At 45.4% G+C, this 128,710-nt stretch overlaps 7 protein-coding genes across 12 annotated transcripts in view; 2 read left to right on the plus strand and 5 right to left on the minus strand.

The window, feature by feature from the left end:
- Positions 1-1,118, minus strand: part of LOC125442120 (lipocalin-like) — a 13,027-nt gene extending 11,909 nt beyond the window's left edge. Inside the window, exon 1 of one of the 2 annotated variants that reach the window (XM_048513272.1) lies at positions 897-1,118. In XM_048513272.1, the coding sequence (XP_048369229.1) occupies positions 897-998 (102 nt within the window). In that variant the 5' untranslated portion in view covers positions 999-1,118. The remainder of the gene's footprint in view (positions 1-896) is intronic. The other variant, XM_048513271.1, reaches the window with a different exon arrangement.
- Positions 1,119-10,846: 9,728 nt separating this feature from the next.
- On the minus strand, positions 10,847-20,296 carry C8G (complement C8 gamma chain). The gene is made up of 7 exons (XM_048513508.1): positions 20,156-20,296; positions 18,241-18,389; positions 16,858-16,928; positions 14,816-14,917; positions 13,700-13,801; positions 12,053-12,091; positions 10,847-10,916 (listed from the first exon to the last, which is right to left on the minus strand). Exons 1-7 carry the CDS (start codon positions 20,288-20,290, stop codon positions 10,894-10,896), a joined length of 621 nt encoding a protein of 206 aa, XP_048369465.1. The 5' UTR covers positions 20,291-20,296; the 3' UTR covers positions 10,847-10,893.
- Positions 20,297-21,501: 1,205 nt separating this feature from the next.
- FBXW5 (F-box and WD repeat domain containing 5) lies at positions 21,502-32,140 on the plus strand. The gene is made up of 9 exons (XM_048512488.1): positions 21,502-21,556; positions 22,867-23,086; positions 25,143-25,300; positions 25,921-26,095; positions 27,185-27,333; positions 27,430-27,913; positions 28,433-28,580; positions 29,295-29,507; positions 30,780-32,140. Exons 2-9 carry the CDS (start codon positions 22,894-22,896, stop codon positions 31,024-31,026), a joined length of 1,767 nt encoding a protein of 588 aa, XP_048368445.1. The 5' UTR covers positions 21,502-21,556; positions 22,867-22,893; the 3' UTR covers positions 31,027-32,140.
- Positions 32,141-32,839: 699 nt separating this feature from the next.
- On the minus strand, positions 32,840-63,316 carry TRAF2 (TNF receptor associated factor 2). Of its 4 annotated transcripts, none has more exons than XM_048512490.1 (11): positions 63,158-63,316; positions 55,374-55,594; positions 53,833-53,911; positions 52,156-52,254; positions 47,405-47,566; positions 42,964-43,038; positions 41,274-41,348; positions 39,883-40,242; positions 38,214-38,391; positions 36,805-36,953; positions 32,840-36,440 (listed from the first exon to the last, which is right to left on the minus strand). In XM_048512490.1, exons 2-11 carry the CDS (start codon positions 55,559-55,561, stop codon positions 36,222-36,224), a joined length of 1,584 nt encoding a protein of 527 aa, XP_048368447.1. In that variant the 5' UTR covers positions 55,562-55,594; positions 63,158-63,316; the 3' UTR covers positions 32,840-36,221. The 4 variants fall into 4 exon arrangements, with proteins under 4 accessions (XP_048368447.1, XP_048368448.1, XP_048368446.1 ...); XM_048512491.1 differs by lacking the exon at positions 63,158-63,316 and adding an exon at positions 62,995-63,119; XM_048512489.1 differs by lacking the exon at positions 63,158-63,316 and adding an exon at positions 62,639-62,979.
- A 4,513-nt stretch (positions 63,317-67,829) lies between these two features.
- EDF1 (endothelial differentiation related factor 1) lies at positions 67,830-77,010 on the plus strand. The gene is made up of 5 exons (XM_048512353.1): positions 67,830-67,987; positions 72,095-72,146; positions 73,664-73,824; positions 75,150-75,243; positions 76,488-77,010. The coding sequence occupies exons 1-5, from the start codon at positions 67,910-67,912 to the stop codon at positions 76,547-76,549; spliced, it is 447 nt and encodes a 148-aa protein (XP_048368310.1). The 5' UTR covers positions 67,830-67,909; the 3' UTR covers positions 76,550-77,010.
- Positions 77,011-78,941: 1,931 nt separating this feature from the next.
- Positions 78,942-118,583, minus strand: MAMDC4 (MAM domain containing 4). The gene is made up of 30 exons (XM_048512134.1): positions 118,578-118,583; positions 117,240-117,417; positions 111,736-111,849; positions 110,487-110,660; positions 109,514-109,639; positions 107,203-107,348; positions 106,719-106,803; positions 105,610-105,717; positions 104,481-104,630; positions 103,600-103,700; positions 102,620-102,778; positions 101,141-101,231; positions 99,609-99,758; positions 98,059-98,160; positions 96,654-96,779; positions 95,574-95,704; positions 93,258-93,363; positions 92,527-92,631; positions 90,930-91,064; positions 90,705-90,835; positions 89,912-90,122; positions 88,477-88,614; positions 87,565-87,686; positions 86,880-86,973; positions 86,186-86,323; positions 85,587-85,721; positions 82,845-82,972; positions 80,704-80,821; positions 80,404-80,579; positions 78,942-79,379 (listed from the first exon to the last, which is right to left on the minus strand). The coding sequence occupies exons 1-30, from the start codon at positions 118,581-118,583 to the stop codon at positions 79,332-79,334; spliced, it is 3,732 nt and encodes a 1,243-aa protein (XP_048368091.1). The 3' UTR covers positions 78,942-79,331.
- A 434-nt stretch (positions 118,584-119,017) lies between these two features.
- PHPT1 (phosphohistidine phosphatase 1) lies at positions 119,018-121,628 on the minus strand. 2 transcript variants are annotated; one of them, XM_048513571.1, is made up of 3 exons: positions 121,260-121,628; positions 120,690-120,814; positions 119,018-119,704 (listed from the first exon to the last, which is right to left on the minus strand). In XM_048513571.1, exons 1-3 carry the CDS (start codon positions 121,402-121,404, stop codon positions 119,612-119,614), a joined length of 363 nt encoding a protein of 120 aa, XP_048369528.1. In that variant the 5' UTR covers positions 121,405-121,628; the 3' UTR covers positions 119,018-119,611. The 2 variants fall into 2 exon arrangements, with proteins under 2 accessions (XP_048369528.1, XP_048369529.1); XM_048513572.1 differs by lacking the exon at positions 121,260-121,628 and adding an exon at positions 121,033-121,190.
- Between the last annotated feature and the right edge of the window lie 7,082 nt (positions 121,629-128,710).

Here is a 128,710-nt window from a genome sequence, read left to right on the forward strand (position 1 = left end):
CAGCCTGTGTGGAAGAGGTGGAAGAGACACGGGTGGTGGTGGGGGACTATTCAATTGCTTGCAACTTAGAACATTATCAGGCTTCATGGCAGATAGAAAATATGTGCCATTAGACCAGTAAAAGCACTGCAAGCAGGACAAAAATACTGGGCTGCCCCCATCTATTATACAAGTCTCTATTTTCCTACCAAGATATCCACAGTTCAGTACAAAGGCCGAAATTGTTTTCAGAATATTGAAACTTTAGATATTCATAATCACTATTTTTGGCTCACAGCAAGAGAGCTGATTTAGGTTGAATCTGATGAATCCATCTTGCTACTCCTACTCCTTTCTTCTAGTGCAAGGAACCTTCCACATCAATGGAACATTCCTTGCATCACAGGAAAATATCCCTGTTAGTATCCAGCCCAGGGGACCAGCCAAATATTTTTTCTTGGAGGAGATTTGCCACCAGTATTGCAATGTGATAATATGACACACAGTGGGAATTGATATATGGCATGTTCAGGTACTAGCATGGTAAGCAGACTGACCTATACTCATTCCTCTAACAAGCAGGGCTCAAATTTCAGCCCCTACTTTGCTCCAGAACCCATTTCTACAGGACTCAGCCCCTAAAGAAAGCAAAGTGAGACTTAATGATAAACCCACTATTTGTGCATCCGGTAGTCTTGCAAAGATCACTTTGCAAGACCTTAGATCAGCTCGTGTTGAACCAATTTTTATCTAAACCATCCACTGAGATATCGCATAACTTTTCTATTCTGCTGGCTCTAGGAGGGTTTTAAGGTCCATATTCACAGTTGCCAGCTGAAAGAGGGACATTTTGCAGCCTCAGCTCTTTGCAAAGGACACAGGGATGAATGATCATGGTATAACACAAGGTTGGTTACCTGATTTTGCTGGAAGTCGGGCTGAACCGGCACTTCAGCCTGGGTCTGGAGCAAGCAACCAAGAATCAGGGCCAGGAAGCCAACGAGCCGTGGCTGCTGCATACTTGATGCTCTGTTCTGTCTGCAGTCAGTTCTGCAGTGCTCAGCGTGTCCAGAAACAGAATTAGTGTGAGCCAGAGACCCAGGCCAGACAGCTATTTATTGGCCAGACTAGCAATAACCCAGGGAGGGACTGTGCTTGCTGTTTGCAAGCAAGTCCCCGCTCCCCACCCCACCAAATTGGGTTATGCAAGAAAGAAAGAAAGAGAGAAATAGAAAAATACCCCCCTCCCCTGCCCAATCATCATTCCCTGGAGCTTTGGCATGCTTGCAGACCAGCAAGCTAAACATGATTTCCTGGCCAGCTGTGAGGCCAGCCAAGACCCCGGGGATGGAGACAGCAAAGGTCAGTCCAGACCCCAGGGATGGAGGACAGAATGGGTCAGGGAAGGCAGAAAGGAGAGTAGAGGCCCAAAATACATTGGTCACCCGAAGGTCTACAGGAAGGTTTTTTTTATTCCAGACCTTTGCTTGCTCAGCTGTACAACAATCAGTGTGACCCCCACCAGCTGTTGACACTTGTCTCTTTTAGTTTTTGAAAATATGACATCTGACTGAAAGGGCTATCCATTGTGTGTACATACTGCTGTATTTCTGGGTGTAGACTTTCACTGCACAGGGGAGCCCTGGAGGGGCAGAAGATAACAAGATCAGGTCTATGTATTGTCAAAGGCTTTCACGCCACATTATGTAGGCTGACCAGACGTCCCGCTTTTGGTGGGACAGTCCCGCCTTCAAACAATTTGTCCCGCATCCCGCGGGTTATTTCAATTGTCCCGATTTTTGGAAGGCTGCCGCACTGCCTTCTGGGGCGCAAGGCAGTGTGGCAGCCTCCCCCGCACGCGGCCACAGGAGCACAGCCTTCTGGGGCGCTGCCGTTTCCCGCCCTGTCACAGAAGGCAGTGCGCTCCTGTGGCTGCGCGCGCATGCGCGGCCGCCCACCTACCCGCCCGTCCCTGTTCTCAAAGGTGACCATCTGGTCACCTTAACATTATGCCATGCAGAGAAACACATCTTATGGTATCGTGCCTCTGAAAATGCCAGTCATCAATGCGGGCAAACCGTTAGGAGCTAAAACTTCCAGACCATGACAACACAACTAGAAAAGCCACAACATCCAGAACATTAGGTCTACTTTGCTGAACCCTCTTCCCATTTCCTACCTATATGCCTCTGGTTACTGGACATTTTTTAAAAAATGCTCAGTAAACTATTATTTAATAAACTACTTAGGAAGTTTTTGCTAATAATACAATGAAATACTGATGCTAGCAAAAACAAAAAATTTGGAACAGTCCACAAGCAAGACTAGAAGGGGGGTCTTTTGCCGAGAATAGTTAAGAGCCCATATCAAAGCAAAGGGGTTATTCATTCATCCCAGGCCTTATTTAGAATACAGGCGCCTTTATGGTTGAACGAAAGTAGCAAAGCCCTTCGTTATCTTCATTCACCACCAGAGATTCTGCCTTTTATCTCTGGCAAAGTTCAGAGCACTGTCATTGTGAGAGGACATGTTGAAATTCAACAGAGGCTTCCTTACCCACCCCTGGTACAACAGAATCTTCATTACGCCAACCACTTGACAATGGGAAGAGAGTTCCACTTGCAGCATTTAACCTGTAAAATTCACTGACATTTATTTATTTAGATCTTTATATCCCTCCTCTTGTCCCAAAAGTAAGATAGTCTGGCCTTGTGCAGAGAATGGCATCTCCCATCTTCTGCTCCGAACACCCAAAGAAAGACAGTACATTGGTCCATCTAGCTCAGCATTATAACATCTGACTGGCAGCAGCTTTCTGAGAAAGACCTGGAAATGACAATGATCAAACCTGGGTCTTACTACATGCAAAGCAGATGTTGTCCCACTAAGCAACAGGCCCCTCCCTGCCATGTTGGGTTGCCAACCTTTAGGTAGAACCTGGAGATCTCCTAGAATTGCAACTGATCTCCAAACCACAAGTTCCCTCAAAGAAAGAGGTTGCTTTGGAGCACAGGTGTCAAACTCGCGGCCCTCCAGATGTTATGGACTACAGTTCCCATCGCCCCCTGCGAGTTTGACATCTATGCTTTGGAGGGTGTTATACCCCACTTAGGTCCCTCCCTCCCCCCAAACTTGACCTCCCAGGCTTGGCCCTGAAATCTCCGGGAGTTTCCCAATGTGGGGCTGGCAACCATATGAGCCTTGAAAATCTGATGCCCCGATCTCTCTCCCTGTTTATAACGGGCCACAGAAGTTTTTCTTTATGGTGGTAGAAAGAGGGCTTCATATGGAGGAAAAATCTGGATGACTGGAAAATTTTTCCTGATATCACAAATATTTGGCCTCCTTTTGCCCAAAGGCAATTATAGAAATTTCCTCCGTGGCCGTTCACATGCAATGGAGCCCTGGCCATAGGATGCTGGGTTATTCTTTAATGGAGATAAACAGGGAAGCAAACACCCCACCTTATCAAGAGCTTACAGACTGTTCACTCCCCAGCCTCCTCCCCACCCCTGCCTCATCATCCAGCTGTTTCCAACAGGGTGGCTTTTGAGTCTTCATGCAAACTTTATACGAGGCTTCCCAATAGAAGACTATTGTACCCTCAAACAGTCATGCAGACATAAATAAACCCATGCTTGCAAATGCCCAGGTCTCATGCAGCAGATTCCTCCATTGCCCAGTCTCAGAATGTCTGGTTCCACGTCAGCATTATGCTGGCAGGGGATGATGGAAACTGTAGTCCATGATATCTGGAGGGCCGCGAGTTTGACACCTGTGCTGTAGGGCAACTTCTGTTACGGAACTTTTTTTTACTTTGCTTCTACCCCATTTTTCCCCCAATAGGGAGCCAAAGGGGCTTCCAGCATTCTCCCCTTTTCAATTTTATCCTCACAACAACCTTGTGAGGTCAGTTCGGCACAGAGAAGGGAAGAATCATCCCCATTTCTTAACAGCAGTCCATAGCAGCTTTCTGCAGCTACTTATTAGAGCCAAATTATACTTCCGCAGTCCCAAGGATGTAATTTGTGAAGGGCACAACTGATTTGGGCTTCATATTGAAATCAAGACAGACACTGCTCTAAGCACCTTTGAGGAAGAGGGGGAATAGAACTGCCACAAGAGAACATGCTCCGGCTCGTGGTTCATTTTATATCTTGACAGGGAAGGCTAAACTGGAATTGTACAAGAATTTTCCTCCCTGCAGGAGCTGTTCCGTAATCCTCCCCCTCAACCCAGAAAATTCCATTAGCTCTGCTCTGCGTTGCCAAAAAAAATCTTTTATGTAAGAATTGTGCGTGTAAAGAACTGTTTTGCTTTTTGCGTCTCTCCCCCAAGGGCGAAGGGGGGCACATTCCATCACTCCAGTTGCAGCCTGCTCCCCCCCCCCCTCCATGTGGCAGTGGCAGGAGGGGATTGCTGAAGCCCAGAAGAAGCAACAGTCATGGAAACAGAGAATCATTTACCGTAACAAAATTGGGCATATCAACAAGCACATCTCTCTTAATCTGCAGCAGACCAAGGGAAAAGCTGCACCAGCAAAAATCCAGCACTTCTTAGATCAGGCCACATAACCAACAGCAAAGGCCACTTGACAATGGGAAGAGAGGGACAGGACTCCTTTGTTCTACTTGCAACATTTGACCTGTAAAATTCACTGACATTTATTTATTTAGATCTTTATATCCCGCCTTCTGTCCCACATAGAGAGAAAGACTTACCACACTGGCTGTTGTGGGTTTTCCGGGTTGTGGTAGTTTTTGGTAGTTTTTCTCCCAATGTTTTGCCCGCATCTATGGCTGGCATCTTCAGAGGAATGCCATGGTGAGACGAGTTTCTCTCTGTGGCTCATTCCGCACATGCAGAATAATGGACTTTCAAACTGCTTTCAGTGCTCTTTGAAGCTGTGCGGAATGGCAAAATCCACTTGTAAACAGTTGTGAAAGTGGTTTGAAAACGCATTATTTTGCGTGTGCGGAAGGGGCCTGTGACACAGTGTGGAGAGTTACACAATTCACTGTGACAACATGCCTCTGAAGATTCCAACCATGGATGCAGGTGAAACATTAGGAGCATAAACTACCAGACCACGGCCACATAGTCTGGTAAAACCCACAACAGTCAGTCGATTCTGGCCATGAAAGCCTTCACCAATGCATTCCTTACAATACTGTTCTCCACTTCTCCCATTTTATTCTAGCAACAACCCTGCGAGATAAATTAGGCTTAGAGAGACTATTTCAAGGTCATCTAGAGAGTTTCCATGGCACAGTAGGGATTCAAACCTATATCTCCTTACTCAGACATTCTAACCACTACATCATGCTGGTTCTCTCATGGAGGACTTTGCAATCTGAAGTCTTCATTCTGAATTTAAACTTCTTTCAGGTCTATTTATCATCCCATCTTCATTAGGGACTGTGGAAAAATGTACAACACTTTGGAATATGCTTTGGGAAAGTTCTGGAGCTGCAAAATGTCAACATTTCCAAGCAATTTCTCTATCAGTAAAGGACAGGAAACTCAAGCAATATTAATACATTTCAAGCACCCCCAACCAGATGAAGGCTCTCACAAGGCTTGGTCCTGCAAATGCTTCCAGACAGCAGGCCATCTCACATATTGGCAGGAAGATGACTCGAATTGCCAACCTCCAGGGGGTGGCTGGAGATCTCCTGGGATTATATCCAGGTGACAGAGATCCATTCACCAAGAGAAAATGGCTGCTTTTGAAGGTGAATTATGTGGCATTATATCCACTAAGTCCCTCCCCTCCCCAACCCTCCCTTCCTCAAATGCCACCATCAAAATCTCCAGGTATTTCTCCAGTTGGAGCTGGCAACTCTAAAGATGATACCTAGGTTGTAGGAAAGAACAAAATTACAAGTATGTACTTGAGAGAATGAGAAATCAGAGCACGGCTCAAGTTCATAATTTTTATAAGAGGACAAATTAAAAAGATATAATTATATAATGAAAGGTAGCTAGCAAACTCCAGTTTCAAAATCAAAGGCTTCTTCAGGAATCCTTGAAGAGTAGCCACTGGGCAGCCAGCAGCAGTAATAAAAGGTTACACGGGCAGAGGAGCTTCCATAGACAACAGTAGAGAAACTCCAGCAAACCCTGGTTGGTACTGCACAGAAAAAGACAACCATAAACAACTTCTGATCATTCCATACCTCAAAAATCTTATAATGCAACAAGGCAAAATGAAGGAAGGTTAGAAGGCAGGGTCCCAGGTCAGAAGCCACCCATTTAACTATTGGGAAAGAGTGGAGCACAAGTATAAATAGTACTGTTTGGAATGACACAACCAGATTGAAGCCAAAAGAGCATTCAGCTGCTAATGTGAACAGAACTTAGAAAAGGAAAGTTCAAAACCATACAACACACATAATTGAAATATGGAATGTGAGATCAATAGAGATATTTTATACAAAAATTGAGTCCATCAAAACTTTAATGATAATATGCCAACAAATATGGAAAATAAAACAATCAGCTCACTACTGGAAATTTGCCATTTACAATCCAATTCCAAAAAAAGGAAAAGTTTTTAGACCATCTCCTTAGTTTTAGACCATCTCCTTAGCAAAGAATGGGGGATGGCGGCACCCTCTTTGAGGGTCCATAACTTTGGTCCCCCTGAACCAAACTGCACCAAACTTGGGGGGTGCCATCATGACAGTCTCCAGATGATACCCTGAAATTTTGGTGCCAATACAACCAAAATGCGCCCCCTGCAGGAACATCCCATAAATTTGCCCAAGAATCTTTGTTCTGCATTGAGTTTTCTGCATTGCTGTCAATGGAGGTTGCAGGCTGGGGGGGGGCACATTTCTGAAGGCACAGTCTAAAAATTTTCAGGATCTCATCAAGAGACTTCCCTGATGATACCACCCAGGTTTGGTGCAGTTTGGTTCAGGGGGGCCAAAATTATGGACTCTCAAAGGGGTGCCCCATCCCCCATTCTTTCCAATGGGAGCTAAGGAGATGGGGGCTACCCTTTTGAGGGTCCATAACTTTGTTCCCCCTGAACCAAACTGCACCAAATTTGGGGGGTAGCATAAGGACAGTCTCCCGATGATACACTGAAATGTTGGTGCCAATATTTCTACAAATGCACCCCCTGCAGGAACCAATGACCTGGTGGGGGGGGGGAATTGGTCGTGGTGGGGTGGCCGCCCATGGGGGGGGGGGCATCCAACTCAGGTTTTGGCCAGGGCTCCAGTTTGCCTCATTACACCCCTGTCTGTTTCAAAGAGTCATTCAAGTTAAGAGTTGCCAACTTTTTAGGGTGGGACACCTGAGCCTATGTCTGTAGAAATGAAACAGATGAACCTATTTCTAAAAGGGGAGGGAGTGATTGGGAAAACTTCACCCGTTGCATTTCTTCTTGTTAAACTGTTAAACATGGAGGGGGGCATAACCTAGTTTGTGCTCGTTTGTGGTTATAATAACCAGGTTGCAGGGGATGGGAGCAGTCACTGGAATTTCTGACTGATTTTAACTCTGGTTTATTTTTAAAAGGATGCCTGACTTTTCAGAAAAAGTATTCAGAAAAAAAACAGGCAGTTATATATATGTACAGAAAAAATATGTATGTAATATATAGGGGTGTCATTTTGTATTTTTGCCCCTGTTTAAAAAATGTAGGGCCTTTCCCCACTCCCATCGTTCCCCTCTATGCCGCGCGCTGCTCTCAGCGCGCAGCATCCCAGGCGCGCGCCTGGCCATCCCCACGACCCCGCGCTCTGCGCGGGGCCATCAAAAGGCGTCGTTAAGAAGAGCGCCTGGGATGCTGAGGGGCACGACAGCAGCAGCTTCAGGGCGGCTGCGCTGTCGCCGCCCCTCTCAGTGGGGAGTGCCGAGGGACCCCGCGCTACTCTCCTCGAGTAGCGCGGGGCTTAAGGTAAGTGGGGAAAGGCCCGTAGATCCCATCCTGAGGCAAGGAAGGAAGGAAGGAAGGAAGGAAGGAAGGAAGGAAGGAAGGAAGGAAGGAAGGAAGGAAGGAAGGAAGGAAGGAAGGAAGGAAGGAAGGAAGGAAGGAAGGAAGGAAGGAAGGAAGGAAGGAAGGGAGGGAGGGAGGGAGGGAGGGAGGGAGGGAGGGAGGGGAGGGAGGGAGGGAGGGAGGGAGGGAGGGAGGGAGGGAGGGAGGAAGGAAGGAAGGAAGGAAGGAAGGAAGGAAGGAAGGAAGGAAGGAAGGAAGGAAGGAAGGAAGGAAGGAAGGAAGGAAGGAAGGAAGGAAGGAAGGAAGGAAGGAAGGAAGGAAGGAAGGAAGGAAGGAAGGAAGGAAGGAAGGAAGGAAGGAAGGAAGGAAGGAACCTATCAACAGTGTGACTAAAATTCAGCAGACTCCATTTTATCTAACTGCAAAATGTAATGGTGAAAGTGATATATTTAAGAAAGTCTGCCTATCACACTATGATTAAATGCAACAGAAAGAAAAAATCTGGCCATCTGATTTGGGGAGGTGGGAGTTATTTCCTGACAGATTTCTGCTCTACACATCATGGGCACATAAGAACAGAAATCAGTACAAGGAATGATACATGGACTCCACTGGGTAAACAACATCTGCAAACAGTATGAATGGGACTGACAAAACAGCCTTTGCTGACCCCACAGAGGACCTTGGCACAGTCTTGTCGGTGCTGTCCAGAAACAGCCATCTCAGCAAAAGCCTGAGCATCCCAGAACATTCCAGCCCAGGACAAACAATTGGGAAGCACCTGATGCTGTGACATTGTTCAAATTGTAAACAGATGCACAACCAATCCCAGGCCTGGATGCAAGGCCAAGTTATCCCTTTTTCCAGCCCCAAAATTCCACCACTTAACACGCACCTAAACACAGGGGCAAGTAAAAGAAGAGGCTATGATCCACCGACAAAACCCTGCTTTCCGATGGACTCTGCTGGTTTTGCACCATGTCAGGGCAATGGTCTTGTTGTTGCCACAACATGATGATGTCACTTTCAGTATTGCACCATGATGTACAACAAGTGATGTCATACATTGGTGCAACACCAGTGACTGCCTTTCAGTTTTTTCCCACCAGTCAGTGAAGAAGCAGCAGGAATGGGGGTTGATGCCCGGAAGTCTCTGCTATAGCAGGAGATCTCCCCCAACACGCACACACATACACACAATTCACCATTAAGAGGTTTTATGCATGCATTCTTGCTTTGTATATGTAACACACATTGACAGACGGCAAGCATTTTAGTGAATTATGCTCATATACACAAGATGACACACATTAACCCACCTCTGCACATAAAGCATATTTCTTGGTCCAGACCTGCCCTGAAAAATGCCAAATTACAAAAAATAGGCTCAAGTTGAAGGATAGTTGACACACACACGCACACGCACACACACACACACAGAGCATACAGGTGGCCGCCCTCCCCCACCACGACCAAACAACTTTTTTGTACCAGGTCTTGAAATCAGTGTATTGACCCGGGGGGAAGGAGGAGGGGGGGGCGATTTTCCACCCCCACGTGACTAAATGGCCACAGCCCGGGGACATTTGTCCCCATATGTCACCATGGGCAGTACCCCCCTGCAGGCATTACAATCAGCCAATCAGAAGGGGAGATGGTACATAGGAAGATCCTCATACATGATCATCATGTTGCATGAACAGGACAATGCTCATATCTTACTGCTTCAGCATGCTTAGTCAGAAAACCCAGGAAGTGATCACAGCTAAGTAGGTGAAGGTTTAGTCCCTAAACCATCACAAAGCCATGTTTTAATTAATAGAGAACCGTGTCCAGTTCTCAGTTTCAAACCAAACAGGACAATGCAGATGAGCAGCAGCCGCTGCAAAAGGGAAAAGGGGAAAAGGGAAAATGTAGCAGGAGATCTGACCAGGTCTAACCATTGAGGACTTGAGGTTCAAACTCATCCACACAACCACACCATTCCACCCTTCTCCCATTCAACTCTGCTCTCCCTCACAAGTTTCCTAAACGCTACAGAAGCAACTAAGAAAATTTGTCACGCATTTCAGGGTAACTGAACAGTTCTAACTTCATTTATTTTTTATATCAGTTGGTGTTTTGATCAACCATTTCAGTTCACCATCTCTTCCTGACAGTTTTGCAGACTTTATGCCCAGGGCAAAGTTTTATTACAAAATCCATATATTATTTATGCTCAAACTATGGCCACTCGGGCATACAGTCTATCATCCTAATTCATTGCCTCTCCAATGGGGACAAATAGGTTTTACAGGAAAATGTCAATGCACGAGAACAGAAAATGGGGCAAAACAAAAAATCCCAGGTTTGCGCAAGGGAGAAGTTAAATCAAAGCAGGGATTTTCAGGTTCCAGTAATGAGCCTGCCAGATCAAAAGCACAGCGCTGCAAGCTAATTAGCTCTCCTAGTGCAACTGACTTTGAGTCTTCTGCAAGATAACTATCACTTGGTCTAAGAGCTCACATCTTTGCTGGAGCCAGCATTTAAATAGAGTTGCACAGTGCAAGCTCTGCAGAAACTAAACTGCTTACTCAAAATAGATCACGTTGCAAGACTATATACCTTTTTTGGGATGACCAGATTTTGGCAAAATTCAGTTAGATGGTTCAGGTTGCTTTTCAAAAATATCAGTAGCTCAGGATATATAAGCAGGAAGAAATACTTTAAATGTTCCATTTCGAAGCAGGACAAATTGGACTACAGCAGCACTGAAGTTAAATTTGCTTTAGTCAAAGATCAAGATTCAGGAAACTCAAAACAAAAACTTCAAGGGTAAGGAACACAGAATTTCCAAAAAGATGACGTGTTGGGTATAAACAAAGAATTGCCTTCAGCAAGGAAAGGCACAGGATAGCTCAGATAGAGGATAGCTCTCTCCGGCTGAGCCTTCTGCAGTCAGCTGCCCTGGTCCACAGAATGTGTTATACGCCTGTATATTTAGTCTCTGGAAAAGAAAAGAGAGAGAGAGAAGAAAGGAGAAAAGTCTTTACCTTCTCGGGCCACTAATTTAGTTTAACCAATCAGACTTCAGATTCCAGCTCAGGACAGCCAGAGATTCTGAAGTTATCAGCCACCAGGTGTTTTCCTTGCCTGTTTGTGATGTGTTTTGCTGAGTAAACAAAGTATTGGGGACAGAAGGGAAACCACTGACAATACATTCTCCTAATATACCTCTTGGAGAGCATTATGCTCAACTGATAACAACCTGCTGGAGATCCCTGGTCGAAAGTTGTCCAGCTGTCCTTGACCAGGGTTAGAGCCTTTTCAGTTCTGGCCACAGCTGGTGGAATGCTCTGTCCAATGAGACCAGGGCCCTGAAGTCCTAACACAGTTCCACAGGATCTGTAAGATGGAGCTGTTCTACCATGTTATCCTAAATACTAGAGTCTGCCCCTTAACGTGGGGAATTAGCAGGGTCAGACCGGATTTAACGAGAGGAGTATCCAAGATCTTTTCCACCAGGGTTTGGCTTCCGCAAGAAATCTGCAGGAATCGAGGATAAAGCTTTAACAACTTTTTACTTTAACAAAGTAAAATAATAAAAATACAAGCACACAAATGGTCAAAGGACACAGAGTTCTAGGATATAGATAGTACTGAAGGTAAAAGTCTGGAATAGCCCTCCAATCCTACACCTGTCCCAAACACCAAGGGACTATTTTCTACTGTGGAAGCATGGTACTCTCTCTCTTTTATGCCAAAGCACTACTGATCGCACTTAGATCTTTCAGTGGGAAAGGGTATAGTCCAGATCCTAAACCGAGAAAAACATAAGCCTGCAACCTATATATATATTATTCATATTATTTGAATACATTAGCCTGTACAACAGGAATTTAGCCTAGTTCCAGTAATCTTATAGGAGGCAAAGAAAACTCTCTGCCCCTTGTAGTTTTTCTTCTAACAAGGCCTGAAATATCATCAGGTGTTGGCAGTACTCCTGCAGACCAGCCATATGGACTGGAACCTTGCTCTAAGAATGGAAATGAGGATCTTTGTATGACGATTTCCTCATACAAAACTAAATGCTATGCAGAATATATAATGGGGGGTGGGGCGGAATCAAGATGTCTTGCTCACCATCTAAGATGTGAAACTGGTCAGCGGAGTCACAAAACCCTGCGTGTAAGGAACAAATCAAATAATTAGTGATCAAAGCAACAGTCTCCTGGCAGTGAGCAGCCCCAAACTGACCCAAACAGCAACAGGTATAGTGGTGAAGATGAGTTTTTGGCATGGGAGCTGTGGAAACTTTGGAGTCTTTGGGGGTTCTTTGTAGAAGTCCCATCTATTTATTGATTTTTTTACATCTAAATTCTAGATGTATGTGTCCATTCTTTTTCTCCTACCTTTCCTCCAAAGGCTCAAGGCAACATACATGGCCCTTCCTCTTGCAATGTTGCCTTGCCATCGTTATTCAGTGATAAAATGCATTCTCCATATGCTCAGGAGCTCTTTGATAGACCTTCGCCTACTCTATATAATAATTTCAGTGCAAATCCTGGGTGAATTACAACCAGGTATCATGGTCACATTGAGACAAACAACGGTGGAAGATAAAAACCATGAGCGCCACTTAATCCACCGATAATTGTTCTCTTAGCTTTGTTTGCTTTCAGTGATGGCTCTACATGTTTTTTCCCCCCTACCAGCCATTTTGAGCATATTTGACAAGCAGCCAAGGTCTGTTTTGTAAGTGCTTAAATAAACAAAACCCATTTTCCAAGCTGCCCCTTCTCCCTTTGGCATTTCAAAGGCCCATGGAAATGAAAGCTGTTCTCCAAGAAGATGCAAGTGATCAGTGGATGTTCACCAGGAGCTGCTCAGAGGTGATGAGATAAAGTGTTTTCTAGTCCTCAATACCTGGCTGAGCGTTGCAATCAGGAAGAGGGGAAACAAGCAAGGATGGAAGGATGGATGGAAGAACTTGTACTGCCTTGTACTGAGTGAGATCATTGGACCACCTAACTTACTATCAGCAACAGCTGATAGTAGGGTCTCCAGGGTCTCAGGTACAGAAAAGTCATTCAGTACTAGCTTACTAAAGATAAGCTTAAGTGGCAAAGGCAGGGGCCGAATCTGGGATCTTCTACATACAAAGCCAGACCAGTTAAAGTTGCCAGCACGTAATTTTCGCTCATAAGCATAGGAAGTGGGATTATCCTATGCCTGCACAACATCTGTCTGTCTGACTGGCAGCAGCACTCTGGGGTCCCAGGCAGAGAAAGGTCATTCCCACCAACTGTCACCTAAGGTCATTTAAGAAGAAAAAGAACAAGAAGAAGAGTTTGGATTTATATCCCCCCTTTCTCTCTTGTAAGGAGACTCAAAGGGGCTTACAGTCTCCTTTCCCTTTCCCACCCCCACCCCCACAACAAACACCCTGTGAGGTGGGTGGAGCTGAAAGAGTTCCAAAGAACTGTGACTAGCCCAAGGTCACCCCAGGTGGCATGTGTTGGAGTGCACAGGCTAATCTGCTTCACCAGATAAGCCTCCACAGCTCAAGTGGCAGAGTGGGGAATCAAACCCGGTTCTCCAGATTAGAGTGCACTTGCTCTTAACCATTACGCCACACTGACTTTAACTGAGGATGCTACTGTTTCTTCATGATGCACAGCACGTGTTCCATCACTGAAATATGGCCTTATCTTCAAGATAATTCACATGGGATGGGGGGGGGAGGGGAGGGGAGGGGAGGGGAGGGGAGGGGGAGGGTTCATAACTTACCATAAGTGGGGAAGTAATACGTGAGGTCCTCACTCAGCCCCACACCAGTCACAAGCTGCTCAAATTTAGCCACGATAGAATCACTGGTCTGGATGTTGCGTCCTTCCAGCAAGACAAATAAGGAGATGTTTCAATTATACTTCTCAGCAGGGATAAGACATTTGGTTTTCTGAATTGTAACAGAATACATACGTTAAAAGCCGACCTGGTATAAATGTGTGCAAGCACTGCCCACTCTTGGTCACAATGATCTAGGAATGCCTCCCAATTAAGGCTGTGTTCTGCAACACATGCAGAGATGCAGCAGGCAGCCTCCTCAAAGGGCAAGTCATTCTAGTGGCGTGATTAAATGCTAGTTATGCAGAGATACAGCTGAAGTTACCCACTTCTGGCAGAGAACGATCAAATGGAGATCAGATCAGAAAGTGTTTATTCATGCAGGAAAGCAGCAGGCAATCTTTTCTGCAGATGTTTATCTCAGGCTCACAGGAGCCTTTAAATTATTTAATTTATTTATTTCGCATGGCACAATGACAAAAACCCAGTGACACAGTTCTGAAGAGTCTGGAGCACCTGTCTTTAAAAGAGGGGGCAAAGTTTTCTGACACTTGCCCCTTCTCACCAGAAGACCCCACTTTACTCTCTATGCTGTTCCTGACCCCCCTGGAAAAATTCATGGGGCTCAACAGATTCCATCATGAGGGTGAACAAGGAAAGTCCTGTTCTGTAAGGTCTACACTACAGACTACATACCAATACCTGCCTATAATATTTTTACCCTGTTCCGCTTCTATGGAGATGAGAGCAGCGTACACAGCTTGTGTGGTGTTTCACTTTAGTCCACACATTGTCCTGTGCATTGGTTACACAATTCACCCACAGAAGTCTAAGCCAAGTGTGCGCACACAGTCACTGCACACAGGTGTATCAGTTACATTAGAGAGGGAAAAGCAGACAGCTGCACATAGGAAACGACACAAGAACAACCTTCTGCACACAATCAAAAATTTTAAAATAAAGCCATGGAAGGACTCCATTTTGGAAGGAAAAGTGGGGAATTTGGAACTCTGTAAGTAACCAAGCATTGCACTGGGCCAGTTCGAACAGAATTCCCACCATAAAGCTTCACAGAGATCTGTCGGGACTTCTGATAGAAGACGATGGCGTAGCTCCTGTAATCAGTCTCCCCAATTACGATGTCAACCGGACGGCCACGATCTGGTTAAAAACCACAAACCACATGAAGGGTTTATCCTTTATCAAGACCTTTATCAAGACCTATATCACCATTAAGTATGCAAGCTTTCAGGATCAACAGAACTCTTGCCCAGGTGGACATCAAGTAAACCTTTTCCAGCCACATTCCACTTCATCAAGCATCCAATCTGATGAAGCATTCTGTACTCAGAATCCTGCTCTGGAGCATAAGACCTGCAGAATTAGGCCAAGGTGGATCCATCCAGCTTAGCATCCCATTTCTCAGAGCTTTCAACCAAATGGTCCCACAAGCCCACAATGAGTCAAAGCAGCCTGCTCTACATGGCGATCCCACTTAGCCCTCCCGATTCATCAGCGGTGGTAGAAGCACCCTCATTACATTTGTCTAATCTCTTTATAAAGGGATCCAAGCTCGCAATCATGAAAAAATGTCAGTTCAGATCCTGGATGCAGTTCAACAAAAGGATGCTTCTTACTGACATGTTAAGCCTCTATGCAATAGAACCGAACAACTCAAAAATTCAAAATTGGCACATTGACCTGGATTTGTATGTAGACAACATATGTAGACAACATAAAGTGATCTCTAGGGGAAAGATGACACTGTAGAAGAATGTTTACCCCAGGATGAAATCAAGCCATTGACAATCAGTATACTGAAGAAGATACCTTCGAAAACGCATTCAGACGCGTGGTGCGATTCTATACAGGATTCTCATTTTCCCATGTACCATCTATGAATGGACTCAAGGCACAGGAGATATCAGCTCTGTTGTGAAGTTCAATTTGGAACATACAAAAAAATGGAGATATAAAATTTCTGTTGGAATTGAACAGTGTGGTCTCATATGGACTTGTGAATGACTGTTTGTCAATACAGCTGGTGAAAATTTGTGTAGTTCCATTTTGAAACCATATAAAATATGGACATACTAGAAAATTTTGGAACTCATTAGTTTAGAGTCACATATGGACCTTGTTATTATATCTTGTACGAAATGATGAAATTGTATTTTGATATGATTTATTGACACTGGCACTTTATATATATATATTATGCACTTTAATTTTCTTATTATAGTATATTAGAATAAGGTTAACATTAGTGTAAGTGGATTTACATGTGTGCAATAACAATGAAAAATAACTGAGTAAATGTTGCTTTGAATTTTTTGTAAATGTTGTCTACATACAAATCCAGGTCAGTGTGCCAATTTTGAATTTTTGAGTTGTTCGGTTCTATTACATTGTGCTTGGCACACTGTTTTCTATTTTGTGGATGTTAAGCCTCTATGCCATTCCCATTGGCCATGCTGGAAGGGGCTGATGGGAATTGTAGTCCATAACATCTGGAGTGCCAAAGGTTCACCACCACGGCTCTATGCTCTTCAGTGGGCCTGGAAGGACAAATTTCAACCCGTGAAGACTTTTCCCAAAGGAGAGACCAAGTGAGCAATTGGAGCATAGCAAGGCTCAAAGTGAATTTGAATTGCCCGGTTCAGCTCTCAATTCAGCCACAAACTCAGCGGATAGTTCAATATGAGCGACTGGCCTCACAGCCTGGTAGCCAAAGGATAACTACACCAGCCTACCTTGCAGGGTTGCTGCAACAGAACTATTGTATGCAGAGCACTTTGAGCATTTGGAAGCACTCTGTGCAAATGCTAAACACTGTAGTCATAGAGACAATGCAATGGAAAAACCTCCATCAGCAATTTTGTTGTTTTGTTTTAAGGGGTAAAAAAAATTAAAGGAGGGCTTTTCTTCCAATCCTTCAAGAGTTTTGCTAGAAAAATACAGGGAGTACTGCTGGATCAGATCAAGCTATGTCCAGGTAGACCAACATTCTTTTTCTTGCAGTAGCCATTCGGATGTCCCTTAAGGGCTAGAAGAGAGATTCCACCAGGCTCTGCTCACAGCCTTGATCTTCTCCAACACACCTCTCAAGATGAATCTGCCTGGAGTCCCAGCAGGGGAATAGACCTGCCTGATATTCCAACAAATGCCATCCCTGCAGACATCAAAGAAAAGACAAAAGCACACACACGTTTCACCAGCTGATCTGAATCAGGTCACTTTCTGTTATATGTGCCTTGTCAGGCAATGGCCCCCTTCAAAAGAGGTCTTCAAAAGAGGTGCCTTTCTACATGTCCCACATGTCCCAAAAAGCACAGTTAGAAACAGATTGCATGCATTATGCAAGGCAGCAGAGGCGTAGCTCCAAGGGGACATGGGGGTGTGAGACGCACCAGGTACACGCCCCTGTGCGGGCGTGGCGAGAGCTTGGCGGGGGTCTTCCGGGGCAGGGCGGACGTTGGCATGGCAGGGAGGAAAACGCACCAGTGCATTGGGTGCTTTCCCCCATTGCTACGCCTTTGCAAGGCAGTATTTCCAATGGTCAGCTGGGCAAAAGGAAGAACTATTTCACCCTTAGTGTGATTCATGGAACTTTCTGCTACAGGATGTGGTTGAAAATGAGTTAGTCAATCTCATGAGAGGGGTGAAACCTTGTGGATAATGATGAGGTCATCAGGAGGAGGGCAGGAGAGAGCTGGGCACTTTGCCCCTGGGTCTGGCGCCAAGCTCCAGCTTTCCATGTGACCAGACAGAGGGCAGTGTCAATGTGTGGTTAATGTTCTGAGCCTTCCTTCATTCCTTTGTACTCCCTTTGCTTGCAACAGTAGATAACAGAGGCATCTCTGGCCTTCTCCAGGTGGCTCCGTATCTTTCCCCAACCCTTGGGAAAGGACTTTTGCTTTCCTCTCACTTTTCCCGCTTTTACTTTACGTAGCTGGGGGCAGGGGAGGGAGTGGACAGCAGAGGTAATAAAGCTATGGAAATTTAGGGGTGCTTTAGAACTGGCTTTGCAAAAGCCAGGGGTTCAGTGTTCGTTTCAATAAAGGCTACTGCGTGATAAATCCCAGAGTCAGTCATTGAATGAATCCTAGACTGGACAGGCAGCCGGCTGAGAATTCCCTTCCCAAGAAGCGTTTTAACGTACTTGTGTTTTGTTCTTATTCCTGGGAGCAGTTTTGGAAGCCAGTTTTGGCTGACAAAAAAAAGGATAAAATTCAAACAAACTTCTTTACTAGACTTCATGAGCCTATGAAGCTGCCAGCCGGGCCATTGGTCCATCTTGCTCAGTATCTTTCACTGGACTGGCAGTTGTTCTCCAGGATCTTGGCACAGAAAAAAATTTCTGAAGAAGCCAGACATTTTATTTATTTTAAAAAAATGCTGTTTGTTTTTAATGCTTGTATCCCAACCCTTCTATCCAGTTACCAGGCACAGCTGATCACATCCTGGCTCACTTGAATACTCACGATGGGCGGAACGTGTTGATCAACATGGATCCCTGAGGTGCCGTGCTGATGACGGATGCCATGATGTTCACCGGTTCCAGCCTGTGGCTGTTGTCTCTCAGGTACCCACACCTGGAAGCTACTCCAACAAGGTACCATTTTCCAGCAAACTAGATGAAGAGACACAATCGATACTGAATCACATCTGGAACTGTATTTTACCAGTTCAGAGCCTTGAGCCCTCTAGCTTCGTGTTGCCTCAACTGACCGGCAGTCATTTCATCTCAGACAGAGAACAAACCCTTCCGGCAGTTGCCATATGCAATCCTTTCAACTCTCATATTTACAGATGTTCAAATATATGTTTTCGTAATGTGCTTTTTAAAAAATAAGACCACAGTTTAAATTGCTAACAGTCAAATTAATTGTGGCAGCTGGTTAAGGAAACCTGTAGAATACCAAGCTTATTATTTTATTTACAAATTTGTGCCTAGCCTTTCCGCTCCATGGGTTGAGGTTCTCATGAGATGAGATTTTTCATATACAATTAATTTGGATCCTTTGTATATATCTAGTGAAAAAAGGTCTCTGACACAAGCATTCATGAAACTTTCCTGTATATGTCTGTGGCCGAAAGAATAAAAAATGGTAAAATATCAGAAGGGGGATTTAAGACTAAGCTGGATTTGAAGGGTTTGGTCATTATTTGGGTCAGGCCAGTGCTGGGATGGGAGACTTCCACCCCAAGAACACCTCTGCCACTCACTGAGGCACACCACCTGCAGTTCCATCAGGGATGAAAGGTGAAATAGAAATTAAGACTTCTCCAATCTTGATCCTCCTTGATCTGAGGTTGCAAATGACTTAGTAGACCAGGTGCTCGGGAGCAGCAGCAGCAGCAGCAGGCCATTGCTTTCACATCCTGCATGTGAGCTCCCAAAGGCATCTGGTGGGCCACTGCGAGTAGCAGAGTGCTGGACTAGATAGACTCTGGTCTGATCCAGCAGGCTCTTTCTTATGTTCTTATGACTGATATTGCTGGAAACCAGTTTCACAAATCTTTAATGGCTTGTGTCAGTGACTACCCTTAATTTGTGAAAAGCAAAATTCAAAAACCCTTTTTTCCAAAAATGAGATTTGATAGTTTCAAGCTGGAACTTAAAAAAACCCTTCTAATGTTGCACTGGCAAGCACTATTACTCATGGTGCAACCATTTTGGGACAAAAAGAGGGGTCGATGTGGCACCTGGCTTCTCCTCCTGCCCCCACAGCACCTGGATCCTGTCAGAGACTCAACTCAGCACAAAGGTTCTCTTTGTCAGCAGCCTGGCGAGAGGTTTCTGCCAAGCAATGGAGAGATAAGGAAAGGTGAACCAAGAGGCGGTAACAAACCCTACAGTGTGAGGGCATTTAAAAAGTTACAGGTCAGAGCCCAGCCAACCTCCTTGATTGGTCAGGGCACTTGGAAATACGTTCTTCTGCTCTGTGAAACATCTTGAAGCTTATACAAATAAGGAATTGTTTATGGGAAATTAAGGAATGGCCTTTTAGTTAGAGCCAGGAAACAATTTCTGTGAAAAACTTAGGTCAGGATGTCAGATTTTATTGCTAGAGCTTGATATCTCAGAATGTTCATAAATGTGCTTTGGCAAGAAAGAAACTGAAAAATTAAGTTCTCTACAATAATCACATGGGAATATAATGTACATATATATTCACAGAAACCCAAGAGTATCTATCAAATATCACAACATGCATCATTCCCTATAAACATTATAATAATTCAGTCCGTCACTGCAGAAGCGTGGCTTGCATGAAAGAGGGAATTTTAAAGAAAGATTTCACTCCCAAAAAATCAGACCTTTTTTTCTCTTGTGAGAACAAAGGTGGATTTTGCTGTTTCTACAGTCTCCAGCCACCTGCCCTATATTCTCACCTGGCTGGGGTTGAAGTCTGCCTGGGCGAGGATCTTATCAATGGGATTCTCCCGAGGAGGGGACTTTCTCCGGGCATAGGAAGGAGAAATGAACAGCAGGCCAGAGATGGTGAGAAGGAGCATAGCACACGCCATGCTCAAATTGCCGTGATCCAGTGGACACTGATATGCAAGATGTGGAAAGCTAGTTGGACATTAATCAGGTTTGGTGTCCTTCCGAGAAAAGATCAGAGGCCAGACCAGGCACAAAGGGCTGTTTACCCAAAGGGAGCAAATTTCTAGGCGGTCAACAACGACACTGATTCCCAAAGTTTCACACTACAGACTTTCACATGGACAAGCATGAAACCGACACAGTATGGATTTGTTCTTGTATTCTGTTCTGTTTATGTTTACATGCAGTGCAAAAACAGAAACACACTAATCACAAGGACGGTTCACAAGTCCCCTGCTACCAGGGAAAACTGAATGCACATGCAGGTGGGATTGTGTCTATTGATCCCACCCATACAAAAAGAATGGATGCAAATGGTGTTTGTGGAAAATTAACTATCACTCCAGATTGTGTAGATCTGCAGATTAAAAGAAAGAACAGCCCTGATGGATTGGACAAGAGGTACCTAGCCAAGCATCCAGCTTCCATCAAAAGCCCCTGGGAAGCCAACAAGCAACCAGTCCCCCCATGGTTACCTCTGGTTCTTCTGCACATAGAAGTTCCAATTTAGCTATCATGCAGAATAATGCACTTTCAATCCACTTTCAATGCACTTTGCAGCTGCGCGGAATAGCAAAACCCACTTGCAAACAATTGTGAAAGTGGACTGAAAGTGCATTATTCTGCATGTGCAGAAGGGGCCCATGATAGCTAAGTTAAGCTCCACCTGTTTTAGATATTGCATGGACTAAACTGGAATCCTCAACACCATCCAAAAAACCAAACCTCACACAACTGAATTTGAACATATTTCAGCCAAATAAGCAATCTCCATTCCTCCTGCATTGCCTTCCTCCTCGCCCTCCCATCCCAGGCTGCAAGTTTAATCTGTTGCAAGGAGGCAGATTGACTATAAACATGGAGGTCCTATTTAGGTGCCAGACCTACAGGCTATGAAAGCAGATTCAGACACAAACCTACATTGCAGAGAAGAGGAGCCGAGCGCCCCCTGGTGACAAACCTTAGATTTGTTTTTCGCTCTGGGCTCGACTCATAAGGCCTGACCATGGAATCGATTGGCTATCAACGACTAGCACACCTGCACAGGAGAAAAGAGACGGACGTGCCTAGAACAGCCAGCTGCAAAACGAGGAAAGACCGGCCTCAGTAGCCAAAACAGGAACTAGATGGGAATGCCGGAAGTGACGGAGAAAGCAGCTGGTAGCGGGTCTACTGAAGAATGAGGAGTGAGTATAGGTTGCCTGGGAGATCAGAAAAGAGTATAGAAGATGAAAGAACGCGATCTATGGGGGAAATCACATTGGCAGGAACTGGAGAGGTGGTGGGGGTGGTGGGGAGAGCCCCCTTTCGGTCTGCAGAAGAAGAGAACTAGGATAAGAGAATCTGGGCAGAGATGGCACTGGCTGCCAGGTGCCCAAGGGCTGGAGAAGGTAGGGGGAAGGTTGCTCTGGCCCAGGGATCTGCAACCAATTGGTCATGCTGGCAGGGGCTGATGGGACTTGTAGTCCATGAACATCTGGAGAGTCGCAGGTTGCAGACCCCTGCTCTGGCCTCTCCCACAGGGAGGTTTCACCCCTTTCCTCCTCCTTCCCTCCCTGTCCTTCAGAAAGGGCACAGTGGCGAAGTGGAGATCAGCCTGATCAGGGGCCTGACGCTGAGCAACTGTAGGGATCTTGTTTCCCGCTGTCTCTGCCTGAAAGAACTCTGCTACAGTTGCCTAGGGATGCCCAGGGAATACAAAAGCAAAGAGATGGGCTTGCTGGTCTCTTGTCACCAAATTAGTTGCTGCAGGACAGTTGTGACAGTTGTGTTGCCTCCCTGGCAAGACCACCAGTGAGGGAAGCATCACCTGAGCCCCGCCAAAAAGAAATGCCGTCATTGTCAGACTGGTCTCCTGTCCTCAACTTGTCTTTTGAGTTTCCCAACCTGAGGGCAGAGACCTGTTTCTCTTGATTGACACATTGCTATAGGAGATGACTGCCTGAGAAGTGGGGTGTGTGTGTAATAAATTAGCCAGGAGAACAGGATTGGTCAGTGGAGATGGGGTGGGCAAAAGACAGATGTCATTGTGTGTTTGTGTGAGAGACTTTCTTCAGTAACTCCTGCTGCTTTCTGTTTTCCAGTCATCACAACCACTTGGGCTAAACAAATCTACTAAAATGTAGTTTTAAATGCACTTTCTCACAGGCCATCACCAGAGGTGATCAGAGAGTATTTTTATAGAGTTCATAAGAAAGAACCTGCTGGAACAGACCAGGGTGCATCTAGTCCAGCACTCTGCTACTCGCAGTGGCCCACCAGATGCCTTTGGGAGCTCACATGTAGTTCAATTGATACATTTTAATATTTGGCCTTTGGTCTTGAGGGCTCAACACAGGCTAGTCAAGAAAGAGGTGCTCCATCGCCTGCGGCTCCAGGAGGAGAGAAGCTTACTCCTTGGAGTTTACTCCTTTTGTTTTAATCCTTCCACTTTCCAAACTAGAGACTTGCCCATATTTCCTGGCCTTTTCTCCCCCTACCCATTTGTGTTTTCTAGGGACTGTGGAAGTGACAGAATGACACTATGGATGATGGGGGTAACCCCCTTCTCCCCGATAGCATCCTCTTTGACATTTTCCAGTACTTGGATTACAAAGATGTGCTGTCAGTGGGACAGGTGTGCCACCAGTGGCATGCTGTGGCTCGAGATGAGGTCCTATGGAAGGAGCTTTTCTACAGATACTATGGGGTAGCTCGGGATGTCCCACGACACCCAGGTAAGTACCCTGTCAGTGCCTATGTATTTGGCTTAGTTTGTTAAAAGAGAGGATTTAGTAAACTCGAAGCTAGAAAATTTGGGGGAGGTGGGAGACACATCAAAGAGTACGACAGACTGGTTTAATCCAGAAGATCTTGCTGTGTCAGCATCTGATTTTGGAGGCTCAGGGAATCAGGTGATGTTGAGAGTGAAGCAGTACAGGGCCTGGAGCAGGCACAGGTAATATCTATAGCTGAGAAAGCAGGAAGATAGAGAATCTGGAATTCTAAGCAGATTAAGAACACAAGAAAGACAAGCTCCCTGGTGCTGGGAGAAACAACTGAAATGCTATTCCAACAACAGGCTGGCTTAGTTGAAGTGACTCCTTTTATATCAGAGGTAAGTTCTGGTTCCACCTTCTGTTGTAGGCTTGTTAGATTTAAAGGGATAGCAAACTCTCTCGAAATCTGGTACTTCTGTGGAATTGGATGGCTTCTGTGCAAAGCATCCAGCTTGGACTCCCATGAGATGCAGCACTAAAGAAGGCCGATAGATTCTATTTCAGTCTTCTCCTGGTCTGTCTGGTTCCCTTGGTTGCCATTGTGGGTGACCTACATCAGGAAATGGATGTCCTGTAGGGGACGGGGAAGCACAGTCCTCCTGATTTACCTGGACTTCTTAGCAAGTTAATCTTTTGGAGCACTTCACAAGGCTGGGCGGTTAGCTCATTCCTTGAGGGGTCTGCCCCAGACAGTTTTGCTGAGGAACTGCTGTTCCATGCTGTCGGATATGGTTGCCAGAGGGGTGACATATTCTCTCTTGTACAGAATGTCATGAAATCCAGGCATGATTTTAAGGTTTGAGGTGCTGAGTCATCAGCATGCATATGACATCCAGCACTGTCTTTTCCACCAAACTGCAGGGACATTTTGAAAGTAGTGAAGCCAGATCTCAAACCAGTGATGAGATGGATGTGGATAAAAAGACAGTCTTGAATGTTTCTTTGTTCTGAGACTAGGGGCACAACTTAGTTTTGAACAGGATTGCATTCCCCTTTAAGGATTCTAGACTGTAGCTTGGTATTGCTCCTGGATCTTTTGCTACATCTAAATATGCCAAATGCAGCAATGGTATCAGGAAGCCATTTCTCCAGTATAGGGTGATTTGTCGGCCTCACATTTCCTGGAAAAGATTAACCTAGCTCTAACCATTAATACCCTAATAACATCCAGATTGAATCACACTGTCTTTGGGTCAGAGTTTAGAATTACTAACTCCAGCTGAATGGAGCAGCACACGCCAATATAATTCCAGCTTTACTGGGCTGCCTGTTTGTTTCTGAACCCACTTGCTCAGTTTTGAAGTTTTAAATGATTGGGGACCAGATTGTTAAGAGAACCATCCCCTGCCATACTTACCTACCTTACCTCTCCGATCAACATCATGTGCCCTGCAGGATGTCCCTTGGCCTTTAGAGTCAGGATGTATGATAGGGCCTTTGTTGTGGTAGCACTATGGAGCCATAGTTTTACTCCTTCTTAAGAGATTTGATATCTATTGGATATAATTCACAGTTGTGATTTAGTATTCTTGATATCCCTTAATCTATTTCAGGGGTAGGGAACCTGCGGCTCTCCAGATGTTCAGGAACTACAATTCCCATCAGCCTCTGTCAGCATAGCCAATTGGCCATGCTGGTAGGGGCTGATGGGAATTGTAGTTCCTGAACATCTGGAGAGCCACAGGTTCCCTACCCCTGATCTATTTAATACTTGATTTTCATGGGAGATATGATCGTCAGTTGCTTTACGAATTGTTTGAAAACAAGGATATAATGTTTAAAAATACTCTTAACCAAAGTCTGTTCCGCTTTTGAAATAAGAAAGTTCTTTCTTCACCAAAGGAGTCCTAACCAGTCAGTAAAAAGATGGCTTCGGGGTGGGGGGTGGGGAGTCTAAAGTTGATGGGATATTACAAACCTTGCAGGGAAACATCTGCTTTTTAAGAAGGAATCCACTTGGGTGTCCTTGAAGTCTGTGAGCAGTAGCTTTGCTTTCTGCCCCTCTCTTGCACAGCTGCTGTTTCTTGGTACAGCGAGTTCCAGAGACTGTATGACAACATCCCTTGCGTTCAGGTGCAAACCCTGAAGGAGCACAGTGATCAAGTTCTCCACCTTAGCTTCTCCCACAATGGCTACATGTTTGCCTCATGCTCCAAGGACTGTACCGTCAAGGTGAGGAATGGGTCTTTTAACAATGCAAACTAAATAAGTCTGTCAACTAAGGCAGGAGTGTCCAACTCTGGCACTTCAGATGTTCATGGACTACAGTTTCCAGCGGGGGCTGGTGGGAATTCTAGTCCATGAACATCTGAAGCACCAGAGTTGGTCACCCCTGACCTAAGGGAAACAGCAACCTTGATAGGTAGGGGTGTGTTGTTATCTTTGTACTTACAATGCAGATAATATACAGTGGGTATGAAGAGTGATCAGATTCTTAGATAGCCAGCTGGTGGTTAAAGAAATGGAGAAGAATTTCTAAGTTGTATGTAGCCCTATTTGCCAGAAAGGAAGACTAGGTTTTCCACCCATGCCATCAAGAACAGAGGAGGTTGTCTTACAGGTTAAGTTTTACAGAGTAGGAAAATGCCTTTTGTGTATAGGGGGATCTTCTTATACTCAAGGCCTTCTTGGTATTAAATGTATGTAGCTGCTTTATAGTCAATCAGACCAGCCTTATCTCCCCTCCCTCAAGTCTTCTGTTCTTATCTTGTTATAACTCCTTCACCTCAGCTTCTCCCTCAAAGGCTACATTGGAAGGATGGTGCTGATAACAGTTTTTCTCCTTTCCGCAGATCTGGAACAACGACCTCACATTCTCGCTTTTGCATAGCTCCAACATGAAGAAGTTCAACTGGAGCTACACTCAGTTCTCGCAGTTCAATGCTGACGATTCCCTCCTTCTGGTGTCGGGGGTATTCATGGGGCCCCGCACTTCCTCCTCAGGCGAGATTGCAGTCATCAGCTTGGGTAAAGACTGGAAAAGTGCATGTGTGGGAGCGGGGGGGCGTGCTGGGAGGGAATAGAGGCATCAAGTCTGTTAGGGGCTGTTATTTCTAATACAACACCAGGTAAGAAGGTAACACTGGCTGGAGAGACAGCCACATTCTTCCAAGGAGGAACCTCTCATGAAGACTTGCAAGGTAAAAATGTTCTATGCAAATGTCAGTACCAGCTCCAACCTCCATCTTTTCTCAGCTCCATTCTTGATGTTTCTATGGAACAGTGAATAAGCTCAACAATAAACAGTACAGTTAAAAGCTTTTTTCTCTTACAGGTTTAACAAACTCTTCGCTCTGTCCAGCTCAGTGGATTTGGGGTGGCCAACCTATGGATCTCCAGATGTTCATGGACTACAATTCCCATCAGTCCCTGGCAGCATGGCCAGTCGGCTGATGGGAATTGTCATTCATGAACATCTGGAGCACCATAGGTTGGCCACCCCTAGCTTAAAGCAATGTCTCCTGAGATGATCTGAGCTGAGGGGCAGGTTTCTAGGGAAGCCTTCAGTTCTCAAGCTCCTCCCTGTGAAGCAGCACCAGGGACTGAGTGACCCTTTGAGATATGGATCTACCAGCTGAGTGTTTGACCATGAAAGGCCACCTCGTATAGAGACTCAACATCAGTCTATCTAGCCCAGTATTTTCTACTACACTTCACAGTACCTCTCCAGGGTGTCAGGTGGAGAAATGTCAACCAACGCTTCTAACATCCATTAATAGGAGATGCCAAGAATGGAACATGAGATTTTACGCATGATGAGCAGAAGCTCTAAAATGAGCGTGGGGCAAAATTCACATCAGAGCAACCTGTCAGACCTTGGTCTATCTGGCTCAGTATCATCTTCTCTGGCCTGCTTTTAAGGCACCTGGGCAGAGGAGAATCTTTCTCACAACCTGCTACACAAATTCTTCTAAGTTCAGATGCCAAAGACTGAATTTGGAACCTTTTGCATGCAAAGCAGCTGCTTGGCCTCTGAGCCAGCAGGCCGTTTCTTCGCGTGGCGCAGGCACGGAATCTGCCTGTGGGGAATTCTGACGTTCTCCTTCCCTTCTCCAGAAAATTTCACGCTCTTGTCCCGGGTGCGCAACAAGCCATACGACGTCTTTGGCTGCTGGCTGAACGAAACCAACTTGATTTCTGGCAATTTGCACCGCATCGGCTACCTCACCTCATGCTCTGTGTTGTGGTTAAACAATGCCTTCCAGGTAAGGACCCACCTGACCACAAGTGGCTGCATGAGCCTGAGGAAGGGGAAACAGGTGCCTCTCCTCCTAACCCTCCTTCCTCTCTTACGTCTGCAGGGTGTGGAATCTGAAAACATGAACGTGGTAAAAAGGCTTTTCAAACTCCAGAACCTGAATGCCAGCACCATCCGGACAGTGATGGTGGTGGACTGCAGCCGCTACGATTCCGCTGACCTACCACACCAAGGAGAGCAGTTGGCATCCAGCCCTGCTGCTGCCACCGGCCAGGCTGCCGATCTTTGCAGCGACAGTGAGGAGGAGGAGGAGCCCAAACGCCAAGCAGTGCCAGAGCTGTCTGCAGAGGACTCCCCAGGAGCCAAGAGCGAAGCCGAGGCTGGAGACGGGCTGGACCGCTTCCTGTCAGACATCATGGAAGGGCGTGCCATGACAGAGATGGAGATGGAGACAAAGGTGGCCCAGCTGCTGGCAAAAAAACGGACGAAGCCTCCTGAGCCGAACCTTCTCTCCCTGGAGGGCTGCAGCAAGAAGAAATACTTGATCTTCACCACTGGATGCCTCACCTATTCGCCACACCAGATCGGTAAGAGGCCTTTGCAAGGAAATGCACCTGTAGGGCTTGGTTGGCATTTTAAAAGGATGGGACCCTCTCAGAGCTTGGATAGCTAGGTGGAACCTGGATGGCCATCTGTCAGGAGTACTTTGATTGTGTGTTCCTTCATTGCAGGGGGTTGGACTTGACGGTCCTTGTGGTCTCTTCCAACTCTATAATTCTATTCAGAGGAATCTGGCTGGCTGCTGTTGAGAAGAGGATACCAGGCAAGGTGGACCCTGGGTGTGATCAGAGCTCTGATGTACAGTCAGCATGGAACAGTGGTTGCCCAACAGACAGCGTAGCCTGGTCGACCACTTACCAGTGATGGCGAACCTTTGGCACTCCAGATGTTATGGACTACAATTCCCATCAACCCCTGCCAGCATGGCCAATTGGTCATGCTGGCAGGGGATGATGGGAATTGTAGTCCATAACATCTGGAGTGCAAAAGGTTCACCACCATGGACTTAGTCTCCCCCTCACCCGTTCCCATTACTTTTCTTCCAGGGATTAAGCAGATCCTGCCTCACCAAATGACCACAGCAGGTCCCGTCCTTGGAGAAGAAAGAGATTCTGATAAGTTTTTTGATTCGCTGGACCATGTCATTGACATCCATGGACATATTATCGGCATGGGTCTCTCACCTGACCACAGGTAAGGGGTTCTTCCAGCCAGACACTGCACATGTTATTGATCAAGGAAATGGGGAACAGTTGTAGCTCAGCCGAAAAACACACAGTTTGCATGAGGATGATCCCAGGTCCAAGTCAAGGAACCTTATATAGCAAAGTTGGGAAAAGCTCCTCCTTTACAGTCGGTGGTGGGCAGCAAATTCAGGTTAGACAAAAGGAAGACACGGTTTCAAAGGATGCACAAATTAACTTTGTTTCAGAGGGTGGCCATGTTGGCCTGAGGTAACACAGTTAGATTTGAGTCCAGTAGCACCTTAGAGATCAACAAGATACAGCCTGCATTTGGGGAAGAAGGTATTTTTGATGGTTAAGGGAAGGCAGCATAACTTAATCCAGACTTTACCCCTCTCCTACCACATCTCCAAGCCCATTCCTCCTTGCTGAATGGGAGAAAGGGATGTGGATAAAAGGGATGCATACTTTCCAGACAAGAAACCAAAACTGCTTGAAATCACATTAGGAAGTGTCCTGACTCTACAGAAACTTGTTGACCGCTGTAGACGTTTCCCAGGCTTTCAAGTTTCCACCTGCAGCAGTCACAGCTCTGGGCTGTTACCAGTCCTGTCTGGTGCAACCCATTCCATCCCTGTACCTGGGACTGACAGCTGTGGATGGCAAGTTCTGGCAGTCCCAAGAACAGTAAGCAGAGTAGTGACACTTCTCCCCTCCTCTCCAGGTACTTGTACGTGAACAGCCGAGCTTGGCCTCAGGATTGCGTCATTTCCGACCCCTTGCAGCCGCCCCCCATTGCCGAGGAAATCGATTTGCACGTCCTGGATCTCAAGACGATGAAGGAAGTGAAACGAGCACTGCGGGCTCACCGGGCCTACACACCCAGCGATGACTTCTTCTTTATTTTCCTGGACGTCAGCAGAGATTTTGTGGCCAGGTAAGCCACAAGACAGGAGGAACATACTGTGATACACTTGAGCCATGCTGTTGCCTGCCGTTTTAGCTTCACCCAATTGCTATTTCTTAGGTATTACTGATAACTGGGCTAAGCAGAAGCAAGTCAGTCTATCTCAGGGGTGTCCAACTCTGGTGCTTTAGATGTTTTTGGACTACAGTTCCCATCAGCTTCTGCTGGCATGGCCAATTGGACACCCAGAGTTGGACACCCCTGGCTATTTGCTGATTTTATAGAACCAAAAGAACAGTTTGTTTCAGTAGGATTAATCCTAATGTAAGGTAAAGGTGTTCAAGCACCGGGTCATTACTGACCCTTGGAGTTATGTCGCATCATGTTTACCAGGCTGACTGGTATGGGATAGTTTGCCTATCTATATTTTACCCCCAGCAAGCTGGAAACTCATTTTACTGATCTGGGAAGAAAGAATGGCTGAGTCATTCAGCCTTGAGTCAGCTACCTGAAACTCACTTCAGGATTGAACTCCGGTAATGAGCTGTACTGCACCACAGGGCTCTTATGCCAAATGTTCTCTGGCCTCTGCCACTTGACAGTTTTCTCTGTTTGCATAAAAGCCATGATGCACAGCTTGGAAGCGTTAAGGAGTGTTCTGTTGAGTGCCCGTTCTCTTTGAAGCACCTGTCCCTTGACTTACCTGTGCCAGCTGTAATTCCTCCCCCTTTTAAAGAGAGTAGGCATTTGTGGCTGGTAGGTAGATCTGCAGGGCAGATTAGGGACAAACTTGGAAACAGTAAAAAAAAAATCTGGCCTGCATGATTACAATATATGATGGACAAGCGTTCCCCAGTTCTCACTTCGAACAACTGGAAAGCTTGTCTTGTTTGTCACAAAGGGTAGGATCAGGGCTTCCTGAAGTCTGAGATCAACGAAGTTGTAAGATCCATGATCTCATTTTTTATTCGTGCAGTTAGTACATGTACACAGTCAGACACTCTTGACCCCCCCCCCGCACTTTTGCTGCAGCCCCCTCCCACATTTGTTCAAACCTTGCCTCCACTGTTTCTAAACACAGATTTGTTGAACTAATTCCCGTTGCCAGAATTCAGTTACTGGGAAGCAAAATGCCCTTGACCCCATGCCCATAGTAAAAGGCCTGCATTACAGCTTCCAAATCTGGTACTCATCATTGACTACAGTGGGAGGAATCCTCAGTAGGAGCTCAGTCCCCTTCAGGCAAAGGAAAGGCACCTTTTCCCCAGGTTTTCAGCATTCTGCCTCTTGTATTGCCCACAGTGGTGCTGAAGATCGTCACGGCTACATCTGGGACCGGCACTACAACATCTGCTTGGCCAAGCTGCAGCATGATGACGTGGTCAACTCAGTGGCCTTCAGCCCTGTAGAACAAGAACTCCTCCTGACAGCTAGTGATGACTGCACCGTTAAAGTGTGGCGCTCCCCCCGCACCGTGCGGATCCTTCACGCTGAGAAGCCCAGACTCCGTAAGCCACTCTTCTCTTGGGCCACAAACCAGAGAAGCTGAGCCAGCCCTGTCAGGGATCCATCTCGATGGCTCACCTTGGCCTGTAAAGTCACCTCTGATGAATGGGGTGAGTGACCACGGTCCTTCTCCATAGCTTTGCTTTCCTATCCACTGCCACAATCAGCAAGACCTGGTGACATTGGAGGAACCTGGGACTATTGGCCAAAGCAGACTTTCCTGCCTTTCTTTCAATGGAGTTTCACAGTTTGTTAATTATATAGGTTTGTTCACATTAAAACATACGTAAAACTTTGTTTGCAAGAAACTGTATCAGGCCCTTCTGCAAGGGTAGCCAACGTCATCCTCCGGGCTAGAACATTGCATGGGTGCTACTGAGGATCCTTGGGGTTGCCAATTCTTTGGGGCAGGGATTCTGTCCTGGTGACAGCTCTGCGAAAAGCGGAAATCCAGTGGAGGAAGGCTGCCCCTGCTGAATGTCTCCATGCTGAAGTCATAAGGACCGAAGTGAAAGTGAGAATACCTCAAACCCCATAGAGGTCTACTCTAAGCCCGGTTGCAGCTGTTCTGCCAGATTGAGTTTCATTTGGAACAGAGGAAGCTACGCTTTACTATTGAAGTTCCAGCGGGCATCCTACACCATCTGTAGACCTATTCTCCAAATTACTCATTTGGAAGGAGGAGACCCCTGAACGTTTTGAACTGCTAAGGAACTGAGCAAGAGGATTCTAGGAGGGCTTCAAAGCCTCAACCCTGCCAAGCTTCCCATCCCCTCAGTAAGTAACTCAGGGCAAGCGTTTTTTCAGTGATCCCTGCAGGGGAAAAGGAGGGAAGTAGCAGTTGAGGCAGCTGTGGGTTCAGGAGGTGAAGGCAAAGTCACCTGCTTTATGTGGTGTAGCTGCTGAACCACTCAGCCATTTAGAGGCAAGGAAGACGGATCTAGAACACGGAGCTCCTTCTTAAGCAGAGTTGTTGGGGAAAGTGAAGCAGCTTGATTTCCACAAAGGGTTAACCGAGGAACCTGGTTCTAAGGCCTTGAATGTCAGGCTGTCCCTCACCGGACCTCGCAGGTGACAAACTTGCTGAGGATTGATGCTTCTGAACTACATCGCATCATCAGCACAGCATGGATTCAATAAATTTTCCTTAAGCACCAGTTTCTGAGCTGCACCTGTCTTGCATCAAAACCTCTGGTGAGCATCGCTTACAAGAAATTACTTGTGATGGTGGCCAAAACTTGAGATCTGATAGACAGCTGTCTGAGAGATGGAGCTCTGGCTGCCTTGAGTGTCTAGTTATTTTGACATCCACATCATTACAAAGGAAGCCAGGGGTCCTCTTTGGCCAGCTTCTCCCTATGTATTCTAGCTAACCTGGTGCAGTGCAGTAATGCCTCTAGACCTGATAATGGAGGGGAGAGCTTTCTCCACTATGATGCTATGAGCCCTCTGGCATAGCTTGCAGCTTGTATCATGTAGGGCTAATGCACTGCTAAATTAAAACCAGCTCCTTTGTCCCCTTGAGAATTCCAAAGGTTTCCAAAAGCCATCCAGATTTCAGAAGGAACTCAGACAAATGAGGTTTCCTGGGAAGGGAATGTAAGATTTGGGAACCCCACAAGGGACCCGTGAATTTTCCCACCCCAGTCTATGCCCACAGTGAAAGCCCACACAGCAGCGGCTCCTCTGCAGGTTGTGAGGCACAAAGGGAAAGGTACTCTCTCCGGAGCCTCCGGACCCAGAACAGACTTGCCACCCAGAAATGAGATTGGGTGTAATGGGAGTGGTTCCTCTACCCAGACAAGCCGCCAGGTTTCCCTGCCCAAGTCCCCCTCTCAAATACCAACGAGACAAGGTTTTGGTCACAGCTTTTATTAAGCCACTTCAGCTTCTTCACCAATACAGCGTAACATCATTGTCAGAAATGGAACCAAAATCCACTCTCTAGGCAGTAGCTGATAATCCACACTTCCCACAAACAAACCCAAGGAATGAACGGCAAAGTGTGACCACCAGTCTCTTCCCTCATTTGATTTTGCAATTAGCCTCTTCTTCTTCTTTTGGGGGGGAGGGGGGAGAACAAGGGAATTAGAACAAAAGTGTCAGCACCCAGTTACACAAAGCCAGTTGTCATACCTAGCTCAGCATCCTGTTTCCCAGAGTGGTTACTCACATACTTCTGAGCAGTCCACACACAGGGCATGAAAATAATATCCCTCCCCCCGCCCCAACAACAACCATCATTCAAAGATATACTGCCTCTGAACAGACGCTGCACTCAGCTATCTTAACTAGCAACTTGGTTAACTCACCCTAATGGAAGACTGGTTTATAATAAGCTGCTGTTGGGAAAACGTTGCATCACGGTGCCTTTTTCATGCTGTTGTCACCCGGCTTGAGCATTCTCCTAAATACGTTCTTCTATATCTATCTACAGAGCAGGGCCGTGCTTCCACACAACTACAGAAAAACATACCACTGACGTGATACCATCGTCAGGATCTTGGCCTTTTAAGAATCTCAGCCGTCTTAACGAAAGCACAAGTGAACGTGTAGCCCTTTATAGCTGTAGAAATAAGCTTTGAAGTGTGTCACATGACAGAATCTCAGGACCTCCACAGGTGCTAAGAATGCCCGTGATCAAGGGTGTATAGCCTTCCCCAAGAACTCATTGACCGTCTCTATGTCTAGCAGAATAAATATTAAATATTAAGTGAGTCTGTCTAAGTTACACAGGTTGTAAAATATAGTTTTGACTTTCTGTTGTTGTTTTTTAAAAAAACCACTATGCACAATCTTGAGAAGAAGCCTGTATGCCTTCCCTAGTTAGTAGGGCCTGGCCAAGATTAGATCGTCTCCAGAAACTGCCTTTCCACAAAGCAGGTGCTGAAGGGAATTGCACAGTCTTAACTATATGGCTTCCCAATGAAGGAATGAGACTTTGGTATGACTCAAATTTGATAGTCAGTTCTAGCACAGAAGCAGGGTTCAGGGTTGTACAGGCAGCTGCTCCATCTATCCTCCCAGCATGTACTCCTGAGTGGCAGCGGTGTTCCAGGATGCCACCTGCTTCATAAGATCCTTTCACCAGAGATGTCAGCATCTGAATCTAGGATCTTCAATGTGCAAGCAAAGTATACACATAAGAAACTGCCAAGTCAGACTGTTGTCCCTCGCGGTATGTCTCTAGGATCTCCAAACTTTTAAGTAAGAAAAAAGGGTACCCTAACCTTTTCATCTGACCATCAAACATGAAACTGTCTTAGATCATCAGCAAATCTGGCTTAGCATTGCCTGCTCTGACTGGCAGCTGCATACCAGTCTCAGGCAGAGAAAGGTCTTCCCCAACACCCGTTATCTGAGATCCTTTAAACAGACCAGAGTATAATGCCAATAAAGGCTTTATACCGTGTATAAACAGGCCAGATGCAATTGGAGCAGTCAGTCATTTCTGAAGCAGAGACATAGCACAACCACCTTGGAGGTGACACTCCCAGAGCAATCAAGAGCAAATAGCCCATAAGTCTTGCACACACTGCATAGGTATAATGACACCCCCAAATTTAATTCAGAGTAGGAGTTCTTCCTCTGCCAAAAGACCCTGCTGCTGGTTCAGAACTGGGAGAAAAGATGCCCACAAAAATCCCACAAGATTTCCTGCTCTTTCCCAACAAACCCAAATGGAGCGTGGCAATCCACTGCCTTTGGTAGCATCAGCCAGAAGACAGCCCGGAGTTGTGCACTTGGGAGGGACACAGAACTGCTTCAGACTACTCATATCCCAAAGGGGTGAGAATTAGGGAACAGGAGAAGAGAACACGAAGGGTCTGGCCCTAGTTGCACACTAGAAACACATGTCAGTTGGAAATACCCCCTGCAATCTACACAGAAGCAATCACTTGGATCAGACAACAAAAGAGACCACCTCTTCTGCCTGTCAAACAATGGAGTGGGAAAATGAAAGGTTGCCTAGCAAACTCTGTGTTTGGAGGAGGCAAGTCATAGTGTTGAAAGATGCACTTGAAATCATAGGGGCAAAGGGGAGAATCCCAAGGGGGGAGTGGGGGGTAATTAGGACATGCGAGGACTTCAGAGCTCTTGGCAGCTCCTCTGTACAGGTTGGTGACTTAGCACCCTGTGCTAAAGGGGCAACATTGCCCAGCAGCTTGGCCAGAAAAATAAAACAAGTTCACATACACTGCACTTCCCCGCAACACACACAAACCATCCGTTTTCTTTCCGTGTGCCTGCCAACTATCTTCAAGCAACCCAAATGTAGCAAGCCGCCAGCCTAGCAGCGATCCCCCGCAACGAGGCACGTGCCTGTAGTTCCCCTGCACGGCACAACCTGTCTCTTCAGCCTGGCCTTAACCTCCGAAATATTAAGCAGGTAGCAGGGTGGGCGCTTTATTTAAGAAACTGCGGGTGGGGAAAAAGACATACTCCATTTTTGTTCTGTTGCAACGGAACCCAGAACCTCATTGTAGAGCAGGACAACGCATTTAATGAGCCACATCTTAAGCTTTCTTCTCTCGCCCTCAGCATGCTATTTTGGCAGCTGGCCAACCAAAGGCCCCCTGCTGGTGCTGCAGATTCAGCACCTACCCTTCTCCCCAGTCTGGGGAACTACTGGCAGTCAGGATCCACTCCAGCAACCATTTCTTCTACGGTCCACTATTTCCCCTAAGCAAACCCACCATCCGGCTGAGAAGTCCTCCTTCACCAGCCACTGCAAGACTCTTGTATGGGACACCTTCCTGTTCTCTGCACATGTTTCTGAGCATCCTCTTCCATGAGTGCAACACAGTGTGCCAAACCTGCATGGCTCAGGCCAAATCTCACCCCCTCTCAAGCAGGCTTCTGGCAGATGCTCCAGGTCATCACAAGGGCCTCAACTGCTGCACCCACCCCTCTCCACCCTTCCCAAGATGAGAAAACTGCAGAATTCATTCATTCAAAAAAGTAGCAAGAGCTTTTTTGTGCTCAGCTTTCGGATCCCTCGGAGAGGATGGGTTGGAGGGCACTGCCACCTGAAGAACATGGGTCACTATAAATGACTGGCATTTCCAAGACCAAAAGTCTCCAGTGCTTTCCTCAACAAGTAGAACAGGTCCTTTTCCCAGGGATAGCACCTAGCCCCCTCCTCACAGCTGCCCTTGGAGGAGGATTATTCAGAGGGCTGTAACTCGGCCTGGGAGGCAGCTCGATACTCCTAGATCCAAGTGGGAAAAGGAGGTGTCAAAGGCCCGTAAGGTCTACAATGGCTTTAATAAAGATGGTGTCGTCACGGACGTAAGAGTTCTTGGCCTCCATTTTGGCAAGGGGGCAGAAGAGTGGGCAGCCGCTGGCAATGTTCATGTCGCTGACAGGTCGCTGGAAAGAGGACGAGGAGACATCCGGGCGAAAGGCATCGATCACGTGCTCTCGGTTATTCTGATCCAACAGCATCAGGGTGACCTGCAGGAAGGGGCAGAAACTGCATGAAGGACCTGGGTTGGGCATAATATGGAATTCCAATTCAAGGCAAACCACTCTAATGGTCAGGGCTATTCTAAGCACCTGTGCACCTGCACAGACTGCTGCCAGACACATAATCCACCAGCCCTGGAACACAGTCCTTGCTTCTCTTAAAAAGACAAAGCAAGATTCTAGTCCTTTATATTGGGACGGGGAATGGACTGAAAGGCAATTTATTTGCACCAGATCACCGGGCCAGTACATTTTCCAGACATTACTTGAACCCGGGGCTTCCCAGCTCGCTCCCTTCATTACAGTGCTCCAGGTGCACGCACGCTGCATTCCTCCCCCTCTCAAAACTCACCTTCTGGTTGAAAGGCCACCGCAAGAGGGCATCGTTGGGTCCTTTCATCACCACAAAGAAGAGGGACAAGTGGGTGCCGCGTCCAGTGCCATCCCCGTTGAGGTAAATGCGCAGGCACATTTTGTAGCCGTATTTGTTTGTGTAGAAGGCTGGCAAAGAAGAAAAAGACAGACCAAAAGATATTAAGGCGAGCCGAGCGCAGCAAGAAAGCAGAGGCAAAGCAGAGGAGAGACCCATTCAGAGGTACCGTCACCACCATCTCTGCTGGCTTCCTTCATGAAAACCACAGGCCCACCTAGCTCACTGTTTCACTTTCTGACTGGCAGTAGCTCTCTAAGCGCACAGGCAGAGGAAGGTCTTTTCCAACCGCTGCCCACAAGACTCTTTAACTGGACAGGTCTGCAAAGCAAGTGCTCAACCACTACATAAGCGGCTCTTCCTGTACTTTTAAAACCTTAACGTACAGACTAGTTTATACACTTATCAAGTTGCCTTAAGCGAGATCAGACCTTTGCTCCCACTAGTTTAGGACAGTGCGGAAGATGCTCTCCAGGACTGCAGGCCTGGAAAGGTCCTTTCTCGATCCCTGCTAGCTACAAACCTTTACCCAGAGAGGGGATGAAACTGGGACCTTCTACAACAAAAAAAGCAAGACCTCTATCTCCAAGTACACAAAAGCTAAAGGGACGGAGGCTATAGGCTCAGCAGCAGAGCTTCCGCTTTGCATCCAGAACGTCCTAGAACTGATCTCGAGTTTTAAAGGAATCAGAGGGTTAAGTGAAAAATCAAAAACCCTGCAGACCTTCCGCCAGCCCACATAGACAATACTGACCAGTGGTCTGCCATAGTTCAGGGAAGCTTCATGTCTGTTCGAACAGCAGAAAAGACGTGCCCAGGTAGTTAGGAATGGGGCTGGAATGGGGAGCAAGTGTTCCCCTTCCCCCTGACACAGTGATTACGGGAGAGGCCAGCTGCTTGTAGTGTTTCGTAAGAGCATGTCGATGCTGCCGCTTATGGGTAAGAAACAAGCAGAACAAGCGACGCAAAAAGCTAACAGAAGCATTGGGTGTCGGTGTTTTACAAAACACCACGTTTTGATTTCTTTAAAAAACCAGGGCAAACAGCTCCAATTATACACGGGCAGGAACCATCCCAACCTTTGAGCTGCTAGTGCTTAAAAGGAAGCCAATATGCGGCAGCCTCGGAGAGGCTTCCAATAGCCAGAGGGGGATACTCTCCAGCTCTCTCTCCCTTCCCCTGACATCCTAGACCTGAACCTTTAAACCACAACAGTATTTGACAAGTCAGCAGAGCCAAATCATTGCCAGCATCTCATAGAGTGGTATGCAGAAACACCCCTGTTTCTCCACCCACCCCAGGAATTCTGAGAGGAAGTTTCTGTTGACAACCTGGAGAAAAGATGGCTGGGGAGCGGCCATTGATTGCCTCCTGCCGTTTCCTGGCAATGTCAGTGATCTTCCAAATGAAGATGCCATCGTAGGAGGATGCTTCCATCTCCTGAATCGTGCGGGCCATCTCGGCCAGGGCTAGGTCCTTCAGGGCGATGCTCCTCTCTAGCTGCCGAACCTGCGCCATGGAAGAAAAACCCACACAAGACTCGAATCAGCTTTGTAATTCTGATTGTGGTGGGTTTTCCGGGCTGTGTGGCCGTGGTCTGGTAGACCTTGTTCCTAACATTTTGCCTGCATCTGTGGCTGGCATCTTCAGAGGTGAATTAAGAGGGAAGTCAGTAACAGACTTCCCTCTGTGATCTACCTCTGAAGATGCCAGCCACAGATGCAGGCGAAACGTTAGGAACAAGATCCACCAGACCACGGCCACACAGCCTGGAAAACAACCAGTTGAATCCAGCCATGAAAGCCTTCGACAATGCTTTGTAACACCACGCTGTCCATTATCAGCTACCTCCTTCACACCCACCCTTGTGAACCAGCCCAACTGCAATCTATTCAGTCACCCTGTGTACGCAATACAAAACAAAGCATACTTTATTCTGCGTTCCCTATTCCCAAGGAAAGATGATGTCCCCAAACAAGGCACTGAAGCCACCCTTCTGTCTAAATTTCAGGACAGTTTATTCAGCAACTACAAAGGCTCCAGTAATTTCAGCAGGCACTACCTACACCCTCTCCACTTTCATGACTACAAACTTGCTTTTTTCTCCCCCTCCCCCTCCCTCCCTCCCCTCTCCCTCATCTCTGGCAGGAAGGTTTCTCCAGAAAGTAGAGATGTTCCTGTGCCTACAATTGCACCCATGAATCCTGAACATCTGAGATGCATGTTCCATATTCTGCAGCAGTGATAGAGATGCTCAGACTACTGAATCCTGCAGATGATGTCACAACGTGTCAAATTCAGAAAATGCCTAACTTGACTCGACTGGCCTGAAACTCTCCCCTTGAACAAAAGGGGAACAATTTTTTACATATTCATTTATTTTTTTTAAATTAAGTCTAATCATGTTTGGCGCTTTGTATCATGTAAAGAAACATCAAGCATTGCAAGAATTACTTAAAACTCAAACAAGGAGAACAATAACACTGGTGTGTCATCCAAAACATCGCGGTGTGTTCTACAGGTTCTTGCTGCACAGGAGCATTCCTATTTATAGTTCATCCCCACCAATGTTTCATCCCCAACTTCTAGCTTCCATTTCTGTCTTGACTGAGCGCATTTCTGTGTTCTATATACAGTCTAGACCAGTGGTGGCAAACCTATGGCACTCCAGATGTTCCTGGACTATAATTCCCATCAGCCCCTGGAGTGCCATGGGTTCGCCACCACTGGTCTGGAATGTGCAGTGGGTTTGCAATCGCCCTAAGCCAGGGGTCTGCAACCTGCGGCTCTCCAGATTTTCATGGACTACAAATCCCATCAGCCCCTGCCAGCATGGCCAATGGACTAATCCCATCAGCCCCTGCCAGCGTGACCAATGGACTACAAATCCCATCAGCCCCTGCCAGCGTGGCCACAGGCTGCAGACCCCTGCCCTAAGCAAAAACAGCCATTGGGCACAGAGGCAATATGCAGCAAAACATCAGGAAACCAAATTCTGACCTTGGTGCTGAGTGCCTCTATCTTCTCCTGGTCCAGCTGATGCTGCTGGCCATAAGCTTCTGCTGTGAGAGACACCCTTTCCACCTCTCGGTTCAGCACACAGACGATATTCTCAAAGGTGACGGTCTTCCTTTCCAGAGATTCGCATTTCCCTAACAGTTCTAAAGAGCTGGAAATCTCTGACTCGGAGACGAGCGGGTTGCCCCCCAACAGAGTAGAACTGCCCTCAGCTGTGGGGAGGCCCGGCAGGGAGTGCAACTTGCTGGACTCCGTCCCAAGACTCAGCACAAAACTCAGCAGCATGTAGAGATGCTCCCCCATGTACTTGCTCTCATGATCAGGAAGCTTCTCGTTTTCCATCTGCACAAAACAGAAACAAAAACCACGTCAGGCCTCTCGCAGAAAGACTAAGAGATGGCAGAGAGCTCGGCTTCATTGAACTGAGCAACACACAGTAACAACAGGTAAAGGAACAAGGTGTTAAGGGGGTGCTGATCATCTTCCTTATGAATTAATGTTTAAAAATAAGGACATGGGGGAAGGCAGTTTAGGCGACAGCCAACAGAGGGCAAGCATTATGGAGCAGAGAAAAATTAGTCTAATAAGTGAAGCCTTTATAAAATCATAGAGTTTGAAGAGACCCCAAGGGCCGTCAAGTCCAACCCCCTGCACTGCAGGAACATGCAATCAAAGCGTTCCTGCCAGATGGCCATCCAACCTCTGTTTAAAAACCTCCAAAGGAGTAGATTCCACCACACTCCGAGTTAGTGCATTCCACTGTCGAACAGCCTTTACTGTCAGGAAGTTTTTCCTGATGTTTAGGTGGAATCTCTTTTGCTTCACCTTGAATCCATTACTCTTGGTCCTAGTCTCTGAAGCCGCAGAAAACAAGCTTGCTCCCTCACCAACACGACATCCCTTCAAATACCTTAACATGGCTATCATGTCACCTCTTAACCTTCTCTTCACCAAACCTTCTCTTCACCAAACTAAACGTACCCAGCTCCCTAAGTCTCTCCCCATAGGGCATGAATTCCAGACCTTTTACCATTTCGGTCACCCTCCTATGTTCAGAGGAAGTCTATCTCCAAGTATTAAGCACTGAGGGCAAGTAAGACAGGTGATGGCTATCACCACTATGCTCTGCTGAGGTCCTCTCTTTCTCTCATAGAGGTCCTCTGGGTGTCCAGTGGGTTAGGATGGGCTTTTGGCCTGGCACAGTATTTTTTTTGCCTGGCACCTCTACAGGGCACCTCTTCCAGTCTTCAATCCTCTTGGAGAGGTGTTCAACCCCTCCTTCTGTGCCCCCGCCCTTTCAAGGTATGCAGCCCTGGCCCAGTGACACACACACACACCCCGTTCACATATAGCTAGACAAGCCAGGCGCTTACCAACTCGGTGCAGCCAACAAACTGGAATCTGCAAGGAGCTTTGCATTTGCTACAAGTTTTGATGTGATCTTGAAACTGCAAAGAAACGAAGAGGTAGCAAAATAATACAATATACATCTATACAATACTTTTTGAGCGCTAAAGTCCGTGTGCATGTTTCACCCTCACAACGACCTGCAAGGTAGGCAAGAATTATTTCTCACTTAATGGAGACACAGGGTTGAGGCAGAGAGAGCGCAGCTTGCATAAGCTCATCTAGCCTAGGAATGGGCAAAATAAATTCAGTAATTTATGGGTTTATTAGCCTCAGAAATGTTCAAGAACCCTAAAAAAGCTGGTGCTGCATACCAGCTTTTTCTGAAAATTGTAGGGTTATTAAACCCGAAAAATACTCATGCCTTCAAGACCCACGTGGGCTTCAGAGGCAGGTGCAGAGCTGAACGCTGGCTTTGGAGGCGGAGGCCGCATATTAAAGCTGGACCCAGCCAGGCCAAGCTCAGTGCTGACCTGCAGGCTCACTTCTGAAGTCCATGTGCACTTTGGAGGCAGTGTGCACAGTTCAATGCAGGACCAGGCCAGGCTGCAGGTAAGGGAAGAGAGCAAGGGAAGGAGGGAGAGCGGTTTTCTTTTAATTGTAAGGTGGTTGGCTGAATGGCCCGAAAAATGCAGAAAAAATTCAGCATTTTCCAACATCTGATTTTTGGACTCCCTTTTATTGCAGCGTGACAAGGTATTTTTCAGGGTTTTTTCCCCCTGGTTCAGGTTTACCAAATGTCCACCCCTAATTTAGCACACTCTTACTCTGTGTGTGTGTGTGTGTGTGTGTACATGCACACGTACACCTATATTAATAACATGTCAAAGAGTAGGGAATTTATGACAAATTTGAGACCCAAGACATGCAGCAGCTAAAATGATCTTCTTTGCCAATGTCATATCAATGCCAAATCAAACAGACCACAGAACCTCTCTGTTTAGTCTTTTGGGTATCAACTGTTTTAAAAAGGCACTCTCAACAGCTCAAGATCTTCAAAGAGAAAATCTTTACCATGGAGGGCAGATGACCCATTTACGCTGCTTGCTATAAAAAGCGCAGAGCTAATAACTAGCAGAAAAGCAACACCACAGAAGCAGGGAATTTATGCTACACTGTCTACTGTCGCTACTGATCTAACAAGAAATATCAAGCCTGTGTGCAGCACCCTGCAAAGACCTCCACAAACACTGGTCACAGAAATCCCTACAACAACCCTGTAAGGTGTATCCACATGATCATTCTCATATTCAAGAGATATACAGGGAGACTGATGTACACAGATGTGGCTTCCCTAAAGTTATCTGGTGAATTCACCGTGGAGGTGAAATCTGAACCCATGATTTCTGGCTCCCATTGCACCCGTGGGCCACTACACAATGTCAGCTACACTTATGAAACATGTGCAGGAGGAAGCAGAGGCCAGAACTAGCTTATGGGGGTTCCCACTTCAGGAGGTCTTCAAGACAAGTGGTGAGAACAGATGGCTTGCCATTGCCTTCCTCTGAATAGCTACCTCAGTGTTCCCTAGTGGTCTCCCGTCCAAGTAGCAAACCTCCTTAGCTTCCAAGCTCTGAAACAATTAGACTGGTCTGGGTTACTGGGGCTAGTACAGCCCCCAATATGCAAGGGATGAAAATGCTACCTACCACTCACCTTTTCTCTCGGGATCTTCTTCTTCCCACAACCATCACAGGTGAGAGGAAATTTCGGGCACACTTCGTCATGGGCCTTTAGAGAGGATGGAAAATACAAAGTATTTAACAGAGAGTCATGCAAGCTAGTAGAATGGATACACAAGCACAAGATTCTTCTGAACACCAGGTGCTGAATGAGCAACAGCAAGGAAGAGGCTGTTGCCTTCCTGTCCCGCTCGTGGGCTTCCGGAAGGCATTAGTCGGAGCAAGCCAGATACTGGGCTAGATGGGCCTTCCGTCTGATTCAGCATAGCTCGCGAGTTCTAAGCAGAGCCTCCATTTATACAGGCAATATAATTCAACAAGCAGAAGACAAGCAACAGGAGATGACCCTTCACACTCACACCCAGTTTGCTTCCTCCTCAATGCAGCAGAGACAAAAATGTGACAGGGCAATTCTCATTCCTTTGTGAGTATAATTTTACCAGGGTTTTATTTTTGGAAGTCAGCCTCAAAATTCATTCATGGGGATTCATTTGACACTGGAACTTGCTATGGAAAGGTCTGTTTGACTGCATTGTGTTGCAGGTGGGGTTTTCAGTCCATTTAACATTCTCTGCAGTAGCAACTGTATTAGTGAATGCAAATCATGTGTCTGGGTGGAATTTATTGTCCATGAACCAATAGCCCACTACTGAAATCCACAAACACCAAGACACTTTCAACAACAAGGAAGAGAGTCTGAGAATTAACAAAACTTGGCTACTAGTACTTTAAAACACCAGAATCGAAGGCCAAGGGCATGCTAGGTCCATAGACTATGAACTCCACCCAGACACATGATTTGCATTCACTAACAGTGTTGTTACTGCAGAGAATGCAAATGTAAATGGACAGAAAACCCCAACCATAATACAATGCTGTCAACCACACCTTTGAATAGCAAGTTCCACCCAAACACTTATTGACTGGTTCCCCACCCTGGGACATGGAAAATATATACCCCACTCAACATTCCCTTCTCACAGTAACACACTTCTCTCTGTGATACACCTCTGGAGATGCCAGTCACAGATGCAGGCAAAATGTTAGAAAAAAGATCTACCATGTAATGATCTGAGATTGCAAATGCCTTGGCAGACCAGGTGCTCAGGAGCAGCAGCGGGCCATTGCTTTCACATCCTGCGCGTGAGCTCCCAAAGGCACCTGGTGGGCCACTGCGAGTAGCAGAGTGCTGGACTAGATGGACTCTGGTCTGATCCAGCAGGCTAGTTCTTATGTTCTTACCAGACCACGGTCACACAGCCTGGAAAGCCCACAACAATCAGTGGAATCTGGCTGTGAAAGCCTTTGACAATACAATTCAGAGGTATTTCATTTGAGAAGAGGGGAAAGCAGCTAACCTCAAAATCATGCCTGCAGAACCTGCAATCCTATCACACACAGTACCCTGCTTGATACTCAAAAGCCGACAGGTTCACTGCCCCCACCCTGGGATGACTATATTTGGCTTGGCTGGGTCACATATTCCACAGATCTACTCCACAAGCTGCCATTTCAAAAGTAGGTTCTTCTGTATCTCGTTCTGGACAACTTCCAAATCCTGAAAAGTCTTTCCCTCTGTCCATTTGTAAAGGATTATCCAAAGTCCACCACCTGCCTCCCTACCACCACCATTCCAACCATCAGAAAAGTCTAGAAAAGCTTCCTATCACAGTAAGGGAGAAATGCGTAAGGGAAATGTAAGTCACTAGTTCAGAAAAGGACTTGCATGCAAATGCAACTTAGGAGCCACAGAATTCTGTTGGTCTCACTGCAGTTTGTCCTCCACCCCAGTACCTGAAGGACAAGAATAATCCGTGGTCTACCTCACAAGGGCATTGTAAGAATTTCAGAAAAATAATGTTCATGTAATATACTAGATTCTTGAAACATACTACATACTACACAGATACGAAGAACTCTTGTCAATAATATATGCATAGCATCAATAAATATAAGTGCTTGTACTGATATTTATAGATGTTGCGGATTTACTGGTATTATAAACAGTTCTTAGTGTCTGGATTTACGTAATTTCATTTGAAATGTGTTATTGAGGAGAGTTTTACAGAATCCATGCAGCGGCAAAAAGGCAAATAAGTGGATTCTAAATTAAATCAAGGCCATATTCTCCCTAGAATGTAAAATGACTGAACTGAGAGTATCATCTTTGGTCACATCACGAGAAGACAAGACTTACTGGAAAATAGCACTAGGAAAAGTGAAAGGCAGTAGAAAAAGAGGAAAATGAGATGGACAGACTCAGTAAAGGAAGCTACAGCCTTCAGTTTGCAAGACCTGAACAAGAATGTCTATGACAGGACATTTTGGAGGTCATTAATTTATAGGGTCGCCATATGTTGGAAGCAACAGACAAGACACACATTAATATGATTTCTATTACTACAGGACTTAGTAAACAATTAATTGATACAAATCCAAGCTTCAGGACACATGCAGCAGTTGTACACCAAAGGGATGCAAGCTTTCAAGTTACACAGGAGTTCTCCTCAAATAAAAAATGCAAAGTGGGAAGAAATGTTTGACATTTTCGTGCCTGGCCACTGATACTGCTAATTGGGACATCTCTTTGTATCTCATATTAATTTCACCCTTATTCCCTTTCAGGCAGCTTCCTGACACATTGGAAATTCAGTAGGCAGAGAAGCTTCAGATTAAAATTACTGAAATATACTACTGTAGGGCAACAGATGCAGCCTGGAAAGTAGCATAAACTAGTGAGACAGTCATAACCTTTCCAGAAAATACTGTGTTTAGACTGGATGGAATAAATTAGCTTTAGCATTCAAGATCCTGAACATAATCAAAGCAAGGAAAAATTCACTGCCTGCTGGATTCCATTCTACATTTCTGTCAGTTATTAGTGTAACAGAGCCTTGAAAACAACTTTGAAACTTCAGCTGGTACAAAATGGAGCACTCTCTGCCATTAGAGGCCAGCCACTGGGAGACTATTAATCCCATTTTGTAATCTTTTCCTTGGTTGCCAAGTTCTTCTGGATCTAATTCCTGGTGCTGGTGCTGACCTTGAAAGTCCTTCACCACCTGGGTCCTACATACCTGAAGGACCACTTCTCCCTGTATGAACCCATCTGGCAATTCCGCTCTGGAAGGCAGAACCAGCCATTATCCATGTCTGTACTTTTTCTTGCTAGCCATCCCTGATTTACAGAATGTCAGAAGACAATAGAAGTAAATTCAACTTTGGGAATGGGACAAAAATAAAAAGAAATCTGGGCTCCCATGCTGTGGTACCAGTCTTCTAATATTTCATCACAACCTAGCAAGGCCAAGTCAAAGAACACAGCATGGGTCTATGCATACACTGGCTGAGTGTACCTGAGAATACAACTGAAGGAAAGAGTGATCCCAGACTAACAGAGTCTCCAAGGGTAAGTATTGCCCCCATTCACACCTAGGGGAAAAAGTAAAATGCACTTCCCTTAGACAGCGGCAGGATCAAAGCTGTCCACCAGTTCCATGCTGCATGGGTTAATGGTCCCACAGCGGAGTGTCAGTGTGCAGACACAATGCCCATGCCTTCCCACCACAAATGCATCATGCCCCACTGTGTCACTGAGATGTCAACACTATGGAACAAACCAGGACTCTGTGCTAGCATTGTACAAGCACACACTCTCTGAGGTGACTTCATAGCAGTGACTGGGGCATAGAAAATGCTAGGAGGAGAGACAACACATCTTTGCTTGCAGGCCAAAGGCCTCAAAGAAAACAAGGGCCAGCAGAAACCACACATGAAAGCCGACTGTTAAGCCATGCCAAAACATCTGGACCCGTGGTGACAAGCAATCACCTCTTCAGTGTGTGAAAGAGGCCACTGCTGAACGATCACAAATACACTGCAGAGCTTGTGGCACTCGTAAGCTGAATTCGACTCCATCACATTTTCCTGTGGAGCTCAGGTCAGTAGTGTGTGTTGCTCTCCCATCCTCCTTTTTATCCTTACAGCAATTCCAAAGCAGAAGTAAGGATGAGATAGCTCAACCAGCTCAAGATCGCCTGGTGAGCTTCACAGCTCAGTGGCCATTTGGACCTCCCCGCTCCTCTTTCAACACTAACTTTGCACCAGCAGTTCTCTCTCCCACAAACTCTGTTCATAACACCCCAAGCAAGACACGTTCCCACAGCCCCATCAAAGCATCCAGAGCAGACGTCTGCAACCTGCGTCTCTCCAGATGTTCATGGGCTACAAATCCCATCAGCCCCTGCCAGCATGGCCAATTGACCATGCTGGCAGGGGCTGGTGGGATTTGTAGTCCATGAGCATCTGGAGAGACGCAGGTTGCAGACCCCTGATCCAGAGGGTTAGGTCTGAGCAGTATCACCTGAACACTGGGCTTGCAGGGGAGGGAGTTATAAAGCAGCTCTCATGCATACCTTAATATTGGGGAAGTAGAAAAGGACTTTGCAGTATTTACAGTTGAGGCTTCTCTCGGGGCACTCCCGTTCGGAATGACGCTCCTTTCCATTCAGCCTGACCATGCCCTTACATGCCGGGCAGGTGACCAGCATGAACGGGCAGCTCCCTTCATGACAGCTCTGTGGTAAAATGAGCAGCACACTTCAGTACAGCCAGACAAAAGAAACGATTGACATCAGGCGCACAAGCTGCTGTTCGACTGGCTCTCTGCAACAAGGAAGCGGTGCCCACAGGCAGTGCCACTTTCTGACATCCAGGGTAAATGAGGTTCCTACGCAAGCTGCCGGGATGCTACAGACGATAGTGTAGGCCTGCACAGGATACTGGGGAGGGGGGAATTAACAGTTATGTGGGCTGCTTCATCCTCTACACCTGAGGCTTGATTCATACATGCAGGACCCAGTAGAATTCACTGCATCGCTTCCAAGCTTTGTGATCTCCATAGGAACTCCATCCACTAGCAGAGCCGGGTGGAAGTTTCAACTTTGTCCTTTCACTTTCAGTGCCAGCCTTTAACAATAGGGACCAGTTCAGTCCTATGGTCTAAAGTGGTGCTGTCCTAAACCCACAATCCTCCATATGTGCAAACTAGGCCTTATTTGAAGGGGAGGAAGAGGAGAGAAGAGAACCTCCAGAATCCTGGCTGAAGCAGCAAGACGGAGAAGATGGAAAGCACCACAGACCTGGCTAACCACTGGCAAGCTCGAGGTGCCGCAGCTACGGGGTCCCCTCCCCCACAGAGTCCTTCAAGAAGATGGGCAACTGGTTTAACTTATGACCGCCTTCTACAAAATCGGAATACTAACAACTGAGATCCTTTCACTGAAGTCACCAAGGACTGACGCCTAGGCCTACAGTCGAGCTGCAACCCTTCTCCTGTAAAAGAACAAGTCTGCTGGTTTGTGACGTGCCATTCCCACTGAGGAAAGTGACGTTCTAATTTTGCTTGCAGGAAAGCGTGGGGACTAGCAAAGGGGATGGAGGAAAGAAGAGACTTCACTGACTGGGGCTTTCCAGCTCCCACCTACATGTTCTAGATCTGTTTTGAAACCTGCCAAAACTAACCTCCCACACTGCTGATTTTATCTGTCTATACCAGTATAAGAATGCAGGAGTGCTACTTGGTGACGCCCCAAAACTAAGGCTGACTTGGCTTTGTATCTTACTAAGGCAACCAAAGTACAACAGTACACCTCATGCAAACAAATAGCCACCATCTGCGGTATGGGACAGCTAAACTAACTTCCTCCTTAGAGAAGCAAAGAGGACAGGATTTCAATCACACGAAGTCACACAACCAATCTACCTAGCTCGGGCTCAAACAAGATGTTACTCTTCCTTTTTAACAAGTTGGGTCTGGTGCCTGTGCAACCCGCTGCCCCAGGCCATTTCAGGTCAGGCAAACGGTGCTGGAGTAAGCTCTCCCATGCAGGGGTCCCAATCCAAACTGAGCCCCTGCAGTGTTTGAAAAATTAGTTCTTCACGGTCCTGCCTGACTATGGAGAATGCAAGTCAGTTCAGGGGAACCCAGATCCAGCTAGTTTGAAAGATAACATCCAATTACGCCCTTAGTCTTGTCTACTGTGAGTGAGCAGCTCTCCAGCCAGAGAAATACTTGGTACCACCTAAGATCCAACCCCATTACAGCCATGCATCTCTCCCTGGAAATGTAAAGGACTGAACATGGGAATTCCTGCAACCAAAGCAGGTGTTCTACCACTGAGCGACAGCCCTCTCTTACTGTTCTTCCTCCTAGCTCAAAAAGTATTATTCTGCTTTTGCTAGGCTGGTAAAGGAGGGGAAGAAGGTGCAAGGATCCAGCCAGTACCAGAGACCCATTTCCTGGATGTCCAGTATGGCCTGTGAGATATGACTCTGTTCTATTCACTCATTTTTCAGTCAGGGAACATTCACTCAGGAAGCAGCAGTGGCGTAGTGGTTAAGAGCAGGTGTACTCTAATCTGGAGGAACCGGGTTTGATTCCCCGCTCTGTCACTTGAACTGTGGAGGCTTATCTGGGGAATTCAGATTCACCTGTGCACTCCCACACATGCCAGCTAGGTGACCTTGGGCTAGTCACAGTTCTTCGGAGCTCTCTCAGCCCCACCTACCTTACAGGGTGTTTGTTGTGAGGGGGGAAGGGAAAGGAGTTTGTAAGCCCCTTTGAGTCTCCTACAGGAGAGAAAGGAGGGATATAAATCCAACTCTTCTTCTTCGTCTTCATTTTTAAGCTTTCAACAGCCTCCACGGGTAAGAAATGTTCCAGTCAACCACAGCAGAGGACATATTTTGAATGTTAGGCAGCCTGGAAAATGGTAATGAGTTCCACATTCAAATGGCAACCAAGAGCTCAGCAGGAAAACCCTCGAAGTGGCCATTCTCAACAATCCCATAATCAAATGTAAAGATCTATTCAGTGGTTCCTAAGGTGACAAAGGAGACTTTTGATATTTAAAAAAATGAAGCCTGGTCTCAGCACTGTTCGGCTCTTGCCAATCTTGCTTTTCTTTAAACAGAAAGCAAAACTTGAGCCCACGGAAGCAGCCAAACTAGCCTCTCAAAAGAGGCTGTTTCCCTCCACCTCTCACCAATATCAGGTTACATGAAAGGAGAACAAGCCCGGCCTCTCACTGACAGCGCGGAGGCCACGGAGAAGTGCTCTCTGCTCTCTTGAAGTGAATAACGAGCAAACTTTTAGGGACTTTCCAGGAGGCCCAGGCTGAGAACAGCTCCGCCAGGGACTTTCCAAGTGGAAGTGCTGGCGCCCAGTTATGCAATGTGCTGTCGGCTAAACACGAGGCAGCTGAGCTGGAGATGAACCGAAGACAGCACACACAGGGTCCACAGGTCAAGGTCCAGAAAACACAGCATTTTGTCCTCTGACAACAGCCTGACCACAGGAACCCCAAGCTTTCCCTCCTAGTCCCAATTCCTCCCAGCAGAGAAAGGTGGGGGCACTGGCACTGCGAGCCACACCAGAGGAGCCCACTGACTGTCTCAACTGATCACTCTCAGGGACGGAGCCATGAGGTTTCTCAGCTATGAGATGGGAATGTCTGTGAAAGGGCCTGTCAACCCCACTAAGAACAGAACTTACAGCTTGTCAAGGTCTTCACTCTTCCTGCAGTGGAAGGCCAGGAGTGACCCTGAACACTCCTACATGCAAAGAATAGGTTCTATCACTGAGGCAGAAACTAGATGTAATAAGGGCAGGCACATGTAATTATCCATCCTCTTACCACATGGTTATCCACTTTTCCACCAAGGAACTCAGAGCCCTGAACATGGTTCCTCTTTCTTCCATTTGATCCTCATCGTAATGGGACATATTGGGCCAGGGACTCAGTTTTAGGCCCAAGTGGGGATCTGAACACAAATTTTCATCCAATGTGCTAACCTCACTCACTCATCTTCCCCATTCATATACAAAATATGGGGGTAGGGGGAAAGTGAGTATGTTTTTTAAACACATAAAGTTATGCATGTGACTAAGAAGCACAGCAGGGTGAGGTGGGGGAAAGAATGTTTTGTTATATTCTTGAAAGCTTTCACAACTTGTTAAATATTTGTTGTGAGGAAAACTTCAAAAGTCTCCTCAAAAATCACCTCCTCCTCTTTCTGAACAATTGACAGTTAACACCATGGACATTCCACACTCACCACTGCAAGACAATTACAGAGAAAATTTCTGAAGGTGCCAGCCACAGGTGCTGGCAGAACGGCAGGAATAAAGATATTCAGACCAAGGCTACCGAACCCAAAAACCTTACAGGTGCTTTGTTATCTTTGCAGGCACACACCTTTCTGCATAAAAGTCAACCCCCCTATTTTAAATAAATGACTGAACAGACACATGCAAATATACCATTACACCACCTTTAGCTTGAACTCCAGCCTCCCCCCAAAGGAAAGTACCACACCATTCACTCTGACTGGAAGCAACTCTCTCAAGTTCTCAGAGACTATCAATCAAATGTGCAAAGCATGTGCTGAGCCATGACACAGCCAAAGGGAGAGCCAGCTCAATGTATAAAAGGCAACAATCCAAAGAATAGAAACTAACTAGGTGATAGAGACAGGATGCTGGCAAGCACACCACAAAAGGTGGAAACCGTACAAAATATGTGTAATGTTTGCTATAAACAGTCATTCTTCCAACAGAGTTGCACAAGACCACACTCCTCCATGTAAAAGGCAAAAATAGTGGAAACTCTAGAATCCTTTATACAAGATGCCCCTTCATTCAACAAAACAATGTGCAGTTAAAAACAATGTGCAGTTACAATTAGGACAGCAAGTTAAATAAAGGATCACATGAACATTGAGCTACAGATGACCCAAATTTTGTAGCAAGAACTATATCAGGAGATCTGAACGGATTGTAAGAATTGAATATGTGACGATTTCTGCACGATTTCTCTTATCTCTGGTAGGGGGCTTTAGAGATTACAGCAGAAATGTGGGCTACAAACTTCACCTTTTCAAAAAAAAGCCACCTCACAGCAGAGATTCTTACAAAACTTGATTTTTGTGCTCATCCTCTGCATTGTGGGTTTAATATGCTTATGCCCAATTTCAGCTAAAGCACAATCCTGGCCAAATGGCTCTAGCACTCAGACAGACAGGGGTTGAATCCTTCCCAATACTCTGAACCCAATTCCTGGAACCTTGATACAAAGCACCAACCAAGTCTTGTTCTGAACTTTACCTCGTATTCTTTAATTGTCCCTTTCCACATACAGCCCTCGTTGATGCAGACGGCCGGAAGACTCTCCACCTCCCGTCGGGCTGCATTATCTGGGAACGCCTCAAAGAGGAACAAAGAAAAATTATACTTAGAGAGAAAATTAATTTTAAGCACCATTTTTAAGCACCATTTTAAGAGGAATGCATTCCAGAAATCCGATGGGAGGGGAGAGGACTATTTCTCAACACTACCCCCCTCCTACCAGACATTCCACACATTTCAGTGTAACACTGTCAAGTTGGGGGAGGAGAGAACCAAAAGGAACTAAGCCGGTCTGATGCAGGGAGGACAGCAATGTTGCTCAAACCAGTGAGTAGGCTTGCTTTGCAAGCTTTTATGGAGTCAAAGTTCACTGGCCGATACACTCTAGCCCGCAGGCTTGAAGAGAGACTGTTTCCATTCCCTCCTTGACCAGGGTTACAAGACAATAATCAGCCAAACCCCTTTTTTAGCTGCACCACTGCAATAATCCATTCTCTGAACATTTACATCTCTCCCCAAACCATCTCCATCCCTCATGTCCCAGGTTCAGAAACTGACACAACCTCGTCCACTCCCCCAGGTCTTGAACTTTAGAGGAACAAGATCAGAGGAACAGCTGACAAGGAGCAGAGGCCCGCAAGTCAGGCAAATCCCAGTAGCCAGCAGTCTCTGATCATGGTACGTTTGTGTTAACATTTAGCATTTATGTAGCATTTTCAGCATTCAAAGCACTTCAATCATATTATAACCATCCTATATGAAAGTACAGGTCTATTATTCCAATACTGTGGGTCGGGGGATGAGAGTGAGGGGCTTATGCAAGGGGACCAAATGAGTATGCAGTAGAAGAAGAAGCAGAACCAGAAGTTTCCTGTATCACAGTCCCTTCTCTTAGCTCCTGTGCTGTACTAACTGTCAGTGTAAGACCAAAGTATATGGTCTATGAAGATTCAGTTCAAAACAATGAACATGTTAAGGTGCTGTGTGGTTTCCAGGCTGTATGGCCGTGTTCTAGCAGCATTCTCTCCTGACGTTTCGCCTGCATCTGTGGCTGGCATCTTCAGAGGATCTGATGGTAGGAATGGAAAGCAAGTGGAGTATATATACTGTGAGGTCAAAAGGTGAGGAAACCACACAGCACCCTAGTGATTCTGGCCGTGAAAGCCTTCGACAATACAATGAACATGTTGGTAAGCAAGTGTCCATTTGCTGAATGGTACCAGATTACATAGCTGAATTGTTGTAAATATTACCATAATAACTCATTATATGTGCTTCAACACCAGCGTGATGTACTGGTTAAGAGCAGTTGCACTCTAACCTGGAGAACCAGGTTTGATGCCCCACTCTTCCACTTGAGCTGTGAAGGCTTATCTGGTGAACCAGATTCGCTTGTGCACTCCAACACATGCCAGCTGGGTGGCCTTGGGCTAGTCACAGTTCTTTGGAGCTCTCTCAGCCCCACCCACCTCATAGAGTATTTGTTGTTGGGTGGGGGGAAGGAAATTATAAGCCCCTTTCAGTCTCCTTACAGGGGAGATATAAATCCAAACTCTTCTTCTTCTATGGAAAAGTGCTCCATCATCAGTTCCATTATTACAGAACCATTGAAAAAATGGGGAAACTTTTCCAGGGTCTTCACGTTTACTTTCTTACCGAACTAGTTTCCAAGATAGAAATGCCTTCTTCATATATTCCTTCTTGAATGCAGGCTGAACACTTCTGGGGCCCAGAGCTACAGAGAAAGCAAAGTGGTCAGAAGTAATAAACCCTACAGCATGTCAGGATGAACGTCAAAATCCAAAAGTGGAGAAAAGTCCACAATGGACTCTGGCAGGCTTTGCTATCATAGCCCTGAGGGTCCAGAATAAGCTTCTGGCAGAGGTTCAGAAACATATGTTGTGGCTACCACGCAGAACAAAATATAAAGCCTTCATTCAAAACAGCCGTTGGAACAGCTGCTGGAGTTACTGTGCTTGAAGACTTAACAGTTCACCTTTGGCAAGCCGAAACTGTTTGTGGGAGACCAATTCTCTCTCCCTGCATTAAAGAGGACTGCTTCTGTCCTTCCAGGTCATCAGCAATCCACAGGATGACCAATACACATACACATAGGTAGGAAAGCTAGCCATTTCTTTGCACACTTGTTGTAGCTGCCTGCACCTCATCCAAACACAGTCCTGTCAATCTCCTCCACCAGAAGCATATTTCCAATGCTGCTGGGGCTTACTGCCAAAAATACAAAAGAAAAAACACACACACACACTGATAGGCAGCTTCTGTTAAAATAAAAGCTTTGTTGATTATCATTCAAGGGGAACAAAGGATGCTAGGTAACAAAGCTTTTAGCTGGCAACAAGAAGGCAGCAGTTTTGTGGGCAGTGGCCATGGATGGGATCTGCAGCTTCTCCAATGCCACCCACTTGACACTGCTGTTCTCGCGTGCACTCCCTGCCCAAATCATTCACATAAATGCAGCCACCCTGGCAGCAGCATGAGAACAGCAGTGCTGGGCAGGTGGACCTCAGCTAACTCGGGTGTGCATACTAGTTAACCAGGTGCTAGTTAACAAAGCTTTTACTATACATTTTTATCTGGCTAGTTTACCTGTTTTAGAAGTGGCTCTCCTTTCCATTTCATCCTCACATTTGATCCTCCATATAGCTCTATAGAAGACCTTAGGCCAAGAGATAGCAGCTGGCACAAGGATAATCTAGGGAGTTTTATGGCTGAGTAGGGACCTGAAGTAAGCCAGAGTCTTCCAGGCTTCAGTCTGATATTCTAACCACACAAGGTCTCTCCCATTCTTTCAAAGATCAAGCCAACAAGTAGAGAATTTGGAACTTCAGCCTAGCTCACAAACAAAAGGGTAGGGAGTCTGTTTCTGGACCATACCAATTTAGATAGCAAATGCCCACGGAAGGGGAGAGAACATGGTTTAACAGTTATACATAGAAAACATCACTGTATATTTTTTAAAAACTGGCAATGTCATGGAGAAGGATTCTAGATGAGCCTTCTCCCTATCATGCTAACTTTCAGTTTGCAAACAGCCTTTCCATAAAGGTCAGTCTAATGAGCAGCCAGCTGCAATCTAAAGCAAATAGTTCAGAACAACTTTACTTCCTCAGCCACCATAAGTATGCACGTGTGCGTTAACTCAGCCTTAATCTCATCCAAAGCAAAGCAACAATTACCTTATGATTTTTTTCAGGCAAGAGGAACAGTACCGGTGTCCGCACTGGGCTTGGAATGGCCGCCTTAAAATATTCTTACACTCCGTACACAGGTACTTCCCCTCCAACTCAGTTCCAAGGATCTCCTTTGGAAACCCTGGCTTATTTACTTCCAGAGAGCTGGGGGGAGTCAGGTTTGCTGCTGCCATGTGAACCAGAGCATCAACGTGGGCTTCAAGACACTGGAAGAAAGAAAAAAACACTTTAAGATTCACTCAAGGAAGGGTTTTTTTTCCTACAATGATAGGCATTTATGCACACCTTAATGCACCTGTGACCTGGCAGAGTTGCACCTACACCTGGTGGTGCATTTTGGGAAGCAGGATTACAAAAAGCTCAAGATGTTGACTTGCATTCTGCAGTGGTCATCATGTCTGTTCCAAAAGGCTCAGTGGTGGACACCACCTCCCAAAGCTTTTTCTTGTGGCCATTTTTTAAAGGATGGCTGGTACTATGATCTCCATAATCTAGAACGGCGATGGCAATGAAGAGAAGAGATACATAGCAGCTCACCTATGATGACCCAGCATCTGAGCTGATTCACAGCTTGGTCATTTAACCACCACTCTAAATTAGTTCAATATGGTCGTTCAAACAAGAATCATACTGAGTGGTATTCTATGCACGCGTGCACATGCATGTGCGCACACACAGCCTCTATCATAATAAATGTCTACTAAGAAGCTCTGCAGAGGATTCTGCAAAGGTATGTTCTTCAGTGCACATACAGAGCTCACCTGAGGCACTAGCCAGGCTTCTTTGCCAAACAGAGAATGTTTCCTAGACCCCCCGACCCCACTTGAATCCAGTGCAACAAGGGAGGTTTCTCAAAGTGGTGACAAAAGTAGCCAAGCTGCCTTTCAGGAAAATTTGTTTGCCATTACAGGCCCCTTTGAGGATCTCTCAAGAACACAGCTGGAAAGTCACAAGTTACAGGAGCAACTGGAATCTCAAAAGTTTAACATGAGGACATGACAGTTTATTTTTTTAATCAAGCCTTCCACTGCTTCTGCACACTCTCTATAATCTCTGTACATGCACATGTGGTAGAAACTAACTACTCAGCTTAAACACTTCGGCTGCAACAGCAACTGGTGTCAGCTCACCAGTTGCATCCTCTCGTTCTGCTGCCCATTGGCAGAAGTGAAAGGGGCAGAAAGAGGTAAGTCAAATCCCATCATCGGCATTGCTGGTCAGGAATGAGCTGAGGGGGTCCTGTGGTGGATGCTCAGTCTGGTTTACCTACATGTGAATATGTATCATCAAATCGCTTATGGCTTATGGCAACCCTATGAATTAATGACTTCCAAAGCATCCTATCATTAACCACCTTGTCCAGGTCTTGCAAACAGAAGACCATGGATTCCTTTTTGAGTCAAATCATGCCGTGGCAGATCTTCCTCTTTTCCCATTGCTTGCAAATTATCCTAGCATTATTGTCTTTTCCAGTGAGTCTTGTCTTCTCATGGTGTGACTAAAGTACTACCCTGTTTCCCTGAAAATAAGACCTAGCATGATTTTTTGGGATTTTTGGAGGATGCTTGAAATATAAGCCCTACTCCAAAACTAAGCCCTAGTTACAGATTCCCCAGCGCAGCTGATCTGGTCACATGGGGGTGCAAAATCATGGGGAAAAAATAAGACATCCCCTAAAAATAAGCCCTAATGCATCTTTTGGAGCAAAAATTAGAGTAATTAATCTTTTGGAGCAAAAATAAGGCCCTGTCTTATTTTTTGGTAAACATGGTATAGCCTCAGCTTAGCAATTTTAGCTTCTAGGGAGAGTTCAGTTTTGATCTGATCTAGAACCCATATATTTGCTTTTTTGATGGTCCATTCTAAGCACAGCCTTGCTCCTAAACCATTTTAGTCTCCCCGTCTACTTCCACATTCCGTCAGCCCAGGCACACAGCAATGGCTTCCTTACACAACTGAGCCAATCTACAAGTCATTTAACACCCTTAATTTTACCAATCCATTTCTATATCGCTCTTTGATGCTCCATAGAGCACAAGTCTTTTGGGAATCTTGTTCATGCCTTACCTCTCCTCTCTGGCAGATGGTATTTAAAACAATGCAAATTAGGGAGAACCTAATTAGGAGCTTGTGTTCTGCTATGGCCTTTAGAGCTGAAGCAGTTTCCCAGGCCCCAGTGAAAGACATGTAAATAAGTAATGTTTTATTTGTATGCCACCCTTCTCCTTCCCGGATCAGGTTGGCCTCCAACACAATTTTATAGTACTACATCATGCATTATAACATGCACTGGATCTTCCTCCTGACTAGGATTGCATCAGCTCTTACAAGCTAAACAGGGTTTGGTTGAAAACCTGGCAACAAGTCTTCCTCCAATACTCCGTAGTCTAACATGACTCACAACACAGGACCAGGCAACCGAGGTCTAGCCCCGCCCTTCATCTCCTGTTCCACAAACTGCTGGCACTTCATCCTCAGAAAACATGCTGCACATGTGCCACATTCTGACAGGAAAGGCTGCCAAACAGACTGTCAAAGTTCCCTCTTCACCTTCTCCCTTTTTTCTTCTGTAATTTAGTAAAGCCCATCTAATTCAAAGATCTCCTGTTTATGCTTGCATGACCCTCTTGCAGCATATACAGTGTCTAGAATCTACAATGCAGTGTACAGTGCATGTACAGTGTGTCGAATAACAGCATATGGCGATATACTCAGGATCACACCAAATATATCCGCTGAAGTGATGGGAGATTGGTGTTATTCTATTGGCAAAGACTGTAATAACCACAATGGTTTTTTCCTGAAAAGGAGGGCTGTATTTTTTTTTAAGTCACCACCAAACGGTTGGGAATAAAACACCGGCAATGGTAGGACTGCCAACCTTTAGGTGATACCTGGAGATCTTCCACTATTAAAATTGATCTCCAGACGACCAAGATCGGTTCCTCTGGAGAAGATGGTTGGTTTGGATGGTGAACTTTATGGAATTTTGCCCTGATAAGGTCCTTCCCATCCCCATAGGCCACCTTCGCTTGGCTCTTCCCCCAAAATCTTCAGCTATTTCTCAACTGGAAGACGGCAACCTAGGCAATGGCCATAAGCTGCAGAAAAAGTATGCAAGCAAAGAGAGACAAAAATGTCCTCCAAATGTTGTAGCTTTCACACTGTCCCAGTTAAGTGTAAAATTTAGTCTCATGAAAATTTCACTTTTTATTTTTTGAAAAGCAAACTTCTAGGCCATAGAGGTTCACACCAGAGCATCCCACGCCTCACTAACCTGTTCAGAGCTACTCAGCAGAAGTCCAAAACATGAACTACTCTTATCTTCCCTGCACTATAAGTATGCCACAAACAAGGAATCCATCTGAACCCATAAGATTCACTTCCAACTCCCCAGCATCAGAATCCAGTTATTAGAATCTGTAGGAGTTTAGAGCAGACTCTAATCCGGTAAATGGGGTTTGATTCCCCATTCCTCTGCATGAAGCCTGCTAGGTGACTTTGGACTAGTCAGACTCCTTTCAGAACTCTTAGTCCCACAGACATCATAAGCTGCCTGTTGTGGGAAAAGAAAGGGATTGTGATTATAAGCCATTTTGAGACACCTTAAGGCAGAAAAAAGTGAGGTATAAATCGTCTTCTAAAAACAGAAACTTAGTCAGGGAAGTGGCATCTCCTGTATAAGAACATAAAGGCTCTACTGAATTCCAAAAAAGGACCACCTAGTCCCACATCCAGCTTTCAACAGGGTCAATCAAATGCACACAAAAGCCTACAAGGCAGAGAAGCCCAAGTCACCTCCTGTAGTTGGCCCAAGCAAATTGCAGAATCGGAACACAAAAGTTCCATTTAGCCATCAAAGCCAAAAGCCGTTAATTAACTTCTCCATGAATTTGTCTTATCCTCTTTTAATGCCTTCCGCATTTGCTATGAAGCGAGGCCTGAGGGAAAAGAGGCTTATCTCTCTCAAGGCAGCCTTTGCCTCACCCAAAGGCCCACTGCAAATTTTCCTGCAGGCCTACATTTTGCAGGCACCCTCCAAGCCTCAGGATTGCACTGAGGGGGAATGGAGAGGAAAGCAGGAACCACTCACTGATGAGGAGGCAAAGAACATATAAGACTAGGAGGGAGAAGGATCATTTCCTGAAGTTGGGCTGCAAGGATTGGCTTTTGGAGGGAGCCAATCCCTCTATTCCAAGGGGGTGGTAGAAAATTTGAGTCTGACCTGATGAGGATCAGGAATTGAAACTGTGGTAGGGTTCTAGCTTTTCTCTGCAAGTTTGGATGTCCCTTGTATTCATCTGCCCTGTGTTTATAAGTGTTCTCTTAGTTTACTATGCCACAATATTGGTAGCACAGTATTGGAATAGAATAAAAATATACATATAGTCAGAAAGATTTATAGGTTAAAATGCTAAAAGTCTCAGTTAAAGTGGATGTTATGTGGGAGATAGAATCTGGCATTTCTCCCTCGCATGCAAAAAGCTGCATGGAGTATGGCACATGGAGGAATATCCCAGAAAGGATGAATGACGGGAAGGAGTTCAGCCTGGCCATTGTGAAGGTGCATCTGTGTGTGGGTGATGCTAGATCAGAAAGATAAGATAATTCTGAATTGTATTTAAATTGAATGCCTAAGAATTGGGGAAAACAAACTCTCGGGTGGTGTGAAAATAATGTTGCAATTTCACGGTCGCAAATTCTTTGCACAGTTGTCCTTGGTATACTCAATTGATCAGCCTGAAGCAAAAGGTCGAAGTCAATTCCAGTGGATCTAATCATATGAAGAATTTTTCTATACAGTTGGGTAAGTAACTATCTTCCAACAATGATGAGAGAAGATTCATCAGTTGGGAATTGAAGAACATATTCAGCCAATATTTATGATAGTAATTGTCCAGGCTCTAGTTTTGACAAGGGGTTGTCTAATTTCTGCACAGATTGTATAGTAATTGACACATCTGGGCATTCTGTAATTTGTCAGAGGAAGTGGGCTTGAGGAAATTCAACTGCACTGCTATATGCATGTATCCACACCAGTATTCCATATAGCAGCTGTGGGATTACTTTTGCATTGAAGAGGATAATAACAGCAGGAAGAAATTGATTTCCTTGATGGAAATAAAAACTGGATATTGCTAACGCTGAGTCAGGACCAGACAGTAGTTAATGGTAGATTTTCCACGACAGAAGTTGATTTGCTCAAGGCCCCAAACATTTGTGTTTTGCACCCAAGAAACCAGTTTCCCCTCAAGGCGCTTTGCACAAAGTTTGTTGATAGCCATACATCAGGCCTTGCCCTAACAGAAGAGGCAGTTGCCTGGGGGTGGCAAGAAGGGTGCTTTGGACCCTCCGAGTCAAGCCCTAGAATCAGAGTGGTGGCAATAATTTAAAGTCCTTGCCCACTCTAGGGCTGCAGGTAGGTAGGAGGGGCTGTGTGGGGCTCCTTGGAAGGGATTTCTTGCCCAGAGCAAGATCCCACAAGGCCTTTCCCCTTCCCATGACATCATAACTGATCACTGCTACCTCTTTGAAATATGTTATGCCAGCTAAAGGATGTCAAATAGAAGGAGGTTAGGAAAGACGGTGCTAAGCCATTGCCAGCCAGAAACAATACTGACTTCATGCAAGGCAGCTTTATATGCTCATGTGAAGGAAAATAATGGCAAAATCAGATTTTTAGGTGCCTGCATAACCTAGTGTACAAGATTTTTCCCGCTCTAGGCACAAGTGAAGGCAGAGGCCATAAAGCTGTGTGAGAGAACTCACACTCCAAGATTCAAACCCATAGTATCTTTAGAGCCAGGACATCTGCAGCAGCCAACATCCTCAAGAACCACTGCAACAGCAGATTAGACCACTATTCTGGATGGGGAAAGACTACACATTACACTGTTAAAGCTCAGTCCAAAATAACAGAAACAGAAATGAGAGAAATCAGGAGAGAAATGGCAATTTATGCCCAAGGCTTACATACAGTCTCTCAGTTTTACATAACTGAGGACTACAGAACAGGACTACAGAACTGGCTTAAAGGGTTGCTGCAAGGAAAGAAACTAAGAGAAGAACCATGCTTACTACCCCAAGCTCCATGAGGGAAAAACAGTCAAAATGTTAATTTACTTATGTCATTTATACTTCATTTTTGTTCTGATGGAGACCAAAAGTTGCTTACACCATTCTCCTCTACTCCATTCTACTCTCTCAACATTGTGAGGTAGCTTAGGCTGATAATGACTCACCCAAAATCACCCAGAGAGTTGCCAAGGTAGAGTTGGCAATCAAACATGGGTCTCCCAGAACCCAGTTCCACACTCTAACCAGTATTCCATACTGTGATTGATACAGCTTCAATATCCAAAACAACCATTGGTTGCCATTTAAAACAGTCACCCAAAAAATCAGAAAATACAAAGAACAAAGGTGAAGGTGAATTTCTATATTGCCCAACTCAAGTTACTTTCCACTTTCAGATAATTCTGCAAGGATATGAAGCAAGTCTTTAGTCATGAGGCACCTACTCTGAGATCACCAAAACCTACAAATTATCTATATACTCTTTGGTCCAGATTACTCTTTAGTCAACTCAAACATGTTCCCCAAAACATCTGGGAATTTCCAAGAACATAGCTGCCATTCTTCACATTCCTTCTTGTGGAAAGAAAAAAACAAAAAGAGCTCTAGTCATTGTCACCAGGAATGACTGAAAGAGTCATTTCTAAAAGCATCCCTACACTGGAAGGCAGGAATCTCTATTTAAGGTTTCCAACACTATTGATTCACAGTCAGCCAAACTGCTAGGGAGGGGGAGAGCTGAAGGAGAGCTCGAAATCATCCTTTTAATAGAAAGAAAGGTACCCTGGTCAGTTGCTATTCACTGTAGCAGTAGCATATTTAATGATATTCTCTCTCTCTCTCTACCTCAGTCTCCTGCTTGCAAATTGAGAATAAAGACCATTTTTTGCAGGGAGAAATGGCCAACAAACCTTCATATATGCTCAAAAGTGCAAGACAAACTGGTAACATTCTAAGACATAGCATTGTGCACACCAACAAATGCACTATATACTCCTTAAACTTTGAAAACTGAACTTGGAACTATACATAGTTTATGGAGGTCTCGTTACAGCTTTTATACATTGCATGCATGTGTGCACACACACTGATGCAAAGACACACAGAACGAAATACTATATCCTAGGCGCCTGTTCTAATTTTACAAAAACGAATGATAATAAGGTGTCGATTACCTCCATACAATCCGGGTTCGGTATTTTTAACAGGTCATTGACATTTGCTCGGCCACCTCGACTCAGAAGCAACCTGCCAAAATTCACACCACTTTCCTTCCCCCCAGGACAGGTAGAACGGAGGCATTCAACATTTGCAAGTATTCTGCAACAGCAACGGCTGCTAATTTAGAGGACTTTCCCCAAATCCGGAGAGAAGAGGTCTCTGAGGCACCAAACGACCCTTCCATGTTCAGGAGCACTGCGCCTGGGAACACCGTTTGCTGAATGGCAAACAGACGAGAAAGTTGCCTCGGTGCCCAGCAAGTGGGCTTCCTGGCGGCATCTAACGAAATAAGAGAATGAACTGCACAGACCTGATCCTGCAGTGCTGCGCTTACGTAAGCCTACTCGCATGCAAATGCCTCATATGGAACAGACAGGTTATTCCTCCCCAGTACGTGCAATGACTTGGACTCTACCATTGCAGGCTATATGGGGGAACAAGAGAATTCCGGAAGTTATTTCCTGCCCACTTACCGCGTTCTGGGGGAGGAAATCCCTTTCCCGCCACCTTCCTCGTCACGTGACCCGCCCCACGCCCGCGAGTGGAGCCCACTCAGCGGCAGCCCACGTCCTCCCTCCTCACTGCAGACCGGAAGCGCTTGGCTACATCCCTCCCCGTTTCCTCTCACACGAGCGCCTCCGCCGGGAAGCTCCGCCCAGATTTTTTGCGCTCTGCCTTCGAAACGTGGAGGCTCGACCCTGATGGGAAAGGGAAATGGTCGGATTTGTCCACCTGCATCGAATTCCGCACGTTGTTTCTGTAGCCACGCCTTTCGAAGGGCGTGGCCGAAGCTGCCGTTGGCGGTTAACTTTGGCGCGAGCCTTCTTTCCCGTCAAACCTGAGTCACCAACGCTCAAATGTTCCTGTTTCGTCTAGAGTACATATAGCACATAGAATCACATCCTCTGTTACTTTTTCATGCGTGTGGATGGATGGGTGATGGTATTGAAGATTAGATAGTGTGTATGGTACTGAAGGTAGATATATAGTATGCATATGGTATTGGATTTAGATAAGAGATAAAGATTGTGTGTATGTAGTATTGGATACATATAAGAACAAACCAGCTGGATCAGACCAGAGTCCATCTAGTCCAGCTCTCTGCTACTCGCAGTGGCCCACCAGGTGCCTTTGGGAGCTCACATGCAGGATGTGAAAGCAATGGCCTGTGGCTGTTGCTCCTGAGCACCTGGTCTGTTAAGGCATTTGCAATCTCAGATCAAGGAGGATCAAGATTGGTAGCCATAGATCTGTCCAAGCTTTTTATAGATCGCGTGTGTGTAGTATAGTATTAGATTTACATAGAAAGATTGTGTGTGTGGTATTGGATTTAGATACATAGATAGACTGGGTGTGTATGGTAATCATCTTGCCAAGCATATCGCTGCTGCCGAGCCCCAGTTGTCAGATGCGCTGTCCAGTGGGCCTCACCATGCCTCTCATCATTTATGATATAGGGAAATAATGCATGATTTGATTTCACACAGGACTGTTCACCAAGCAAAAGTGAAAAGGTGTCAAAGACAAGGTGCTGCTGATTTTTATTTGTCCTTAATAGTCACACTATTCTTTATCTAAACCTATATTTAAACTACAAATATTCTGAGAGGAATTGCATTAAAACTGGTGAATGCAAGGGGCAGGACCTCCATTGCAGCGGCGCAAATTCTAGTTAAGAGATTTCTTAGTGAGAACTTTCTTGTTCCAGTACATACTTGGAGCAGATCGATATGGGGAAAAAGTATGTGTTTTTACAGCACTGCTCCTGGCTTCAGCATTGGTTTTGGACTCTGCATATTCTGTTTTGACTTTTGCTAGATTATATATCCAAGATGTAAGCATTTTATTGTTTATGTTTTCATTATTGAAAACCAAAAGGAAGGATTTAAATTTAACTATTCCTTGTGCCCAGGATCCCCATCACCGCATTACAACTGAAAGAGATTATCAGTAAGAAGACACTGCCATCTATCAGCCAAACTTTAGTACTGCTATAAATTCTCTGGAGGGTCAGCAAACAAATCCACACAGAAGTTAAATAACATCTCTCTTATTTTTTGTCTGCCAAGTCACAGCCCAAGGGGTTTTCAACGCAAGAGAAATTCGGAGGCGATTTGCCGTTGCCTGCCTCTGTGTCATGACCCTGGCATTCCTTGGTGCTGTCCTTTCAAAATACTGAACAGGACTGATTCCACTTAGCTTTGAGAATATTTTTATACAGAATGTGAATTTTCAAGCTACACAAAACACTTTTCAAGCTGAAGTTTTAAAAGTTTAGAAGCAAAAAAAGACACCTTAAATCTTACAACATAATTATGTACAAGACCCTCCTCAATTTGTTTTGTCGTTGTTAAAGATGGTAAGCTACTCAGGACAAGGGCATATCTTCCTGTGTTTTGTAAAATACAATGTACGTTGAGGGCACCTTCCTTAAATCTGCAACTATTTAGAGACCACCACAATACCATAATCCTATGACATTTCTCCTCCCTTTAAAAACATCCATCTTGAGGAAGAATTCTGTGTAACCTATAAATCTACATATTTTAATACTGTCAATATTACCACTCCTACATTAGCCACAGTTTGCCCTGTTAAGGAAATAGGATTTCTGTTCCATATTCCCTCAGAGACTTGCTACAGCAATACACTCACAACCTTCAGTTAAAATCTATGGCAGATTCTGCATGGGCCAAAAACAGTGGTGTGAAAACAGTGTTTACACCATTTTCATACTGCTGTTTTTGACCCGTGTGGAATCTGCCTATAAATGCTTATTAAAAGCAGAACATTATATTGGAACTAAATGTTGCCCTCTGCCTTGATCTGCAATGACCCACCAACATTCTGCACAACCCAATCCCAGATTCACTTAGAAGTCAAGTTCAACAGAATTTACATCCTAGTGTACCTAGGAATGCAGCCTTACACTTGCACACTCTCCACCATGATCAGACATTGTTGAATCTAATAGATCACAACCTAGCCAATGTTTGCTGTTCATATGAGATCAGCGGTTATAGGAGTGCCTAGCTATTAAACCTCATGTTAAGTATCATGAAGTCACTTCTGACTCATGGTGATGCTATGAATGAATGTCCTGTGAAATGCCCTATCATTAATTGCCATGATGAGGGTCTTGCAAACTGAGGGCCATGGCTTCCTTTATAGCATCAATCCATCTCATGTTGAGTCATCCTCTTTTCCTTCTGCCTCCAACCTTTACTAGCGTTATTATCTTTTCAAGTGACTCTTATCTTTTCCTTATGTGGCCAAAGTATGACACCCTCAGTTTAGTCATTTTAGTTTCTAGGACAGTTCAGGCTTGATGTGACCTAGAACCTATTTGGGAGGAGGGCTCCAGGGTACCCATAATACTCTCCGACGCTACATTTCAAAGGAATCTACTTTGTTCCTGTCATCATTGTCCAGCTTTCAACCCTATACATAATAATAAGAAATACTATGGCGTGAATTAACTTGATCTTGGTTCCCAGTGACACATACCTACACTTAAGAATTTTTTAAAGCTCCTTCATGGCAGTTCTTCCTAGCCTCTTATCTCCTTCTGATTGCTTGGTTGCAGTTTTCCTTTGGTTGATAATGGAGCCAAGGAATAGAAAGTCTTCAACTGTTTCAGTTTCCTCATTGTCTACCCTAAAGCTGAGTCACTCTGCAGTAATCATTACATTTGTCTTCTTGATGTTCAGCTGTAGTCCTGCTCTGGCACGTTTTCCTTTAACTTTCACCAGTAGTTGTTTCAACATCAACTAGCACTTTATTTTCTGCCTGTAATGTATCATTGGCCATCTTAGATTGTGAATATTCCACCCCCAATTTTCATTCTATCACATGTAAATCTAATCCAGCTTTCTTTATGATATGCTCTGTATAGATTGAAAGGGTACAGAGATAAAATAGAGGCCTTATATCCTACATAAACTGAAATATTAGAAAACTTGCTGGGGAGGGGATGATTCTTGTTTATCACTTCCTCCTTTTATCCCAACCACCACCCTATGGGGTTGGCTGTGTGTAGAGAAAGGTGACCCACCAAAATCACCCAGATCACTTCTTGGTTGAATAAAAACTTGAACCTAGATTTTAATTATTAGCCTAGCATTAGTCACTACTCCAGAGTTGCTCACAGCAGGCTTTTATTTCTAATAAAACATGTAAATGGCCAGGATACAAACATGTTTGCCTAAAGAGGATTTCCAGATTAATCTACTAGGATTTGAATGTTAAAAAATTCATTTACACTTTATTTTACTTAAAATATTTATCGGCTCACATTTCTCCCAACAATTAGAGCCCTACAGGCAGATCATAGCACAAGCTAAACCCAGGAAGAACAGACAATATAAAAGCACAAGCCAGATATAAGGACTCCTCCAACGAACCTTCAAGAGCCTTTCTGAGAAACCCAGCCCTCAAAGCTGCCAAAGAAGCCATTCCACAACCTGAGGTTTTGCGGTGCTCTCACTTTTATACACGCGATAATAAAAACATTTTCACCAATTAACTGAGTATAGTTATTTAATTATAAGCATTTAAAATTCTATTTTCCTACATATAATCTATATAATTATCTCTCTCTTCTTTATCCGTTTAGTCATGTCCGACTCTAGTTATTATATAGATATTTTATAAATTGTAACTAAAACATTTTTAAATTGGTAATTCTCATGCTGCTCTTCCACATGGGCAGACCCTCTCTGTCAGTTTTTCTGTACGCATGCCCACGCGATTGCAACACTCCAGCCTGGAGCACAACTCTTATCTCCATGACGCAATAAAAAAACAGCCTGAGATCATCCCCAACACTAGCTATCCATATAACGATGCTGTGATTGGCTCTTTGGTAAGCGTAGCACAACAGGTATCTCTTTTGCCTACTAAATAGGCAAGACTTTAGCCTGACGTTTCCATCTCCGCCAATTAAAAAAGGGGGGAGGATTTGATCGGCAGCTCACCATGACCTATCAGAGGACGCAGTTTAGCGACGCAGGCGAAGAGGCTGCTTTATGACGTTCGCGAGGGCAGACAGTTATGGAGTGGGAGGGTTCAGCATCTACGGTAGCCAATAATGAGGCTCTGAGCGTGAGTAGCGTGCGCCGGGACTAATCGGCGCACACCCAATCAGCTTTCTAAACCGCCTCCTCAACGGAAGAAGGGAATAAGGGGGACGGCCTATTGCGGAGACTGAACAGGACCGAGAGGCCATGGCAGAAAGTGACTGGGACACGGTGACGGTTCTGCGCAAGAAAGGCCCGAGCGCGGCCCAAGCCAAGTCCAAGCAGGTAAGGGAGAGAAGAGCGCACGCGCCAGCCCCGCTCCTTATTTGGGTGGGGTGTACAACCATCTTCAGCGATCTCTCCGAGTCAGGTGACTCAGCATCCTCCCCCCCCTTTAGAATCTGAGGAGGGGCATCGTTCGCCCCGCCCCTTGAGCCAACCTGTCAAGATTGCCCCGCCCACCGAAGTTACCGCACCTCCTCTCTCAGCCCCACCTGCTTTACCAGGTGTCTATTGTGGGGAAAGGAGTTTGTAAGCCCCTTTAAATCTCCTTACAGGATAGAAAGGTGCAGTATAAATCCAAACTCTTCTTCCCATGGACATGCTCTGGCTCCGCCTTTCCCTTGGCCACGCCCACCTTTTTGCTCCATTTAATCCACTAGTGCTCCAAATTAGGCCTGCTGCCTTTGTTATCCTTCCCCACTCCACAAGTCCATCATACTTGCCTTTTTAGAAATGATTTCCCCATATTCTTCCACATTTCATATTGCTCTCTATAGGTGGGCCATGAAGAGGTATGGTCAAAGTGTCTGCCCCTTACTGGGGACATTCACCTTCAAGTCCCTGCTCAATCCCCAGAGCTCATCAGGTGACCCTGGGGAAATCCCTTTCAACCTAATTTACTTTGTAAGATTGTGCAGTTATAGTGGAAAAATGACTACATACTCCAACCTAACTGTGTAGTCTAGTTAATTCTCACCAGTAGATTGTGTCCAAAAATACACATAATGGCATGTCTTTATTTTATGCTTCTGGAATTTGTGTAGATTTTTGGAATATTCTAAAAGTGAGCTGAGATTTGTTGAAAGTTGAAGAGGAAACTGAGTAAGTAAGCACAACACATGCAGAACTGCACAAAAAAAGGAAGGAAAGACAAGCTGGGGAAAAGATTCAATAGATTCCCTCACTATGGTCATAACATTTAGAAATTGGGTTCACTTTTCCCCCTCCTTTTTGTACTGCTGCCACCCCCCATCATGTAAAGGAAGACATTGGCAAGAATGAGGATCTTTTGCTTGCTTTCCATCTTTTGATTTTGCGAATTAGACTCAAAAGCCTAAGAATCTACATTATGGGAAGGGGGAAAAGGCAGGTAAAATTCTGTCTAGGAATTTAGTGTCGAAGGCTTTCATGGCCGGAAATAATTAGTGCTGTGTGGTTTCCTGGCTGAGATGGAAGTAGGAAGAAGAGCTTCCTGATTTTTCCTGACGTTTCGCCTGCATCTGTGGCTGGCATCTTCAGAGCCACAGATGCAGGCGAAACGTCAGGAGAGAATCCTGCTACAACATGGCCATACAGTCCGGAAACCACACAGCACCCCTGTCTAGGAATTGTTATTGTTGCATGTGCCACGGAGAGTGCAAAGAAATCTGATTGGTTCACAGTGCCTTACCTAAGATTGTGCAAGGACTTGGGGAGGTGCAAGTTGGTAGAGTTTTCTCTGGAACTTGTTTGGGCATGCTGGGAGCATACCCAAAGCTGGTGTGTTGTGTTTTCTAAGATTTCAATCAGTTTTATTTGCATTTCTGTTGAACTGCTGACCCCATAAACATTGGGGCATGTAAGCTTCTCTGTTTGACAGAGTGGCTCATTCCACACATGCAGAATAATGCACTTTCAAACTACTTTCAATGCTCTTTGAAGCTGTGCGGAATGGCAAAATCCACTTGCAAACAGTTGTGAAAGTGGTTTGAAAACGCATTATTTTGTGTGTGTGGAAGGGGCCTATGGAAGATAGAAGTATTTTAATTTCCACTGTGTGTGAATGTGTGTTGTCTTTTCCTATATTTGACTGCCTGGTATTGGAAGTGGAATGCAGGACTAGGTGGGCTTCAGCTTCTGTTGCTTGTTATCCACCCAATTGTAGGGAGAAGGGCTCAATACCAAATATTCTCTACCCCCGTAAGAACTTCCCTGTGATTTTGTGTGTTGTAATTGAAATGGGGGGATTCTGTGGTTCTATGCTGGAGCTCATGATTTGCCTGCGGAAGACCCCGGTTTATTTATTTACATTATTTATAGTCTGCTTTCTTCCAGGAACTCAAGGTGGATTACATATAGTGAGCCAATACCGTCACAAACAGTAGGCCAGTCAGTAAACAATACATTAGGATTTAAAAGTCTAGAACTACCTGAAACAACTTGAGGTATTGCATAACTCGTTAAGTGGTACATGACTCATTAAGTGGTATAGAAATTATATGGGATCCTACTCACAATAAGCTGACTATAGTAATATAGACCACAGTTTTTATGTATCCAAGCAATTGTATAAAACCATTTTGTGCAGTGTAATACTATTACCTGTGTAGAAAAGCCCCTTTGAAAATTTCAGGTTTGCGTAATTCACTGAAAGCCAGTGACTGGGACCTTTTGTGACCTCCTGGGACAGACCATTCCACACGGCAAGAGCCACAACAGAGAAAGCATTATGGGCAGTTAGTGGATTTTGCCCACTAACAGCATAACACCTGCAAAAAACCCTGCTGACTTCAGCAAAGTTTTTCTGGTGGAGCATAGGGAGAGAGGTGGCCCCATAAATACGAGAGGCTAAAATTATGAGGGCCTTTGTAGGTGATAGCTAATACTGTAAACTGAGCCCAGATGGACAGCCAATGGAGCATCTGCAGAATGGAAGTAAGATGCATGCTTTGTCTAGTTCCCATTAATTCCTATCTGACCTCCCATCAAAAGTGGGAGAAACCATGACCTTTAAAATATTTCTTCTTCCCAGACAGCATTACTCCTGTCTTTTCAGGGTTTAGTTTCAATTTGCTCACGTCTAGCCAGATAACCATCATGGATGGCCAGGCTGTAATTCAGGACCTCTACTGCTTATCCAGAAGATTTGTATAAGGATATATACAGTTGAGCATCATCAACACATTGATGACAATCATCCCCAAAGCTATGAATATTTTGACCTAAGGGCTTTACATAAAGATTGAAAAGCATGGGGAATTGAATTCCACCTTGTGGAATTCCACAAGGTAGGTCCCACAATGGTAACAACTGGTTTCCAGTAATAGCCCTTTAAGTCCGATTAATGAGGAATGATGTAAACCAGTTCAGTGTGCATCCCCTGATACCTACCTCTGCCTCCAAGCACCTCAGGAGGATAGCATGATCTACTGTATCAAAGGCTGCAGATGAATCCAATAAGAGCAACAGAGAGGTCATCAGCTATAGCTTGCAGAGCTGTCTCTGTCCTGTAGCCTGGCCTGAAGTCAGACTAGAATGGGTCTAAGGCCCTGTCAAACATTTGACAGGCTGCTTTTGATTTTGTGGATCATAAAACTCTAGCAGCATGGGATTCCTCCAGATCTGATCTTGATTACATGAAAGTTAAGTGAAATGAGTGTGCAAGTGAAAGGCAATGGCGGGGGAGGGGGGGTTCTGTCAAGATGCAGATGGTTTAGGATGACCTCACAGGGTATCCAAAGAAAAATACTTAAGAGGTCATTTGCCATTGTATAGCAATCCTGGTCTTCCTTGGCGGTCTCCTATCCAAATAGTCTTCTTCGCTTTCAGTTTCTGAGATCTGATAAGATCAGGCTAGCCTGGGCTGTCCAGATCAGGGCAGCAGCATATTATTGTCCTGCAAATAAGCCCACAAAGAAGTTATGAGGTTATATAAATGTCTTTCTGGCATGTGTGCTCACACAAACGTACGGTGGTCACTTGTGGCCCCATGTAGGTGTACAGGAGGAAACCTCAGCTTCCACTTGAAAACCAAGTCACTTGAAAACCAACTCATCCACCCCGGACGATCACACAAGTTACTATTTACAAGCCTGGCTTCTTAAGTAGCAAAGCTGGATGTAATTTGTTTTTTCTTTGTTGACTACTTAAAGTGATTTGGATTTCCTGGGATTGATGCCCCAAGGATATTACTGAACCAAAAGGGTGCCTTTTTCCTCCCCTCTTTTTCACTGTGCCGCCTTTGTGGGCTGCCTGAATGCCTCCCTGCGGAATGCTTTGTATGCTAGTGGCTTATCTGCCTAACAAAAGGGGCCATGTCCTCTATTTAACACTAATTGTCGCTCTAGCACACCAACAAACAGTTCTTATTTGTCTCCTTTTAAACTTCAGTTCTTGATTCATTTTTTTTAGGCCGTATTAGCCGCTCAGAGAAGAGGAGAGGATGTGGAGACCTCCAAGAAATGTAGGTATTTCTGACACTTTAGGTCAGGCGAAGTTCCCTGAAGTAATTCCCAGAAGATAGCTTTTTCCTGTTATAATAAATGTCTCTTTGGTTTGAAAAACTGTTTACTGAGTAGGACTCTGAGCTTATTCTTTGTGAAATCTGTCTTCGTAGCTTAAATAGGTATTCAGCAAAGATTGCCAGGGCTTCGGTCCCATATGCCTCATTATTCTGAGTACCAATTAACATCCCAGCCACAGTCTTGTTGCTTAGATTTTAGCCAGCGAGGGTTTATTTTAAAAAGCCCTATGTGTAAGAACTGAAGTGATGGCTAATTGGCTGCTGCCCTGTCCTCAAGCCAAATCTGGTCCCGTAATGACAGGTGGCCCTGCAGTTGGTAGTCTCAAAGGGCAGGTGAATAAGCAGCATCTAGAGCCACAGAACCGATCATCAGACTCCTTGGGGTGGGGACAGCACAGGAGATTACATTTTTCCCCCGAGTGATCCTCCAAGGAATCTAGTTGCTAAATAGAAAAAATTGCCTTACTGTATCAGATCGAGGGTCTACTTATGTACTCAGACAATGGCCAGGCAGATAACAGCAAGGACCTGGCAAGAAGCAAGTCTAGACAGTGATGGTCATTCTTTGTGTTCCCAGTATCAAGAAAGTGAGGGCGTACTTCCTTAGTACAAGAAAGATCTGTTCATAGGTGTAAGTTCCTGGAAATTAAATTTTAGCCACCTTTTAATCCGTGGATAGCTGCCTTGAGAATATCACGCTGGCAGTGCACTGCACAGAAATTTTTCCCATCCTCTTCCCTAGGAATCTACCAATATTTGAAACCCTTGAAGCAGAATAAGCCAGGAACAAAACAAAAACATTGAAGGCACAAGGCAGAGGTGGTGTGGTGGTTAAGAGCAGGTGGATTCTAATCAGGAGAACTGGGTTTGATTCCCCACTCCTCCACCTGAGTGGCAGAGGCTTATCTGGTGAACCAGATGTGTTTCCGCACTCCTACATTCCTGCTGGGTGACGTTGGGCTAGTCCAGTGGTGGCAAACCTTTGGCACTCCAGATGTTATGGACTACAGTTCCCATCAGCCCCTTCCAGCATGGCCAATGGGCCATGCTGGCAGGGGCTGATGGGAATTGTAGTCCATAACATCTGGAGTGCCAAAGGTTCGCCACCACGGGGCTAGTCACAGTTCTTTGGAACTCTCTCAGCCGCATCAACCTCACAAGGTCTCTGTTGTGGAGAGAGGAGGGGAAAGGAGCTTGTAAGCCACTTTGAACCTCCTTAAAGGAGAGAAAGGTGAGGTATAAATCCAAACTCTTCTTCTTCAAATGACTATTGAGTTCACTTGGGACACTGCTCAACTTGCTCTTCTGCACTCTGTTAGACAGACTTTGATTATAGTTGCTGTGCCTGCTCTCCAGTTTCTCTCCCAAGCACCCCTAGTGGTATGGTTAACTTGGCAACACCTCTTACCTGTATCAAGAGAGTGAAAATTCTGATGAGTTTCTCATCCAAACTCCAGGGGCAGCGGGCCAAAACAAGCAGCACTCTATTACAAAGAACACAGCAAAGCTGGACCGGGAGACAGAGGAGCTGCATCACGACAGGGTCCCCCTTGAGGTGGGGAAAGTGATCCAGCAAGGCCGGCAGAGCAAGGGGCTCACCCAGAAGGATCTGGCCACGGTAGGTATTCGTCACCTTATACAAATGGAGCAGTGAGAAGGTGGGCTATGAAATGGCATTGCTGGGGCTGGAAAGAGAACCCACCCAGAAAAGACACACAACACACGTGCTTTTCTGATTGCCTGTGGAAGACGTGATGAAATTCAGGTTAAGGCCCACAAACACACGCACCTCTTAATCAAACAGGCAGTGACTAATCTGATGTCTCTTTTCTGTCGCACCCAGGCTTAGCCTCTGGCAGTCGTTTTTACAGTTGTCACATTGCTTTATGATACTGGATGTGTCTGTAGCAACTTAAGGGTGGGGCACTGGTAGCCAGCACCAGGATAGCAGAATAGGCTAACCTGTAGCATCTTAGCTGCAGAACCAACTTGGCTACCATTCAAACCTTTGAGCTGGCTTTAAAATACATAGCTCACTGGACCAACCCATCAGTTTAGGTAACCATACAAGGCCTTTCCCATCATCCTTTTGTGAGTGAGAAGCATTATTCCTAATGAAGGGCTGTCTTGTGGAGAGTTCCCATGCTCTAGAATTCTCTCCTTAGGCATGCAAACTAGGTTTCAACTCAAATGCCAGGAAAAATCTGTCTTGTTTTCTTAGGCCATTCATGTTGGTAGATCTCCTTATGCGGGCTGAATAGTGTTTTTCATTGCTGTTGCTGTTTTATCTCACTCGTCTGGTTTTACTGTTGGTTTAGTTTAATTTTTAGACTTCATGTTCTTGGGAAGGGCACCTTGTGAGGCTTATGCTAAGCACACTTGAGCCTCCAAATGTAACTGCTGCTTGCTTACAATTGGCTGCCATCCTGTATTTAGGCTGCTTGCCACCCCTGACAGTTTTCAGCTCTATATTGTGGATAACTTATATTCATACCTTGTTCTAAGTACCACAGGCTTCTGGGAAATATAAAACATCTTTGCATATTTTCCCTCTTCCAGTGCTTACTGTTCTGCATAACTGAGGTTGCTTCTGTTAGAGGAAAGATCAAGGAATCCTGCACGCTGGCATGTGGGATCTTTATTCCATATCAGTGTGAGGAGACAAAAAAATCCACTGTGGAATTGAAAAATGTGCATTTTCTTTACTAATATGTGGTCCTGTTTACATCTTGTCCTGTTCCAGATATTCAGTATACCTTGCAACAGTACTATCCACTCCTCCATGTTTTATATAATTCTTACCTGGCCTTCCACATGACTGCCTCTTCCACAGATTTTTTAAAAAAATATTTTTAACAAATTCAGTGGGAGGTTTGACTGCTGTCCCTTGGAGCTGCATCTTTATACCAAATCTGACTGTCTAAAATTGTTGCACCCCTTTAGAAAATCAATGAAAAGCCGCAAGTCATTGCTGACTATGAATCTGGGAAGGCCATCCCCAACAACCAAGTGCTGGGCAAGATTGAGAGAGCCATCGGTGAGTGTTTCTGACCCATGTCACAATCTAAGCATTTGGAAAAGACAATTGGGCACAAACAGGCTGGTGGCTGAGAGCTCAGTTACATATTGGGCTCTGAATTGCTTTAAGGAGAACGGTGTAGAAAGAGAACTGTGACCCTTTTCTGCCCTGCTGCTTTCTCACAGGGATAGAAAGTCACACCCAAGCAGCTTCTATGTTTGCTTAGGAGAATGTACCTGTGTCTTAATTTTTTTCTCCAACCAGGAAAGTAGCTCAAGGGGTGACCTTTTCCCACTAAGAAAGTGATGGGTGAGGAGAGAGTTAGTTTCTCTTGCCTCATTCACTATTCCCCTCAGTAGTGCAATCCCAAGTAGCTAAACTTGCAATAATATTATCATTTATTGTTGAGCCCTTAGTGTGTCCTCCTGTTTGTGCTTTAGGCTGCAAGAAGCAAGAATCATGCATGTATTGCTTTAGTGCCGCCGCCCCGGCCCCCCGCCCCCACCACCACTTTGCCCTGCAAGGAATTGCAGAAGAAGAGAAATAATCCCAAGAAAATCCCAGAAGCACCCATGTCATACTTACTTTGCTACAGGTAGTGCAGTATTTTGCTGTCTGTTCCTGTAAGCAATCAGCAACTCTTAAAAAATTGTGCAACTCATTGCCAACCTCCTGCCATCTAAGCAAAGGGCACCAAGAATAACGGCTCTGGCATGAGGCATTTCAGCTGGAGTGCTGTAAATCAGCATGTAGTCAGAACTCTGAACAGAAATATGACCCTTTTTAACTGTTCAGTTCTGCAGGATGTGGCACCTGACTGATGCCCTAGTTAATGGCATAAAGGTTTAGCACCAGTTGGCTGTATTCTAGCACTGTGATATGTGAATATAAAGAGCCGTTGTAATCCACCACACAAATCAGAGATTTGGGTTCATGTTCAGCTTGTTCCTTCAAATTTGCTCAAAACTCCAGTCTTTTACCCTCAGTTTTGTAGGAAGCAAAAGCAGGAGGAAGTTGCACAGGCAAACACATTAAAAGATATTTGTTTGATCTTTGTGTGTCTTTAAAGTCTTAATGATAAAAAGTTTAATTCAGAAAAGATGGTGAAGCAGTTTGCTAAGTCCCATACAAACATGAACAGCTTCTAGATCACAACTCATTGTCCTCTCCTTCAGTGAGAGCCACAGTTCTAGAAGACCGCATTCCCCACCTCTACTTGTGGCCGACTCCCCAACTCAACAGTTCTCTCCTTCTCATTTCAGGCCTTAAGCTTCGCGGGAGGGAGATTGGGAGACCCCTCGAAAAGGGCCCAAAAGGGAAGTGACAACAAAGCCTCGAAATCAGTTTGCCCCGACTGATCTCGCCTAGCCATTTCTTTCTCCCAGATGGCCAGGATCTCTGTTTGTCTACGGCAGGCTGAACAAGAGGGCTTTAGCCGTGCTAGAGAGGAAACCTACAGAATCTCAGCCCTGCTCTAAACAGCAAAAACTTCTCCACCAGTGACACGCTCTCCTTCCTTTTTATGAGATTGAGTATCTAAATCTTAATAAAAGGCTGCATCAGTTTCTGCCAGGGGTGCCAAAAAAAAGCCTTTGTCTGTTGGTATTAAGGAGCAGCTTGGTCTCAAGAGAATCTCTTCTGGAAGAATTTGTGGGAGGGGCAAGAGTCAGAGAGAAGTGGGTGGGGGCATGGGGGGGCCGAGTCACGGTGGTGGCTCTTCTTTGTTTGTCCATTCCTTCCAGCTGTTTTAAAGAAATCTCAAATAAAGCTCGTTACCCTTCCGCATTAGAGTGTGGCTGCTTTAGGATATGGATGATGCTGCTGTATCTTTTGGGGTAGGATTTTCTTGCGCCAGTATAACTTAGAATTATAGATTCACAGAGTTGGAAGAGACCCTAAGGGCCATCAAGTCCAACCCCCTGCAATGCAGGAACACACAATCAAAGCACTCCTGACAGATGGCCACCCAGCCTCTGTTTAAAAAACCTCCAAAGGAGGAGACCCCACCACACTCCTAGGTAGCATATTTCACTGTTGAACAGCCCTTACTGTCAGGAAGTTTTCCCTGATGTTTAGGTGGAATCTCTTTTCCTTCACCTTGACCCCAGCAGTCATTGTGCATGATGTGGATTCCTTTTGAGCAACCCTTCTGTTAGTTACAGAAAATAGTAGAGGAGGATTAGATTAATGGTAGATCTCCAGGAAACATGATGCAACAGCCGTCTTCTGTCGCAACGTCAGGTTTTCAAAGGTATACTCCTTGAACGTGTAGGACTGTTCTCTTTATATGTTTATAAACATGGCCTCTCGGGAACTTGTAAATCCCCTTCAATAAGAATACCTGCTAAGAGTTCTTCCTGTCCAGCATCTTGACTTCAAGAATGGCTGACTTCAGTACCTCTCCAGCACCCACCAGAAGTGGACAAAGACAACAACTATCCACTTGTCTCTTCATACACATTGGTAATCATACGAACTTCTGTATAGGGAAGGCTCACAATTCACTATTATTTTTTACAGGCTAAGTACTACTCAGAATTCTTTAAGGTGCTCTATACTTGCAGCATTACATTCTGAAGTAGTGATTCTCAAAACTTTCTGAACTTGAACACACTTCTCAGCTGACTTTACCTTTTGGCGCACACTGCAGTTCCAAGGTGTGGCTCAGAGCTGGCTTTTACGTCCAAGTAGTGATAAGCATAGGCTATATATTGCCTGTCTCCTCCCTTGCTGCTCCTGTCCAGAAGCAAACTTAAGTTCCTGGCAGCACCGCAGGCTAGGTCTTGGCTCTTGCCTAGCCAGCAGTGATATGGGCCTGGCAGGTAAAAGGTGTCAGTTGGAAGTGCTTTGTCCACTGCTGACTGGGAACAAGCAAGCAGGCTGCTGGGCAAAACAGGAAAATGCTGTCCTTTTGCCCTTCTATCTACATCATTGGGAGGAGCTTGAGCCTGGCAACCCACCCACACGAATTCTGATCCACGGTTTGAGAAGCCTTGGTCCCAAGACAAAAACAACAGGGAGGAAAGGGAGATCAAAAGGGAAGGCTGTCAAAGGGAACACAAGAAAAAATGGATGTACCTGGAAGTGAAAGTGGATGAAGAGTCAGTGGGAGTACTACAAGGGCGAAGTACTGGCGGGTACTGAATGCTGAGCGTAATCGTACAGTCAACTGGAAGATCAGCTCTGCTATACTAGCACCAAAAGAGGAACACATATAGAGAGATAAGCCAATGAAGTAATGAGTGCCAAAGAGTAATTGGGGTCAATTGCCAGAGCTGGACCTTTTCTATGAATTTGTCCTGTCTTTTTACCAACCTGTAGTCATCACATCTTTGAGGGGAGGAGCATCAACCTCTTGTTAAGCATTAATACTTCTTTGTCAACCATCACTTTCAAGCATTTTCATTAGGTGACTCTAAAGTTTTGGCATTCAGGCAGAGGAAAAGAAAACGGTGATTTGATCCACATTCATTATTCTAGTCGTTATTCTAAAAGCCTCTGCTATTTCCTCTATCTTAGCAGGACGGGTTCCTACAATAAAAGGCCCCAGACCCTTTGCAAGGAAGGCATTCCAGCCTCTTGGTCATTTTTGATGCTCCTCAAAGTGTGTTTGGCCAAAGATTTTGTAGAATTGAGGTCCAAGTAACTGCTAGGACAGAAGAAAAAAACTGAAGCCAACCAACCCTTTATTTCATAGGTGTCAAACTTGCGCCCCTCCAGATGTTACTGACTACAGTTCCCATCATCCCCTGCCAGCATCATGCTGGCAGGGGATGATGGGAACTGTAGTCCATAACATGTGGAGGGCCACAAGATTGACACCTGTGCTTTATTTCCTTCAAACATGACAATGAACCCAGCTGCTGAAGCTAAAAAAACAATTGTATTGGCCAAAATATGAGCTAGTCCAAGTTGTGTTTGGCTGAAATGCTCCAGAGGAAGACTCCATTTTTTTCCAAAGCATTAGGGCCCCAGAAGGCTGGGTGGAAAGGGAAGGTGAGGTCCACATTGGGTGGGGTGGGGGCTGTCCAGAAGGATAGAATGTGTCACCAAGCACAAGCCAGAGAGTTCTGTTCATTCCGCTTGCTCAGCAGGAAGAAAGCATTCTACTGTATTTCTTCATCCTCCGGGAACCGTGGAATGATGAACACATCCTGCAATCAAAGAAAGGTGGTGGGCACCATTTAGAAAGAAAAACGGGGAGCATTTCATATGCAATGCTGAGTGCAGCTGTCCAAGAAACTGAGCTCTCATTTTAAAACACAAGAAAACTACGAGTCCTTAAGACTAAAGATGTGCTTGAAAGCACCTACGAAGTCTCAGGTAGCTGAATCAGCTCAGCCTTCCCATGGACTACCACTCAAATCATAGAAAACGGCAGAGTAAATGTATCAATGGTGAGGCAAAATTCTACAGAATACAGGTTGATTGGGGGGTGGGGGCGGAGAATGCACTTCTGAGATGGGAGCTGCTCTTGACAATAAACCCACTTGGGACAGTATTTGTCCTTGCAGGTACTAAACAGCACACGCACAGCCTGAATAAGCCTCCCAGCTTCTACATGCGGCCTTGAAACCTTGTTTTCTGTGATGTAATAATAGTAATCTGCCTTTGCTCCAGCTAACTCAGGATGCTGGGTTCAAGCAAGCAATCACAGTGAAGCAAAAGATGGAGAGTTATAGCTACTTGTTTTGCAGAAGCAGAAGTATGTATTGCTGGTTGCGTGTCTTCTGCAGTTTCACAAAAGTGCTCTGCCAGGACAGCTTTTCTTTCTTTCTTTCTTTTTTGGTTTCTAGTCCCTAATAATTCAAATATAGGTTTGGGAGGGATGTGAAGCAACTACTGGCAAAAAAATGGGGGGGAGGGGTAAATGCTCAGATTTCCCTGTGACTAGCGAGCTGGACCATGAGTGCCCTATGGAATACTTCACCATTGCCAAGCAATGGAGGTTACATAAATTAAGCAAGGGTACCAATTTGCCTACATGGTTGCAGAATTCTGCTCATGCCATACAGGCTAGTTTGGCCCTTAATACCACAACGGAAGAAGTTTAGTTGTACTGCTGCTGACCAAAGCACATATTGCTGGGCAAAGCCTCCCCTGAAAACCCTTCACATGCCGAAGTCATTTCCTCTGGCACAGCCAAAGAAAAATCTACAGACAGGGTAGGTTCCTTACCTCTCGAAAGGTCATGTTGTCAAAACTCTGGATGCTGGCACTCTCCTCTATTCTGCCGCCTCTCGGTGTTCTCCACTTCTTCCTGCAAGAGCTGGCACCGATTGCTCCGAGCACCACCAGGACAATGGAACACACTATGCCAGCTGCCAACCCTGCCACTGATGTCTTGCTGTTACCTGGACATAAAAGTCAGAATTATAATAGCAGATAATGACATCTTACCAGCTGTTAGCGTCGTAAGCCAGAGGAATATAATATGAGACATATGACTAGTCTGGGATGTTAGTGAAAGACTCTCACCTTTTTCCTGCTCCCTGTTCTGGATGGGACTACAGTTGGAGCTAGCTGTATATGAGACATCATCTACAGCAATGGTACTCGAGGTTGGCCATGCTCCACTTGTGGCTTCCAGCACAATCTGCAGAGAAGAAGGTATATTTGAGGCAGATGGAAAATCAGGCTGATCAATATAAGGAAATTCTGATGCAAACATAACAGGCAGTTAGCTGGCGGAATCCATTGCCCATAGGATAGCTGTTCAGCATGAGGTTTATAAAACCATGGCTGAGTTCAGGGAGGGGATTCAATCTTGGGATAGAAACGGGGTCACTTGCTGAGCAACAAACTGGGAACAAGCAAAAAGAAGGTAAACCTGTGACCAGAACTCACTGCTACTGGAGACACTAATAGCAGTGAACATTAAAAAGCTTTCTTCAAACAACAATAATTTTTGTTGAACATAAAGCCGCCTTCCGTTTACGTAGACTGTTGGTTCACTTAGCTCAATATTGTTAATCTTAATGTGTAATTACTGCCCAAGGCCTTAGGCAGAGATGTCCTTGTAAACAACTCAAGTAGCATTTTGTAAACACCTGTCACCTGAGAGCCTTTACCTGAAAATGCAGACAACTGAGATCTTCTGCATGCAAATCAGGCATTGAGCCCACACGAAAAATGGACCTATGCATTAAACTCCCAAGACGATACAAGAAGAAACTGACCTAGGAACTGTTTGAATTAAGCATGACACTGACACACTACACGTGCAATTAACACCTGCAACAATAAACTCCCAGGTACAATGAATAATACATCCAAAGAGAGAAGAGGCAAAACCAGTTCTTTCTGTATACTTCTAGCATTTCAGGTAGGTAGCTGTCTTAGTCTGTAGTAAGCAGAATGCGATTAGAACTCTAGAGAATGTTCTTGGGCACATGTTTTCAGGAGTCAAAGCTCACTTTGCCAGATACAAATAAAATGAAGATTCAACAAGTCCTTATGTCCACGTCAGAAGGTGGAAGGGGTTTTGCCAAGAAGGCCCAGCTGGAGTCAGGATGTAGAGAATTAAAATGAAATCACCTTGATTAGAGCCAGGAAATATGCATGGGAATGGGATTTGTAGACAATTAGTATCTTTCATGAGATAAGATTCTACATACCTGTAGGTCCGGGAGAGGGGAGGGGTGGGGGTTCCATTTTCCTGGGCTTGTTAGTGAATTCTAATACTGCAATCTCATTATAATCTCCCTTTGAAGCTTCTGTTGGGAAAAGTCTACATCCTGACTCCAAATTGCCCTTCATGTTAACACCAACACCATCACGACTCCTTCTGGACTAGTTTTAACAGGCTGGTTCTTACAATGCTGATGAAGGGAGCTTTGACTCCATAAAAGCTTATACTCTGGAAGAAAATTTGGACACTCTAAGGTGCTACTGGGAGGGGAGGCAGCATAGTACAGCTCAGTCTGGCCAGATCTCGGAACCCAAGCACGGTTGGTACTTGGACCACAAAGCCCCTTGGGGATAGGGCAGTATATTAAAATAAATTAATAAATAAATAAAAGCTAGAGACTGCAGAACAAAGCCGCTTGCTGGGATTGCTGCTAAGTCAGTAGCAACATAATGGCACTTACACACATAACATGTTACTGGACTCAAATTTTGTTCTGTACACTTTACATCCATCTTGTTATGTTAAAGCCTCTAGAACCATGGTGGCGAACCTTTGGCACTCCAGCTGTTATGGACGACAATTCCCATCAGCCCCTGCCAGCATGGCCAATTGGCCATGCTGGCAGGGGCTGATGGGAATTATCGTCCATAACAGCTGGAGTGCCAAAGGTTTGCCACCACTGCTCTAGAATGTAATCCCTTTTTATGAGAAGACCCCCACACAGATCTCTTCCCATTTTTCCTTACTGGATCATTCTCTGCTGCTTGTAGGGTCTGCCAGTACAGCCCCAAAATATTATTTTTCCCTTTGGTTCTGCCCAGTCTTAGAATTATAAGGAAACACCTTAGCTAGAAGAAGATTTGTCAGTGGCCACTACAGAGGAATGAGAATGTAGGGAAGTTCTTTATGATGTTGGGAAAGCTGGTTGACTCCGATTTAACTGTGCAATACTGAACCCAGAAGATCTAGCTAATTATTCCGGCTTCACCTGGAATTCGGTGAGGCTCGACACAGAGAGCGTTTGGTTCATCCAAGTCCGGCCTTGATGTCCAGTGGCACTCCACACTGTTCTTTCGCCTTGCAGGCTGAAGAGTTTCACCTCGAGCTGTGCTTGGGCTAGCAACATATAGCATGAAAGAGAGGGGTCAAATGAAGACTTGCTTCTCAGTTCCCTAAGCCACACATTTGAAGGATGCCAGCCCCTCCAAATCCTCATGGAAATGCCATGCTTTCCATTCCTATGTTGCCAGTTGTCTTGCAGGTTTGCCAACTTGCCCATTCCAGACAGGTTCCTGTATCAAAAACTGATCTGTCAAACCTGTGAGAACTCCAAAATGTTTCCCAAGTCAATGAATGTAGACAGGCCAGTAGTATAGTGTAGTGGTTATTGTCAGAAAGAATGCCACAGTTCAGTTATGATCAGGAGCCTGGTGGACCGTGTACATTGCCCCCATTCTGCAGTCACTCCACTGGCTGCTTATCAGTTACTAGGCTCAGTTCAAAGTACTGATTGACACAGACAAAACCCTTTCATGGCCTTGAAGCCTCATATCTACAGGACTGCCTCTCCCCCAAGGATCCTCCACAACTGCTTTGTTCACCTGGCATAAGCCTTCTGCAGAGCCACCCGGCAAATGGGCAAAATCAACAATTGCCCATAGACATGTACTCTCCGTTATGGCCCCCACCTTATGGAATGGCTTGTCTGATGAGGACAGAAAAGTTCCCCTTCTCCTGGCATTCCTCAAACTATGCAAAACGTAACTATTCAGGAGAGGAGCTTTACATACATATTAAACGATTGAGAAAGATGCTTTAATAAACTGATCGAGATTTAGACTATACTACTGTGTATATACTATCAGTTGCTGTATGTATGATTCTACTATGTCATTTTTGCATTATTAAACATGTCAAGTTACTACTTATGGCTCGTTTCAGCTCTGTTTTCAGATTTCTGCTTGTTTCAGAATTTGTTAATCTTAATCCTATTGCATTGCTTACTAGATGTCCAATTGTGTAAACTGTGCTGATTTACACTCTGTAATCCACCTTGAGACTCAGTGAGAAAGGCAGACTATAAAATATATAAATAAATAAACAGGATCTGTGAGGACCACATTTCTCTCTGCTCTACCACAGAAGCTCACTCAGTGATCGTGGGTACAATCTTTCTCAACCTAACCTACCTCACAGAATGGTGGTGGTTGGAATCACACAGAAAAGAGGGAATAGTGGTATTTAGCCTGCGTACTCCCACACATGCCTGCTGGGTGACCTTGGGCTAGTCACAGTTCTTCTGAGCTCTCTCAGCCCCACCCACCTCACGGGGTGTTTGTTGTGAGGGGGGGAAGGGCAAGGAGATTGTAAGCCCCTTTGAGTCTCCTACAAGGAGAGAAAGGGGGGATATAAATCCAAACTCTTCTTCTTCTTCTCTATAATCCTCTTTGAGTCACTATTGTGGTGGAAAGCATAAATGAATAGATGGTCTAGGAGGAGTCAAGATGGACACATCAGCGCAAAATGGTTTGAAAACCCACTCAGCTCTTGCGCAAGCTCAGCAAGACTCTCCTCGCAATAGCTTTGCTAACATCAAGTAGCTAGATAGCTCAGATCGATGGTTTTGCAAGGAGACAACCGTTTCAGTCAGAGCCACCTGAGCTGTACAGGTTGAGCTGTGTTTTCTTGAGTGCCTTGCTCCTTTGCAAACCAGCTAAACAGAGTTGCCAATCTCCAGGGAGCACTTGGAGATCTCCCATGGTTACAGTTGCTCTCCAGATGATGAAGATCAGATAATCTGGAGAAAATGGCTGCTCTGGAGGGAGGAGTCTATGGCATTATACCATGCTGTGGTTCCTCCCCTCCCCAAACCTTATCCTTCCCAGGCTTCAACCCCAATATCTCCAGGCATTTTCCAAACCAGAGCAGGAAACGCTATAAATTATGCTCTGGAATGAGCACAACAGAATGATATTTTAGTCCAATCTTCAGTCCTTAAAGCTGGCCAGCCGATGTCAGTTCAGTAGGCATTTGAAAGAAGGCTTTTAATTAAGGGGTTGGTCTTTTAAAAAAAAAACTATTTTAGCCTGGAAATTGTTATTTTAAGCTCAGTGGTATGTTTTTATGGTCTATGTTTTTTAATGCTGGGCTGGGAATTTTAATGTTTTAATTCATGTCCTCTAATATTTTCTAATTCATGTCCTCTAATATTTTCCTTTTTATTGTGTAGGCTATGCCAGGCAGATTCCCGGAGAGACAAGATTTAAAAAAAAAATCATAATAAATAATTCCTGATGAGAATTAAATAGGCTGTCATCAAGACATGTGAGGATGTCAGAACTCTGGCAGTGACTGTAGCCCTGATGTCAGAGATGACGGGCAGATAATATCTCAAACAGCTTCCTGCTGAGTGAGTCCCGCTGGTCACAGAGAGTGACAGGGCTGCCGAAGCCATCCGCTGAGCCTGAATCTCCTGTGATATTGTTGCAGTATCTGCGCAGGCACGACTTGAATAACAGTGCCCCCTTGCGGCTTAAAACAGCAGGACAAGAAGCTTAGATTAGAGGAGGGCTGCGGGGGGGGGGGGGGTTCCCCATACTTCTGCCTGCCCTCTCCACACTCCCTTGAAAGCCTCTATCAAATTGGGAGAGTTGACAGAATCAGAGAGACTTTGGAAAAGTCTTCCTCACTCTTTGCAACGCTCCACCTTCTGGAGCTGGTTTTCACTTACAGTTTTCCTCCATGAAATTCATGTGGTAATAGAATTGTAGGCAGGAGCCCGTGGTAGCTGGAAGGTGTTCGCTCATCAGACGAGCTGCACTCCTGCCCATCCCCAGCGCTCCAGTGTCAACGTAAGCATAGTGACCTGTGAAAAGAGAGGTTGGGGGCTTGAGACCAAACCTGTCAGGCCTCCAAAGGCCAGCATGCAGCCACCCCACCCTGTTTCACTTCGGATTCATTTTTTTAAATTTTTGGATCACGTTCATTTGGGTGGAAGCTTCCAAACCAGGGCTAGCAGCAACTAAAGTAAACTTTGCAGGAACTGGCGTGACAACCCTTGTAAAAACCTGAGCTGATGAAGGAGACTATGGCTGCCCGTGAAAGCTTTATCTCCTCTGCAAATCAATGTGTTTGCCAGCAGTTAAGTTACTTCCTGGGAATTAATCTATGCCGTCCAAGAGCTGAGTGTGCCAGATCCAAAAGCAAATCAAGAAAGCCTTGCTAAACTACAACCACTAGCCCAAATTTTCTGTGTGTAGTCCTTATTCGTGCCTTAGGCCAGCAGCCTGAGTCTCATTGAACACAGCCTGGAACTGCAGCCAAGCTTACCTGCTTCAGTCTCAAGGGTATGGTCCTCCTTGGGGGATGGGGACCGCAGAGACGTGACCCCTTCCTTCCAGTCCCAGCTGTACCAGTCTCCATGGGGTTTGCTCCATCCGCACATGCCCGACTCAAAATCACAAGACCCTGGCCAAGAGAAGGCTGCTGTGTGACCATTCATGTTGCCCACCCAAGGATTTCAAGCACCCAAAAGAGTGAGTGGTCACTCTCACAGGAAAACAGAAGAGCCAGAGCAGTAGCAGGAGAAACTACTTCACCCTTTCCTAACTTTTAATTATTATCACTATCATTATTATTTGCATAATGATAAAAACTGCTTCGCACACAGAACCTTGCTGCCATCCTTAGAACCCCATGAGGATGGGGTCTTCTGTGGTGCAGAATTTCTAATTTTTGACACATGGTGCTTTTCATGCAGGAGAAGGAAAAATAGCAACTGTCTTGATTAATTTTTTTACGTGACTGTGAAAGGTACACAAGCTCCTCCAACCTCCAGTCACCCTACTGCAGGGGTCTGCAACCTGTGGCTCTCCAGATGTTCATGGACTGCAACTCCCACCAGTCCCTACCAATTGGCCATGCTGGCAGGGGCTGATAGGAATTGTACTCCATGAACATCTGGAGAGCCACAGGTTGCAAACCCCTGCCCAGAGATGTGATCCAGGGGGGGTAGTGCTGTTACCTGATTTAGGGCAGGCCCCTTCCATCACATGAAGATCATCCACAGCAGTGTAAGAGGTGAGACCTCCTCCAGCACCTTTTACTTCAAACACCACCTGTTAAAAAGAACCCGGGAGAGGAACTTGGAGATTAAGGTAAGGATGTGATAGGGGGCAAGGAAATAGCTGACCACGCTTGCGGGCAGTTGAATCCTTCCTCAACAGAAAACATTTGTGCAAATAACATTTTTTATGTTTGTGTGGCACTAAAGATTTCCCCCTCTTTATCAATGGAAACCCCCTTAGTTCCTCCCCTACCATTCCAAGCACATCCCTGGGATTTCCCTGGGCACTGCCCAGAGGGCAAAGATCAGTTTGGACATTATGCCAAGCAATGGTGTACACCACCCCATGTTTAGAACCTAAACCTCAGTTTGAGCTTGCCAACTCACAACTAGCAACTCACAGTTTGGAGCGTGTCTACTTTCATTTTCCAACCTCCCAGGCTCACACATTTGCTCTTATCTCCTTAGTGCTGCAGCCTCTGGAGGCAGAGTGGCGACTGTGGTAGTGATTTGCTTCGACAGTTTGCCAATTCAGACATTGCACCAGCTGTGGTGAGCAGAAGCCCAAAGGACAAACCACGGGAAGGATCTCTCCTGCTTGTCCCTGTTTGTAGAATCCCCACATCAATCTGGTTGTCTTTACCTGCCATTCATCTTGGACCTGGACACTGAAGTTACTAAAGCGCCAGCCCTCCCCTTGCATTGTGCTGATGCTCAGCATCTTGCTTTGTGTGCCTCTCTGCTCCACATACACAGTCAAGGACCCTGGCAAGAGAAGTTGCAGGATTAGGGCTATCCATTAACAACAATACAATAATCCACCCTGGCCGAAAATGTTGTGATAAGAACTTGATGCAAAACACAGTCTATGATTTTACTTATTTGAAAGACCCAGGCTTGTAGTCCTCACATTGATGAAGGAACAAAAACAGTGAGAAGGTTCTGCTGGAAATGTTTAGAAGGGACACAAGTTTTCCAACACATAGTTCAGAGTCACAAGGGCAAGGAGCATCCTTCCTTTCACCAAAGGCAGAACTGAGATTGCAGAATCCTGGAACCAGCATTAGGGATTGTGCTTGCCCTGTTGCACAGTTCATGGAATATGCACGGCCATAAAAGACCATGCTGGCTGGCAATTCGTGGATCACTGATGACCATCAAAAAGAGCAGGACCTCGTCTCTTGGTAAGGAGTCTCTTTATTTGGTCATTTATTATTTGTACACCCCACATTTCTGCCCTTGGGAATTCAAGGCAGCTTACAAGATCAGATATTTTATCTTTCTTGCTATTAAGAGGATGGTGCTGGTTTCCTTTGCATTTTTTCTTGACTGTTTTTGTATGCCTTTTTTTTCTGGTGGGGGAGGGGATTCATATAATTCCCTCTGAGAATCCATCTAAGATGATGAGCAAATTGTATAAGCTATATTTCATGGTGGACATCCCACCTCTTCTCCCCCTCCCCCCCAAAAAATGCTGGACGCCAGCATGGAGCCCTCATTTCTGCAAATCCCACCTCATACCCTCCAAGGAAGGGAGAAGCATAGCCATGCTTACCTGGATCACTGATGCTCAGGTAGTACCAGAACATCACACAATGGGTGTGAAGCAGAGGTGGGAAAGGTGAGGACTGTAAAGTAGCCTTTTGCCCCAGTGGCAGGGTTTCCACACTACAGTTGAGGATCATGTAGTGTCCTGGCAAAGGGAGTTGAAAAAGACAATAGCATGGGACAAAATGGCCACGGTGTACCATTTTAGATATGTATTAGAAAATACCGGTAGCTATATCTTTATGAGAAAATTAAGTTCTGTTCATTGAACCTGTAATACAAAAGTCTGCTAACAGAAAAAGAACTGATATGGGATCAGTATCCCTGCAGTCATTTAGAAAAACCTGGGGAGTAGAAGTAAGAATTGAGAGTTGAAAAGGGAAGAATGAACACTGGGGAGAACACCGAGGAGGATTGAAGAAATGGAAGTCTAGGGAGTTAGAAAGACAGCAAAGGCTTCGGCCCCTTCCGCACATGCAGAATAATGCACTTTCAGTCACCTTGCACCTGGATTTTACTGTGTGAAATAGCAAAATCCACTTGCAAACAATTGTGAAAGTGGATTGAAAGTGCATTATTCTGCATGCGCGGAAAGGGGCCTTAATAGTCACCCATATCTTTTTGCCATCAAGTCACAGCTGATTTTGGCAAGCTCATTGGGTTTTCGAGCAATAGGCATCCAGAGATGGTTTGCCACTGCCTGCCTCTGCATAGCACAGGGGTCTGCAACCTGCGGCTCTCCAGATGTTCATGGTGGCCAATTGGCCATGCTGGCAGGGGCTGATGGGATTTGTAGTCCATTAACTTCTGGAGAGCCGCAGGTTGCAGACCTCTGGCATAGCACTTCCTTAGTGTTCTCCCATCCAAATACTAACCAGAGCAGACCGTGCTTAGCTTCCTAGATCTGACGAGATTGGGCTAAACTGGACCATCCAGGTCAGGGCTGGATATGTCATAATGCAAAAAAAAACCCATATATCAACTTCACATACTTTGAAACAGTCACAAAGATCTGCCAGTCAGAGCAACCCATACGATGACAAAGAAGAAGAGTTGGATTTATATCCCCCCTTTCTCTTCTGTAGGGAGACTCAAAGGGGCTTACAATCTACTTTCTCTTCTCCACTCACAACAAACACCCTGTGATGTAGGTGGGGCTGAGAGAGTTCTGAAAGAACTGTGACTAGCCCAAGGTCACCCAGCTGGCATGTGCTGGAGTGCACAAGCTAATCTAGTTCACCAGATAAGCCTCCACCGCTCAAGTGGCAGAGCAGGGAATCAAGCCCGGTTCTCCAGATTAGAGTGCATCAGCTCTTAACCGCTACTCCATGCTGGCTCAAATATAGTCCTTGAATTGGGCTCAGTAGCAAATTGGCAGCCACTGCAGTTCTAAGACAAGCGTGATGTGAGTCCAGTCAGCGGTACCCATCAGCCAGCATTACCTTTTGGTGTGCCCAGGGTGTGGTCTGTCAGAGGGCCTTGTCCTTCTGTGCCAGTCTGCCGTATCCATGGGTGCTGTCCACTGCTCAAAACCCCACAGTCATTAGTCTCAAAGGAGCAGTGCTTTTGCGCACTGCAGCCTCCATGTGTCGTTGTGATATCATCCAGAGCCACTGTACCCAAGAACCCATCCCGGAGGACTTCAAAGATCACCTGCAGAAGAAGTAAAGCAGATGATCAAGCACTTTTACTTGCAAGCCGCTCTTCGGAACACCTGGAACTGCGTGCACAAGAGCAGTGTAAATTAATGGACATGTAATTCTGCCTAAATATAAATCACAGAAGCAAAAGCAAGGCTCCCTGTGTCCTTAAACCTGACCATTGCTGGAGGGGAAAACAGAATTATTCCAATGCAGGCAGGTCTGCTTAATTTACTTCATCAATCTGGATTGCTGCATGCTGTTTTTCTTGGCACCAGAACTAGAGTTATTCATTCTTCTGACTACAGAAACTTGAATTCCTGACCAGTCATCCACCACCTGGTTCCTAAATATTTATAAAGCCATTTCCTACCTATTTTTGTGTTGCTGTGCAATCATAAGAACAAGACATTTGGAGGTTTAAAATAAACAAACGGGACTTTTGCAGATCGCTGAAGTGTGTATTTGGAGCTTGTGCAACACAGTTACCAAATACCTTTACTCCTACATTGCCCCGTTATAAGCAGCCCCAGTCATTGGCTTCATCATTCCCTCAGGTGTGTGGTGTCTGGTTGACAGGGCAGAAAGGACTCACCTGATAATTCTGAGCAGGCTGGGAGGAAATGTTGGAGAATCCCCGGTGCCACACAGCCCCATGGCTCCCTGTTCTGGTCCACAGGATATGCTCTGGTTCTCCACTAGGCTTCACCTTCAGGTTTAGAGTCCCTGCAAGGCAAACAAAAGAACAACTGAACAGGAACAGTGCAAGCTGTGTCTTCCCAGGAAGAGGGCTGCCTCAGTCTGGCAAGGATCACCTTACCGATTTGGGGGCCCTCCATGCGATACCAGAAAGAAAGGCACAGCCCTTCAGCAGGGAGGGTTTGGGGGTTAGAAGCCAGACGTGCGCGGAAACCAAGAGAGCTGCGGACGGAAGGATCCACCAAGAGAAAATAGCCTGTAAAAAGACATGCCGCACTCGATTTCTGAAGCAGAAAACAAGTTCACTCATATCCAAAATCTGACAACATTTCCAAATTGAAATTTTGGGACCTTTCAAATGTTGCCTTTAGACATTTAAGGTCTACTAGTTAATTGTAAGGCCACGGTATCAACTTGCTAACATTTTTCATAGTAATATTGAATAAGAAATTGCAAGGGGAGAAGGAAATAACTGGGAGTTCTCTCAGCCCAAACTCTGCCTCAGGACCTTGAACCAGCCTATTGCTCCTTCCGAGTTTACATCCCCGCCCCCATTCCAATCTTTAACTGACGCTCAACTACCCTCAACATTCTGTGACTTGTGAAAGGTAGTGAGCATGCCCAGTCCTCATCAAGCTTTTTTTTTTAATTTACAAAGTAATATTTTTCTGCAGTGCTGAGGAATTCCTGAACATAAACCTCAGCTTTTTATGGGTGGCTTGTTTGACTGCCTTACAAGAAGTACTCATCCATAAATATTGCTATTCGTAGCATTTAGACAGTTTTATGCTAATAAAAGGCACTGACTGACTGAGCATTTAGACAGCACTTCCAGGTGCTAAAAGCATTCCACCACGCTTGCCACAGTCCTTACAAGAGCCTTCTAAGGTAGATAAAGAAATGGCTGAGAAAGAGTAGCTGGCCTATGGCCAGCAAGTGAGTTTGTGGCAGAGGCAAGGAAATATAGAGTAGGAATTAGACTGCCAAACTAGGACCAGGAAGATGTGTGTTCTGATCACCAAAGAGCTATGAAGCTCACTGAATGCCTGTGGGTCAGACACACTCAGCCAAACCCAGTAATGGCAAACTTTTTAAGCTCAACATGTCAGAAGTTCAGAAAATGCCTAACTTGATCCTTCTGGCAGGTCACCTTCCCACCCCCATCCCTTGCCCCCAAACAAAAAAGAAACACTGGGATGCTGTGTGGTTTCCAGGCTGTATGGCCGTGTTCTAGCAGCATTCTCTCCTGACGTTTCGCCTGCATCTGTGGCTGGCATCTTCAGAGGATCTCCAGGAGAGAATGCTGCTAGAACACGGCCATACAGCCCGGAAACCACACAGCACCCCAGTGATTCCGGCCGTGAAAGCCGTCGACAATAAAAGAGAAACAGTTTTTAACATATTCATTTAAAAAAAAACACACACAGTCCAATCATGTGTGATGCTATATATTATATAAAGAAACATCAAATAATTACAAAAATGATTCAAATGATAAACAGGGAGAATACTTGTTGTCGGGTGTTGGTGAATGCTGGCATGTCACTCAAAACACTGTGGCGTGTCACCTTTGACACACAGGTCATAGATCCAGATCTGATTTTTGCTGCCTACTTGTTCTCATCTTAAGATCTTATAGGTTAAAATCCTGAACCTGCAGTTGGCACTCAAAAATATTGCTAGAAGCCAGCGTAACAGAGTACATTCCATGTGGCTACCTTTGCCAGTAGTGTGGTCTGCACCCTCAAGCCGTTCCCATTCAAAGCCATCTCTCTGTTCAATGAACCAGTTGCACCAGTCTGTCTCAAAGTTACAGGACATCCCTGCAGAGAGAGAGAGAGAGAGAGAGAGAATACAAGCAAAATGTTAAGAGTATCAGAAGGGTGCTGCTGGATTGCTTCAAAGGTAAGGCTCATCCAGCATCCTGTTTCCCACAGTGGCCAGCCAGCTGTCCTGGAATGCCTACAGGGCAAGCACAGAGACCAAAACCTCCTTTTATTATTGCCTTGCAGCAACAGGTATTCAGGTATACTCCCTCTGAATACAGAGGTTCCACTGAGCCATCATGGCTAACTAGCATGGTTAGAGGTATCCCCCTTTACAATCTTTTCTAAAGTGCCCTTAAAACTATCTCAATAGTGTCAGTAACCTGGAGGAATGTTTATTCAACTTTGCACATGAGTAGGCAAAAAGCATGCATGGACAGAGCATGCAACGGACAGAGCACAGTCTAGCCATTGCTGCCAGTGTCCAGAGAGAAAGAGAGAGCAGGAAGTTCATATCTGGTTGTTGTGAATGGTGGATCAGGAGGTGGTCTCTCTTATAGCCTCAGGGCCCCAGCAGATGCATGAAACCAGACCAACAATTATGGCCCAACCACACCAGCCCATTATGGATCAATCAGCATGATCTAAAACCACAGAGAGCAGGCAGGATTGAAGCACCATACCTGTAGATAGCGCCTGGCTGGAGTTACACTGTGCAAACTTAATCTTCCTGATGGCCAGAAGGGAATTATTGGTCTCTTTGAGGTTCTCCAGACCCAACAGCTCAAGCTTGGAAAAAGAGACACAGAGATGGGACAAGGCTTGGCATTCCAAGACTACCACCTTGTTACAGAAAGCTGCAGGATGGGATTGAAATCTGCAAGAGACGTCTGGCATGCAGCAGTGAGGGAATCCAGGTTAGTTACACAGGTACTCTCAATAGTAATTCTCAAACTGTGTGCTGCAAGAAGTGCTTTTATTATGTAACCTTTGAGCCTAAAGTACTTTGAGCCAAAAATATCCACTCACAAAAAGGACTGCCTGCTGTATCTTTTGAAGAAGAAAGAAGAGAAGGAGGAGGAGGAGGAGTTTGGATTTATAACCCACCTTTCTCTCCTGTTAAGGAGACTCAAAGGGGCTTACAAGCTCCTTTCCCTTCCTCTCCCCACAACAGACACCTTGTGAGGCAAGTAGGGCTGAGAGAGTTCCGAAGAACTGTGACTAGCCCAAAGTCACTCAGCAGGAATGTAGGAGTGCGGAGACACATCTGGTTCACCAGATAAGCCTCTGCCACTCAGGTGGAGGAGTGGGTAATCAAACCCAGTTCTCCAGATTAGAATCCACCTGCTTTTAACCACTACACCACACTGGCTCTTTCTTCCAGTTAGCCTCCAATAAGTCTCTGCTGGAGGCAGACAAGTCTTTTGCATCTCTGTACCAGGTGCAGCTATGGAGATGCAGCGGAATTGTCTGCCCTCGAAGGCTGCTGCCTTCCATGTTTCTGCATAGGTCATTGCTCTGAAGGCACCTAGATCCAGTTTTATTTCATGGTGGTGTTTGATTACTTTTGGTTCTTCTCCGTACCAGCAATTTTAAATTGGTGGGTTTTCTGTATTTGATTATGTTTTGTTGCTATTTGCATTGTAAGCAGCCTTCAGTTCCAGTAAGGAAGAGACAGCTATGATAGATGAGAGCCGGAAAGACAAGCGATGACATGAAAGTTACATCGATGGAAGGGAATGTGGTAATATCTGTGACCAAGAAAGGTACTCTCCTCCCAATAACCTCCTTTCCAATTAAACAGGGAAAAGCAGACTAGCCTTCAATGTGTTAACACTTCTTGATTGGACAGTCCAGGTTCTTGCAGGCTTAAGTCCAGGACTGGACATCCAGATTGATGAAAGGCCCTGGAGCATATAGGGCAGGGATCTGAAAGGGGGAGCTATTCTTTTGTCCAGGGTCACTGCTGCTCATTGACTGTGGCATCCTTTAGGGGAGCTGTCTCTATAGTGCAGTTTGCCATGCAGGATGACTGGGGTGGGGGGAGAGGAGAGGGGAGAGAAGAATGATGCAAATGATAGCTGCAGATGCACCAGGGACATCATACAGCTAACAAAGACGAAACCATATCAAGGACTGTAAGTGTCTACTTATTAACTATTCTTTTGTTTGTTTTGCTTAAGGAACATAGGTCTGTTCTTGTAGTGTCCTGAGTCTGTGCCTTGTAGAAATAAAGTTGCTGAATTAGAGAGAGTCTGCACAAGTCCTGACCCACCTGCCATGGCAACTGGGCATGCTACAGTCATAATCCCAGTGGCCTTGGCCTTGGGCGACCCACAAGAGGGGCTGGATTTTACCAGCTGTGGGGGCAGCAACAGTAAAAAGGAAGGCAAGTCAGTGGCTAGCCTTGACCCCCAAGGTGACAGAGATCACAACAGTGGCTAACAAATATTTTGCATGAGTGTATGTAAAGTGTCATCAGGTTATAGCCAACATTTAGTGACCCCGTAGGGCTTTCAAGCAAGAGGCATTTGGAGGCACATTGCCATTGTCCGACTCTCCATAGCAACCCTGGACTTCCTTGGTGGTCTCCCATCCAAATACTAAGCAGAGCTGACCCTACTTAGCTTCCAAGATCTGATGAGATCAGGCTAGCCTGGGCCATCCAGGTGCTCAAGTCCCCTGTGAATGATAATTCTTCCACTTTTGCTTTCTGATAAACAACAGAAGATCTGGAAGATCTGTCCATCTCAATGACATCTATCTTATGACATTTAAATCCAGCAACCTAAAAAAAAGTCTCTCATTTCAAGTTTCCAAAGAGGCATTTCTACAAAAGTTTGAAGACATGTTGATTTCCAGGGGAAGGAAGGGGAGGAAAGAAAACCCAGAATCAAGGCATTCTTGTAAACCCCCCTGATCAGTGAGACGAACTGCCTGGTTGCATGCCATGAGCTCCAACTGGCCTATGGGGTCGGGGTCTGCAAAGCACATCCTACCTGGAAGGGCCTGCCTTTAGCTCCAAGAGGCACCGTGACCTGTGCCTGCACCGTCGTGCCATTTCCCAAAGCACTCCATAGTGTCTGACGAGTTCTCAGATTCTTGTCTGTAACGCCAAGTGCAAGGAACCCTAGGAGAGAAAAGCAGGGAGACAGCAGACTGTGGCCACTTCAGTCACTCAACCAGCTGGACAAACTGTCCTCTGCCACTGGTTCCTCTAGCAAAGAGTGGCACGTGCTGATGGGAAAGCAAGTCAGTTGAAGGTGAAGCAACCGAATGTATACTTGAAATGAGAAGTTTTCCCATCAGCACCATGTCAAAAAAGCAGCCTAGGCCAGTGATGGCGAACTTTTTCGAGACCGAGTGCCCAAACTGCAATGCAAAACCCACTTATTTATCGCAAAGTGCCAACACGGCAATTTAACCTGAATACTGAGGTTTTAGTATAGAAAAAATGGTTGGCTCCAAGACGCGCATTACTCGGGAGTAAGCTTGATGGTAGTCAGTGGCATTGCTTTGAAGCAACTGTGCAACGCTTCGAACGGGTGAATCACAACCCTAGGAGGGTTTACTCAGAAGCAAGCCCCATTGCCAGCAACCAAGCTTACTCCCAGGTAAAGGATCACGCTTTGTTCTTCCCATGAAAATCAGTAGGGTTTAACAGTGCTCAACAGGGTTACCTACATCGCTTCCCCAAAACTAGGTCTTAGGTTTAATGCTAATAATCTCCCTGAAATAATTACACTATTATAACATGATGAACTGTGTGCACGCATGCCCACAGAGAGGGCTCTGAGTGCCACCTCTGGCACCCATGCCATGGGTTCGCCACCACTGGCCTAGGCTTTTACCACCCAGCTCACGTGGGTTCTTGACAGCAAGTGGGCACACAGCAGACCAATTTTTAAAAAGTTTTATTTTAAAAAGAAAAGAAAAAGTCAGCCTGAAAAGTCATTCAGCATGAATAACAACATCTGCATAAATAGCAGAAGATGAGACAGGACAAAGCAGAGATTACACAGGATAAAGCACTCACAAATATGCAGGTCAGACTGAAGGTAAAGCAACCATATGTATACCTTGAGGCCCAATGGTAAAGTCTATCTCCACAGCGCAGGCCAGCCCCGAGGGACCCAATGCAGGTGTGATGGCTCTAGCCAGTGAGAACATCTGTCCCGGGGCTTCCTGCAGGCCAAAAGAGTATCCTGAAAATCAAGGACAATTTATGATATATATGACACTCAGAAAAACATTTGCTGGATCAGACCATGGTGGCTCTGTAGCCACCATCCATTTCCAACCATGGCCAACTACATTCCTCCAAAAATCCCAGAAGGAGGATGTCGGGCAACACTCTCCTCTGCTGTTTTCCCCATATCAATCAGTATTCAGGGGTAAACTGCCTCTGCCCCAGGAAGTTCCATTTTGCCATCATGGCATCATTGACAGATCTCGACTCCTTCCAGACTTTGTCCAATTCCTTTTTCACAGCCACCCAAAGCCAACCACACAAGCTAAAAATTCCACATTTATGCATAGGGCTGGAAAAAAAGCATTTCCTGTTCTCTGCCCTAAATCTACTGCTCACCAGACTGGGGGTGACTCTAAATCAGTGGTTCTCAACCTTCCTAATGCCGCAACCCTTTAATACAGTCCCTCATGTTGTGGTGACCCCCAACCCTAACATTTATCCATTTTACAGATGAAGAACACTGATGCAGGGAGTCTTAGGCGAACCTTGTGAAAGGGTCATTCGACCCCCAAAGGGGTCATGACAACCAGGTTGAGAACCACTGCTCTAAATGCTTGCATTCTGAAAAAAAGGAAGACAAATATCTCTCTGTATTGTTTACTGTTTCCCCTGTGGTCATCTCTAAATCAAAAAATATCCAAACAGTTTTGGGGCACAATGGGATGGAGAGGATCTAACACTGGTGCCACAGATTCTCTTCTTACCGTAGCTTGTTAAATAAGGCAGATAAAAAGTGGCTGTATAGCTATACAATTAAAAGCAGTCAGTTAAGAAAGTAAAAAGGTCTCAGTGAGCCTAAATGCCAGGGATAATGCTATAACCTTGAAGGAGAGACAACTCACGCTGCTAACCTGACGCCCAGAAAGAACCGAAAGCCTTCTCTTGTTACCATGGCTGTATAGCTCAGTGGTACATGTATTTTGCATGAAGAACCTGCCATGGCCAATCCCAGCATCTCTAGTTGAAAGATTTTTCTCCTCCTGGGGCTGCTGCTAGCCAGAGCAAACAATGCTGAACTAGATGGGCCAAGAATCCATCTGTCACAGTTCAAAGCAACGTCAGGAATTCCCTGGAGCCCTTCCTGAGACAGTTCACAGCATCACCTTCCTTTCACCTCACTTGTGAATTGCCATTACCCCTCCCCTCCACACACTTGTTGCCTTAGAATAGTTGCCTGTGAAGTAGCCACAGAACAAGAGACCCTTCCTCCCCACCCACCATGTTCTTCTTACCAACAGAATCTGCCCTTGTGATATTTCTTTGCACAGACCACTCGAGGTGCCCCACGCTGACATCCGTCCATCCTCTTGTGTCTTCGGAGAACACTGTCATTCCTAACAAGACAAGAAGATTTCTATGTAGCCTGCAGTGTAGTCTGAGAGATGAAGATCCCAGGATCCTTCAACCAGAGAGATACATCCTCTGCAAATTATAGCCTATTGCTCTTAAGGCTTCTGAGCAAAATGAGGGTGGCTGCAGCATCATGGTGGGATGCCCCCTGTGACCCCAACCTTATTAAGCTGTGGAATCAGCCTTGCTGATCACAATATCAGGGACCAGGCAGAAATTATTCCTCCAAATCAGTAGCCACCAGCCATGATGATGAGGATAAATTTTTTAATGTGTCCCTTTATAAATGCAGCTTGGCTTTCTTGTTCAAAGTACCTGGAAACATTTGATTCACAGGCATATAGTTCTGTAATCTGGATTGCAAAGATTGTTCAGTGACAGCTGGAAATAGTGGGAACATATTTTCAGACCATAGGCTCACTAGATAGTATTGTGGTTACTTCCAGCCTGTATTCCATAATTCAAGAGAGATTGAAAAGCTCCTAGTTCAGTAATTCCCAAACTACACACTAAGAAAATACTGTTCATGTGCAGCAGAAAAATAAAGGTTTAATACGAAAAAAATACCAAGCCATAAGTGAGTGTGCTTATTGTATATCTGCATGAGTCACTGAAACAAAGTAAAACAAAATGCAGTCAGCCTCTTCTGCAAATTTGCAAATTGCCTAAAGTAATTTGCATTGGTTGTGAGTGAGTTTATCAGTCACTCCCAATATAGGACATGCAGTAGAAAAGCCTCTGCACAAAAAAGATTGGTTGTTGCATCTATGAACGAGTCACTGTTCTTGGCCAAATCAGACTATGTGCCCAGAACAGTGACTCAGTGCAGGAAACACAAAAATAGGCTTCCACTGAGGAATGGCAATTCCTGCTTCACATTCTGAACACAACCATTTTATGGAATTTGAATGATGTGTGCTTTCCATTTTTATTTGGAAAGCAAAATGTACCTCAGTCATTAAATGCTTGGAACTGCTGCATTCACTGAACTGAAACACTCAGGTTATCCACAACAGCCCTGAAGTGCTGAGCAGTTCAAGGTTCTTTTTTGGGGGGGCGGGGGGGACATTTTTACACCAAGAAGAGCCAGATCACTAGAGATTATACAAACCTGTCCCATCCACATCACCACATAACTTATCCCCAGTTGCAGAGTAACTTGATCTTTCGGAATCTTTATTCAGACATTTATCTGATTTCCAGCCTTCCAGTAGGACATGCTCACCATATCCAAGCATGTCTTCGCAGTCCTTAGGGCTAAAGATTTATTTCTTTTAAAAATGGAATCAAAGATCCTGGAGAAGCTGGGAATGTGCTTTTCTTGATGGAATACCAGAACCCTGATGGCAGCGGACACAGGATGCCGGCTTTAGCCTTTACCCAGAGTTCCCACCTTTTCTCTGTCCAGACATGACATGCATTTTATGCTTACCACAATGTTCTTCATCGGAGCTATCAGCACAGTCCACCTTAAAGTCACAAGTCTGCTCCACACTGATGCATATCTTATTGTCGCACAAAAACTGGTCCACGGAACAGGGGCTGGGGGTTTCCAGCTCAGGGGTGAAAGGGACAAAACTTGCTAAATGGGGGAAAAATGCACTCAAGTCAAAGAAATCAGCTTTCCTGCTGGCCATAGGACAGATATTTTAAAAAATGGGGTTTGCCTAAGAGTTTCTGGAGCGCACTTTGCAATCCAGCTCAACTCCTCAGCAAGCCCAGAAGAATAAATGAGGATCTCTACTGGACCAGACCAAAATATTAATCTCTTTTCTTGGAATTTCCCGATCAGGCCAATCAGGAAGCCTACAACAAGGGGGAGTACAGCCCAAGCTTCTCTTGTCCTTGCCCCCAGAAACTGGCACTCAGAGACAGGCACCCCCGTGAACATGAAGATTCTTTTTAACTGTCATGGCTAATAGCTATTAAGGGATCTCTCTTCTATGATAAAGCCATATAAGCTAGAGGTCATTGGTGGATCCTGGGGTGGCAAGTTGTGCAATTTACATGGACAGCTTGAATTCAACAAAGACGACACAGAGGAAGCATCATGGTAACAGAGCCCCCAGTAATATGAACTACTTTAAAATACCATATGCAATGGAATGGCAAAATATATGTCAGAACTGCCTTCTCATATGGCAATAGGCACAGAGGGCCTGTAAGGGCCCAGCCCCTTTATGGAGACATTAGAATCTCTAAACATATTATAATTATATTTAAGTTCCTGCATTAGCTAATGGGTTTAAGCTTAACTTCTCCAGTGCATATTTCTCTCTCTTACCATAAAATTACTGCCTAGTGGCCTAGGGAGGCTAGCAGTGGTGGGATCCAAAAATTTTAGTAACAGGTTCCCATGGTGGTGGGATTCAAACTGTGGCGAAGCGCCAATGGGGCTGGGCGGGGCACGGGGGCGTGACATTCCTGGGTGGGGCTGTGGAAAGGACGCAGCCGCTGCGCCGATCCTTGGATGGGAAACAAATGCGCGCAGGCTGCCACACACGCAGGTGCACCTCCTGCTAGACTGCTTCAAGTTCTGCGCGCTACTGCTGAGAGGAGGGGCGTAACTAAGGCAAAAATCACGTGGCAAAATCACCAATTAGTAACCCCCTCTCGGCACACACAAATAATTAGTAACCTACTCTCGGGAACCTGTGAGAACCTGCTGGATCCCACCTCTGGAGGCTAGCCATCAGGTAGGATCGGAGGATTCCCTGGAAATACAGCTCATCTCCAGACTACAGAGATCAGGTCCCTTGAAGAAAATGAGTGCTTTGGAGGATAGACTCTACAACAATGTATCCTACTGAGGTCCCTTTATCCTCCCCATGCTTCGTTCCCAAATCTCCAGAGTTCCCAACCTGGATCTGGTAACTTTACACCCTCATCCGCCAGTAGAGGCCAGGGGAGACCCTTTGTAACTGATCTCTTCCCTACTCTCCCTCCCACACACATTGTACTCACGTGCTTCCTTTATGCAATTCTGAGGCAGAATCAAATCATCCAGCGCAATGCTTCCAGGTTGTCCCGTTCCAATCACCCCCTCAATGACAATCTGGGAGGACAAAACATACCCTGATCAATGCAGGAATAAGGGCACAGCCACATATTCCCACAAACCAGCTAAGTTGCCTTAGGCAAGCCATTTGATCTTAGATCTGGTTGCCCAATTGCAACATAGAGTTGGCAAGATGAACAGAGCAGATTCTCCCAAAACCCTTGAAGTCAGAAGTAGAGCCCTGAAGGGCAGGACCTTCTCTGCTGTGGCACCTTTCTTATGGAACACCTTCCCCATAATCTCCATATATTCGATGGCTTTTTGATGCCATGCAAGGAGTTTGGTTACCCAGACATTTTTCACATGGTTGTCTGTTGCTGGTTGTATGCATAAACTTTTCTATCTGACTTTTTAAGAAACTTATTTACTTCCTATGATAATTTACAAGCTTTCTATAGGATACACACACACTTTAAAAAAAATTAAAATTCTTATCTAGATCACAAGATAGCATTACCCACAACTCATACCTTCCATTATCAGTGAGACCAGAGAAATATACATATTTCTAGAACATATTCAAAATTATATCCATATTTCCCTAAGGAGGGCTCCAATCAATATTTATGCTTCCATATTTGGTGAGACAAGCAACATATAAGTATTTTGTCCCTTGTCTAGTATTTTGACAGTATATGCATTTATTCTTATTGCAGGTTTAACACAGCATCATTTCATATAACTTAGGCTTTGTTCTTAAGAAGAAGAAGAGTTTGGATTTATATCCCCCACTTTCTTTCCTGTAAGGAAACTCAAAGGGGTTTACAAACTCCTTTCCCTTCCCCGCTCACAACAAATGCCCTGTGAGGTGGGTGGGGATGAGAGAGCTCCAAAGAACTGTGACTAGCCCAAGGTCACCCAGCTGGCGTGTGTTGGAGTGTACAGGCTAATCTGAATTCTCCAGATAAGCATCCACAGCTCAGGTGGCAGAGCGGGGAATCAAACCCGGTTCCTCGAGATTAGAGTACACCTGCTCTTAACCACTATGCCACTGCTGCTACTTAAGATGAGTAGCTGCCAGTACAGTTATCTACCTATCCACCATCTATTACTTACTATTATACCTTGCTGCTATTACTTATTTGGTATGGGTAATGCTGCTGGTTTTTCAGCTTCACTGGTTTATTGTCCTTGGTTGAAGTGTGATTGTGCATATTATCAATTCTGTATTTTGACTGATGGAAGTCATCTCTGCATTTTTAAAATGCATAGTGTGAGACACAGATATAATAGATACTCATTGCCCTATCTTGCAAGGTTCTTGTAAGGTTCCCTGAGATAAAAAGCTTTGAATGTTGACAGTGTGGACATTTTTCTAAGAATTACAATGATGATTATAAGCCTTTGATTGGCCCACTTTCATCACCAACCCACTCCTTGCCTACCTGGAACGTCTCCTGGACACTGAAAACCACTTGCTCCCGAAACCAGTAGTTGCCAAGTTCCCCAGAGCGACTCTTGACAAGTTGCATTGATGAATTTGTTCGATAGTAGATATTTAGCCTGTTGGTATCAGAGTTGTACAGGTAGATGTACAGCACCAGCTGGAAACACAAGGACAACAATGCTGAACAAAGAGGAAGGGAACAGTATTTGGAGACTGCAAGGAACATCTGTGGGAATAGGTGCAGACAGCCCGCTAGACACCATTTTCAACTGTGCTCTGGGGAGAAACCTGCGGTTTCTTAGAAAATGACTGCAGGCCCTTCAATAAGAAGATCAGTAGCAGCAGACAAACTTGGTGGCCACTTCTGTACTTCCCCTGCAATGCACAACTGCGCAGGGAGCTCTCCATTCTGGCAGGGCAACAGAAAAGTGAAACAGATATGGTCAGTACAACTTCCAACATGCCCTACCACCGTGGTGGCGAACGTTTGGCACGCCAGATGTTATGGACTACAATTCCCACCAGCCCCTGCCAGCATGACCAATTGGCCATGCTGGCAGGGGCTGATGGGAATTGTAGTCTATAACATCTGGAGTGCCAAAGGTTGCCACCACTGCCCTACCATGTATCAGAGCTGCCAACTTCTAAGTGGGACCTGGAGACCTCCCAGAATTACAACTGATCTCCAGACAACCAAGATCAGTTCCCCTGGAGAAAATGGCTCTTTTGGAAGGTAGATCCAGGAATTACCCAGTCTAGAGTTGGCATCCCTAAGTGTGTATGGCAGACAAATCAGAATCTTCTGCAATGCACAGAGATTCCACAGCTGACAAGTCAACTTGAAAAGCACAAAAGTCATTAGGGAAAGCAAGTGGCCGCAGCAGAATTACCTGGTTAAATAGCGGGGTGGGCCAGAAGGATCAGTCAAGATGGTGAACAAAATCAACAAAGAACTGTGGACCCAAGAAAAGAACTCACCGTACAGGGATTTTTGTCTTTTGTTTCCAGAGTGGGGCTGATCAGCCACGCTGTCCCTCCTTCCGGGTTCTGGGGATTGTTGCTGACAAAAGCAAAGTTACCTGTGGCAGATCACAGCACAGTGATTAAGGGGCATCTTGAGCAGGCCCCCCTGACCTGACAAGCACATTTATCCCTTGTCCATTCCTCCAGCCACCCAAACCCACCCTCTCTCTCCTCCATCCATTTCAAAATCCACTGCAATGATTTCTTTTTTGCTGTTCTTAAATTAACTACAGTTTCATCAACATGTTCTCCAATAGAACCTGCTGGGTAATTTTGAACCAGAACCTGAAATGTCACTTTTTGAAATCCCCCTTTTCTTCCAAGAAGCTCAGGATGTTGTATACCAGAGGTGTCCAAATCTGGTGCTTCAGATGTTCATGGACTACAATTCCCATTTGTGAGGATAAAATAATGGCTGGGAGAAATATGTACACCAGGGGTGTCCAACTCTGGTGCTTCAGATGTTAATGGACTACAATTCCCATCAGCCCATGCTGGCATGGCCAATTGGGTTGATGGGAATTATGGTACATAACTGGCTCTCACACACTACAGATGTTGAGGAGTATTTTGAATTGATAATAATAAATTGTAAGGTGATTTTTTTTCTGCTCCACATTAAGCCTAAAGCTCAAACACCTCTGTGGCCTTTGAAATAGTGTAGAATAGCCAGAATAAAACTATGCAGAAGGCAGACTAGAGCCTTCGGCAGCAAAGGATAGAAAGCTTGTGTAGCAGTTACAGGCTCCATTTTTATCTGTGAAATGTTAGGGGCTGAGCAGCCATTACAGAACTGCCAGTCTATACCCCCGAAACACCGCATTTCTTAAACTCACCTTCTTGACTATTGGTGCTGTGATCCCGTGTGGGGAAAGTGGGAGGCTGGGCCATGTTGAGGGTGGAATTCCTTGCCCAGTGAAGGGTCTTGTTGTCCTCAGGCACCCAGTCACACCATCCTGTCTCAAAGGAACAGAGGCTGACAGTATCTATATGGGAAGAAAAAGTAGTATGGCTCTGAAATGAGAGGTTTTCTATCCCAAAAACTCAGAGCCAGAAACAATAAAAGCTTTTATTGGGCAATGAATCCACTTCAGTTTTATTAACAGCTAAATTAAAATAAGCAGACAGCAATTTCATTTATTCAGATCACACATATCTTCCACCTCCCCACTAAGTCCTTCCCCAGGCAGCTTCTAAAGATTTTTTTTCATAAAACCCACATAATTTAAAGATAACAAAAACAGCATTAAATATCATTTTTAAAAAAAACAGAGCACCCTTAACAAGGGTTGAACAGCAGCATCAGAACAGATTTCCTAGTTAGAGAGAACTTTACACTGTCTGGTAAGAGGACTCCAGTGCTGATCAGCCCCTGCCAGAATGGCCAATTGGCCATGCTGGCAGGGGCTGATGGGAATTGTATTCCATAACACTGGAGTGCCAAAGGTTCGCCACCACTGTTCTAGTACTTCCAAATAAGTGTTGAAATAGCAGCATCTCAGGTCTGATTTAAAAGATCACGGTCTTACTCTCTCTTGGGATGTAACATCCCCACTAGACCTTGTTTAAACTGGGCCGCCACCCGTGCAAATCAGCAACACAACACTCAAAGCGGTCTTCCATCGGTAACAACCTAGTTAAAACAAGGTGCCAGACTTCAGCAATCTGAGCAGGCTGAGAACTGAGGGCACATGAGAAGTAGTTGCAATTGTAGCGTTTTCCCATTAGAGACGGGGTTATCTGTTATATTCTTCTTAGACGTGAGAAAATCTGCCTTCCCCAGATGTCCTTCCCATCTGGAAATGGAAAATCGCACACCAGAGACACAAATCTGTGAGGAAATGCCCACTCATGTCAGCTCCCAACGCCATGACAGCAGTCCATCCTGGCTTCAAACAGTCATGGGGTAAGCTAGTTAAATCTCCCAGCAGAACTTATTTCCTAGGACTTGCTGTGAACACTCACCACAGACTTTTTCATCTGTGCCATCTCTACAGTCTTCGGTCCCATCACATACCCAGTCCAAACCTACGCATCCACCTTGCTGGCAGTCAACTTCACAGGTCTTGTGATCTACATAGAAGCAGCAAAGAGGGACTTGATTAGCAGTAGTCTGTTGAAACAGTCTTTGAGGCTAATGTCTACAAGGAGAAGATAAAGTGGTTGCTGCTATTTGTTCATCCCATGACAACTGGGCGCCTTTGCATGTGACTGATTCTCAGTGTGGTCACCTCCTAAGATCTCTGGGGTCTTCAACCAACATTTGCCTCTGAATTAAACCAACAGAGAAATGAGTCTGAACAGCCCCCATACCATTAGGGGTTCCAGACCCATCTCCATTTCCTATCAGCATTGTCGAGATCAGAGTGGCCAGTTTATGATTTTCGAAGGCCCTCTTTTCAATCCAGTTTACAACAGTAGCATCTTACAAGACTCTGGCCTACAGCATCTACTTTCTGAAAGACACGGTGCCACGCGCACACATTTCTAGTTGAATGTAACCAGCAATTCCTTTCATTGAATATAACAGCATCTGCATAGGATGTAGTTAGGATTACTCTGTAGTTAGGATTACTCATAGGATTACTCTGCAAGTAATGGGGCAAGTAATGGGGCAGGGAAAGAGAAAGAGATACATCTCTCTCAACTAGGCAAGAAGACAAGATGGAAGAAAACTACCTCAATGCGGCCCCATCACCAACCCATGTTTTTCTCGCAATCTTGGCTAGAACTGCATTGTGTAACTGCCATGAAAAATAGCTAGTACCCCCCGTCCTGCTCCTGCATAATATCTGCATGTTCCCCACATGTTTATGCTATACATTGTCACATACATGGAGATAATCGTCCAGAAGCACCCAAACATGATGGACAAGAACAGGGAAACAGCCCATGCTTTGCTACCAAGTAATCCTCAAAGTTATGAAAGGTTGGGGAACTCAGCATGTGGCTGCTATGTTCAAGTAGCCCAGGAAGTTTTGCACAGAAGCTCAGCCAAACTCTGGGCTTGCCTTTCTCCCACTGAACCCATACATGGAAGAAAAGTGGAGGAATAAAAGTGGAGGAAGCCTTACGTGGGGGGCCACAATTTCTGAACTCCACATCATCCAGCGCCACCACCACTGTTTCAGAGAAGGCTTGAGTTGAAGAGAAGATTATCTGCAAAGACAAAGGAGAGCTCAGGATGCATCTACGGTACTATGCTTCTGTGTTGTGCATCCCCATCATGATGTGCTCCCATAGCTGTGATATTCAGATTTCATGTGCCCTTTATGATATTCAGATTTTATGGGCCCACTTTTTGAAGTCCCCACTTCCATCCCTGGCATGTCCACATAAAGAATATAAAGCATTGGGAAAGATTTCTTTCTTGGCTAAGACCCTGCAGAGCAAACAGCGCTGAACTAGATGGTCCCATGGTCCAACTCCATCCAAGGCATTTTTGTATATTCTCTTGCCGGCAACAGATTGCAGAGGCACACTACCACACTGATCAGAGTCACTGCAAAATACACTACTGAAAGACAGTACGGGACTGTCCCAGCAATTGCCAGGTACCTGAAACATCCCAGGAACCCGGCCGGTGTACGCAACCAGTTCGCGCCAGGCGTGGGCACTGCTCGGGGGACTTTGCCATAGTATCACGGTGCCATTTGCATGCATCAGCTCCATTGTCAAACTAGGCCGGTGAGTCTCATTGAGTCCTGCGTAAATGAGGAAGTCAGTCATATGAACAATGTTCTGCTCATCAGCAAACCACAGCACCATTTGGGGTGGCTGTTGCTCCTCCCCAGTTGATGTCACTAAACTCGTGTGACTACGGGGCAAGACCCCTCCTATTTCTAACCAGCTCTTTTGGCAAAAACCATGAAATGGTCTTAAGCATTAAACAGGCACACATGCCTCTGATTTAAAAGGAATAATTTAATTTTAAAAGAACGATTAGACCCACGTTGGCAACATTGCTATAGCTTTTATTATAAGAGAAGCATAACACATGCTCTTTTAAAAATATGTGGCTTAGTGGCAACTTAACCTTGAAGAACTCATGGAATGTGGTTTTACATCCTATCACTGACAATTTTATGAATTCCCCCACTCCTGAACTTGAGATCTCTTTGACTATATCACTGAACTCAGAGGAGACGCTCTCCCCACCAAGCCTGAAATCTGAAGTTATTGCTGCCATTTACTCTATTCCTTCCCAAGAATCATATCTTGGATCTGTTTCAAATACTGCAACATAGCAGGCTTGGAACATGCAAATTCACAATGCAGTAACTCTGAGCTTGCACAGGGGGACCTGTTCACTACTCCTATCCTCTATCAACAAGGGAGGAACATTCTAGAGGGGTAGCAGTGTTAGTCTACTGAGGCAAAAATCAACCGGAGTCTAGTGGAGCCTTCAAGATTAACAAAGCATATTCCAACATAAGTTCTCGTGACTCAGAGCTTATTCACACACCCCACCCCCCCAGTAAGGATCATAGGGTGTTTATGGCTATAGACAGATTTTCATTAATAGGTAAAAAATGCCCCCTCAGTGCAACTTCGTGGCAAAAATAGTTTCATTTAATATTACTACTAATATTAAAAATAGTTTCATTTACATAGAGTACTGATCATTTAGAACATTTCATATATATTATACATGCTGCAATAAAGGGATGGGAATACGTATCAAAGAAGCTATTGTATTGATTTCTGAGTTGATGCCCGTAGAGATCTTTGAATACTCTAAAGCAGGGGTCCCCAAACTTTTTAAACAGGGGGCCAGTTCACTGTCCCTCAGATTGTTGGAGGGCCGGACTAAAAAATCTATGCACAAATGATTGTAAAATGTTTGATTTCACCTTTCAGCCTTTCTGTCATGGTCTATTTTTAGAACAGTGACCAAAGTATGTCAAGTACAGGGTGGGCTCCAAATATTGTTGGGGAGGCTGTGGAATAGCTTCCCCTGTAAAAAAAAAAGCAGAACTTTCCCAATGAAGCATTCCATCTAACCTAGGATCAGGTATCTTCCTGGGTTCTTTCCTCCCTAGCAGCCAGCGAAGCCGACTTCACCAGCCTGGCTGATGCTACAATGGGAGTGAGGCGGAACAGAAAGCCTGAGAGCAACACATGGAGTAGCCGAGAGTGGGAAGGGCGGAGCAGGAGTTGCCACGCAAGCGTTTCCAACTCTGGGTCAGAAAAAAAATTCATGGAGATTTGGGGGTGCCATCATGTAATTGCAATCGTCACCGCTGGGGCCGCTCCTCCTCTCCCTCGAGCCCCCACTGCACATGAATGGAGCTTCATCGCTGCCATGCCTGGCGGGTCGGATAAATGCCTCTCAGGGGCTGCCACATTTGGCCCCTCTCGGTCAAGCTTTGGGGACCCCTGCTCTAAAGTTTCCTACAAAATGCTATCATTACTGTTTAACAACTCTTACAACCACTTCTAATGTAAATTAGCATTATCATTCCCATATTGCAGAGACAGGGTGAGAGACTGTAGCTCTGTAGACATGCAATTCAAACCAGGGAATCCTGATTCTCCCGTGAGTATACTTGTTTTCTGCCTGTTGTGGAGCTGTTACCAGAACCTGACCCAACCATAAAAAGAGACCATCCATCCATTAGGGGTTACAACTGGGGCATTGCAAGCTGCCTATAGGTCCGTGGTGGTGAACCTTTGGCACTTCAGATGTTATGGACTACATTTCCCATCAGCCCCTGCCAGCATAGTCAATTGGCCATGCTGGCAGGGGCTGATGGGAATTGTAGTCCATAACATCTGGAGTGCCAAAGGTTCGCCATCACTGCTGTAGGTGCTTCCTGGTCGGGGAAAGTGCTCAGATGGCCAACTCCCTCAATCATTGCCCACATACCCGGTCCCCACAGGTGATACCAAGCTCGGATCTCACATGTTGCAGCTGCTTCTCTCATCTGTGGGGATGCAAGCCTGGCTGTGAGAGAAGGCTTCCCTCTCTCCTTCGAAGTGGTCATGTACCAACCTATGGAAATGCCAAGATTTGTAGTCAGGAATGGATGTTAGACACTGGTCTGCCTTTCCTCCTCTGCAGTCTGAGGTACCAATCAGCCAGTATTTACTCATCCCATCAGAAAAATTGGGTCCTAGAAGACAGCTGCTTTGCTGCCCTGAAGGAAATTTACTTTACCTACCCGTCTCCTAAAAATGCATGAACAACAGTTAATTCACAAATGGCAAGGAGAGATGTATAGACAAGTGGGAGAAATCAACATATAAAAGAAAGGAACAAAAGAAAGTAATTAATTACCCTGTACAATATGGTAACCAAAGGAAAACCCTGAGAGAAAAAGGACTATTGCTGAACAGACCTGTTTGTTTATAAATATATCTCCAGTCATTCAGCAGCGAAGTCTTAAATTTTTAAGTCAAGACAGACCATTCATGCAGACCAAAATAGAGTTTACTGAGTGTCTACTGGGCAAGGACAAGGAGTTATGCAGAAACTGCAGCCACACCAACCCACCCACCCACCTCCAGAAAGTCTGGCTCAGCCTCTTTTTCGTTTCTGAAATTCCATCACATGTTGGCTATTGGAGGTTAGAAACCTGAATTTTTTTTAAAAAAATGAAAGTTTATATTATTGCAAACTGAATTTTGTATGCTTGTGGGGTGATCGTATGACCACTTATAGCCTTAGTCCAGGGGTCTGCAACCTGCGGCTCTCCAGATGTTCATGGGCTACAATTCCCATCAGCCCTTGCCAGCATGGCCATGCTGGCAGGGGCTGATGGGAATTGTAGTCCATGAACATCTGGAGAGCTGCAGGTTGCAGACCCCTGGCTTAGTCAATGCCTCCAAAGACAAGTTACCCATATCCGTGCCCAAAGTATGGTCAAAAGGAATCTCCGTCCCCTCTGTTGAGATGGTGGCCTGTGCTGGGATCCATTTGTAAGCTGAGGTGCTCACATCTTTCCAGCCGCAGGTGCTGCCTTCAAAATCACAAGTGAAAGGGATTTCCAGAATAGGTGAAACCTTGTGATAACCTAGAGGGAAAATGAGGAGGAAGATCAATCAACCAATTAAGTCCTAATTCCTTCATCCCCAGTTGTCTCTTCTACTTTCTGTATCTGCAGGCAACAAAGTACAATCCAAGCAATCCCTTACCAGGTTGATTGTTAGAATCCCTTTCAGAGGCAACCTTCAACCAAAATTGCCCCTCATATTTGGCAGCTGACTGCCATTATTGACAATTTAGGTACAGAAGATACAGAAACCCACTCTACAAGTTTCAGTGAATGCACATGCAATCTTCGTACAGCGTACACTTGATTTTTCTTTATAGGTGTGCTGATTAATTGTCATGTTTTATTTTACACATGAAACAGTTGACTTGGTTATTTAAACCTCATAATTTTCTATGCGCCAGTCACCAAGTTTTCTTTGTAAAGCAAATGAGCATTAGCTCTTTCTTATAGATAGTTGTATTCCAGTACATACAGGATATGTGTGTTTTCACTGTATGAACACGAAGATGAAAAAGAGCTTGGGTTTAGAACCCCTGCTTTTCTCAGCCATAAGGAATCTCAAAGTGGCTTACAAACTCCTTCCCTTCCTCTCTGCACAACAGACACTTTGTGAGGCAGGTGGGACTGAGAGAGTTCTGAAGAACTGTGACTAGCCCAACATCATCCAGCAGGCTTCATATGTAGGAGCGAGGAAACAAATCCAGTTCCCCACTTAAGAGTCTTCTGTTCATAGGGAGGAGAGGGGAATCAAACCCGGTTCTCCTGATTAGAGTTCACTGCTTTTAACCACTACGCCATGCAAGACTAAAACAGCCACGTACAGGACAACAGTATAGCCAGGAGAGCAAGGAAAACATATGGGGAAGGTTTGATATAAAGTTGTAGGTCCATTATTTAATTTACCACTGTTTTGGTCAGTGCAGTAGCTGAGCACCATAGGCAGATTAATGGAAGAGGAAAATTTTTATTCATGGCCACTGGGTTTGAGAATTAAATGGACGTAGAAGACTGGACTAAACAGAACTTCCATCTTCAATTTTCCTCCTCAAGCACCTAAAAGTCAATGGGAAGGGGAAAAACCCAGAAACCTTACCACACTGGTTTTCATCTGAACAATCCCAGCAGTCACAGACAAAGTCACACACTTGTACGCTGGATATCCCACACTGGTTGACAGCGACTGCCTGGATGAGATGTTGAGGACCGGCTAGGAATCAAAATGGGAAGAGCATAAGGAAGCATAATTCAAAATATGTTATAGAGTGGGTGGCAGGGAGTTGGAATCCCCATGGTCATGTGGAAACTCTTACTCAGGGGTTCACAAAAATCTGGTCAGGAACCTTAATAGGTACAGTTTTTGGAACTGGAGCTAGATTTAATACTTATTTATATTAATGTCAGCATTCAAAGCACTTCAGATACCTTATCATTACTACAATCCTATAAAGTAGGCCACACCATCTACATATTGCAGATGACTGGCTTACCTCAGGCTGTTTAGTAAGTTTGCAGTAGATACCAGATTTGAACATGGAATGTCCTTGCTCACAGTTCCTGCTCACAGGAACATGAAAAGATATAATGGTTAGCTTCTGAGTCACTCTGGTAGCCAGTGGAAGTGGTTTACAAATTGGGTTGGGGGAGGATTTTGTGATTTTAATCATCTATCCATCCTCCACACCACCTCCCAAACCTTGTGCTAACAGCACAGACAAGATAAACCACTTTTAAGACAAAGAGATAGTAAATTAAGCAGACAGCAAAATGTTGGTAACAAGATGTCATATCTTCATTGCCCCCTAAAAAACGAACCGTTTTAGAGAATCCAAGACAAAATTTCACTGCATTCTACATGAAAATCACACAGCCACAAACCAAGTAGCAATCTGAAATAATTCAAGGAGACGCAACGAAGTAGTGTTAACAGGAAAAAATCAGATTTTACTTCGCTGCATTTTAGAATATAAATCGAAGGACTGACAAACCATCCCGCAATTCTTAGTCTCAACTGGAAGTCTCCTGTATTTCCTAAAACTACCAGCCTAACCGTATGTAAGTTTACTCAAAAGGAAATCTCGATTTACAGAGGGGCTTAGCTGTATTAGCAGAAAGTGCCAAAGTGGGACATCAAGAAGACAAACATAATGACTTCTACTCAGCTTTAAAGTCAACAATGAGGAAATTGAAATTGTTCAAAACTTATTCCTTGACTGCATCATCAACCAAAAAGAAGGCTACAACCAAGAAACCAGACGGAGATTGCAGCTGGGGAGGGCAGCCAAGAAGAAGAAGAGTTGGATTTATGTCCTCCCTTTCTCTTCTGCAAGGAGACTCAAAGGGGCTTACAAACTCCTTTCCCTTCCCTCCTCACAACAAACACCCTGTGAGGAGGGTGGGGCTGAGAGAGCTCCGAAAAGCCCAAGGTCACTGGCAACCAAGATAAAGGCCTCAACTGTCCCTAGAAGCTAAAAGGGCTAAACTGAGACAATCATACTTTGGTCACACTATGAGAAGATAAGATTTATTGAAAAAGACAATACCCCTAGGGAGAGTTGAAGGTGGTAGGAAAAGAGGAAGGACATTGATTCATAGGGTCACCATGAGTCAGAAGCAATTTGACAGCATTTAACATACACAGCAAGAAGGGGTCATCTTGGGGCACCCTGAAGGCTAACAGATTCATTGTGCCATCAGCTTGCCCACCAAATGTCACAAGATCTCATATATCTCTGACCTGAAGATAATATTTCATGTGTATCACAGATATATTGGTACCGATAACCTCTCTGCCCACAGAGACTAATACTTCATATCTCCCAGGCTGTGGGCTCTGGCTTACAAAAGCTTATGCCACAATCTAATGAGCTGGTCTTTAAGGTGCCTTCAAAACTCTGTCCCAAGAGACTTAGGCCTGGTTCACACATGTGCTAGAAAGGAGGAGTACAATGGACAACTCCAAACTGCACATGGAAGATCAGAAAGGATCACACCTGGGAAGACTCCCCTGTTAAAAACAGGAAACCAACATAGAAAGGACAGAGGAGGGCAGAATTGTTCACATATTTCTGCCAGTTTTCAATTTGCAGGGATTGAAACTTGGAAATCACCCATCTGCAGTCTGAAAAAGTCCGTTCTACCTCCTCATTCCCCTGCATGTACAAGCAGAGGTTTACTCCTCATTAAGCTTACACGGAATTCCAGACTGACCCTTTAACATGCCCACTTCCTTTTCCACACAGAAAAGGCAGAAACAGAAGCACTGAGTCAACTCTAGGGTCCTCTCTTCTGAAGAAAACATACCTGGAAGTTTTATCAGGAACATCAGGCATAGTAGCACCCAAGACCCTTGCATACTCGGCAGCAGTGGGAAGCAGAGAGGCCAACAGAGTTGGCAGGAGAATTGCTCTTTGGGACACAGGGCAGGTTTCTGCAAGTGACGCTCTGTCTTGGACTTCAACCTCATTTATCACCTGTGCAGTCCTCAGCAATTGCCTTCTTGATGCGAGCAGGACCTTTCAGCACAGCATCAAACACCTTGGAATGCCAGTTATACGGTGAAGCAACACAAGAGCAAGCAATTGTATATGCAACAGATATATTCTGGCAGGAGATGGGCACACGCTAGAATTCCAAACACAGAATTTTGCCACAGGAATGAGTCATTTCTAGATGGCTCAAGCAAGCTACCCAAGTCGAGTGTTAAATGCACAGTACTGCTACTATATGATATATTGCATCAACAGGACCCTGGATATGTTGATAAGGGTGCTGGTCAAAGAATGGGACTCCTTTGCAGCAATTAATACAGCACTAGGGCAGCCTGGCTGAACCAAACCCAAAGGTCCATCTGATTGCTAATCCTGCCTGCTGGAAGCTCACAAGTTGGGCATGAGAAAAGCAGCCCTCATCTATTGTCTGTCTTCCATGTCTTGATACTGGGTGATATACAAAGGCTACAAAGGAGCAGCAGTGGTGTAGTGGTTAAGAGCAGGTGTACTCTAATCTGGAGGAACCAGGTTTGCTTCCCTGCTCCACCACCTGAGCTATGGAGGCTTATCTGGGGAATTCAGATTAGCCCAGTGGTGGGATCCAAAAATTTTAGTAACAGGTTCCCACAGTGGTGGGATTCAAACTGTGGCGTAGTGCCAATGGGGCTGGGCGGGGCACGATGGGGTATTCCTGGGTAGGGCTGTGGCAAGGACGCAGCCACTGCACCAGTCCTTGGGCGGGAAACAAATGCACGCAGGCGCAGGCTGCCACGCACGCCGGTGCACCTCCTGCTAGACTGCTTCAAGTTCTGCACGCTACTGCTGAGAGGAGGGGCGTAACTAAGGTACAAATCACGTGGCGAAATCACCAATTAGTAACCCCCTCTCGGCACACACAAATAATTAGTAACCTACTCTCGGGAACCTGTGAGAACCTGCTGGATCCCACATCTGGATTAGCCTGTACATTCCAACACACGCCAGCTGGGTGACCTTGGGCTAGTCACAGCTTTTGGGAGCTCTCTCAGCCCCACCTACCTCACAGGGTGTTTGTTGTGAGGGGGGAAGGGAAAGGAGATTGTAAATTCCTTTGAGTGTCCTATAGGAGAGAAAGAGGGGATATAAATCCACACACATATAAGACCACACACACACACAGAAATTCTTTCAATTGAATGGAAACATACCTTGATTGATGGTTCCGAGAGCTCTTCTGGTCCCCCTTTCTAAACAATCAGAAGGGTCTTTTGGGTGGATGTGTTATTTTATTTTTTTAAGCTGCAAGTCTAATGCTGGAGCAAAGAACCAGGTCTATTGAACATCAGGAAAAAGAGGGGAGTTTGCAGCTTGGCAAGTGACAAGCCCAAGCCGGGAAGACAGAAAAAGATCAGAAGGGAGTGGGGTGGGGTGTCCAAGGATCCAGCAGAGCGGAGCTCAGGCTGGCCAAGAAGGAGGGACTGAGGAGGAGGGAGGTAAGGAAAGGAGAGACTATGATGTCTTTCACTTCATGGATGGTGTGACCAAGAGCAACATTAGGGACAAGATCTACCAGACCACGGTCATGCAGCACGGAAAACCCACAACAGCCAGTTGAATCCATCTGTGAAAGCCTTCAACAATACTTTCAATGTTTTTTTAATCTAGGGAGCCCAGAATCTCCCTTTAAATCCATGCAGATGGGCGGGGGAGTGATTTAAAGGGAGAATCTGGGGGAAATTGGTGGGTGCCTGTCAGGGGAGCAGTGTTTAAGTTAGCAGTACCAAAATGTCAGGCTACTTTCAGGAGATTCTCCTGATGATGCCACCCAGGTTTGGTGAAGTTTGGTTCAGGGGGTGCAAAGTTGTGGACCCTCAAAAGGGTAGCCCCATCTACTATTAGCTCCCATTGAAAACAAATGGAAATGGGGGCACCCCCCCCCCCTTGGGGGTCCATAACTTTGGATCCCTTGAACCAAACTTCACCAAACCTGGCTAGTATCATCAGGAGCGTTGTCTGAGGCTAGCCTGAAATTTTGGTGCCGCTAGCGCTATCCTAAAAACTGCGCCCCCTGCCTGCCGACAAAATAAAAACACACAAAAAGTTCTGAAATATATTTTCGATTTTGGCGCCCCTGCAGGCGTGCGCCCGGTGAGTCCCCACCCCCCAGGTTCACCTCCTGCTAATATTTCCATCCATAGCTATGCAGTTGCTATCATGTGCAGGTTAAAACACTTATTCCCTGATGGGGGTGGGGGTGGGAACTAAACCCCTTTATGGACAGCAGAGCTTGTATTACACGCACAATACAACACACACACACACACACAGCCCTGAGACTGCATGGGAGTTTTGAATCTCAGTGAAAAAGTCAAGATAGAAATAAGTTTTAAAAATGATTTTTGCAATTGGTTAACTGGGAGTCATTCCTCGGAGGTTTTGGGTTAGTCTGAGGCAGCATAAAAATCAGAGAATCCTGCAAAACCTTAAAGACTAGCCAAGGTATAGGGGAGGAGGCTTTGCGAGGCTTCTGGCTCCCCCTAACCTCTGCCAGGATGAATGGGTGGGTCTTTAAGATGTCACAAAACTCTCTGAAAATGTACTGAGTGATTTGTTTTTCCCTTGCAGAGTTCAAGGTAGTTTTCAATATAAATAAAATACATGAAATAGATCACATGAAAATGCATTAAAACGATTTTTAAAAAATCACAATGTAAAATTGCTTTCCCAATCAAATGCAGCCCTTTTTTAAAAAAAACCCCTTATATGGAAGTGCAGGGACTGGGTTGCCTCTGAAAAACGGCCTGTCCTCTGTACTATGGTTGCCAAGCTCCAGGTGGCAGCTGGAGATCACACTTGTGTACCCCCCACCCCCAAAAAATTGGCTTCTTTGGGACAGTCAGGAGGGGCTGTCCCTGGGATCTTAATTCTCAGACAGGAACACAGGCAAGAAGACAGTCCTTCAGTCTCAAACTACCTTCTACATTTAAAATGTAGAATCTACAGCATATGAAGAAAAGTCCAGGGAGGGGAGTGGGGGGGGCGGGGAGGCATAAGCCCCGTATGGTGCAGTTCTGGGTTGAGGGCTCTGGCTTCTGGGCTTGGCCTGAGCTGGGGTCAAGGACACCCGTACTGCTGTGCTTTCCCCTCTGGGCCAGCCTTTGCAAGGCATCTCTATCCAACTTCATGCAATGCCGTTCCTCCGACTGGGTCAGGTCCTGAGCCCCCAGGTTGAGGTAGAAACCCTTGGCTAGAGAGTTCCAGTCCATCATCACAAACGCCATCTCCACACACCCAGCCGCCAGGGCCGCCTGGCAGAGACGAGACAGAGAGCGGAGAGCAGGTCACCAGCCGTAAAAGTTGTCAGGTGCTTCCAAGGCAGAACAGTTCCCCTCACCCCCACAAATGATCCCGTGAGGCAGCAGATGGCAAAGGGGGATCATGGGTGGCAGAGTTGCCAACCTCCAGTTGGGGCCTGGAGATCTCCTGAAATTACAAGTGTGTCCCAATGACAGAGATCAGCTCCCCAAAGACTATTATTATTATTTTGTTATTTATTAGTCTCATATGCCGCCCTTCCCCTGACAGGCTCAAGGTGGCTCACAACCTATTCAAAAACATACAAAACCAATATAAATATAGATCAAGTAATTTCATTCTAGGTCAGATGGCACCGATATATGTATAATATAAGTTGGGTGTGGTAGGGGACAGGGAAGAAACCCGTAGCTGCCTTAACCGTTCTGTCTTACAGTCCCTGTTGAACTGTATCAAATCTTGCAGAGCCCCAATATCAATGCTTAGTTTGGCTGCTTTGGAGAGCACAGGTGTTCCTTTGGTATAAAGTTATAGGACTCAATCCTGAGTGGTAGGGGCTTCCAGATGTTCATGGACAACAATTATAGTCCATGAACATCTGGAGCGCCATAGGTTGGCCACCCTGAGCCGCAGGTTGCAGACCCCTGTACTAGGAGGAACTCTTGGTATTAGTTTCTAGTTCTTTTAGCTAATGCTGATAGTTGCAAGAGGTGCCTTCCTTGCAGATAAAAGCTGTTGTCTCTGCTGAATGGGCCTAAGAACCAGTGCCTGAATGAGTCCACCTGTGAGTACTCCAGCCCAATCTCTTTTGTAAACAGAAAACCATGGGGAAATCCCACTGCAAAGCAAGCAGCCTCAAGGCAAGAAGTATCTAAAAGCCCACAGTGAAGAAGCAGCTGGTGGACATACAAGGATTATCGGGTAGAATCCTCATGCAGAAAGAGACACCATTTGCCACAATGATTGCTAATATTCTCATGGGTTGGTATCAAGAGACAGCGGTCGTTTGAGCTTACTCTTCCCTCCAATTTCAGATCCTAAAAGTTTGGTTCTCAACTGTTTTGGATTAGAACCAGGTGGTCAAGTTTAGGTTAGAACTCTAGTGGGTTAGTCTCCCAGATACCAGGAATCCACCTATCCCATCAGCCCCTACCAGCATGGTCAATTGACCATGCTGGTAGGGGCTGATGGGAATTGTAGTTCCTGAACATCTGGAGAGCCGCAGGTTCCCTACCCCTGGCCTAGGCCATGTTCTCTGCAGCCTAGACATTCATTGTCCTTTTGCTATCATTCAGGCCAGTTAACACGAGTGTTCTCCTTCGGGTTTGATCCTTGGTTATATACACTTTCCCCACTCTTTGGTAGTCACCCAGCCTTCACACCAGAGAATCCCCACAGTTTCCAAAAGCTTTGAAAGTGTGACTTTTCTTCTCCCTTTGAAGGGAAAGCAGAGATCAGCAGGTGTTGAGCTTTTTTCAAGTTTTTTCACTCCTCCCAGCCTTCCGCCACCCACACCACAGCAGTTCCTCCCACTCTTCATTCAGGTCACCATTTCAGAGGGATAAGAAAGGTTTTTTTATTTTCACACTAAAATGGACAATACTGTTTTTATTTTCATAGTGAAATTGACAATAAATTGACACGTGCTAGCAAACTAATCTTAAACCAAAGATGGCGGGGGAGGAAAGGGGAAGGCAGCAGGCAACCTCCCCAAAGGAAGATTGAACAGAAACAACGAGGAAGCAGTGGGTAGGCAAAATGGCGGATCAGCTCAGCTAGGGACATTTCACAGGAGAATCCCTGTGAAAACGAACAAAACAAAAAAAACCCCACAGGAAAACCCTACTGCAATACAAATGATGGTGCAGGGTAAGCAGTGCATGCATAAATGGCTACAGAGATCAGCCTTTTGTATGGTTTACACCCTTTGGAAATTCCGCAGCTTGCTCCCTTCTTGTTCCTCCTAAGTAGGGCAGAAGCCTTCTCAAAGTCATGCCAGGAATAATTTATTTCTCTCTGTTCATACACAGGCTTGGTGTAAGCAGCCAGAGACTGGCACAGGACTGGCACTGCATCCACATTAAAACCAACCCATTTCCCTTGGCAATTTATATATGGGGCACCATCATAGAAGGCAGCAGGCAACGCAAGTTTGTTGAGGTCCCTCTGGAGTGGTAACTGCTGGTGTCAGTAGCCTTCATCTGCCCATGTGACCTCATAGTCCAGGTATTTGGCTTTCAGCTTCTCTGTGGCCACGGAGTGGTTGGCTCTGCCAAAGCCCTAAAAGATGTAATTATCATTATTAGCAATGCTTTCTATATAAAATGTCTACTGTTATTAACTTGAGGATATCCACGTATCTTTGGTAACTCTATCCACAACACTGAAACATGGTTAAGATGCCAGTGCTATTGAAATCCAAGTATATTTTGCTGACATAGGATCCCTTTAGCACTTATTTGCATTTCAGAGTACAGAATGTTATATCTTGCACACAAAAGATACCAGGTTAGATGTCCCATAACTGGTAGTTGATGTCAGGACAGACCTTTCCCCACCCAAGACAGCTTCTGCTAATAGAATCACAGAGTTGGAAGGGGCTATACTGACCATGTAGTCTAAACCCCCTGTTCAATGTAGGATCAGCCTAAAGCATCCCTGATAAATGCTCCTCCAACCCGTGCTTGCAACCAGCTGCAAGACTGGCAGTGAGTCAGAACACACCACGCTGATGCAGGTGGACCAACTGGAACATTCATTACGCTTGGAACAAAACAAAGAGATCCAATTCAACTTTTGCATTCTGACCTTGTTTCCCTTCTGTGAGGAAAAATAAATTATGGCAGCTAACATATATATCAAATAAATCTGTGTTAACGCAGCCCATAACTTCGGGGAAACGTCTCTCCCTGTATCAGCCAAGTGCACTCAGGTGATTCCAGGCTGCTTCGTACATACTCATTGCAAGGGATTAAAAAGCAGGGGATTAGAAAGCAAGAGCAAGGCCTCCATTACAATGGCCACAAGGCTTTACAACAATCTGCCGTTAGGTTCAAGGAAAAACCTTGCTGTTCCATTGTGTTTAGGGGATCACTGTAAATGTTCAAAAAGTAGCCTACAGGATTTTAAATAAAACTTACCCAATAAGTGGTATCCGCTCCACTAATCTCAGCCCCACCCCCAGCTCTCCCTCTGTGCAAAATTCATAGGAGTGCCTCCAAGCACCTCTTAAGGGCCTCCCCTTTTCCTCTGGGTTCCCCCTTACCACTGAGTAGCCATAAACATGGATCTTCTTGGCACCACTCTGGTGGGATATCCTGCCACCGCCCAAGCATTCACAATGGAAGCCCTGCTTCTCCAATTCCTCTTCCACTTTGTCATAAATATCAGCTAAGGAAACAGAAAGGGAACAAGCTGAGGATCATGCTACCAAAAGCCACAGTTTGTGAGGGGGGAAGTGTTGTGAGGGGGGAAGGGCAAGGAGATTGTAAGCCCCTTTGAGTCTCCTATAGGAGAGAAAGGGGGAATATAAATCCAAACTCTCTTCTCTTCTTTAGCCCTCAGCTAATGCCCAGCTTGAAAAAAGAAGGGAAAGTCTCTAGAAATACCAGCCAAGACCAAGTGCCCATTTTTTCCAGGTGAGCATCTACAGGTCTTCCTCACAGTGTCCAGTCCAACCATCCCATCTTCCCACGTGGCTTCCTGATTCGCTCCCCTCTCTTTGCTAAGGCATACAGAACTTCATATGTCAGATGACGGAAGCCCCGCCCACTTCTCCAGGGCTGAGATGGACCCGCCCTTTCCCACAGGATCCCGCCCCCTCGTCGCCGCTCACCGTGATACTCAGCCCAGGCGTGGCCGCGCACGATCTCCTTGCCTAGTCCCGCCCCTTTCGGCGTGACACGAATCAGCACGTACTTGAAGACGCCGTTCGAATCGATGTCCACATCGGAAACGCGGCTGAGGGAATCCTCGGCCATCGTGCCTGCAGCCGACTTGGAGCAGTGGGTGGGAATGGAAGCGAGCCGCACGGGCCGGATTGGTAGCCCAGCCGACCCCTCACAATCAAGGAGAGAAGCTCCGTGTGCGCTGCAGGACTGGCCAATCAGAACGAATATATTTATCCAGTAGATAAAACAAGTGGCCGGGCTCGCGAGCCAATAGAGATCCAGGACGCGGGCTCTCCGAAAACAGCCGAAGGAAACGGAAATGGCCGTCCTTCTCCGCCAAGAAGAGTTAATCGTCCAATCAGAAGGAGCACGGGTCTCTGAACGGTTGAGCCAGTCGGAACGATTCTCTTGCCCTTAACGGGGCGGGGACTCCCGCCTTTTGCTGACAAAACTTGCGGGGAGGGATTGATGAGAGATGTATGTAATTGAATTAAGGAGGGGGGGAGGGGCATGTTTTAATATGGATTAATTTATTTTGGTTTATATCAATTCATATGATTGCATTTTGGTTTATATCAGCGTATATACAACAAAGACTTCTGAATATACCCGTTGAAACGGTTGGCAATAAACGGCAGATTGAGAGCCGGTGAGAGGAGCGGAGTTTGGAGCAGGCGGGAGATGTGAAACAAGAAAATAAAATTGAAGAACTCAGCGAAGACTGGAGAAAAAGGGAGCGGTCGGTCAGGAACGGGCAGGAGGGACTGAGCTAGATGTGCAATGTTCGAGTGGAAGGGCACTGCTGACGTTTGAGGGCATGTATAACATTGGCAGGAGCTGCGTGGCGTAGTGGTTAAGTGCTTGCACTGCCACTCACGGTCAGGAATTTGAGCCCCATGTGGGTCAGATATCCTGGCAGCTGGCTCATGGTCAACTCAGCCATCCATCCATTCCTTGGTCAGTAAAAGAGTACTTAGGTCATAGCTAGGGGGTAAAGAATAGCCGGGAGAGCAATGGCAAACTACCCCACAAAAGAGGCTTGCCTATGAAATCACTGCTTGCAGTGGTACCCCAGGGTCGGACACGACTGAAGGGGAAACTTTACCTTCTTTTACTTTTTAACATTGGCAAATGAACAAGTGAATGAGTGGATATGAGGACAGGTCTTGGTTTGTTGCAGGCTCTGGTTGGAGACGGTCTTTGGGCAAGAAAAGGTTTGCCTCTCATTGACTGTTGAGAAGAGCATCATTTTCCAGCATGGGTCGCTGGTTGTTAATGTGTGTTCAGCCAGTTTGAGCTGAGTGCCGTATTTTAATGTTCTAAGCTTGTTGTAACCCACCCAGAGGTGGGGGGGGGGGGGTGTGGGGGTTTGAGCGGGATATAAAACCAATAAATAAAAATAAATAAATTATAGAGAGAGGGAAAGAAAACAGACCAGATGTGATCTATAATTGCTAGCTTGGAGTCAACTCCTGGAGATTCCGGGTTGGTTGCTGAGGAGGTTGGAGAGATCAGTGGGATGAGATGCCAAACATCCTAGACCTCCGACGTTTCCATTTTCTCCGACTAAACTGATCATTATAGTCTGCAGCTCAGTTGTAATTCTTGGAGAATACCAGAATGCCTGAAGGCGGCCAAACCTACTCTGAGCATATACAGAGTTCTTCCCTTTTCTCAACATTTTACATTGCAGCATTCCTCCACTCCACTGCTTTCCTCTATTATAATTTCATCCAAGGAGTTCCCTCATCGCATCCTCTCAACACCTGCTATACTAAATGAATAGCACCTTAATGCTCATGTCTCTGAATATGCCTGCATATTGGAGAGTAGAAATGAGACACGTTCACCATATTTACTTTAATTTCTGGAGTGCTTGCAAAAGGAGGTGAACCCTGAGTGGTGAAAATACTTGCAAAGCTCACCAACAATACGTTAGGCACCCCTCACCAAAAAAAAATTCAAAACTAGGATTGGTCGATTCTGCACAGCAAATGTATAGCAGGGTTGCGGTCATTATAAAGGAACCAGTTTTCCTGTTCGCATGCGTGCCATGCAGGCAGCAATGGAGTCCGGAAGTGTTGCTTTCGCACCTTCGCACGGAGAAGCTTTTTTAAAAATTCCTGCAATACATGCATGTAATTCCTGCAATACACAGGCATGTAAATCTGAACCCCCACAGCCATGCCAGTGATCTCACAATACAATCAGCTGGACCTGCGTAGCTGCATATGGGCAACATAAAAAATAAAAGAAAAAGGGGCCTCCCTGCAGTGGCAGGGCAACGGCAGCTGGATTCTCCCTGATGGTTGGTGCAGTGGAAGAGAGGGAAATAAAGTGCTTCCTGCTTGGCCATTCACGCAGGAGCGGCTCCAGCCCAGGATTTCACAAAAGGTTTGCTTGTTTAGCGATTTTTGAAAATCCCAGGTTGAGGGAAATAAAATGGGGCAAACTAGTTTTAGGGATGGAATTTGTGGGAAGTTCCCCCCCCCCCAATTGTTTATATAGCGTCCTACACCTCTTATATTTGTCCTGTGCGGAATCCACCATTGACAGATTTATCTGGAACTTCTTTCCAGTGCCAAGCTTCAAGCCAGGAAATGTAGGAAAATAGCATCTTGGAACATACGTTGTAATGAAGGAAACGGACCATATGTTGTAATGTATAATTACAGTCAATTGATATACATCTGAGGATTAGGGGGAAATGTTTCAAGTTTGAGCCTCGATCTCTCTTCAAAAACTCTCTCTTTCTAAACACCAGACTGAGTCATCATGAACAATATTCAAGTCTCCGACTCCCAGTATCACACATTTGCAACCTTTTACTAATTATTTGCCTCTCACTTATTACTACCATCACCACCAAAAGAAATACAAACAAGTTGTACATTCAAGTTATATTTTATATTTATTCAAAGGAAATAAGCTTTTCTTTTCATTTATATATGTATATATATATATATATATATTATATATATAGATTTGTATATAGAGATCTGAAGTATATCTTAAACTGTGCCATGGGAAACAGCAGGACTCTGACAATGTGACCATGAGAAAATACAGTCCTAATTCTGCTCTGCACAAGAGAAAATGTGGAACTCTTCAATATGACGCAGTAATTTTTTTCTTTTTGGCTTTTTTTGTAAAAAAAGAGAGAGAGAAACCATGCATTTATCAAAGGAACTAGTTCTGCATTAGCAAAATTCTCCCAGGGAAAGGAGCAATGAGGCTCAGCTAGTTGATTGGTCCAGTTGGCAGAATGATCCGAGGACGTTCTACAGAGGCCAGAATAATCCATGGTTTCTTTGTAAAAATTGTTCCAATCTTAGTTGAGATACATGGCAAAAGGGTCCCTGTTGTGTAGTGAGAAACTGTCTCTGTTTCTTTTTTTGCTATTCTGGGGGGAGATGAAACAAAGCAAGGGGCAGGAAGACTTTTATACCAATCAGAGGGCAACAAAGCAAAATGGTTCCTGGCCGCTAGCAGAGGAATTCAGAAGTTCCATGGACCAGGGCGCATGCCCTTTCTGGAATGATTTTGCATTAAAAGAAGTTTCCGGGAGCATCAGGCAGGCATCGCAGAGCCTGAGATGATTGGGGCTGGACAAACACTGGTGGTGCAGCCCAACAAAGGTGGACCCAAAAATTACCTGTGAAAAGCCGTTCATATCTCTGGCACTAAATATCCCATGATCTTTGTCTTGCAAAAACCAGCTCCTCCGAAGATCATAGATGCTGCTTGGCCAGAACTTGCCAGCGACTCACATTTTTGAGTGGATTGGCAGAGGAGCTTCTTTGTCCCCTTGTTGCAAATTGGCACCACAGTGTCTCCACCATCAGGCTTGTTGCTACGGTGCGTCGAGAAGAATCCCAGTACTCTGGCAGTTGACATTTGAAAAGTGCTGAAGAGAAGACAAAACTTCTGCAACTCTTTGGTCAAAAGAGTTGCAGGAAATGCCTTTCCCCTGCAATTGGACAACCATCCCCACTTGCTCCTGGTGTTGGAAAATATTGCACCCAAATTCAAACTGGCATAGGACAGACCTTTTACATTTGGAAACCCAGCACTGGGCCTGGCAGCATATTTGCAATGCAGTTGTAATTGGGGAGAGGGAAAGAGGGTTGAATATCGACTAAAATTTAAACTTTTTCCTTGAGACAATATGGCAACCATTGGCAGCAAGGCCCCCAGGGCTGATTGGGAAGCACTGCACTTTGATAGCCGCTGTGGTGGGAAAACGTTTCCCCAACCCCCCAAATATCTTCTGTAGGCAGTGGACAAACTGGCAATTCAGCCTCCAGCCCTCAAGACTCACTCCCATTTTCCCCAGTTCAGCTGACCTTCTGCTGACTGCAGAGACTTCTAGCACCCCAGTTCCATTGGCTCTGTTTCCTTAGGGCAAAGTACACATGAGCGGTATTGTAAGGAAACATTGGCTAGCACAGTGTGTTGGACAGTGTTGGCCTATAGAACTGCAGAACAGGTCATCAACTGCCCTACCTCACAAGGCAACTGGTTGACTCCGGTGCAGAGGATTCTATACCTTTTGGGTGCAACATCAAAGCCCCCCAGGTATAATTGGGGTACGTTAATGGCCAAGGCAACTGCATCAAAGCCAAACTAGCTTCAAAACAGCTAACCCCCCCCCCTGCCCTAGCTAAGATGTACTGCTGTCAACCATTCACATTCTACCCCCTCTTATTCCAAGATTCTCATTCCAGCAGAACACGTTTCCATCCCTGCACATCCGCCACCCAGCCATCGTTTTCTGCCCCTCCCTAACACTTCCCACCTTCACACACACCCTTCCAATCCCTATGACACCCACCAGGTCATTGTGCCAGTTCAAGTTGGAAGTACACTTCTAGAGCACAAACTGTATGCCCTTCAAGGAGTTCGCCTCCTGAATTTCTGTGTGAGTCTCTGGTCTGGCCATCTTTCCTCTGAGGGCAGGAAATTCTGCTGAGCCTCTGCACCCGGAGTGCCTGAATGATCTGATGTGGAGACAGAAATAGAATTATCTGCCTCTGACAGAGACCAACTGGAAAGAGGCAAGGACAGGAGTTTATTCAGAGACACAGCAAGCAACCTCCTAGGGCAGACAGTTCACATTTCACTGGAAAGGATAGAATTGTACAGTGATACCAGCTACTAAAATAGGGCATAGTTACCCCTAGTAGAAGTTGATTGGAAAGAGGCAGTATGTCATGCAGAAATATAGCAGGCAGCCTCACTGTTCTTCTGTGACCCTAGTGGTTTCCTGCAGCATACCAGAGAGTGTCAGGGAGACAGAACAAATTCCTTACTTATTGCCCCCCATTTAAGAACAATGGTGAGTTCATTTTCAATTAAAGGAGACAACAGCCCATTACTCTTTGAAACAACCATCCGCAACCTCACTATGCATACACCACAAGCGTGGGGCCCAGGCCCCCATGCACACCCCTATTTTTTTGACAGGCACATTACAATTTGGCAAAGAGGAAACGTTGCAACGGAAAATACATAGCTGAGCAAGGTGCCTGCCCCCTCCCCCCGCCATTCACACAAAAAAACTTGGCGCTTTCCTAATTGAGTATTGACTTGGAGGGGGGGGATGTTATGGTCACTCCTTCAATGAAGCACAGGCACCTGAGCCGATGCATCAGAGGCCTTCAGCTCAAATCCCAAAATGAGATTACGGCATTTTAGCTAAATGAAACTGGGACAGTTCAATTCCTCACCTGCCCCAACTAAATCTTGCAAACTCACTGTGCGCAGCAGTCAGTGGCAGTGATCAGCAGTGCAATCCAAATATTCTCAGTCTTTTTAGGTGCACAGTTGAGGATACCTGATACATTGCTGGCTCCCCACCTTGAAAAGGATAATATTGGGCAAGAAAGGGAAATTAACAGTGGCATCCTAAGGAGAGTTATGTCTCTCTAAGAGAATTCACTTCAATAGCTTAAAACAGTGCTTAGCAGTGTAATTTTGCTTATTTCACTGTAAAACAGTGAAATAAAACAGTGTTAAAAACAGTGAAATAAAACAGTGAAATAAAACAGTGAAGTAAAACAGTGTAAAACAGTGAAATAATTCCATGTCTCTAGAAGGAAATGTAATTTTTAAAAAGCTGACAGGGAAAAGTAGATTCATTTGAAACGTGGTGTCGGAAGAGAGTGTCACGGATGTGCAAGACAACAAGGTAGCAGAGCTGCCACAATCAGCTACCCCATTTCTAGCAGCAGGTAGCAGATTTCAACTTGGAATGTTCCTTTGTATAACATGTTTTCTTCAGACAGAAAGAAGAGAGCAGACAGAATGGGCCTACCAACCTGCACATTCATGCTGTGCAGGTTTAAGAATGGGCAATGCTTGAAAATATAATCCTCCACCTGTAGTCTGAAGTAAGTTCTCATTTTGCTCCTTCATCCCTCTGCGTGTGTGAACCCTGCTTGAGATAATGCTCAACTCTCCCTTCTCTACTGGGTGCTTCCCAGAAAATAGTGAAGCCATTTTATATATTTGTAAACGTACGACCCTGCAAGGTAGGCTAGCATCATTAGTTCCATATTGCAGAAGGGAGCAGAGTCCAAAAGAGGGTGTATTGCTAGGGCGAGTCTATGATGCTATAGTAAAAACCAGGGACTCAGCATAGTCTCTGTTAGCTCATATGCTACTCTCTAGTTTGAGATGGATTGCTGGGACTGAATTTATGCCCTAGGCATCTGCACTGGTAGCACTACCACCCAGCTTCTGGTTAACTCTATAGAAAGAAAAGCACATTTATTCAACTAGGGAAACAGCTTTCTACAGCTTGCTATAAAGTGCTGCAAGCTGAAGACAGAAAAGCTCCCCCTCCCGCTGCGCTTCCAACAATTGTGCTTTGATACAAGACTGCTCATCATTGCTTTGACAACTGCATCCCTGTTCCTACAGCTCCTGACCTGGATTTCAGTGGGAGTATTGGCACAAACCACCTCCCCCATCATGGCAATCAAAGCCACAGAGGAAAGCAACTCAGCACCATCTGGAAGGATGAGAGAGGGAGGCTGGAATGAACGAAAAGGGGTTCTGCTGTGAGCAGGAATGAGAACCTGACCCAGCTGAGATCATGGCAAGCAAGGGTAGGGAGAAGCTGGAGGGCAAATGCCAAAGGCACAGTGGGAAGACCAGGTAACTGGTTGCCAAGGGGCCTAAAAGATTGATGAAGGCAACACAGCACACTCAGTTGTTTTTGCTCCCACCCTTCTGGAAGACACCTCCACACCAGCTCAAGACTGTGCAACTTGAAAAGGTCTCCCTGTATAGCAAACTTAAATTTTGACAGTATCAAGCCACATCAGCCATTGTTGTAATAACAAAGGTCCCGCGTTAATTCAGTCAGGAGTCATAAAATCACATCCTAGTA

Source organism: Sphaerodactylus townsendi, linkage group LG12 (assembly GCF_021028975.2).
Source record: "Sphaerodactylus townsendi isolate TG3544 linkage group LG12, MPM_Stown_v2.3, whole genome shotgun sequence".
In the NCBI taxonomy this organism is placed as follows: domain Eukaryota; kingdom Metazoa; phylum Chordata; class Lepidosauria; order Squamata; family Sphaerodactylidae; genus Sphaerodactylus; species Sphaerodactylus townsendi.

Bases quoted from the DNA above. Each gene is read 5' to 3' on its own strand.
- MAMDC4 (XM_048512134.1), bottom strand. The intron at 111,850-117,239 runs GTACGGGTGTCC...TTTGATTCCTAG, and splicing joins CCAGAGGGGAAAGCACAGCA to CCGGTCCTCAACATCTCATC. The intron at 92,632-93,257 runs GTATGGTGCTTC...CTCTCTCTGCAG, and splicing joins CAGCCAGGCGCTATCTACAG to GGATGTCCTGTAACTTTGAG.
- TRAF2 (XM_048512489.1), bottom strand. The intron at 52,255-53,832 runs GTAAGAAAGTAA...TTCCTCTTTGAG, and splicing joins CTATCTTGGAAACTAGTTCG to GCGTTCCCAGATAATGCAGC. The intron at 36,954-38,213 runs GTTGTCAACAGA...CTTCTTTGCCAG, and splicing joins CCCAGCCATCTTTTCTCCAG to CCTTCTACACAAACAAATAC.
- C8G (XM_048513508.1), bottom strand. From the start codon at position 20,290: ATGGCGTGTGCTATGCTCCTTCTCACCATCTCTGGCCTGCTGTTCATT. The intron at 18,390-20,155 runs GTGAGAATATAG...CTCTTCATCTAG, and splicing joins CAGACTTCAACCCCAGCCAG to TTTGCTGGAAAATGGTACCT. The intron at 12,092-13,699 runs GTAAGTTATGAA...CCTTACACGCAG, and splicing joins GTATTACTTCCCCACTTATG to GGTTTTGTGACTCCGCTGAC.
- PHPT1 (XM_048513571.1), bottom strand. From the start codon at position 121,404: ATGGCCGAGGATTCCCTCAGCCGCGTTTCCGATGTGGACATCGATTCG. The intron at 120,815-121,259 runs GTGAGCGGCGAC...CTGTTTCCTTAG, and splicing joins CGCCTGGGCTGAGTATCACG to CTGATATTTATGACAAAGTG. The intron at 119,705-120,689 runs GTAAGGGGGAAC...TACATCTTTTAG, and splicing joins ATGTTTATGGCTACTCAGTG to GGCTTTGGCAGAGCCAACCA.
- EDF1 (XM_048512353.1), top strand. From the start codon at position 67,910: ATGGCAGAAAGTGACTGGGACACGGTGACGGTTCTGCGCAAGAAAGGC. The intron at 72,147-73,663 runs GTAGGTATTTCT...TCCAAACTCCAG, and splicing joins TGTGGAGACCTCCAAGAAAT to GGGCAGCGGGCCAAAACAAG. The intron at 75,244-76,487 runs GTGAGTGTTTCT...TTCTCATTTCAG, and splicing joins CAAGATTGAGAGAGCCATCG to GCCTTAAGCTTCGCGGGAGG.
- FBXW5 (XM_048512488.1), top strand. From the start codon at position 22,894: ATGGATGATGGGGGTAACCCCCTTCTCCCCGATAGCATCCTCTTTGAC. The intron at 25,301-25,920 runs GTGAGGAATGGG...TCCTTTCCGCAG, and splicing joins CCAAGGACTGTACCGTCAAG to ATCTGGAACAACGACCTCAC. The intron at 27,334-27,429 runs GTAAGGACCCAC...TTACGTCTGCAG, and splicing joins GGTTAAACAATGCCTTCCAG to GGTGTGGAATCTGAAAACAT.